A 133,630-nucleotide genomic window follows, 5' to 3' on the forward strand; every position below is an offset into this window, starting at 1 on the left:
CTGTAGCGTAGCTTACGCTCGAGACCACGAGGAGGTCACCAGCGATGCAGACGCTTACAACACTATACCTTTATGTTAAAACCTTATACCAATGAAATACACAGAATACCTTAATGTGAGTACAGGGTGTAAGTGCAACCTTGTGTAACCTGACTATCTACAAAGCTGCTTGAGCGTCACCGACGCTCAAGTGAACACTTAACACTATAGAAAATACACAGATACTGGTTTAGGTTCCAAGGCCTATTAACTGTATTATATCTAATATACTTGTAAAAAGGGGGTAACAGTACAAATGATACACTACAATATAACAGAGACTTCCTAACCACAGATCTAAACAATAAATACAAAAAGACAATACTACACTGACCTAAATGCAATACAGTACAATACTATAATACTATGAGAGATATAAGAGAAAAGAGGAGAGAGAGAGAGAGAGAGAGAGAGAGAGACGGAGAGACGGAGAGAGATGAGAGAAATTGGCTCACAATAACATTAAAAAACAATATGGTTGCAGCGAAGCTTACACATGTGAGGAACAATCGCTGCGCAGTTAATAAATGCTGAGAATCTTTGTTTAGAAAGTACTTGAGCTTACCCATGCTGCCTGTCCCTATATACACAACACCCAGCTACACAATCGTCCCTACAATGCCGCATGGGGCAGAAGCTAGACTCCATTTTATTCCAAAATGTCCAAGCCTCAAAACAATGCATATGTTCTGATTTTACAATTCCAAACAATCTAAATCACCTTTCACAATGTAATCCAACTTCCTAGAACCATCTCATAATTTCACATCCCAAACAACTTCAGTATCTCTATAACCAGAGCATATGAGTTATCACAAGACCAGACCACCAGGTACTCACAAGTATCAGCCTGCCATTGCTACCAGCACATATTCAAAAGTACTGCATGGTGGTATTTATGATTAACAAGATCCCAGCTACCATCACAGATTCCACAGGGCACCAACACAAACACCCAACAATCATACAACCAAGTTACAATATCCTATTTAAACCAGAAAGCAATCTATCTGTTTCCTTATCTAGCCATGTGAAGTTCAATACTTAGCCTTTGGGAAGGAATTCTGTCCTGGGGATGTAGCCGCCATGCTGCTTGATGCTAGCTTAGTTCTGAGTGAGAGAGTCAGCCCTGTGATCTCCAGTGGGTATATCATACCTGCATTCCAGCTGTGGGGGTGTGTCAACCACAAGAAGTGTGTGTCCCTCCCAGCATGTGAGCCAGCTGCATCAGTGGCCTTGGTTATGTAACACAATGGGTGATGACCAACACATTCCTGTCTAGTGAGAAGCTATTGTTTGGCGAATACAAACCCAGAATCCTGTCTGGGTTTTGTTCTATATTCATGATGTCCACTTTCAGTTGAGACAATGACATCTCAGCCCTCATTCTCCTGTATACAAATCCAGCCCCATTTGTAAACACAGGTGTTGGTCTTCTCCATTGAGTCTCAAAGCTCAGTGTAATTAAAGACTATTGCACTCCGTCTGCGGGAAAGATACTGATTTGGAGTACAATTGATCTTCAATTACTATTCTTGTGATTACCTTATGCATGTGTAGATATGAGGCCCTCTTAACATGCAAACTATTGTTTGGGGGATCTCTGAGGTCAAAGAGCCATTTGAGACCCACTGATGCATGACTAAGTAAGAACAAATGATAATAGAAAATAGACATAACTTGTTATGTCCATAACTATTCGCACGAGCGATTAATCCGCTCCAAACCAACACCGGAATATTGCTGATTAAATACTCTTCCGATGGGTACCAAACACTGCTGTATGACCCCTGTTAGATCCTTCGCACAATACAAAGAGGGATTCCTCCGTTCAGGGACATTCTATATTAACCAAACTTTCAGAATCTATCAAAGGGACCATAATCTATAAACTACATTAATTGTGAACATTTGTAACGAATGAGTCGCACGCTACGACTACATACTCTTTACCGTAAATGCACATACCGTGCGAGCGGGTGCACGCACTAGCGGGTATGCGCAGACACGGGAAAGCGCACGCATGCGCAGCATGGACCAGTGTGCGGTGCAAATATGGCAACGTGCATAGAGACATTTTTCTGACTTTGACAGTCCACCCTTTGGCAGTCAATAATAACTGCCACAAAACGTTTAAGGAGAAAAATGTAAGTCAGGGGTTAATTGATTTCCATGGTGGGGTAAGGAAGAAGAGAGGAGTAGGTGTGAAAAGGGTATGACCTAGTGAGAAAGCAGAAGCATGTGTGTATGAGTCCATGTTTGGAGGGTCATGTATCATCGTGCCGTACGTGTGGTAAATCAAGCTTCGAGGTATTGCGAAGTATACATTTGAATTCCTTCTTATCCCGTACTAAGGGTCTGTGGATGGGCTGTCAAACTCTACCGAGCTCATTTCGGCTTACAGTTGTAACAAAATGGGGATGCACATTTTAGTTGATGATACATGAATGGGGGAGGTATGTGGTTGCTGATATCTGTGCCTGTATTCCCTATCGACTATGTGTGTCATTACCTGAGGGTTGTAGAGATGAAGATAAAGAACACTTACGGAAAATGCAATGATATTCTATGTCAGGTTAATGTACGTTCGTCGATTGAGGTCTTGATTGGTGTCGGTTGATTGGAGTCTTCTTCTTTGTGCTTTTGCTCATAAATCGTGAGTAAAGCAAACAACGTCCATGGATTTACAAAAAATGTTGGGCTAGCGTGATTTTAAAGTTCCTAGGGAAACTGGGGTACCCATGGCATTGTCCATCAAAATCTTGTATATCAGGTCGTCTGCTCTTCTTCTTTCCATCTTTCCGTTGTCGGCCCCTTGGCTCATCAAATCCTTCGTCTACGTGGGTCTTTGTACCTCGGAGGAAAACATAGAAATGGGTGAAAGACGGACCGTATACTCATTACATCATCACGTCATGGTTTCTAGCATTGGGTCATAAATCAAATCCAGGTTAATTACAGTTTCCTCGCTCCTCAAGCTCATCACTTTTGTACTTTGTTTGCACCTCATTAAAGCCTGCCCGCATCTAAATATCAATCCAATAGATATAACGACACCCAAGATACATAGGAGAAACTTTCCAACATCCATTATGACTCCTTGAGCCCAGTCTCCCAAACCGGAGAACCAATTTCGCGGGTTCAACCATGACACCCAACCAGTCAGCTCATTACCTACAGCAGCAAGGGTGAGATTGTGTTTTCGACGAAATTCCCGCTTCAATTGGAGAATATCGTCCATCTTTTGGTCTATGACCTCTACCGGATCCTCGGTGCTATTTGTGATATACGTGCAACACTTTATGCCGTACTGTGTTGCCAATGTAACACAATATCCGCCTGTTACTGCTGTAAGATAATTAAGAACCATCCTATGCTGAACTAGTTCTGTTTTGTAAGCTTGAAGTTCTCTTCCAGTGTATCTAAACGTGTCATCATACATTTCAGTGATATTATCTAACAAATTGGCGAGTGCGGAAATGTATTTATAATTCATCACACCTCGAGCGGTGCGAGTGAAATCTAACGCTACCAGAACCTGAATCCCGGTGGATTCATGGATAAGATCAGAGGCCGGATGCCCTAATCTTTCTGACAGTTGTCTTTTAACTCGGTGTTCGTAATGAGTGTGAGTATAAGGAGCTTGGGCACCACGGTGTATGTCCTTCATTTTGTCATGTGTAACAGTCATCACTTCAGGCAATACTTTTCCAATATAACACAATCCTTCAGAGTTTGGGGCAAGCCACTTGTACGCCTTTCTCCCGCATATGAAATATGCATCATCGGGGAGAACATAAGGGACGGAGAAGGACATGACCATGTTACAAACCTTCCAGGTGAAATCTCCTGACCCTAATTCTTCCATCTGTCTAATGCACGTATCGGTTTGTACGATATGTGCACAGTATCCTGGTGATACCTCTCCAACTTTAGTAATCCTATTTCCTAAGGTATATCGATACCGGAATGATTTTCCTCTACTGGCTATGTGGCGTACGAGTTCGGTATCTGTAGGCATTCTATCTGCTCTGTGTGAAAAGGTCATGGTAAGGTTGCTCCATGACACTTCCCAATTTCCCGGTTTTCTGGGATTGGAGATGTTAAAACATATGAGGGACCTATCCACATGGTATTGGTGGAGCTTCAAACTAGGAGGGCTGGAGATGTTAAACCTCCGGTCCACCGGTCTCCCACCACTTAGCTCAAGTACCTCCCCTAACGTTAAAGGAAATGGTACTAGCCCTGATTTGCTGTGTCCCTGAGGTACTTGAGAGCATACCCAACAATCGGTCTTGTTTAATACGTTACCCACTAAGGAGTGATAGTCACTCAATGGATGCCGATCCATATGGATATTAAAACTAGATTGGCATTTCTTTGTTACAGAGCCTACAGATACAACTTTCTTTTTGAACTAACATTCCTTCACAGTTGTTTACAAATAACATGGTTGTTAGATCGTGCCCGGTACTCGCCTTTGCTTGGTGATTGGGTTGCTATTGGAAATTTACACCTCCGTCTCAGTCATCAGGACCTTTCTGGATCCTTTCTCGACCTCACTGGTACTCTCACCGAAACAGACTGCTCTGGTCAACATCATGGTCAACAGGAAAATCCATATCACAGTCTCTTGGGGCAAGTCCATCTTACAGGAGGAGAAAAGAAGAAATTTGTAAAGGGGGTATAAGAAAATCAGTTTGAGGGGGAGAGAACTCGTTACGATAATAAGTTCTCTCGTTTTGTTGTTCTTCTTGTTCTGCTGTCCTCTCAAAAGGTGCTGTCTCTCAGTCTTCCAAACGAACATTCTGGTGATGCAATATTCCTTCCTAACCGGCGATCTTTCTGTAAGGAGAAAAAAAAATCTGGCATTACCATTGGTCCAACTGAGGGGTGACATACCATCTTTAAACCATGGAAACATGAGTGAGAAGAGAGAGAAAATAAAAAAAAACAAAAGAGATAGAGAACAATTCATGTGCATATATACATTACATAACTCGACAATAACCATCAATAAGAAAAGAGAAACAAAGCATTTTTAAACATTGTAAGAAAACATTGTTAGCATTAGAAAAACATTGTCAGACTTATTAGGCTGTCATATCTATGTATCTACTGGTCTCCTTGAGCAGTCCCTCCCCACCAGCACTTGCATTACTCCACTGTCTGTATCTGGCCAGAATACATAGTGGCGGATAGGTCATGCTGGGGTTTGGTAGACTTCTGCAAGGACCAAGTGGGTATGCAATGTGTGAATTCTTACCAATACTCGTCAGAGATGGGGATAGAGAGTGAGAAAAGAGAAAAAGATTTTCACGAATACATTTACAACTTTTCACCCGGTCATTCCTGTGTCTTCAGGGAATGACCTCCCACTTCATTAACCGTTACCTCAGGCTTACCATCAGTCCTAATGATCACCTTTCCTGACCACATATCATGGGTGTGGCCCAAAATTCTTCCTATGTGATCCCTGCTTGTAATTTGGTGTGTCATAACTTTTGCTCATTTTCATGTCTAGGGGGTTGGTATGCCTTCTGTGAATCTTTGATCATACAGTTAGATCTTTCCTAGGATCTGGGTAATCAGACATGATTGATCTCAATTCTGTCCGGGACCAGGGATGGCGCATTGCACTGTCCTTGACGGGAATGGTTCCCTGATCATCAGTCTTCCCATTGGGGACTGTGATCACCCTGACAGGACTAAACTCAATCACATCACCTTGTTTTGGTCTTACAATATGGGGTACATTTGTTTGTGCGTGATATAAAACATTGTACGTACCTGTGGACACGACCTCACCTGACCCTCCGTTAGGGGGTTTGATTATTGCCTTTACCAATTTGGTCGCGTCCACCTGGATGTCTTGTAGGATGGCTTCTGGAAGAGGTGCCGACATCGTTCTGGGCTCACTTTCTTGTTTGTATTCCTGAGGAAAGTTTAACATGGGGTGCGACTTGCATGGGTTAATAGTTGTACATTCAACAGTATTACAATAATCATTGTTACATTTATTACACTTATTCTTATAATCTATATTACAGTTGCTAAGAGCGTTTTTATTGTTCCACCTTTGTGCTTTTCTCTCCGCAATCAACTCCTCTCCTGCTGCCATATCTCTCCTCTCAAGATAAGAGTCAGAAAAGTCAATAGACTCTTTTTGTAATTCACTTTCCTGTTGCCATAACTGTAAACAACCATCATGTTTAACTCGTTGTTTCCAGGATTTTATGAGACTGATCCTTTGCCTTAAATTATGCAACACCTCTGAGTCAAAACTACCTATCCCGGGAAATGGTGCCTTATCCCCCGCAGTCATTCGTGTCCATTCATCACAAAAGGTCTCAGTGTGGGGACCATATTTCCCCCACATTACTAACCGAGCAGACCCTCGGTGTCTGCAAGCCTCTGGAGTCTGAATCCTGACCTCCGACCGTCTCTGTGTTGTGCACTTGGCTGCCATTGTGGACCTTTTTAACACAGAAAAACTTCCTAAAATGCACCAAACACAGAACTTCGTTGGAAATCCTTAAAGCTCTTCCACTGAACTTCTTCTGCTCCGGGTATCCCCGTTCCGCCTTCTAGCAGACACGTGTAGCCGTTGCAGGCCCTATCTCTAGAGATTTTCCTGAGAAAATTCCCTTCCTTTTTCTTTACACAAATCACGCTTGCATGTGCTCCCTACAACACGTATGAGGGCAAGATTTACGCATGGATATACGACCTCATATCACGTTGCGTTATTGGTCACACATACAACCGTGCGGTCCAATCGTACCACTTATAGACACTTGTTGCCCATAAATGGTAGGATCATTGGAGTCTCCCTACTGTGCTCCAAAACAGCCAGAGCGTAATACAACGAAAACTTTATCACACTCTGTTGCACGTTTTCACTCAGATCGTGCTCATCACGTTCCACATAGATCACACAGATCACAAAGTCCACAAAGCGGAATTCAATACCGTTTTATCACATAGATCACAAAGTCCACAAAGCGGGATTCAATACACTCATACCGTTTTCAACCCACTATCATTCTTATAGTTTTCTGATCAGAAAAATCATTTCCCGTAGTCTGATAGCTCTCCCCAGAGGCGTTACAGTAAAGTAAGGTATTTAAACTAAATTTTGGAAACTGAACAAATGTGTGCTATTGTCTTGTGGCTTCTGTATCGCCTTACTATAAGCGATATTTCACTATATAAACGCTTACCAAACACCACACAGTATCTTCTATGCTGTGTGCTTGTTTTTTCTCAGCACGTTATCAATGCAAATGGCAAACAGGAAGGTGAGATGTGAAACTTACACAGATAAAAATGCAATTCTAAATTTAATCTAATAACATACATTGATGTAAGCACACGCATATGAAATTACATATAAGTACCAATCACTATTACTTATGATTGACTATGATATAGATTAAATAAATGCATAAAAAAAAACTCATTAAATGATGATTTCTTTTTGACAGTGGATGGCTGATTGTTTCCTGAGTCAACTGAAAACCAGCCGCTCAGAAAAAAAAAAATTTGACCTTCCCAAAATGGCCGCTGCTCCTCCCCCTTCCACCTCCATGAGGGTCACACAAAATGGTGGACAGACCATGCGGCCTCTTGTCACAAAGAAAGTCATCATTCAAAACTCCTAAAGTTATTCTAGGCCTGAGTGTGTAGTTGGCACCAAATTGAAATAAAAACCAGATTTTCAAAGACAATAGCGTACTGTTCTTACCTCCGGTTACCGGGTTCCTTCAGCACTCTTTATCTAAGCGAAGCAGACGCTTATCCCGTCAGCACTGTGAGACAACCTCCCACCCTTTGCTGGAGGGATAATGTCTGCTGATCTACCTAGTGCAGATATGAGAAGTATAGGACGAGCCCGCAATTGACAATGCTAAATTCCTTGTCGTATAAACAACCCTTTATGAAGCTAAGAACACTGTACGCTGTTTGCTCAAGAAGTACCGTAATGGTACGCTATTGGCGTAGCGATCGCTCAGCCGTAGGCGAGACGCTCAAGCGTCACGTTCGCTCGCGGCCCAGTGATCACAGGACACGTTATTGGTTATGTCTAGGGGAATGATTCGCTGTAGCGTAGCTTACGCTCGAGACCACGAGGAGGTCACCAGCGATGCAGACGCTTACAACACTATACCTTTATGTTAAAACCTTATACCAATGAAATACACAGAATACCTTAATGTGAGTACAGGGTGTAAGTGCAACCTTGTGTAACCTGACTATCTACAAAGCTGCTTGAGCGTCACCGACGCTCAAGTGAACACTTAACACTATAGAAAATACACAGATACTGGTTTAGGTTCCAAGGCCTATTAACTGTATTATATCTAATATACTTGTAAAAAGGGGGTAACAGTACAAATGATACACTACAATATAACAGAGACTTCCTAACCACAGATCTAAACAATAAATACAAAAAGACAATACTACACTGACCTAAATGCAATACAGTACAATACTATAATACTATGAGAGATATAAGAGAAAAGAGGAGAGAGAGAGAGAGAGAGAGAGAGAGAGAGACGGAGAGACGGAGAGAGATGAGAGAAATTGGCTCACAATAACATTAAAAAACAATATGGTTGCAGCGAAGCTTACACATGTGAGGAACAATCGCTGCGCAGTTAATAAATGCTGAGAATCTTTGTTTAGAAAGTACTTGAGCTTACCCATGCTGCCTGTCCCTATATACACAACACCCAGCTACACAATCGTCCCTACAATGCCGCATGGGGCAGAAGCTAGACTCCATTTTATTCCAAAATGTCCAAGCCTCAAAACAATGCATATGTTCTGATTTTACAATTCCAAACAATCTAAATCACCTTTCACAATGTAATCCAACTTCCTAGAACCATCTCATAATTTCACATCCCAAACAACTTCAGTATCTCTATAACCAGAGCATATGAGTTATCACAAGACCAGACCACCAGGTACTCACAAGTATCAGCCTGCCATTGCTACCAGCACATATTCAAAAGTACTGCATGGTGGTATTTATGATTAACAAGATCCCAGCTACCATCACAGATTCCACAGGGCACCAACACAAACACCCAACAATCATACAACCAAGTTACAATATCCTATTTAAACCAGAAAGCAATCTATCTGTTTCCTTATCTAGCCATGTGAAGTTCAATACTTAGCCTTTGGGAAGGAATTCTGTCCTGGGGATGTAGCCGCCATGCTGCTTGATGCTAGCTTAGTTCTGAGTGAGAGAGTCAGCCCTGTGATCTCCAGTGGGTATATCATACCTGCATTCCAGCTGTGGGGGTGTGTCAACCACAAGAAGTGTGTGTCCCTCCCAGCATGTGAGCCAGCTGCATCAGTGGCCTTGGTTATGTAACACAATGGGTGATGACCAACACATTCCTGTCTAGTGAGAAGCTATTGTTTGGCGAATACAAACCCAGAATCCTGTCTGGGTTTTGTTCTATATTCATGATGTCCACTTTCAGTTGAGACAATGACATCTCAGCCCTCATTCTCCTGTATACAAATCCAGCCCCATTTGTAAACACAGGTGTTGGTCTTCTCCATTGAGTCTCAAAGCTCAGTGTAATTAAAGACTATTGCACTCCGTCTGCGGGAAAGATACTGATTTGGAGTACAATTGATCTTCAATTACTATTCTTGTGATTACCTTATGCATGTGTAGATATGAGGCCCTCTTAACATGCAAACTATTGTTTGGGGGATCTCTGAGGTCAAAGAGCCATTTGAGACCCACTGATGCATGACTAAGTAAGAACAAATGATAATAGAAAATAGACATAACTTGTTATGTCCATAACTATTCGCACGAGCGATTAATCCGCTCCAAACCAACACCGGAATATTGCTGATTAAATACTCTTCCGATGGGTACCAAACACTGCTGTATGACCCCTGTTAGATCCTTCGCACAATACAAAGAGGGATTCCTCCGTTCAGGGACATTCTATATTAACCAAACTTTCAGAATCTATCAAAGGGACCATAATCTATAAACTACATTAATTGTGAACATTTGTAACGAATGAGTCGCACGCTACGACTACATACTCTTTACCGTAAATGCACATACCGTGCGAGCGGGTGCACGCACTAGCGGGTATGCGCAGACACGGGAAAGCGCACGCATGCGCAGCATGGACCAGTGTGCGGTGCAAATATGGCAACGTGCATAGAGACATTTTTCTGACTTTGACATGTGCTTTTCCTTTCCCTACTTATCACCTCAATGCCAACAACCTGCTGGTTTGGGTTTTATGACTGCTGATGTGTTCAGACTCTTCCTATTTATGTACGTTGTAAGGTGCTGTGGAGCCCTCATGGCGTCGTGTACACAAATGATCAAAATAACAATTAAACACCATGAAATTTTCAAGACATCTAAAGAATTTACTTAACACCAGACTTATGCAGTAGAACTATACAAGCAACGGTTTTACTGCCTTATAATTTATTAACATTCATATTGATATCACTGATATTTTACATATAAACTGATTTGAATTAAAGTTTGAATAAACAGTGTGAAAAAAAATTACTGGCAACTGTAACGACAAACATATCACTGGAGCATTTAAAATGTAAAATATAATAACTGACTTTTCGGAAAACAACTTTTTTAGTTTTTTTTCTTACAAACAAACCTTATTTTAAAAAAAATACTCTGTATTTATCAATTTATACTGTACATAAGTATAATTTTGAACAGAATATATTACATTGCTAAAATGTTCTTATAAATACTATACAAACAAGCATTGTTCAAACACCTACAAGTATAAAATCCTGAATTGGACTGGTACCAGGATGGACAGAATATTAAGCTTGTTTCTCAAATATTACCATTTCAATAAGGCGGTAATGCTTGATTTTTCCATACAGAGAAACATGGTTTTGCTAGTGGTTATTTAAGAGATTCAATACTTGTTTCCAAAGTGAAGGTTCCTTGCACACTAGCTGTACAATAAACAAAAAAGCCTTTACAGGTATGACAAACAGCAGACAATTTACATTACAATATTACATTATTCTCTGAGGAGTCCAAGTATTAAATGGATATATAAATCTATTAGCTTAGCTGACATGGTCAGGGAAAGGTCTCAATGCAGCAGAACAGAGAAGTAATGTAAAGCTGCATTATAAAGTAGACTGCATAAAAAAATAAGAGTAAAGAATAAAAACCAGGAAAACAATCTGTAGTGAGGTCAGTAGCGTATACAGTCTAGTTTCTTTCAGGCAAGTGCACCTCTGCATGGTCAAGTAAAAGCCCATTTAATCTGGCATATCAATGCTCAGTTTGGGAGGTGGTACGACATACTTCCCTGGGCTCTGTGTAATAACAACACCAGTCTTTTTACGGAACATTGGCGCAATCTTCGGAGGCTCCGGTACAGGTGTTTCCTCTGCGTCTTCACTGTCCTCGTGATGAATGTCATACGAAATATTGCCATATTCCCGCAGGAAAGGGAATATCTCTAGCAGGAATTGGCAGAAGTCTTTACGGATACCAAACCACCCTATAAGGAGTTTAGATTTTATGAAAATGAAAATACTGTAAGCTCAAAATAAATAGTGACATTACCATGCATAAATATCACTAATATAATATGCTTACAGTGATTCCCTCCTTTCTGCCCAAATGTCGTCGCCATCAAGGTAATTAACGAAAGCCACAAAGGGACAAAGATGGGGATGTAGGAGAACAAATTATGTTCATCCAATCGATGAACAAGTAGAATCTAAAGACAAGAAAAAATATTTAGAAGACTATTCTTTGATGAACAGTAAATTATGTTTAGAACAGGGAAGAACATAAGGCCTAATTCAGACCTGTTCGCTCGCTAGGGTTTTTTTTTGCATAGTCGCCGTCCATACGGGAGTGTATTTTTGCTTTACAAGTGTGCGAACGCATGTGTAACAGAGATGTACAAACAGATATTGTGCAGTATCTGAGTAGCCTAGGACTTACTCAGCAGCTGCGAACACTGCAGCCTGTCCGGGACCGAATTGACGCCTGCTTTTTGCCAACCACTCCCAGAAAACGGTAAGTTGACACCCACAAATGGCTTCTTCCTGTCAATCTCCTTGCGAACTCCCATGCGTATGGATTCTTCGCACAAACCCATCGCTGAGCGGCAATCAGCTTTGTACCCGTGTGACGCGCCTGCGCAGTTTAGACCTATTCGCAGACTGTACAAAATGCAGCCTAGCGATCAGGTCTGAGTTAGGCGCATAGTGCAGTTGTCAGGACGTGGCTTTGCTGGCAAGAGGCAATGCTTTTTTTCACATGTGCAAGAAGTGACACCCTCCCTAGTGACGCCACTGAGTGAGGAAAAGAGATAGTGAGATTATAGCAATGAGTGGAATACTCAGAGGACCATATTTAATTCAAATACATGACTGTGTAGCTGAAGCTATAAGATTTTAAGTGTTTCCAAAAACAATTTAAGCTGAAGTGTAGTCTATATATATAATGGTCTTTAAGATTTGAAGTTGGTGTAAATTGGTAGTTTATAGTCAAACGTCTTGCTGATTTACACTTCTTGTGTGGGTTCAAGTTTATAGTCTAAAACAGGCATGTCCAAACTGCGGCCCTCCAGCTGTTGAGAAACTACACATACCAGCATGCCCTGAAACAGCTTTAGCATTCTCTGACATCAAAACTGTCAGGGAATGCTGGGATATGTAGTTTCACAACAGCTGGAGGGCCGCAGTTTGGACATGCCTGCTCTAAAATATAAACTTCCCAATACATCAAATGTCAGGTATCTCACAGGAACAGCCAAATGGGAAACAGGTATTACAGGGGAGGAGGCCAAATAGAGAACAAATGAAGAGAGACAAGGGTCCGCAAAGAAAAGAAAAGTCAACTCCATTACGAGACCTCTTCCTTAAATTGGGCAATAGGACACAGTAATCCAAAAGATACATCTGATCACCCAGTGACTAAATTGGTCAGATTAGACAAGGTGTGGGCAAGTAAGCGATCTTGCAGCTGCTGTGGGACTACAAATCCCAGTCATAATGGTATGACAAAACTGTGATAGAACAAGCTGGTATGTATAGTTCAACAGCAACTGAAGAGCCGCTAATTGCTGACCCCTGGATTAGACGGGAGGCATTTGATATGCCGGCACTCAGCATACAGGCGCCGGGATCCCGACAACTGTTCTCCCTCTTGGGGGGTCCACGACACCCCTGGAGGGAGAATGAATAGCCTGACACGCGCAGCGCGCCACCGTGCCCACATGGGGCTCTTTTGCGCTCGCCCCGCTGCCGGCATAACGTAGTAGACCCGATTAGACTTTACCATGTATGACCTAATTTAAAGGATTTGACCCCTGGAGGGTTCAGAAACACCACAGAAGGCACAGTTGGCTTGGCTGGATGAAGGCCTGGTCAGTTCAACAACTGAACATTCATGTCAAAATTTTTGTTGCAATCAACAAACTTTTTGATCTCAAACAATGCAATCTGCAGATAATTTGGTCTAAAACAAAGTGTTTGGCCAGTGAAACTGGAGCAAATTACACGTTGTATATACTTTAACATCATTATGCATATTTGCTTGTTAATACTAGTGTGCACAGTGATTTCATGTTCATGTAAATATTTACTATAGAAACTGTTTTTCTTTGCCAGACTTCCTCTATACTGTAAAGATTTAAAAAATAAGATTTTACTTACCGGTAAATCTATTTCTCGTAGTCCGTAGAGGATGCTGGGGACTCCGTAAGGACCATGGGGATAGACGGGCTCCGCAGGAGACATGGGCACTTTAAGAAAGACTTTGACTCTGGGTGTGCACTGGCTCCTCCCTCTATGCCCCTCCTCCAGACCTCAGTTAGAGAAACTGTGCCCAGAGGAGACGGACAGTGCAAGGAAAGGATTTTTGTAATCCAAGGGCAAGATTCATACCAGCCACACCAATCACACCGTATAACTTGTGATAAACTACCCAGTTAACAGTATGAAAAACAACATAGCATCAGTCCAAGACCGATGAAACTATAACATAACCCTTATGTAAGCAATAACGATATACAAGTCTTGCAGAAGAAGTCCGCACTTGGGACGGGCGCCCAGCATCCTCTACGGACTACGAGAAATAGATTTACCGGTAAGTAAAATCTTATTTTCTCTAACGTCCTAGAGGATGCTGGGGACTCCGTAAGGACCATGGGGATTATACCAAAGCTCCCAAACGAGTGGGAGAGTGCGAATGACTCTGCAGCACCGATTGAGCAAACATGAGGTCCTCCTCAGCCAGGGTATCAAACTTAAAGAACTTTGCAAAGGTGTTTGACCCCGACCAAGTAGCAGCTCGGCACAGCTGTAATGCCGAGACCCCTCGGGCAGCCGCCCAAGAAGAGCCCACCTTCCTAGTGGAATGGGCTTTAACAGATTTCGGTAACGGCAATCCTGCCGTAGAATGCGCCTGCTGAATCGTGTTACAGATCCAGCGAGCAATAGTCTGCTTTGAAGCAGGGCCGCCAACTTTGTTGGCTGCATACAGGACAAACAGTGCTTCTGTTTTCCTAATCCTAGCCGTTCTGGCCACGTAAATTTTCAAAGCCCTGACCACATCCAGGGACTCGGAATCCTCCAAGTCACGTGTAGCCACAGGCACGACAATAGGTAGGTTCATATGAAAGGATGAGACCACCTTAGGTAGGAATTGAGGACGGGTCCGCAATTCCGCTCTATCCATATGGAAAACCAGATAGGGGCTTTTATGTGATAAAGCCGCCAATTCCGACAGTCGCCTAGCCGAAGCCAAGGCTAACAACATGACCACCTTCCAGGTGAGACATTTCAACTCCACTGTCTTAAGTGGTTCAAACCAATGTGACTTAAGGAAACTTAACACCACGTTAAGGTCCCAAGGCGCCACCGGAGGTACAAAAGGAGGCTGAATATGCAGTACTCCCTTCACAAAAGTCTGTACTTCAGGTAATGAGGCCAATTCCTTTTGAAAGAAAATGGATAAGGCCGAAATCTGAACTTTAATGGAGCCTAATTTTAGGCCCAAATTCACTCCAGTTTGTAGGAAGTGAAGAAAACGGCCCAGGTGGAACTCCTCCATAGGAGCATTCCTGGCCTCACACCAAGAAACATATTTTCTCCATATTCGGTGATAATGTTTAGATGTCACGTCCTTCCTAGCCTTTATTAGCGTAGGAATGACCTCATCCGGAATACCTTTTTACGCTAGGATCAGGCGTTCAACTGCCATGCCATCAAACGCAGCCGCGGTAAGTCTTGGAACAGACAGGGACCTTGTTGTAACAGGTCCTGCCTTAGAGGAAGAGGCCACGGATCTTCTGTGAGCATTTCTTGCAGATCCGGATACCAGGTCCTTCGTGGCCAATCTGGAACAATGAGAATTGTTCTCACTCCTCCCTTTCTTATTATCCTCAACACCTTGGGTATGAGAGGAAGAGGAGGAAACACATATACCGACTGGAACACCCACGGTGTCACTAGGGCATCCACAGCTACCGCCTGAGGGTCTCTTGACCTGGCGCAATACCTTTGTAGCTTTTTGTTGAGACGGGATGCCATCATGTCTATTTGGGGTAGTCCCCACCGACTTGCAATGTGCGCGAAGACTTCCTGATGAAGTCCCCACTCTCCCGGATGCAGATCGTGTCTGCTGAGGAAGTCTGCTTCCCAGTTGTCCACTCCCGGAATGAACACTGCTGACAGAGCGCTTGCATGATTCTCCGTCCAGCGAAGAATCCTGGTGGCCTCCGCCATTGCCACTCTGCTCCTTGTGCCGCCTTGGCGGTTTACATGAGCTACTGCGGTGATGTTGTCTGACTGGATCAGAACTGGTCGATTGCGAAGTAAGATCTCTCCTTGACGTAGGGCGTTGTATATGGCCCTTAGTTCCAGGATGTTGATGTGAAGACAAGTCTCTTGACTTGACCAAAGTCCTTGGAAATTTCTTCCCTGTGTGACTGCTCCTCAACCTCGGAGGCTCGCGTCCGTGGTCACCAGGATCCAGTCCTGAATGCCGAACCTGCGGCCCTCTAGAAGGTGAGCACTGTTTAGCCATCACAGGAGAGATACTCTGGCCCTGGGGGACAGGGTGATCCTCTGATGCAATTGCAGATACGACCCGGACCATTTGTCCAATAGGTCCCATTGGAAGGTCCTTGCATGGAATTTGCCGTATGGAATGGCTTCGTATGTTGCCACCATCTTTCCCAGAACTTGAGTGCAATGATGCACCGACACTTGTTTTGGTTTCAACAAGTTCATGACTAGAGTCATGAGTTCCTGCGCTTTTTCCGTCGGAAGAAAAACCCTTTTCTGGTCTGTGTCCAGAATCTTGCCCAAGAAGGGCAGACGAGTTGTAGGATTCAGCTGTGACATTGGAATATTGAGAATCCAGCCGTGTCGCTGTAACACATTCAGTGAAAGTGATACGCTGCTCAGCAACTTCTCCCTTGATCTCGCTTTTATGATGAGATCGTCCAAGTACGGGATAATGCGACACCCTGCTTGCGCAGGAGCACCATCATGTCCGCCATTACCTTGGTGAAAATTCTCGGGGCCGTGGAAAGCCCAAACGGCAACGTCTGAAATTGGTAATGACAATCCTGTACCGCAAATCTCAGGTACGCCTGATGAGGAGGATATACGGGGACATGCAGGTATGCATCCTTTATGTCCAGAGATACCAAAAAATCTCCCCCTTCTAGGCTGGCGATGACCGCCCTGAGCGATTCCATCTTGAACTTGAACCGTTTTAAGTAAAGGTTCAGGGATTTTAAATTCAAAATGGGTCTGACCAAACCGTCCGGTTTCGGAACCACAAACAGAGTTGAGTAGTATCCCTGCCCTCTTTGAAGCAGGGGAACCTCTACCACCACTTGTTGCAGACACAATTTGTGAATTGCCTGTAAAACTATCTCCCTTTCCAGGGGTTGTTTCGGTAGGGCCGATTTGAAAAACCGGCGAGAGGGCACTTCTTCGAATTCTAGCTTGTAACCCTGGAAAACAATTTTTATTGCCCATGGTTCCACCTGTGAGTGGACCCAGACGTGGCTGAACAGTCGAAGACGTGCCCCCACAGGAGCTGACTCCCTCAGGGGAGCCCCAGCGTCATGCGGTGGATTTAGCAGAGGCCGGGAAGGACTTCTGTTCCTGGGAGCTAGCTGTGGTATGCAGCTTTTTCCCTCTGCCCTTACCTCTGGCAAGAAAGGACGATCCACGTGCTCTCTTGCTTTTATTGGGACGAAAGGACTGCATTTGATAATGAAGCACTTTCTTAGGTTGTGAGGGAATATATGGCAAAAAATTTGATTTACCTGCCGTAGCCGTGGAGACGAGATCAGAGAGGCCCTCTCCGAACAATTCCTCACCCTTGTAAGGCAACAACTCCATATGCCTCTTGGAGTCGACATCACCTGTCCACTGCTGGGACCATAAGCCACGCCTAGCAGAAATAGACATAGCGTTTATTCTGGAACCCAGTAAACTAATGTCTCTTTGAGCATCTCTCATATATAGGACAGCATCTTTTATATGCCCTAGGGTCATTAAAATGGTATCCTTATCAAGAGTCTCAATATCTGCTGATAAGGAATCGGTCCATGCTGCTACAGCACTACAAAACCCAGGCCGACGCAATAGCCGGTCTGAGTAACGTACCAGAATGTGTGTAAATGGACTTCACGGTAACCTCCTGCTTGCGGTCAGCAGGATCCCTGAGGGTAGCTGTATCTTGGGATGGAAGCGCTATCTTTTTTGATAAGCGTGTTAAAGCTTTGTCCACCCTAGGGGAGGATTCCCACCGTATTCTGTCCTGTGACGGGAAAGGATACGCTACAAGAATCCTTTTGAGAATCTGCAGTTTTTTGTCTGGAGTTTCCCACGCTTTTTCGCATAAATCGTTCAGCTCATGTGAGGTTGGAAAGGTGACCTCTGGTTTCTTTCCCTTAAACATGTGCACCCTCGTGTCAGAGACAGGGGGTTCCTCAGTGATATGCAAAACATCTTTTATAGCGATAATCATATATTGAATACATTTTGCCACCCTTGGCTGCAATTTTGCATCTTCGTAGTCGACACTGGAGTCTGAGTCCGTATCGGTATCTGTGTCAGCTATTTGGGATAGTGGGCGCTTCTGAGACCCCGAAGGTCCTGGCGACATTGGGACAGGCATGGGTTGACTCCCTGACTGTAACCCAGCTTCAGCTTTGTCTAATATTTTGTGCAGTAAATTAACATTTGCACTCAAAACATTCCACATATCCATCCAGTCAGGCGTCGGCACTGCTGACGGAGACCTAGCATTCATACACTCCCCCTCCTCCTTAGATGAGCCTTCAATCTCAGACATGTCGACACACGCATACCGACACACTGCACACACACAGGGAAGCCCTTCTGAAGACAGGTTCCCCACCAGGCCCTTTGGAGAGGCAGAGAGAGAATATGCCAGCACACACCCCAGCGCTATATGAGCCAGGAAAAACACAGTGTGTTTACCTAGTAGCGCCTGTAATATGTATTTTGCCAAATATGTGCGCCCCCCTCTACTTAAAAACCCTCTTTCACCGTGTGTCAAGTAGGGGAGAGTCCGGGGAGCTTCCTCTCAGCGGTGCTGTGGAGAAAAGATGGCGCTGGTGAGTGCTGAGGGAGAAGCCCCACCCCCTCGGCGGCGGGCTTCTGTCCCGCTCGAAATATTTCAAATCATGGCGGGGGCTCTCTATATACATGAACAGTGCCCAGCTGTACATGTATATACACTAAAATGCCATATAGGAGTCTTAAATTGCTGCCCAAGGCGCCCCCCCCTGCGCCCTGCACCCTGACAGGACCGGAGTGTGTGGGTGAATGGGAGCAATGGCGCACAGCTGCAGTGCTGTGCATTACCTCCGTGTAGAATCTGAAGTCTTCTGCCGCCTGTGATGATCTTTTGCTCACATACTCACCCGGCTTCTTTCTTCCGGCTCTGCGAGGCGGACGGCGGCGCGGCTCTGGGACGGACGGCGAGGGTGAGACCTGCGTACCGATCCCTCTGGAGCTAATGGTGTCCAGTAGCCTAAGAAACAGAGCCCTGAAACTCAGAGAAGTGGGTCTGTTTCTCTCTCCTCAGTCCCTCGATGCAGGGAGTCTGTTGCCAGCAGGCTCCCTGAAAATAAAAAACCTAACAAAAATGCTTTCTAACAGCAAACTCAGGAGAGCTCCTGAAATGCACCCAGCTCCTCTAGTCACAGAATCAAACTGAGGTCTGGAGGAGGGGCATAGAGGGAGGAGCCAGTGCACACCCAGAGTCAAAGTCTTTCTTAAAGTGCCCATGTCTCCTGCGAAGCCCGTCTATCCCCATGGTCCTTACGGAGTCCCTAGCATCCTCTAGGACGTTAGAGAAATAGGATTTTAAATACCTACCGGTAAAACCTTTTCTCATAGCCCATAAGGGATACTGGGGACAGAATGAGTACGATGGGGATATAGACGGGTCCAAAGAAGCCAGTGCACTTTAAATTTCTTCAACTGGGTGTGCTGGCTCCTTCCCTCTATGCCCCCTCCTACAGACAGTTATAAGTAAAACAGTGCCCAAAGGAGAAAGGACATATTTGAGAGAAGGAAACATGACAACAAGAAGTGTGGTGAGATTTTCACACCAGCACACCATAACATAACCTGGCCAGTAACGGCTGGCAACAGAAAAACAGCAACAGCTGAACAGGAAACACAAAACAGATAACCTGCAAAAGTAACCGCACAGAGGCGGGCGCCCAATATCCCTTATGGACTACGAGAAAAGGATTCATCGGTAGGTATTTAAAATCCTATTTTCTCTAGCATCCATAAGGGATATTGGGGACAGAATTAGTACGATGGGGATGTCCCAAAGCTTCCAGAATGGGCAGGAACGTGCGGAGACTGCTTAGCACCGCCTGCCCAAACTGGGTATCCTCTTTGGCCAGGGTATCAAATTTGTAGAATTTCACAAAAGTGTTCTTCCCTGAGCAGGTAGCCGCTCGGCATAGTTGCAAGGCCGAGACTCCACGGGCAGCTGCCCAGGAAGAGCCCACTGACCTTGTAGAGTGGGCCTTCAGAGACTGAGGAACAGGTAAGGCTGCCGACAGATAGGCCTGTTGGATAGTAAGCCTAATCCAACGAGCAATGGTCTGCTCTGAAGCAGGACAACCCTTTTTCTGCGCATCATAAAGCCCGAATAAAGAATCCGTCTTCCTGACCCGAGCTGTGCGCCTGACATGGATCTTCAAGGCATGCACAACATCCAAAGACTCCGGAGGAGCCGAAGCGTAAGAACAGGACAGACCCACAATAGGTTGATTCAGGTGGAACGCAGAGAAAACCTTTGGCAGGAACTGCTGTTTAGTCCGGAGCTCCGCTCTGTCCTCATAAAAGACCAAGTATGGACTTTTACACGATAAGGCCCCCAATTCTGAGACGTGTCTAGCAGAAGCCAGGGCCAATAACATCACTGTCTTTCATGTGAGGTACTTGTCTTCTACCGTCATCAGAGGCTCAAACAAGGAGGACTGTAGAAATTTACATATTACATCCAAAGCCCAGGGTGCCGTAGGCAGCACAAAGGGAGGCTGTATGTGGAGTACCCCTTGTAAGAAGGTCTGAACTTCTGGCAATACAGCCAATTTCTTCTGAAAGAAAATTGAGAGAGCTGAAATCTGGACCTTAACGGAACCCAGACGCAAGCCTTTATCCACACCAGCCGGCAGGAAATGTCTCAAGTGAAACTCCGCAGGTGGATACGTGCGTTCCTCGCACCAAGAGACATATCTCCTACAGATATGATGAGAATGTTTTGACGTCACAGGTTCTCTGGCTTGCATCATAGTTGCAATGACCTTTTTGGAAAGCCCTTTGTGAACTAGGATATTCCGCTCAACTTCCATGCTGTCAAACGAAGCCGCCGTAAGTCCGGGTAGACGAACGTTTCTTGCTGGAGAAGATCCTTTCTTAGCGGCAGAGGCCAAGGGTCTTCTATGGACATGTCCAGAAGAGTTGCGTACCACGCCCTTCGGGGCCAATCCAGCACAATCAGGATTGTTTTGACTCTGATGTCTGATCCGTTGGAGCACCCTTGGGATCAACAGAATCGGAGAAAATAGGTAGACCAGCCGGTAAGGCCAAGGTGATGTCAGTGCATCCACTGCACTCGCCTGAGAATCCCTGGTTCGCAAGCAGTAGCAGCGAAGCTCCTTGTTGAGGCGAGACGCCATCATGTCGATCTACGGGTATCCCCACCTGTCGACAATCTGTTGAAACACCTGAGGATGTAATCCCCACTCGCCCGGGTGGAGGTTGTGGCGACTCAGGAAGTCCGCTTCCCAGTTGTCCACTCCTGGAATGAAAATTGCGGACAGCGCTCTTGCATTTCTTTCCGCCCAGAGAAGTATTTTTGACACTTCTCGCATGCAGGACCTGCTTTTTGTCCCTCCTTGTCGATTGATGTATGCCACTGCCGTGGCGTTGTCCGACTGAAACTGGAGCGCCTGATCCCTGAGTAGAGGGGAGGCCTGAATCAGAGCATTGTAGATAGCCCGAAGTTCAGAATGTTGATCGGAAGTAGGGCCTCTTGGGCAGACCACCTGCCCTGGAACTGTGCTCCCTGGGTGACAGCCCTCCATCCTCCCAGGCTCGCATCCGTCGCGAGGAGAATCCAATCCTGAATCCCGAAACGTCGACCTTCCAGCAAGTTGTAACCACCACAAGGAGTGAAATCCTGGCTTGGAGTGACAGCTGAATCATTCCGTGCATCTGAAGATGTGAAACGTATCACTTGTTCAGGACGTCCAATTGGTAGGGTCTGGCATGGAACCTGCCGAACTGTATCGCCTCGTACGAGGACACCATTTTCCCCGAAATTCGAGCAGGTCGGAGAACCATGCGAACCATCTCTATACGTGTTCTCACCTTGTCCTCTGGGAGTAACACTCTTCGAGCTACAGTATCCAGTATCATACCCAGAAACATGAGCCTTTGAGACGGTTCCAGTTGAGACTTCTGTAGATTGAGGATCCACCAGTGGTGAGACAGAAGTTGGATAGTGCGATCTATATGGAGAATTAGAAGCTCCCTGGAATTTGCTTTTATCAGGAGATCATCCAGGTAAGGGACAATGTTGACCCCCTAGACTCAGTTGGAACATCAATTCTGCCATCACCTTCGTGAACACCCTTGGAGCTGTAGACAACCCGAAGGGCAACGCCTGAAACCGGTAATGATCGTTCAGTAGGGCGAACCGTAGATAGGCCTGATGAGGAGGCCAAATCGGGATATGGAGGTAGGCGTCCTTGATATCCAGCGACACATGGAATTCTTGTTGTTCCAGGCCCGTGATCACCGCTCTCAAAGATTCCATCTTGAATTTGGAAACCTTCAGGTAAAGATTCAAGGACATCAGATTCAAAATGGGTTTCACAGACCCATTTGGTTTTGGCACTACAAACAGACTGGAGAAGTAACCTTGTCCTCGCTGTAGCAGGAGTACTGGAACAATGACCTGGGACTGGACCAACTTTTCTATGGCCAGTAGTAGCATAACACGCATATTTTCTAAAACTGGCAAGCCTGATTTGAAAAATCATTGGGGAGGAGCACCGTTGAACTCCTGCTTGTAACCCTGAGAGAAAGTCCTTTACCCAGGCATCTTGGCAGGAATCCCAGATGTGGCTGTAGTGACGTAACCGAGCTCCCACCACGAGATCCTCTCGGGGTGGGTGGGCACTGTCATGTCGAAGTCTTTGTGGAAGCTGAACTGGTGCTCTGTTCCTGAGAGCCGCCAATGGCTGGTTTCTTAGGCTTACCTCTGGAGCCTCTAGCTGCATTGGAGGCACCCCGGGCCCTAGATTGAAATCTGGAGGACCTGGGACTGGACCAACTTGTCTATGGCCAGTAGTAGTATAACACGCATATTTTCTAAAACTGGCAAGCCTGATTTGAAAAATCGTTGGGGTGGAGCACCGTTGAACGCCAGCTTGTAACCCTGAGAGAAGGTCCCTTACCCAGGCATCTTGGCAGGAACCGTCCCAGATGTGGCTGTAGTGACGTAACCGAGCTCCCACCACGAGACCCTCTAGGGGTGGGTGGGCACAGTCATGCCGAAGTCTTTGTGGAAGCTGAACTAGTGCTCTGTTCCTGAGAGCTGCCAATGGCTGGTTTCTTAGGCTTACCTCTGGAGCCTCTAGCTGCATTGGAGGCACCCCGGGCCCTAGATCGAAATCTGGTGGACCGAAACGACTGAGTAGATAGTCCCAGGTAGGTACGCCTAGCAGGCGTAGCCCCTGAAGGGAGAAACGCAGAGATCCATGCGTCCAATACACCTCCGAAGAGCCATTCACCTGTCAAGGGAAGAGATTCCACATTACGTTTGGAATTAGCGTCTGCAATCCATTGACGCAACCATATGGCTCTGTATGCAGACACAGCCATAGCAGTGGTTCTTGCATTTATATTGCCAATCTCTTTAAGGGAATTACAGAGGACTCTTGCCATGTCCTGAATGTGTTTCACGAAAGTTACAGTAGTAACCAAGGTCATATCACCCGAAAGACCCTCCTGAATCTGAGTAGCCCATGTATGAATGGCATGTGTCATCCAGCAATCAGCAATGACCGGCCTTTGAGCCACACCTGCAGCAGTGTAGATAGGAAAATACAGACCACGCTAAAATCTATCCTCCGGCTCCTTTACCGTAAAAAAGCCCGAAGCAGGGAGCACCGCCTTTTTAGAAAGTGCTTTTAGAGAGCCTTCAGGGGCAAGTGGGAAGGTATTTAAAAACATTTTGGACACCTGATATTTTTTATCTGGATTTTTCCAGACTAATTTAAATAAATCATATAATTCTTTGGAATCAGGAAAGGTGACAGTTTGTCTTGTGGGAGGAAAAATGACTGCTGGTTAGTAGCTTCCTCCAGCGGGAGCTTTAACACATCCCGTATAGTCAATATGAGGGTTTCTATACCCTGTGTAGGGGTGGAATCCCCACTAATGGGGTCCCCATCATCCCCATACGCCTGTACATCATCATCAGAATCTGATAGGATTGCAGGTAAAGCATGTTTTTGTGCACTTGTAGACAGCGGGGGATGGGAAGCATCAGCCTTAGCAGTTAGGTTAGCCACTGCTTGTTGCAGTTCTTGTGTTTTATTGGCATCGGCAGTGAGCTGAGATGACATATCCGACATCATAGTTTTTATAGCCCCCAGCCAGGAAGGCTCTGGACTCTCCCTCATGTTGTTATCAGCATTTTGTGATGACTGACTACACTGCTCACATGATATGGAGCCAGATTAAAGAGGGGAGAATCTGGCATTACATACACTGCATAACTTCTGTTTCACCATAATGAAATACAGACAATATACACATACAACACAGACTGAATACAATACAAGCCTGCCATATTGCATGTGAGAGGAGACACAGAAGAGAGGACCCCGGCGCACCCAATGCTGCACAGCCCCAGTGAGACTGTCAGCGTTTTATGTAGTACAATAAAACAGTGATACTGCTGTACAGATAATCTGTAAATTGTGCACTAATAGCGGCTCTCCCCCTCTACACCTAGTACCAGCGTTTGGAGCTATATGAGGCGGCCGTTTGAGGAGCTGTATGAGGCGGCTGCTGCTGCTGCTTCTCGCTTAAGCAGAGGAAGACGCCAAAATGCAGCTGAGCCTGCTCTGATGTAGCTCCACCCCCCCACCCCCGCTATGGCGCCGGAGCTACTATAAGATTTTTATACTGGCAATGTCTCCACAGGCTGTGTAGCCTCACATAAATGCTTGGTACAACATACCTCCTGACAGTCTCACGCAGGGGCACCCCCAGGTCCCCCCCAGGAGGGACCCGTACGCCTCACCCACGCATCTGCCACATAATGAACCGGGGGCCCCCCTAGTGGGGCCCCCAGTTTCTACTCACCACGACGATCACCTTCAGGCTCTGTTAGGGGTGTGCGGCAATCTGCGGCTGCGACAGCCAAGGTGCAGTGCCCCGCTGAGCAAACAGCACAACAGGACAGTGGTCCAGAAGCGGAGAAGCAGCTCTGCACCTTATGAGGCCAGTGACCGTCTCTCCCCCACCCCCCCACCCCCAACTCCCACGGCGCAGGTATGCTGTTGCCCAAACAGCATACCGAAACAAACAAAAGTTTTAAATGAAATGGAAGAAAAAAAACTCGAGCTGCACAGTGTGCATCCTCTCCTGAGTGCACTTTTTTCTAAACTGCCTGTAGGAGAGGGCATAGAGGGGAGGGGCCAGCACACCCAGTTGAAGAAATTTAAAGTGCACTGGCTCCTTTGGACCTGTCTATACCCCCATCGTACTAATTCTGTCCCCAACATCCCTTATGGATGCTAGAGAAAAACTATTTAAACAGAAAACACATTAATGGTTGAATTAACAAGCAGCTTAAACCATCTCTACTACTTATTTTAAGGCTGTAACCCAGATATATTTTTTATTTCTAAGTTGTGCAAACAATCAATCCTTATACACAATTAACCACTTGCCTGGCATGATGCGACCATACCAGCAAGTGTCTTATCTGACCTGGTCGCACAGGATGCGACCAGTCAGATAGAGAGTGTTTGCAGAAGCAGGGAAGAGAAACTTTCCTCCGCTGCTGCTGATCGGTCAGCACGGCAGGACCTCCCACCCATCGGCTTCATACAATAGCTGGGGAAGTCTAAATGAACCCCCCCGCCCCTCCCCTGTGTAACTGGTGGCTGTCCCGGCTTTCAAAATAAAAGCCGAGATGGTTCCGATGGTCACGGTGTTGGCGACCAATGATCCGATGTTTGGATTTTTTGATTTTATTTTTTACTAAAATCATTTGGAATAAGGTTAAATACACATTCTACAACTAATTCACTCATTAATATAAAATTATTTTTCTGAGCGGTTTTTCGTATAATTTGTCAGTTAAGTGGTTTAAGAAATAACATTCACCAACTCATTTTTATTATCTAATGCAATAAAATCATAAAATACCTCAAACGTGAGCAATGGCACAACTATAGCCATCCAGCTGACTGCCATGGTGATATGAGTCCGCCTTTGTTCTGCTATGACATCCATGGAGCGTAAGAAGAGGACAGACCACACAATATAATACAACACTACCAAGCACAGGAAAGACATCAGAATCCATAGGGGTACACAAACCACCTACACAGAAAAACATTGGTTAAGTGACAAAATAAATGATTATTGCATATGGAATTAATTATACTTTACAGCTCTAATATGGTTTAAAAAATGGAATGAAGGAAAATACTTACTAGCCATGGCCAAGTAATGATGCCGTCAAGTCTTAGTGCAATGAATATGAACTGCAATATATTAACAGAGCACAAGATTTCCAACTGTAAAGAGAAAACATCAAAACTTAACTGAATTGAGACTTTCTAAAAGACATCCATGCTATGATAGGCAAGGTTATGGTAACAATGGAGTGCCCGAGAAATACTAGAGAGAGACCAATAAGAGGATCTATTTACTAACCAGGATACAGCTGCAAGAAATTCATGTCATAACACATGTGGCGGGATGTAATGGAGTCCGAGATCGCCGGAGGTGCGGGATGTCGGCTGTTCTCGGATGTTTTTGTTTTAAAGGGGCAATCACTTACAAGGCATAATTCTGCAATGTACGTGACTGCCCCTTTAAAAAGTGTCCGAGATTGGCAGGCATCCTGCACCTCCAGCGATCTCGGATTTAATTACACTCCGCCAATGATGTCAAAAACATAACTTCCGTCAACATTTCGGTACCTTATTAGTATCTTGAGATGGCAGAGGTTTTGAGGGTGACCTTGATAATGGTCTTGTAAGGGACCGTAACGTTGATGGAAGTTATGTTTTTGACATCATGTGTTAGGACATAAAGATCTGTTCTGCTGTTCGGGAGACTAAAGGATTCAAACGTTACTGATTTTCTACAATGACTGGTGAGTGCCCTGTATCTTGCTGATGGGTGGGTTATTTTGTTTCTGTGCAGGGTAAATACTGGCTGCTTTATTTTTACACTGCAATTTAGATTTCAGTATGAACACATCCCACCCAAATCTAACTCTCTCTGCTAGTTATATCCACCCCACCTGCACTGCACATGGGGGGGGGGGGGTTGAGGTAATTCAGAGTTGATCTCAGCAGCAAATTTGTTAGCAGATGGGCAAAATCATGTGCACTGCAGGTGTGGCAGATATAACATTTGCAGAGAGTTAGATTTGGGTGGTTTATTTTGTTTCTGTGCAGGGTAAATACTGGCTGCTTTATTTTTACACTGCAATTTAGATTTCAGTTTGAACACACCCCACCCAAATCTAACTCTCTCTGCACATGTTATATCTGTTCCCCCCTGCATTGCACATGGTTTTGCCCAACTGCTAACAAATTTGCTGCTGCGATCAACTCTGAATTACCCCCATGGTTTTGCCCATTAGAGAAACATTTTGCTGCTGTGATCAGATCTGAATTAGGCCTAATATTCCCTACCACATACACACACAGGTTAGTTTTTATTGAGAACCAGGTAAACTACTAGTATATTTTTGGAGTGTCGGAGGAAACCAGAGTACCTGGAGGAAAACCCACAAAAGCATAGGGAGAACATGCAAACTCCAGTTAGGGCCATGGTGGGAACAAAACCTAAGACTTCAGTGCTGTGAGGCAGTAATGCTAACCATTACATCATCCATGCTGCCCAGATCAAATTGCTCTGTGTAATCTATCAACAAAGTTTTGTCACTTACAACTGTTTTATCTATGTGAATAAGATGCCCATTCTGAGCAAGAAATACGCTCAGCCCCAAAGGGGGCTATTTAGCTCAACTAAAGCCACAGTGTATGAGGACACATCTGAGTTTTAGATCAGGCTATCATCTTCTTTTGCATGCAGAAAAGTAGCAGAACAATGGAAAAATGTTAACAAATATATAAGAATATCCACAAAAACGAAGAGATTAATAATTGTTTTGACTCTGCAACTCCTCTCTTTTCTTTCTACAGTGATCCAGACAATAATAATACAGAATTACTGTGCCCCTGTGCCAGTAACACGATCATATACAATAAACATTAATTATATAAGCCATTTTAATTTTGTCAATTTTACTTACTTCCAGAGACCGGTCGTGTCGGAAACCCCAGACACACGCGGCAACTGAAACCGGAGACACAAAGAACAGCGGCATAAAAACTAAGAGCCAAAAGTATTGGTTTCCTCTCTCAATTCGGTCGCACACTAGAACTTCAAACATCAGAAGCAGTAAGTGAATCCCCACTGCTATAAGCATGGCTTTAAACTCCACGCAGGTTTCCCCTTCTGCCCTGCAGTGTCAGAAAGAAAACATGAGTTACTGGTAATACATGTAAAGAAGAAGTACATCAACACATTCAAAAGATATGTCCACCTTTCTGGGTATTTCTGTTTAGATCTAAATGAAACACACAAATAGTGTCATTTTTTGTGAACTACAGTCCCTGTCTAGTTTCATTAATTGATTCTGGTGTAGTGTATCCAGCAAGCCAATAAATGTCACCACATACTGTAATTTGGCAATAAAAGTACTTATGTCTCTTCATCTTTTAAATCTTTTAAAACTAATGCCACAAAAGGTAGGTTTAGATTTTAAACTAGCCTGTATTACCCAACCAATTACTGTGTATTTAAGTGAGGATCTTTTCTCTCTTAATTAGAACACCGGGTTCCTTTTGCCAGCAGATAACCACCTTCAATAACTCCAAATTCGTCTGAATTTGCACAGCTCCTAGGAAGCAGGGCAGACACCGGTACTGTGTAATGTCTGATAGAAATATTTATAACATGGGGCTTAGGGGTTGATGTATGATCCTCCGATATGGGGGAGATGTGTACCAGAGCAGAGTAGATTGATACCGCTTCACCCTCATGTAAGACAGGCATGATTGCCGGCAAATGACAGGGGAGCTATGCGCCCCTGTCATTATCGGCACAGATATCTGTAAGACTGCGCTTTGATATAATACGCAGTGTGTGTGAACGGTCAGTTGTACTGACCATTCTGATACCTGCAGCTATCAATTTCAACAGCTGCAGGTGCAATTGCCCATATCTGCTGATTGCTCGGACACTTCCAATGATTCACAAATGTTTAACTTGGTTTGCGGTACTCTTTCACCGTGGTTGCCTTTGAACAAAAGTTTTGTAAAAAGTTGTTAAAACACCAAAATCATTGCCACATTATGGGGTCTATGTATAAGCAGTGATAACTCCTTTCTTAGGAACATCACTCCTATGTAATAGGCCCTACACACTGGGCGATATGACTGAAAGATCTGAACAAGATACCGTTCATATCTTTCAGTGTGGAGGCACAAGCGCTTGTGCCCCTGCGCTTGTGCATGCAGACCAATATGGACGATCTCGTCCATATTGGCCTGCACTGCTATGGAGTCGGGTGACGGGGGGAGTGAAGAAACTTCACTCCCCCCGTCACTGCCCCCCTGGGTCACCCATCAGCAGTATCCGCCGCCAGGCAGCTTGGCGGCGGATCGCGCTGTGTGTAGGGCCCTTAAGAAGAAGGATACCGCAGAGAAATAACTGAATTCTCTTGCGGTCCCTCTTTCTCCAGAGCTCACCGAGTCCCCATAGCCACTAGGCAATGCCATGTTTAGATAGAATAATCTTATACGCCTTTTTAAAGCACAATTCTAAAGGCCCCCATGCATTAGTATGATTTTGCCCTTTTCTACACAATTTTCACCCATCGGGCCAAGAAATCGTGTGAAAAGTGTAAAATCGTGTGCCATTTACTTTCGATTCTGACGTGATGCACGGTCCCATGCGCATCGGATCAGCTCCGGAGATTGTCACTGCTGCACCAAGGATACATCATATCCCGGAGCAGTAAATGGGACCACGTACGAAACATTGTTTATTACATGGCTGAAAACTAGCTCTTCTTTTTTTATATATATATATATATATATATATATATATATATATACTGCTGTTTAAGGGCACATCGGATCTTACATGATTGTTGCTTGTATGTGCACTACATAATGGTCAATATGAAAAATGGATTACAAAGTATGTGACAAACCTAAACAGTACTGTGTTCCATACTCATACGGCTTCATTGAATTGTAGGTTTACCATAAACCGGTCATAAAGATACTGTACATGACTCTCCATTAGAATTAGATAACTTTGGGCTATAAATGTGACTGAATGAGTAAAAAAATAAAGCATACAACAAATCTGTTTACCAAAGCTCTGCAGCCAAATATATGTGGGGCAATGTTCCTCATGTTGTAAATAATAAGATTTTACTCACCGGTAAATCTATTTCTCGTAGTCCGTAGTGGATGCTGGGAACTCCGAAAGGACCATGGGGAATAGCGGCTCCGCAGGAGACTGGGCACAACTAAAGAAAGCTTTTAGGTCACCTGGTGTGCACTGGCTCCTCCCACTACGACCCTCCTCCAAGCCTCAGTTAGGACACTGTGCCCGGACGAGCTGACATAATAAGGAAGGATTTTGAATCCCGGGTAAGACTCCTACCAGCCACACCAATCACACCGTATAACTCGTGATACTATACCCAGTTTAACAGTATGAAAACAACTGAGCCTCTCAACAGATGGCTCAACAATAACCCTTTAGTTAACAATAACTATGTACAAGTATTGCAGACAATCCGCACTTGGGATGGGCGCCCAGCATCCACTACGGACTACGAGAAATAGATTTACCGGTGAGTAAAATCTTATTTTCTCTGACGTCCTAGTGGATGCTGGGAACTCCGAAAGGACCATGGGGATTATACCAAAGCTCCCAAACGGGCGGGAGAGTGCGGATGACTCTGCAGCACCGAATGAGAGAACTCAAGGTCCTCCTTAGCCAGGGTATCAAATTTGTAGAATTTTGCAAACGTGTTTGCCCCTGACCAAGTAGCAGCTCGGCAAAGTTGTTAAGCCGAGACCCCTCGGGCAGCCGCCCAAGATGAGCCCACCTTCCTTGTGGAATGGGCTTTTACTGATTTAGGATGCGGCAGTCCAGCCGCAGAATGCGCCAGCTGAATTGTGCTACCAATCCAGCGAGCAATAGTCTGCTTAGAAGCAGGAGCACCCAGTTTGTTGGGTGCATACAGGATAAATAGCGAGTCAGTTTTCCTGACTCTAGCCGTCCTGGAAACATAAATTTTCAAGGCCCTGACTACGTCCAGTAACTTGGAATCCTCCAAGTCCCTAGTAGCCGCAGACACCACAATAGGTTGGTTCAAGTGAAAAGCTGATACCACCTTAGGGAGAAACTGAGGACGAGTCCTCAATTCCGCCCTATCCATATGGAAAATCAGATAAGGGCTTTTACATGACAAAGCTGCCAATTCTGACACACGCCTGGCTGAAGCCAAGGCCAATAACATGACCACTTTCCACGTGAGATATTTTAGATCCACGGTTTTAAGTGGCTCAAACCAATGTGATTTTAAGAAACTCAACACCACGTTGAGATCCCAAGGTGCCACTGGAGGCACAAACGGGGGCTGAATATGCAGCACTCCTTTCACAAACGTCTGAACTTCAGGTAGTGAAGCTAGTTCTTTCTGGAAGAAAATCGACAGAGCCGAGATCTGTACCTTAATGGAGCCTAATTTCAGGCCCATAGTCACTCCTGCTTGTAGGAAATGCAGAAATCGACCTAGTTGAAATTCCTCTGTTGGGGCCTTTTTGGCCTCACACCAAGCAACATATTTCCGCCATATGCGGTGATAATGCTTTGCAGTTACATCTTTCCTGGCTTTAATCAGCGTAGGAATGACTTCCTCCGGAATGCCCTTTTCCTTCAGGATCCGGCGTTCAAACGCAGCCGCGGTAAGTCTTGGAACAGACAGGGCCCCTGCTGCAGCAGGTCCTGTCTGAGCGGCAGAGGCCATGGGTCCTCTGAGATCATCTCTTGAAGTTCCGGGTACCACGCTCGTCTTGGCCAATCCGGAACCACGAGTATTGTTCTTACTCCTCGTGTTCTTATTATTCTCAGTACCCTTGGTATGAGAGGCAGAGGAGGGAACACATAAACTGACTGGTACACCCACGGTGTCACTAGAGCGTCCACAGCTATCGCCTGAGGGTCCCTTGACCTGGCGCAATATCTCTCTAGTTTTTTGTTTAGGCGGGACGCCATCATGTCCACCTGTGGCCGTTCCCATCGATTTACAATCAGCGTGAAGACTTCTGGATGAAGTCCCCACTCTCCCGGGTGGAGGTCGTGCCTGCTGAGAAAGTCTGCTTCCCAGTTGTCCACTCCCGGAATGAACACTGCTGACAGTGCTAGTACGTGATTTTCCGCCCATCGGAGAATCCTTGTGGCTTCTGCCATTGCCATCCTGCTTCTTGTGCCGCCCTGTCGATTTACATGGGCGACTGCCGTGATGTTGTCTGACTGGATCAGTACCGGCTGGTGTAGAAGCAGGGATTTTGCCTGACTTAGGGCATTGTAAATGGCCCTTAGTTCCAGAATATTTATGTGTAGGGAAGTCTCCTGACTCGACCATAGTCCTTGGAAGTTTCTTCCCTGTGTGACTGCCCCCCAGCCTCGAAGGCTGGCATCCGTGGTCACCAGGACCCAGTCCTGTATGCCGAATCTGCGGCCCTCTAGAAGATGAGCACTCTGCAGCCACCACAGCAGAGACACCCTGGTTCTTGGAGACAGGGTTATTAGGCGATGCATCTGAAGATGTGATCCGGACCATTGGTCCAACAGGTCCCACTGAAAGATTCTGGCATGGAACCTGCCGAAAGGAATTGCTTCGTAAGAAGCCACCATCTTTCCCAGGACCCGCGTGCAGTGATGCACCGATACCTGTTTTGGTTTCAGGAGGTCTCTGACTAGAGATGACAGCTCCTTGGCTTTCTCCTCCGGGAGAAACACTTTTTTTTGGACTGTATCCAGAATCATACCCAGGAACAGTAGACGTGTCGTCGGAACCAGCTGTGATTTTGGAATATTCAGAATGCAACCGTGCTGGTGTAGCACCTCCTGAGATAGTGCTACTCCCACCAACAACTGCTCCTTGGACCTCGCCTTTATTAGGAGATCGTCCAAGTACGGGATAATTAAAACTCCCTTTCTTCGAAGGAGTATCATCATTTCCGCCATTACCTTGGTAAACACCCTCGGTGCCGTGGAGAGTCCAAACGGCAGCGTCTGGAATTGGTAATGGCAATCCTGTACCACAAATCTGAGGTACTCCTGGTGAGGATAGTAAATGGGGACATGCAGGTAAGCATCCTTGATGTCCAGGGATACCATGTAATCCCCCTCGTCCAGGCTTGCAATAACCGCCCTGAGCGATTCCATCTTGAACTTGAATTTTTTTATGTATGTGTTCAAGGATTTCAAATTTAAAATGGGTCTCACCGAACCGTCCGGTTTCGGTACCACAAACAGTGTGGAATAGTAACCCCGTCCTTGTTGAAGTAGGGGCACCTTGATTATCACCTGCTGGGAATACAGCTTGTGAATTGCCGCTAGCACAGCCTCCCTGTCTGAAGGAGTAATCGGCAAGGCAGATTTTAGGAACCGGTGGGGTGGAGACGCCTCGAATTCCAGTTTGTACCCTTGAGATACTATTTGCAGGATCCAGGGATCCACCTGTGAGCGAGCCCACTGATCGCTGAAATTTTTGAGGCGGCCCCCCACCGTACCTGGCTCCGCCTGTGGAGCCCCACCGTCATGCGGCGGACTTGGAAGAAGCGGGGGAGGACTTTTGCTCCTGGGAACCTGCTGTTTGTTGCAGCCTTTTTCCCCTACCTCTGCCTCTGGACAGAAAGGACCCGCCTTTTCCACGCCTGTTTTTCTGAGTCCGAAAGGACTGTACCTGATAAAACGGTGCCTTTTTAGGCTGTGAGGGAACATGGGGTAAAAATGCTGACTTCCCAGCAGTTGCTGTGGAAACTAGGTCAGAGAGACCATCCCCAAATAACTCGTCACCCTTATAAGGCAAAACTTCCATGTGCCTTTTTGAATCTGCATCCCCTGTCCACTGGCGAGTCCATAAGCCTCTCCTAGCAGAAATGGACAATGCACTTATTTTAGATGCCAGCCGGCAGATCTCCCTCTGTGCATATCTCATGTATAAGACTGAGTCTTTTATATGCTCTATGGTTAGCAGAATAGTGTCCCTGTCTAGGGTGTCAATATTTTCTGACAGGGAATCTGACCACGCAGCGGCAGCACTGCACATCCATGCTGACGCAATAGCTGGTCTAAGTATAATGCCTGAGTGTGTATATACAGACTTCAGGATCGCCTCCTGCTTTCTATCAGCAGGTTCCTTGAGGGCGGCCGTATCCGGAGACGGTAGTGCCACCTTTTTAGACAAACGTGTGAGCGCTTAATCCACCCTAGGGGGTGTCTCCCAACGTGACCTATCCTCTGGCGGGAAAGGGAACGCCATTAGTAACTTCTTAGAGATTACCAATCTTTTATCAGGGAAAGCCCACGCTTCTTCACACACTTCATTTAATTCTTCTGATGGGGGAAAAACTACGGGTAGTTTTTTCTCCCCAAACATAATACCCTTTTTAGTGGTACCTGGGTTTATATCAGAAATTTGTAACACCTCTTTCATTGCTTCAATCATGCAACGAATGGCCTTAGTGGACATTAGACTAGACTCATCGTCGTCGACACTGGTGTCAGTATCCGTGTCGACATCCGCGTCTGCCATCTGAGGTAGCGGGCGTTTTAGAGCCCCCGATGGCCTTTGAGACGCCTGGACAGGCACGAGCGGAGAAGCCGGCTGTCCCGCATTTGGCATGTCGTCAAATTTTTTGTGTAAGGAGTCGACACGTGCACGCAATTCCTTCCATAAGTCCATCCACTCAGGTGTCTGCCCCGCAGGGGGTGACATCCCTTCTATAGGCATCTGCTCCGCCTCCACATCATTATCCTCATCAAACATGTCGACACAGCCGTACCGACACACCGCACACACACAGGGAATGCTCTAACAGAGGACAGGACCCACAAAAGCCCTTTGGGGAGACAGAGTGAGAGTATGCCAGCACACACCAGAGCGCTATATAATGCAGGGACTAACTGAATTATGTCCCCTATAGCTGCTGTTATATATACTGCGCCTAAATTTAGTGCCCCCCCCTCTCTTTTTTACCCTTTTCTGTAGTGTAGACTGCAGGGGAGAGCCAGGGAGCTTCCTTCCAGCGGAGCTGTGAGGGAGAAATGGCGCCAGTGTGCTGAAGGAGATAGCTCCGCCTCTTTTTCGCTGACTATTCTCCCGCTTTTTTATGGATTCTGGCAGGGGTAATTATCACATATATAGCCTCTGGGGCTATATATTGTGGTATTTTTGCCAGCCAAGGTGTTTTTATTGCTGCTCAGGGCGCCCCCCCCCTAGCGCCCTGCACCCTCAGTGACCGGAGTGTGAAGTGTGTATGAGGAGCAATGGCGCACAGCTGCAGTGCTGTGCGCTACCTTGGTGAAGACTGATGTCTTCTGACGCCGATTTTCCGGACCTCTTCTTGCTTCTGGCTCTGTAAGGGGGACGGCGGCGCGGCTCCGGGACCGAACACCAAGGCCAGTTCCATGCGGTCGATCCCTCTGGAGCTAATGGTGTCCAGTAGCCTAAGAAGCCCAAGCTAGCTGCAAGCAGGTAGGTTCGCTTCTTCTCCCCTTAGTCCCTCGCTGCAGTGAGCCTGTTGCCAGCAGGTCTCACTGTAAAATAAAAAACCTAATTATATACTTTCTTTTTAGAAGCTCAGGAGAGCCCCTAGTGTGCATCCAACCTCGGCCGGGCACAAAATCTAACTGAGGCTTGGAGGAGGGTCGTAGTGGGAGGAGCCAGTGCACACCAGGTGACCTAAAAGCTTTCTTTAGTTGTGCCCAGTCTCCTGCGGAGCCGCTATTCCCCATGGTCCTTTCGGAGTTCCCAGCATCCACTAGGACGTCAGAGAAAATAAGATTTTAAACCTATCGGTAAATCTTTTTCTCCTAGTCCGTAGAGGATGCTGGGGACTCCGTAAGGACCATGGGGTATAGACGGGCTCCGCAGGAGACATGGGCACTCTAAGACTTTAGATGGGTGTGAACTGGCTCCTCCTTCTATGCCCCTCCTCCAGACCTCAGTTAGAGAACTGTGCCCAGAGGAGACGGACAGTACGAGGAAAGGATTTTTGTTAATCTAAGGGCGACATACCAGCCCACACCATACACACCGTACAACCTGGTACATACCAAACCAGTTAACAGCATGAACAAAACAGCATCAGCCAGAGACTGATCTCAACTGTAACATAACCCTTATGTAAGCAACAACTATATACAAGCCTTGCAGAAATAGTCCGCACTGGGACGGGTGCCCAGCATCCTCTACGGACTAGGAGAAAAAGATTTACCGGTAGGTTTAAAATCTTATTTTCTCTTACGTCCTAGGACCATGGGGATTATACCAAAGCTCCAGACCGGGCGGGAGAGTGCGGATGACTCTGCAGTACCGATTGAGCAAATGAGTTCCTCATCAGCCAGGGTATCAAACTTGTAGAATTTAGCAAAAGTGTTTGAACCCGACCAAGTAGCTGCTCGGCAAAGCTGTAATGCCGAGACGCCTCGGGCAGCCGCCCAAGAAGAGCCCACCTTCCTAGTGGAATGGGCCTTTACAGAATTTGGTAACGGCAATCCAGCCGTAGAATGAGCCTGCTGAATCATGTTACAGATCCAGCGAGCAATAGTCTGCTTAGAAGCAGGAGCGCCGTCCTGGCTACATAAATTTTTAAGGCCCTGACTACATCAAGGGACTTGGAATCCTCCAAAGTCACCCGTAGCCACAGGCACCACAATAGGTTGGCTCATATGAAACGACGACACCACCTCAGGTAGAAATTGAGGACAAGTCCTCAACTCTGCTCGATCCTCATGGAAAATCAGATAGGGGCTCTTGTGAGACACAGCCGCCAATTCGGACACCCTCCTCGCAGATGCCAAGGCCAACAACATGACCACTTTCCAAGTGAGAAATTTTAATTCAACCGTTTGAAGAGGTTCAAACCAATGTGATTTAAGGAACTGTAACACCACGTTAAGGTCCCACGGTGCCACTGGGGGCACAAAAGGAGGTTGGATGTGCAGCACTCCCTTTACAAAAGTCTGGACTTCTGGGAGAGAAGCCAATTCCTTCTGAAAGAATATAGATAAGGCTGAAATCTGCACCTTAATGGAGCCTAACTTAAAGCCCATATCCACTCCTGTCTGTAGAAAGTGGAGAAAACGACCCAGCTGAAAATCTTCCGTAGGAGCATTCTTGGCTTCACACCAAGATACATATTTCCTCCAGATACGGTGATAATGCTTTGCCGTTACCTCCTTCCTAGCTCTGATTAGAGTAGGGATGACTTCCCCCTGAATACCTTTCCTAGCTAGGATCTGGTGTTCAACCGCCATGCCGTCAAACGTAACCGCGGTAAGTCTTGAAACACACAGGGCCCCTGTTGTAACAGGTCCTCCCTGTGAGGAAGAGGCCACGGGTCTTCTGTGAGCATTTCCTGAAGATCTGAATACCAGGCCCTTCGAGGCCAATCTGGAACAATGAGTATTGTCTGCACCCTTGTTCGTCTTATGATTCTCAATATTTTTGAGATGAGTGGCAGTGGAGGAAACACATAGACCGACTGAAACACCCATGGTGTCATTAGGGCGTCCACCGCCACTGCCTGAGGGTCCCTCGACCTGGAACAATACGTCCGAAGCTTTTTGTTGAGGCGTGACGCCATCATGTCTATTTGAGGAAGTCCCCAACGACTTGTTACCTCTGCAAAGACTTCTTGATGAAGTCCCCACTCTCCTGGATGGAGATCGTGTCTGCTGAGGAAGTCTGCTTCCCAGTTGTCTACTCCCGGAATGAAGACTGCTGACAGAGCGCTTACATGATTTTCCGCCCAGCGAAGAATCCTGGTGGCTTCTGCCATTGCTGCTCTGCTCCTTGTCCCGCCTTGGCGGTTTCCATGCGCCACTGCTGTGACGTTGTCTGACTGAATCAGAACGGGTAGGTTGCGAAGAAGACTCTCCGCTTGTTGTAGGCCGTTGTATATGGCCCTTAATTCCAACACATTGATGTGTAGACAAGCCTCCTGGCTTGACCATATTCCCTGAAAATTTCTCCCTTGCGTGACTGCTCCCCATCCTTGGAGGCTCGTGTCCATGGTCACAAGAACCCAATCTTGAATGCCGAACCTGCGACCCTCTAGAAGGTGAGCACTCTGAAGCCACCACAGGAGAGAGACCCTGGCCCTGGGGGACAGGCTTATCCTCCGATGCATTTGTAGATGGGACCCTGACCACTTGTCCAGAAGGTCCCACTGAAAAGTTCTCGCATGGAACCTGCCGAACGGAATGGCCTCGTAGGCCGCCACCATCTTTCCCAATACTCGAGTGCATTGATGAACTGACACTCTTTTTAGTTTAAGCAGGTCCTTGACCATCTTCTGGAGTTCCTGGGCTTTTTCCATTGGGAGAAAAACACCCTCTTTTTTTCCGTGTCCAGAACCATGCCCAAAAATGCCAGCCGAGTCGTCGGGATCAACTGAGACTTTGGCAGATTTAGAATCCAGCCGTGTTGTTGTAGTACTCTCAGGGAGAGAGACACGCTTTTCAGTAACTGATCTCTTGATCTTGCCTTTATCAGGAGATCGTCCAAGTATGGGATAATTGTGACTCCTTGCTCTCGCAGGAACACCATCATTTCCGCCATTACCTTGGTGAAAATCCTCGGGGCCGTGGAAAGCCCAAACGGCAACGTCTGAAACTGGTAATGACAATCCTGTACAGCGAATCTCAGGTACGCTTGATGAGGCGGATATATGGGGACATGAAGGTATGCATCCTTTATGTCTAGTGACACCATAAAATTCCCCCCTTCCAGGCTGGCGATCACTGCCCAGAGAGATTCCATCTTGAATTTGAACCTTTTCAAATACAGGTTCAGGGATTTTAGATTCAGAAATGGTCTGACCGAGCCATTCGGCTTCGGGACCACAAATAGGGTTGAATAAAACCCTTTCCCCTGTTGCGCTAGGCGAACCTTTATAATCACCTGCTGTTGACACACCTTTTGTATGGCAGCTGAAACTATTTCCCTCTCTGGGGGAGAAGCTGGCAAGGCCGATTCGAAAAATCGGCGTGGAGGCACCTCTTCGAACTCCAGTTTGTAGCCTTGGGATACAATTTCGACCACCCAAGGATACAAATCCGACTGAACCCAGACTTGGCTGAAGAGCCGAAGACGTGCCCCCACCGGTGCGGACTCCCTCAGCGGAGCCCCCGCGTCATGCGGTGGATTTTGTAAAGGCCGGGGAGAACTTCTGTTCCTGGGAACTAGCCGTAGCTGGTGTTCTTTTCCCTCTACCTCTGGCGAGGAAGGAAGAGCCCCGACCCTTTCAGAACTTATGCGACCGAAAGGACTGCATCTGGTATTGAGGTGTTTTCTTTTGCTGTGGGGGAACATAAGGCAAAAAAGAAGACTTACCCGCGGTAGCTGTGGAAACCAGGTCCGCGAGGCCCTCCCCAAATAAAACTTCACCTTTGTAAGGTAAAGCCTCCATATGTCTCTTTGAATCCGTATCACCTGTCCATTGACGGGTCCACAGGGACCTTCTAGCAGAAACTGCCAAGGCATTGGCTCTTGAACCCAACAGCCCAATATCTCTCGCAGCCTCTCTCATATACAACGCTGTCCTTAATGTGACCCAAGGTCAACAAAATACTATCTTTATCTAGGGTGTCAATGTCAGATGACAAGTTATCTGTCCACGCTGCAATTGCGCTACCCACCCATGCCGACGCTACTGCCGGTCTGAGCAGGGCACCCGTATGCGTATAAATTGATTTTAAATAAGATTTTACTCACCGGTAAATCTATTTCTCGTAGTCCGTAGTGGATGCTGGGGACTCCGTAAGGACCATGGGGAATAGACGGGCTCCGCAGGAGACTGGGCACTCTAAAGAAAGATTTAGTACTACCTGGTGTGCACTGGCTCCTCCCTCTATGCCCCTCCTCCAGACCTCAGTTAAGGAAACTGTGCCCGGAAGAGCTGACAGTACAAGGAAAGGATTTTTGGAATCCAGGGTAAGACTCATACCAGCCACACCAATCACACCGTACAACTTGTGATAACATACCCAGTTAACAGGATGAACAACAAACAAGCATCACTCAACTGATGCCACATAACATAACCCTTTAGTAAGCAATAACTATATACACGTATTGCAGAAAGTCCGCACTTGGGACGGGCGCCCAGCATCCACTACAGACTACGAGAAATAGATTTACCGGTGAGTAAAATCTTATTTTCTCTAACGTCCTAGTGGATGCTGGGGACTCCGTAAGGACCATGGGGATTATACCAAAGCTCCCAAACGGGCGGGAGAGTGCGGATGACTCTGCAGCACCGAATGGGCAAACACCAGGTCCTCCTCAGCCAGGGTATCAAACTTGTAGAATTTTGCAAATGTGTTTGAACCCGACCAAGTAGCAGCTCGGCAAAGCTGTAATGCCGAGACTCCTCGGGCAGCCGCCCAAGAAGAGCCCACCTTTCTTGTGGAATGGGCTTTCACTGATTTTGGATGCGGCAATCTAGCCGCAGAATGAGCCTGCTGAATCGTGCCACAGATCCAGCGAGCAATAGTTTGCTTTGAAGCAGGAGCACCCAGCTTGTTGGATGCATACAGGACAAACAGCGAGTCAGTCTTCCTGACTCCAGCCGTTCTGGTCACATAAATCTTCAAAGCCCGGGCTACGTCAAGCAACTTGGAATCCTCCAAGTCACAAGTAGCCGCAGGCACCACAATAGGTTGGTTCAAATGAAAGGATGACACCACCTTTGGCAGAAATTGCGGACGAGTCCGCAATTCTGCCCTATCCATATGGAAAACCAGATAGGGGCTTTTACATGACAAAGCCGCCAATTCTGACACACGCCTAGCCGAAGCTAAGGCCAACAGCATGACCACTTTCCACGTGAGATACTTTAGCTCCACGGTCTTAAGTGGCTCAAACCAGTGGGATTTCAGGAAACTCAACACCACGTTAAGATCCCAAGGTGCCACTGGTGGCACAAAAGGGGGCTGAATATGCAGCACTCCCTTAACAAACGTCTGAACCTCAGGCAGTGAAGCCAGTTCTTTTTGAAAGAAAATGGATAGGGCCGAAATCTGGACCTTTATGGACCCTAATTTTAGGCCCATAGTCACTCCTGACTGTAGGAAGTGCAGGAATCGACCCAGCTGGAATTCCTCTGTAGGGGCCTTCCTGGCCTCACACCAAGCAACATATTTTCGCCATATACAGTGATAATGCTTTGCTGTCACGTCCTTCCTAGCCTTTATCAGCGTAGGAATAACTTCATCCGGAATGCCTTTTTCCGCTAGGATCCGGCATTCAACCGCCATGCCGTTAAACGCAGCCGCGGTAAGTCTTGGAACAGACAGGGCCCTTGTTGCAACAGGTCCTGTCTGAGAGGCAGAGGCCAAGGGTCCTCTGTGAGCATTTCTTGCAATTCCGGGTACCAAGTCCTTCTTGGCCAATCCGGAACAATGAGTATTGTTCTCACTCCTCTTTTTCTTACAAGTCTCAGCACCTTTGGTATGAGAGGAAGAGGAGGAAACACATAGACCGACTGGAACACCCACGGTGTTACTAGTGCGTCCACAGCTATCGCCTGAGGGTCCCTTGACCTGGCGCAATACCTTTTTAGCTTTTTGTTGAGACGGGACGCCATCATGTCCACCTGTGGCAGTTCCCATCGATTTGCAATCTGCGTGAAGACTTCTTGATGAAGTCCCCACTCTCCCGGGTGGAGGTCGTGCCTGCTGAGGAAGTCTGCTTCCCAGTTGTCCACTCCCGGAATGAACACTGCTGACAGTGCTAGTACGTGATTCTCCGCCCAACGAAGAATCCTGCTGGCTTCTGCCATTGCCACCCTGCTTCTTGTGCCGCCCTGGCGGTTTACATGGGCCACTGCAGTGATGTTGTCTGACTGAATCAGCACTGGTTGGTTTCGAAGCAGAGGCTCCGCTTGACTCAGGGCGTTGTATACGGCCCTTAGTTCCAGGATATTGATGTGCAGACAAGTCTCCTGACTTGACCACAGCCCCTGGAAGTTTCTTCCCTGAATGACTGCCACCCATCCTCGGAGGCTTGCATCCGTTGTCACCAGGACCCAGTCCTGTATGCCGAACCTGCGGCCCTCGAGGAGGTGAGCACTTTGCAGACACCACAGAAGAGACACCCTGGCCCTAGGGGACAGGGTGATCAGCCATTGCATCTGAAGATGCGATCCGGACCACTTGTCCAACAGATCCCACTGAAAGATCCTCGCATGGAACCTGCCGAAAGGAATGGCTTCGTATGACGCCACCATCTTACCCAGGACTCGCGTGCACCCGTTTTGGTTTTAGGAGGTCCCTGACCAGAGTCACGAGCTCCTGAGCCTTCTCCTCCGGGAGAAACACCTTTTTCTGGTTTGTGTCCAGAATCATGCCCAGGAAGGGCAGACGCGTTGTAGGAATCAGCTGCGACTTTGGAATATTCAGAATCCAGCCGTGCTGTCGCAACACTTCCTGAGAGTGTGCTACGCTGATTAGCAACCGCTTCCTGGACCTTGCCTTTATGAGGAGATCGTCCAAGAACGGGATCATTGTAACCCCCTTGCTTCCGAAGGAGCACCATCATTTCCGCCATCACCGTGGTAAATATTCTCGGTGCCGTGGATAGGCCAAACGGCAACGTCTGGAATTGGTAATGACAGTCCTGTACCACAAACCTGAGGTACTCCTGATGAGGTGGATAAATGGGGACATGCAAGTACGCATCCTTGATGTCCAGAAACACCATAAAATCCCCTTCCTCCAGGCTTGCAATGACCGCTCTGAGCGATTCCATCTTGAACTTGAATTTCTTCAGATAAATGTTCAGGGATTTTAAATTTAAAATGGGTCTGACCGAACCGTCCGGTTTTCGGTACCACAAACATAGTGGAATAGTAACCCCTTCCCTGTTGAAGGAGGGGAACCTTCACTACCACTACCGCTGGAGATATAGCTTGTGAATTGCTGCCAACACTACCTCCCTTTCCATGGGGGAAGCTGGCAAGGCCGATTTTAGGTAACGGTGAGGGGGCGTCACCTCGAATTCCAGCTTGTATCCCCGAGACACAATTTGTATAGCCCAAGGATCCACCTGTGAGCGAACCCACTGGTGGCTGAAATTTCGGAGACGCGCCCCCACCGCTCCTGGCTCCGCCAGTGGAGCCCCAGCGTCATGCGGTGGATTTAGTGGAAGCCGGGGAGGACTTTTGTTCCTGGGAACTAGCTGCATGGTGCAGCTTTTTTCCTCTACCCCTGCCTCTGGCAAGAAAGGATGCACCCAGTGATCGCGTTGAGCCAAAAAAAAAGTGGGTCCCAGGGACCCCTCACTTTAAAAAAATTGGGGTCCTACCTGTCCTTTTCTGGGTCCCATCAGAATGAAGGCTCTTTTTAATCGTATTAATGATTCAAATATAAAAACACACAGACTTGATTTGGACACTAAAAAGTGTTGCAAGGGGGAGGATGGGGGTGACAATGCTGCTGCGCTGTGTAGCATACAGGACACCCTGCACCGACACTTTGGTGCCCTTCAGCAGAAAGTGAATAGGTGCTCCCCCTCCCATTCTCCAAAGCATGGAAGCAAGGACTGCGCGCCGAAGGCGCGCTGCTAAAAATTAGGGGCGTGGCTTCATGGGGAAGGGGCGTGACCACATAATAGTGCCAGTTCACATTGCGCCAGGTAGAGCACGTTATACACATTGCGCCACGCAGAGCACGTCATGCACATTGCGCCAGGTAGAGCACGTTATACACATTGCGCCAGGTAGAGCACGTCATACACATTGCGCCACGCAGAGCACGTCATACACATTGCGCCACGCAGAACACGTCATGCACATTGCGCCACGCAGAGCACGTCATACACATTACGCCAGGCAGAGCACGTTATACACTTTGCGCCAGGCAGAGCACGTCATACACATTGCGCCAGGCAGAGCACGTTATACACTTTGCGCTAGGCAGAGCACATTATACACTTTGCGCCAGGTAAAGCACTGGTCTGGATGGGAAGGGGGCAGCGAGATGGTGGTTGGATGCAGGATCACTAAGAGACCCTACACACTGGTCGATCTGACTGAAAGATACAAACGATCTCGTTCATTAATGAATGAAATACCGTTCATATCTTTCAGTGTGGAGGCACAAGCGATGAACGATGCGCGGCCCTGCGCTCGTTCATCGCTGGTGCCCCTTCCATTGTGAATGCAGGCCAATATGGACGATCTCGTCCATATTTGCCTGCACTTCTATGGAGCCGGGTGACGGAGGGAGTGAAAAAACTTCACTCCCCCGTCACTGCCCCCCACCGTCGGGTCGCCCGTCGGCTGTATCCGCCGTCGGGCAGCTCGGCGCGGATCGTTAAATGTGTAGGGCCCTTAAGCAGTAGAAGGGTGTACACTGGAATGAATGAGGGGGCACTGTAATGGGACTGGCTGGTGGGGTTCTTGCTGAGGGGGCAGTGAGATGGGGGCAGGGGGCTGGTTGGGGGAGGGGAGACTGGGATGAGGGAGTCCATGAGATGGTGGGGGACACTGGGCTGTATGGGGGGACACTATGAATGGGGAGGCACTGAGCAGGGTGGGAAGGTGGCAGTGAGATAGGGGTGTGACACTGGGTTGGGGGGGATCAGTGTGTCTGGACTGATTGGGGGTTCTAGATGGGAGGGCAGTGAGATGGCACAGTGGACTGGATGGGGAGGGAAGGGGGAAACGCTCTGCTGGCAGGGTTAGTAATGCTGGGGGACACTGGGCTGGAGAAGGGGCAGACACTGTGAAGGGAGCATTGGCATGCTGCAGTTTCTGCCTGGCCCTGCACACTCTTTCCCCACTGTCCCAGCGCCCTACCTGCATCCTCAATTTCTGCACTGCAGGGAGCTGTCCCCTGGTGGTGGGTCCGGCAAACTTCATCTCTGCCGAGTAATGTCACCCGGCGGTGGCTCCGGCTCTGACACAGACTCCGGCTCTCTCGAGCCTCCTCTCAGCGGGGGCGCTGCGGCTTCCCGTGGTCGGCGGCATGATTGTGCAGTCCCTCGCTCCTCTCAGCGGGGGCGTGGTTCTGTCTGCGTCCTCCCGCCCAGCAGCAGCCGCCTGACGCGCACGTCTGACAAGTAAAGTCAGAGCAAGCGCCAAAGTGCATCTCAGCGGAGCGCGTCCCCGGGGACCCTCCCATTATTAAAAAGTGAGTCCTCATCCTACGTTTTGGGGTAAAATACGCGCCATAGCGCGTTTTTGCGAACACTGTGCACCTTTGACTTTCTTGCTTTTTTGTGAACGGAAGGACTGCATTTGGTAATACGGTGCTTTCTTTGGCTGAGGGAATATATGGCAAGAAATTTGACTTCCCAGCCGTAGCTGTGGAAACTAGGTCCGAGAGACCGTCCCCAAACAATTCCTCACCCTTATAAGGTAACACCTCCATATGTTTTTTTAGAGTCGGCATCACCTGTCCATTGCCGAGTCCATAGGACCCTTCTGGCAGAAATCGACATTGCGTTTATTCTAGAGCCCAGCAGGCAAATGTCCCTCTGGGCATCCCGCATATATAGGACAGCGTCTTTGATATGCCCTAGTAAAATAGTCTCCCTGTCCAGGGTATCTATCTCCTCAGACAGAGTATCTGTCCACGCTGCTACAGCACTACACATCCAGGCCGAAGCAATTGCTGGCCTTAGAAGAGTACCAGAATGTGTATAAACAGACTTCAGGATACCTTCCTGCTTCCTATCCGCAGGATCCTTTAGGGCGGCCGTATCCTGTGACGGCAGGGCCACCTTCTTAGACAAGCGTGTCAACGCTTTGTCTACCCTAGGGGAGGATTCCCAGCTTAACCTGTCCGTTGGCGGGAAAGGATACGCCATAAGTAATCTTTTGGAAATCAGTACTTTCCTATCCGGGGAATCCCACGCTTTTGCACATAACTCATTTAATTCATGTGAATGGGGAAAAGTCACTTCTTGCTTTATCTTCCCAAACATATAAACCCTCTTGTCAGGGACAGGGTTTTCCTCCGATATGTGCAATACATCCTTCATTGCTATAATCATGTATCGGGATGGCTTTAGTCATTTTAGGCTGCAACTTTGCATCATCGTCATCGACACTGGAGTCAGAATCCGTGTCGACATCTGTGTCAACCAACTGGGATAGTGGGCGCTTTTGAGACCCTGACGGCCTCTGAGCTGTAGAATCAGACATGGGTTGAGACCCTGACTGATTATCTAACCTTTTATGCAAGGAGCTTACGTTATCATTTAACACCTTCCACATATCCATCCAATCAGGTGTCGGCGCCGACACCACATTCACTTGCACTTGTTCTGCCTTCACCTAACCGTCCTCGTCAAACATGTCGACACAAACGTACCGACACACCACACACACACAGGGAATGCTCTAATGGAGGACAGGACCCCACAACGCCTTTTGGGGGAGACAGAGAGAGAGTATGCCAGCACACACCCCAGCGCTATATAACCCAGGGATTACACAGTAACTTAGTGTTTACCCAGTAGCTGCTGTTTATGATAATTTGCGCCTAAATTTATGTGCTCCCCCTCTCTTTTTACCCTTTTTCTACCTTGATACTGCAGGGGAGAGCCTGGGGAGCTTCCTCTCAGCGGAGCTGTGGAGAGAAAATAGCGCCGGTTAGTGCTGAGGAAGAAGGCCCCGCCCCCTCAGCGGCGGGCTTCTGTCCCGGGTCTGTGTAATAAAATGGCGGGGGCTCGTACATATATACAGTGCCCAGCTGTATATATGTGTCTTTTTGCCAAGAGGTATCCTAATTGCTGCCCAGGGCGCCCCCCCTGCGCCCTGCACCCTACAGTGACCGGAGTGTGTGGGTAGTGTGGGCGCAATGGCGCACAGCTGCAGTGCTGTGCGCTACCTCATGTGAAGACAGGAGTCTTCTGCCGCCGATTTCGATGTCTTCTTGCTTCTGCCGGCTTCTGACTTCTGGCTCTGCGAGGGGGACGGCGGCGCGGCTCCGGAACGGACGACCAAGGTTAAGATCCTGTGTTCGAACCCTCTGGAGCTAATGGTGTCCAGTAGCCTAAGAAGCGCAACCTAGCCGCAGTTAGTAGGTTTGCTTCTCTCCCCTCAGTCCCTCGTAGCAGAGAGTCTGATGCCAGCAGAAGCTCTCTGAAAATAAAAAACCTAACTAAAATACTTTCTTATTAGCAAACTCAGGAGAGCTCACTAAAAGCACCCAGCTCTGGCCGGGCACAGATTCTAACTGAGGTCTGGAGGAGGGGCATAGAGGGAGGAGCCAGTGCACACCAGGTAGTACTAAATCTTTCTTTAGAGTGCCCAGTCTCCTGCGGAGCCCGTCTATTCCCCATGGTCCTTACGGAGTCCCCAGCATCCACTAGGACGTTAGAGAAAGGTAGTTTCCTGCCTGCGATCCGCAGGATCCTTGAGGGCTGCCGTGTCCGGGGACGGTAGTGCAACCTTTTTGGACAAGCGCGTTAAGGCCTTGTCCACCGTGGGTGAGGATTCCCACCGTAACCTATCCTTTGAGGGGAAAGGATACGCCATAATAATTCTCTTGGGAACCTGCAGTCTCTTGTCTGGAGTTTCCCAAGCCTTTTCAAATAAAGCGTTCAGCTCATGAGATGGGGGAAACGTTACCTCAGGTTTCTTTTCCTTAAACATGCAGGCCCTCATGTCAGGGACAGCGGGGTCCTCCGTGATATGCAAAACATCTTTTATTGCAATAATCATATATTGAATACTCTTGGCCACCCTTGGGTGTAACCTTGCATCATCATAGTCAACACTGGACTCGGAATTTTTTGTCGGTATCAGTGTCTGCAATCTGGGAAAAGGGACGTTTATGGGACCCTGAGGGGTCTTGTGACACAGCCAAAACCATGGATTGACTCCCTGCTTTTTCCTTGGACTCTGCTTTGTCCAATCTCTTATGTAATAAGGTCACATTAGCATTTAAAACATTCCACATATCCAACCAATCAGGTGTCGGCTGTGCCGACGGAGACACCACCACCATCTGCTCTGCATCCTCCCTCTACGAGCCTTCCACCTCAGACATGTCGACACACACGTACTGACACCCCCACACACACTGGGATATATGAATATGGGGACAGCCCCCCAATAAGGCCATTTGGAGAGACAGAGAGAGAGTATGCCAGCACACACCCAGCGCCCCTAGATACTGAAAACAAAGTCCCAGCCTTATATATATATAATTTGCACCAAATAAATGTGCGCCCCCCTCGTTTTTTGTCCCCTGTTACTTGTTCAGCTGGGGAGAGTCCGGGAGCAGCTTCTCTGCAGCATGCTGTGGAGAAAATGGCGCTGGTTAGTGCTGGAGGATCAAGCCCCGCCCCCTTGACGGCTGGCTTCGGTCCCGCTCATTTTTTTATACTGGCAGGGGTTTTAATAATATACTGCCTCCGCAGTATCTAATAATGGTGCCAGTTTTATGTGAGGTAATTCTTGCTGCCCAGGGCGCCCCCCCTGCGCCCTTGCTGTGCCTTGTGTGTGTGTGGGAGCAATGGCGCGCAGCGCGACTGCTGCGTGGTACCTCTCTGAAGAACTGAAGTCTTCTGCGGCCTTTGACGTCTTCTTACTTCATACACTTAGCCGGCTTCTATCTTCCGGCTCTGTGAGGAGGACGGCGGCGCGGCTCCGGGACGAACAGCGAGGACGACACCTGTGTTCCGACCCTCTGGAGCTAATGGTGTCCAGTAGCCTAAGAAGCAGAGCCCATCAGTCCAGGAAAGTGGGTCTGCTTCTCTCCCCTCAGTCCCACGAGGCAGAGAGCCTGTTGCCAGCAGTGCTCCCTGAAAATAAAAAACCTAACTAAAGTCTTTTCAGAGAAACTCAGAGCTCCCCTGTAGTGCATCCAGTCTCCTCTGAGCACAGGATCTAACTGAGGTCTGGAGGAGGGGCATAGAGGGAGGAGCCAGTTCACACCCATCTAAAGTCTTAGAGTGCCCATGTCTCCTGCGGAGCCCGTCTATACCCCATGGTCCTTACGGACTCCCCAGCATCCTCTAGGACGTAAGAGAAAAAAGGGATATTAAATAATTAGAATAGTGAACATACAAATGTGAATGCTTGCCATCGGAACCCCGAACACCACGATGGGCAATTTGCCTCTTTTCAACCTCAATTACTACTAATTGTTACTACTAATACACAAGTTATATGGGCAAGATAACTTTGTTATTGTATGCACCCTTCCATAGAGATGCAAGCAGAAATGAGCTGCATTTTCCCTCTTACACACATTGCATGAGATTCTGTAGCATGAATGAACATCCCCTTAATAATATGCAGGCAGTAATGTAACTGTATTATAATTTACTGTTTTAGCTGTTGAATAACAAAGCTTAGTTCACAGTTATTTTATAGGGTCACACTTCTATGAAGGCCTTTTTTTTTTTTACATATAGTGCACCCGGAAAGTATTCACAGCGCTTCACTTTTTCCACATTTTGTTATGTTACAGCCTTGTTCCAAATTGGAATAAATTCATTTTTCCCTCAAAATTCTACACACAATAACCCATAATGACAATGTGAAAAAAGTTTTTGGGAGATATTTGCAAATTTATTAAAAATAGAAAACTAAGAAATCACATGTACATAAGTATTCACAGCCTTTGCTCAATACTTTGTTGATGCACCTTTGGCAGCAATAACAACCTGAAATCTTTTTGATTATGATGCCACAAGCTTGGCACACCTATCTTTGGGCAGTTTCGCCCATTCTGCTTTGCAGCACCTCTCAATCTCCATCAGGTTGGATGGGAAGAGTCGGTACACAGCCATTTTCAGATCTCTCCAGAGGTGTTCAATCGGATTCAAGTCTGGGCTCTGGCTGGGTCACTCAAGGACACTGACAGAGTTGTCATGAAGCCACTCCTTTGATATCTTGACTGTGTGCTTAGGGTCGTTATCCTACTGAAAGATGAACCGTCACCCCAGACTGAGGGGTCAAGAGTGCTCTGGAGCAGGTTTTCATCCAGGATGTCTCTGTACATTGCTGCATTCATCTTTCCCTCTATCCTGACTAGTCTCCCAGTTCCTGCCATTGAAAAACATCCCCACAGCATGATGCTGCCACCACCATGCTTCACTATGGTATTGGCCTGGTGATGAGCGGTGCCTGGTTTCCTCCAAACATGACGCCTGGTATTCACGCCAAAGAGTTCAATCTTTGTCTCATCAGACCAGAGAATTTTGTTTCTCATGGTCTGAAAGTCTTCATGTGCATTTTGGCAAACTCCAGGCGGGCTGCTATGTGCTTTTTACTAAGGACTGGCTTCCGTCTGGCCACTCTACCATACAGGCCTGATTGGTGGATTGCTGCAGAGATGGTTGTCCTTTTGGAAGGTTCTCCTCTCTCCACAGAGGAATGCTGTAGCTCTGACAGTCTGACCATCGGGTTATCGGTCACCTCCCTGACTAGGGCACTTCTCCTCCGATCACTCAGTTTAGATGGCCGGACAGCTCTAGGAAGAGTCCTGGTGGTTCCGAACTTCTTCCATTTACAGATGATGGAGGCCACTGTGCTCATTGGGACCTTCAAAGCATCAGATATTTTTCTGTGCCCTTGTCTACAGACAATTCTTTTGACTTCATGCTTGGTTTGTGCTCCGACATGCACTGTCAAGCGTGGGGCCTTATTTAGACTGGTGTGTGCCTTTCCAAATCATGTCCAATTAACTGAATTTACCTCAGGTGAACTCCAGTTAAGCTGTAAGAACCTCTTAAGGATGATTAGTGGAAACAGTATGCACCTGAGCTCAATTTTGAGCTTCATGGCAAAGGCTGTGAATACTTATGTACATGTGATTTCTTAGTTTTTTATTTGTAATAAATTTTCAACAAAAAAAAATTATATATATATATATATATATATATATATATATATATAAAACTTTTTTCACGTTGTCATTATGGGGTATTGTGTGTAGAAATTTGAGGGAAAAATAATGAATTTATTCCATTTTGGAATAAGGCTCTAACATAACAAAATGTGGAAAAAGTGAAGCGCTGTGAATACTTTCCAAATGCACTGTATTACACGGTTGAGTCACATTATTATGATCACCAGCTAATTACCAGAGTAACCGCCGTGTACAGCACAGACAGCAGCTAGACGGGCTGGAAGTGACTCATACTCCTTTAAGACTAGCAAAAATTTCCCGGGTTATTGCACGTGAAAGCCGGGATTTTGCTTAGTCTGAAGGGGTCCTAAAGCAATATCCTGGGTCGAGAGTCCCTGGCATTTCATCCAAGGTCGCAACCTGGGTTGAAGCTGGAATCGACCCGGGATGCGTGCAGTGTAAATGGGTAAGTTGGGTCAAGGCGACCCAGCACCTGTTCTCTGCATAGGAGAAGGCGATGCTAGGAGATGATCATCTCCAAGCGCCGCCTCCTGTAGCGTCAACGGTGAGGTCACCAACCAACCAATTACCGGGTCGGGCCGCAAGTCTGGAAGGGTCAGGTTGCACCTGTGTACACATTCCCGGGTGCGACCCGGATATGTAAGTCTGAAAGGGGTATTGATAAGGTGCTGGTAGGTTGGCACAGGTATCTGCAGCGTTGTGGCGTGGTGGTCAGCACTCACGCACCTTTGTTTCGAAGTAACTGAGGCAGCTGATGCAAAGTAGCGATTGCCGGTAATTTCTGCATGCACCAGACCTATACTGTATTGATTAACAGTCTGCAGCTGTTTGGGGGTGGCTATGGCAGCTAAGGCCATTGTCTTCATCTTCCAACAGAGATTTCCTGGCCTCCTTGGACGCAGCACTGGATATCACATGCATACAGGAGACATCTACTTATACCAGACGCCTCCTGCTGCAAGTAAATAGCAGCGATGCTAAAATCCAACCATATCTATCAATGTACTGTATATATTAATAAAACAAACTACTGCTTTATAATACAAGTTACTAAATACCTGTACTGAGGGTTCCGAGCCCACACTCCTGTGCCCACTGAGGCTCCTACAATGACCATTAGTTTCCACAGCCATACTGGTGTAAATACTGCCCAGTAACTCCACTGAATAATGCCGTCCAGGCGCAGGGACAGGAGAACAGAGAAAAGCAACAAACACGCGTATATAAGGAATTTACTGCAAAACACAGAAAGAAAAGAAACACATAGATAAATGTACAGTATGTTTATGTTAATTAACAGTATAAAATACAAATTTTTATTTTAGGGCAAAGCTGGACAAATCTGGGTGCCCATGAAATGTGTCCCGTCACCTACAGCATGGACTGCTGATGCTATGCGCAAAGAGAAAATAGGATTTTAATTACCTACCGGTAAATCCTTTTCTCGTAGTCCGTAGAGGATGCTTGGGTCCAATTTAGTACCATGGGTATAGACGGGTCCACTAGGAGCCATGAGCACTTTAAAAGATTAATAGTGTGGGCTGGCTCCTCCCTCTATGCCCCTCCTACCAGACTCAGTCTAGAAACTGTGCCCGAGGAGACGGACATACTTTGAGAGAAGGAAATACACAAATAGTGGTGAGATTCACACCAGCTCACACATACAACAAAAGGAAAGCCAAGCTAACGAACTCGGAACAATTCAGCAACGGCTGAACCAACAAATTGAGCAAGTAAAAAAGCAGGAACACGAAGCACTGGGCGGGCGCCTAGCATCCTCTACGGACTACGAGAAAAGGATTTACTGGTAGGTAATTAAAATCCTATTTTCTCTTACGTCCTAGAGGATGCTGGGGTCCAATTTAGTACCATGCGGATGTACAAAAGCTCCCAGTATAGGAGGGAGAGTGCTGAGGTTCCTGCAGAACAAATTGACCGAAATTTAGGTCGTCAGAAGAACTCAGCAAATGTGTTCGACCCTGACCAAGTTGCTACTCGGCAAAGTTGTCCAGCCGAGACACCCCGGGCAGCCGCCCAGGAAGAACCCACTTTACGAGTAGAGTGGGCCTTAACAGATTTTGGACACGATAAGCCTGCCGTAGAATAAGCATGCTGGATAGTGAAACTGATCCAGCGAGAAACTGTCTGCTTAGAAGCAGGACACCCAACCTTGTTGGGATCATAAAGGACAAACAGAGCGTCCGACTTCCTGTGACGAGAAGTTCTCTTCACATATATTTTCAAAGTCCTCACAACATCCAAGGACTTTGAGGTAATTGAGGAGTCAGTAGCCACTGGCACCACAATAGGTTGGTTGATATGAAAGGCTGACACAACCTTCGGAAGAAATTGCTGACGCGTTCTGAGCTCAGCTCTATCCTAATAGAAAATCAAGTAAGGGCTTTTGCATGACAATGCCCCCAATTCCGACACACGACTAGCAAACTCCAAAGCCAACAGTGTGACCGCTCTCCAAGTAAGAAACTTGACGTCCACTTCCTGTAAAGGCTCGAACCAATCTGATTGCAGGAACTGCAGTACCACATTAAGATCCCAAGGTGCCGTAGGCGGCACAAAGGGTGGTTGAATATGCAGAACCCCTTTCAAGAATGTCTGAACTTCAGGAAGAGCAGGTAATTGTTTCTGGAAGAAAATGGACAAGGCCGAAATCTGGACCTTTATGGAGCCCAAGCGTAGGACGACCTCCACACCTGCTTGCAGAAAGAGGAGAAACCGTCCCAGATGAAACTTCACCATAGGAAACATCTTGGATTCACACCAAGACACATACTTTTTCCAAATCCGATGGTAATGTTTTGACGTTACTCCCTTCCTAGCCTGTATCAGGGTAGGAATGACCTTTTTCGGAATGCCCTTCCGAGCTAAGATCTGGCGTTCAACCTCCATGCCATCAAACATAGCCGCGGTAAGTCTTGACAGGGGAACGGCCCCTGTTGCAGAAGGTCCTCGCAAAGAGGAAGAGGCATCGGATCCTCCAGTAGTAATTCCAGAAGATCCGCGTACCAAGCCCTTCTTGTCCAGTCCGGAGCAATGAGGATCGCCTGAACTCTTGTTCTCCTTATGAGTTTTAGAACTCTTGGGATGAGTGGAAGTGGAGGAAACACGTACACCGACCGGAACACCCACGGAGTCACTAGGGCGTCCACCGCCACGGCTTGCGGGTCCCTCGACCTGGAACAATACCGCCGAAGCTTCTTGTTGAGACGAGAGGCCATCATGTCTATTTGAGGTACACCCCAAAGATCCGTAACCTCCCGAACACCTCCGGATGGAGTCCCCACTCTCCTGGATGGAGATTGTGTCTGCTGAGGAAGTCCGCTTCTCTTTAGGAGCTTGAGAATGCTTGGGATGAGAGGAAGTGGAGGGAACACATAAACTGACTGGTACGTCTACGGAGTTACCAGTGCGTCCACCGCCACTGCGTGCGGGTTTCTCGACCTGGAACAGTACCTCCGAAGCTTCTTGTTGAGGTGAGAGGCCATTATGTCTATTTGAGGTACACCCCATCGGCTTGTTACCTCTGCGAACACCTCCGAGTGGAGGCCCCACTCTCCTGGATGGAGATTGTGTCTGCTGAGGAAGTCCGCTTCCCAGTTCTCCACTCCCGAAATGAAGATTGCCGACAGCGCCACCGCGTGCTTTTCTGCCCAGAGGATGATTCTTGTTACCTCTGACATCGCAGCACTGCTCTTCGTTCTGCCCTGCCTGTTTATGTAGGACACTGCTGTGACGTTGTTAGAGTGAACCTGAATGGCTTCATCTTGCAGAAGATGTGCTGCTTGTAGAAGGCCGTTGTAAATGGCCCTCAGTTCCAGAACGTTTATTGGAAAGAGATTCCTGACTGGACCACCTTCCTTTTACGTTTTCCCCTTGGGTGACTGCTCCCCAACCTCTGAGACTTGCATCTGTGGTTAGAAGGATCCAATTCTGAATCCCGAACCTGCGGCCTTCGAGTAGGTGAGATGCTTGCAGCCACCACAGGAGTGAAATTCTGGCTTTCGGTGACAGGCGTATCCGTTGGTGCATGTGACGATGTGATCTCAACCATTTGTTTAGGAGATCCAGTCGGAAGAACCTCACATGGAATCTTCCGTACTGAAGAGCCTCGTAGGATGCAACCAACTTCCCCAGAAGGCGAATGTACTGATGAACCGATACCCGGGCTGGCTTCAGGAGCTCCCGAACCATTGATTGGATCACAACGCTTTCTCCACCTGTAGAAACACCCTCTGCACTTCCGTGTCGAGTATCATCTCCAGGAAGGACAGTCTCCTTGTCGGCTCCAAATGTGACTTGGAAGGTTCAGGATCCACCCATGATCCTGGAGTATTCGAGTTGAGAGAGCAATACTCTGCAACATCATCTCCTTGGAAGATGCTTTTATTAGCAGATCGTCCAGATATGGAATTATGTTCACTCCCTGTCTGCGGAGGAGTAGCATCTTCTCCACCATGACCTTGGTGAACACCCTTGGTGCTGTGGAGAGGCCAAAGGGCAGTGCCTGAAACGGATAGTGACAGTCCAGCAGTGCAAATCAGAGATAACCCTGGTGAGGCAGCCAGATCGGAATGTACAGGTACGCATCCTTGATATCCAGGGATAATAGGAATTTCCCCTCCTCCAGACCTGAAATCACCGCTCTCAGACTCCATCTTGAATTTGAATTCCCTCAAGTAGGGGTTCAATGACTTTAAGTTTAATATTGGCCTTACCGAACCATCCGGTTTTGGTACCACAAAAAGGTTTGAGTAATAACCCTTGTGTTGTAGGTGAAGTGGAACAATGACATCCGTTTGAACCAATTTTTGAATCGCTTCCTGTAGGATGGCACTTTCTGTCAGCGAAGTTGGTAAGCCTGATTTGAAGAATATGTGAGGTAGGAGTTCTTGAAATTCCAGTCTGTATTCCTGGGCAACAATATCCTTTACCCAGGGGTCTAGGCATGATGATGCCCAAACGTGACTGAAAACCTTTAGTCTCGCTCCCACCTGCCCGACCTCCAGACTGGGAGGTCCACCGTCATGCTGAAGATTTTGAGGAAGCAGAATCTGGTTTCTGTTCCTGGGAACCTGATGGTGCAGGTTTTCTGGACTTTCCCTGATCTCCTCTAAAGAAGGTGGGCGGGAGTTTGGAATTTTTAAATTTTGTGGACCGAAAGGACTGCAGTGTAGGCGAAGGATAAGATTTCCTAGCCGGTGGTGCTGCTGAGGGAAGAAATGTTGACTTACCTGCAGTTGCCATGGAGATCCACGCATCCAATGCGTCCCCAAACAGAGCCTGACCTGTGAAGGGTAGCTTCTCCACGCTTCTCTTGGAATCTGCATCCGCAGTCCATTGGCATAGCCAGAGACCTCTGCGCGCCGAGACCGCCATAGAAGTAGCCCGTGCATTCAGCATGCCAAGGTCCTTCATGGCATCCACCATGAACCCTGCAGAATCCTGTATGTGACGCAAGAACAAATCAATGTCACTCCTATCTCTAGTATCCAAGTCCTCTAGCAATGTGCCTGAGCACTTTACTATGGCTTTAGAAATCCACGCACAAGCAATAGTGGGCCTTAAAGCTACGCCAGTAGCTGTGTATAGTGATTTGAGTGTAGTCTCAATCTTGCGGTCAGCCGGCTCTTTGAAAGCGGTTGAACCAGGAACAGGTAAAACCACCTTTTTTTACAACCTACTGTAGATACAGAAGCGTCAACTATAGGGGGGGTTATCCCACTTTTTCCTTTCCTCCTCAGGGAAAGGGAAAGCAATGAGAACCCTTTTTGGGATCTGGAATTTTTTCTCTGGGTTTTCCCAGGATTTTTCAAACAAAGAGTTTAACTTCTTGGAAACCTGGAAGGTAAGCGAGGATTCCTTACTTTCTGTAAAATAAGATTCCTCCACCTGCTCAGGTACCTTCTCAGTAATGTGCAAAACATCCCTAATGGCTTCAATCATTAGTTGCACCCCTTTAGCAAGGGATGCATTTCCCCCTACATATCCCCATCACCGTCCCCTGTATCAGAGTCGGTATCAGTGTCAGCTTGCATTATCTGGGCAAGTGTACGCTTTTGTGGGTATGTAGGTGGGGTTTTTAACGAATTAGTGAGGGCCAAATACTGCAAACCCTCCACAGATTTCCTCAAAAACTTTCTCAGTATGTGACATACTTGTAGAAAATAAGATTTTACTCACCGGTAAATCTATTTCTCGTAGTCCGTAGTGGATGCTGGGAACTCCGTAAGGACCATGGGGAATAGACGGGCTCCGCAGGAGACTGGGCACTCTAAAAGAAAGATTAGGTACTATCTGGTGTGCACTGGCTCCTCCCACTATGACCCTCCTCCAGACCTCAGTTAGGACACTGTGCCCGGAAGAGCTGACACAATAAGGAAGAATTTTGAATCCCGGGTAAGACTCATACCAGCCACACCAATCACACCGTATAACTCGTGATACTACACCCAGTTAACAGTATGAAATATAACTGAGCCTCTCAACAGATGGCTCAACAATAACCCTTAGTTAGGCAATAACTACATACAAGTATTGCAGACAATCCGCACTTGGGATGGGCGCCCAGCATCCACTACGGACTACGAGAAATAGATTTACCGGTGAGTAAAATCTTATTTTCTCTGACGTCCTAGTGGATGCTGGGAACTCCGTAAGGACCATGGGGATTATACCAAAGCTCCCAAACGGGCGGGAGAGTGCGGATGACTCTGCAGCACCGAATGAGAGAACTCCAGGTCCTCCTCAGCCAGGGTATCAATTTTGTAGAATTTAGCAAACGTGTTTGCCCCTGACCAAGTTGCAGCTCGGCAAAATTGTAAAGCCGAAACCCCTCGGGCAGCCGCCCAAGATGAGCCCACTTTCCTCGTGGAATGGGCTTTTACTGATTTAGGATGCGGCAATCCAGCCGCAGAATGCTCCAGCTGAATTGTGCTACAAATTCAGCGAGCAATAGTCTGCTTAGAAGCAGGAGCACCTATTTTGTTGGGTGCCTGCAGGATAAAAAGCAAGTCAGTTTTCCTGACTCCAGCCGTCCTGGAAATATAAATTTTTAAGGCCCTGACTACGTCCAGTAACTTGGAATCTTCCAAGTCCCTAGTAGCCGCAGGCACTACAATAGGTTGGTTCAAGTGAAAAGCTGATACCACCTTAGGGAGAAACTGAGGACGAGTCCTCAATTCTGCCCTATCCATATGGAAAATCAGATAAGGGCTTTTACATGACAAAGCCGCCAATTCTGACACACGCCTGGCCGAAGCCAAGGCCAATAACATGACCACTTTCCACGTGAGATATTTCAAATCCACAGTTTTAAGTGGCTCAAACCAATGTGATTTTAAGAAACTCAACACCACGTTGAGAGCCCAAGGTGCCACAGGAGGCACAAAAGGGGGCTGAATATGTAGCACTCCCTTCACAAATGTCTGAACTCCAGGCAGTGAAGCCAGTTCTTTCTGGAAGAAAATCGACAGAGCCGAAATCTGGACCTTAATGGAACCCAATTTTAGGCCCATAGTCACCCCTGACTGTAGGAAGTGCAGAAAACGACCCAGCTGAAATTCCTCTGTTGGGGCCTTCCTGGCCTCACACCATGCAACATATTTTCGCCAAATACGGTGATAATGGTTTGCGGTTACTTCTTTCCTGGCTTTTATCAGCGTAGGAATGACTTCTTCCGGAATGCCCTTTTCCTTTAGGATCCGGAATTCAACCGCCATGCCGTCAAACGCAGCCACGGTAAGTCTTGGAACAGACAGGGCCCCTGCTGTAGCAGATCCTGTCTGAGCGGTAGAGGCCATGGGTCCTCTGATATCATTTCTTGAAGTTCTGGGTACCAAGCTCTTCTTGGCCCATACGGAACCACGAGTATCGTTCTTACTCCTCGTTTTCTTATTATTCTCAGTACTGTCAAAGTCAGAAAAATATCACGCTGCACATTGCCATATATGCACCTCATGCGTGTGCCCGCTGCACGTGCATGAGCCCTCCCGTGCGTGCGTATAGTCGCAGTAGCGTGCACTTGCAGGCGCACGGTATGCGCATTTACGGTAGAGTTTGTGTGCGTCTAGCAGGCGACTCGATCGTTACATATTTTAGTCATATAATGTATTTTGTAGATTATGGTCCCTTTGATAGAATCTGAAAGTTTGGTTAATGTAGTATGTTCAGAGACAAAGAGATCCCTCTTTGTTTGATACGAAGGGTCAGACAGGGGTTACACAGTGGTGTTTAGTATCCATCGGAAGAGAATATAATTAGCAATATTCCGGTGTTGGTTTGAAGCGGATTACTCGCTCGTGCGTATAGTTATGGACATAAGAAGTTTATGGACATTTACTATATTTGCACGTTATTACCCATGCGGCGGGAAACCCAGTTTCCCTCCCACCTGAGCAGTTTGGAATAGTCACAGCCCACCTGTATGAACCAACCTATGACCTTTTGTTATAATGCGGAGACGAATTCCTGTGTCCAATGAACAATAAGAATGTAGGGACCATTGTACTGTATTGTGTGTAGTGTATAAAAAGACAAGCCGATCTGGGCCAGCTCTCTCTACTCTTCTCAACGGTTCTCATCACTGATAATCGGGAGCTGGATATCCAGAAAGGCGCTTGCGATTGTTCCCCTTGTGCGTAAGTTCTCTGCAACCATATTTATCTCCTATTTTGTTGTAAGCCATTCTCTCTCTCCTTCCCCCTTAAATGTAATTGTGTCTTTGTTGTATTTTAACGTGTAGTAACTCGGTTAGGTATTTTATGTTAGTTTGGTAGTGTATAACTTGTATTGTGTATTCTTTTGCGATTGAACGTTCATTCTCTCCCTTAAAAGGTGTTAGACCTTTAGACCGGTATTTGAGTGTTTATTATATTGCTAAAGGGTTCTCAGAGCGTAAGAGTCGCTCATACAGCTTTTAAACTAACAAGGGTACACTGTGTTGCATTTACACCTTATCACTGCACAAAGGTTTACAATATAAGTACATTGTTTATGATATTGTTACAAAGGTTTAACTCTGTGAGCGTCAGCGCCGCTTGTGATCTCCTCGTGGTCTTGAGCGTCTGCTACGCTGATAGCGTATCATTACGTTAGTCGGCAGCCTATAGCGTGCTTGCCTTTACGCTTTAAGCCGTGAGCAAATGTGCCGCTCGTGCGTCTCGTCCACGGCTAAGCGTTTGTTACGCTACGTGCGTACTCTTACGGTATTCTATACGCCAATTGCGTACTGTGTTCATTAACCTTTTAGAGTGTTTTAAATAGGATAAATTATAGGCTTTATCAGTACCTTTGGTATGAGAGGCAGAGGAGGGAATACATAAACCGACTGGTACACCCACGGTGTCACTAGAGCGTCCACAGCTATTGCCTGAGGGTCCCTTGACCTGGCGCAATATCTAGTTTTTTGTTTAGGCGGGACGCCATCATGTCCACCTGTGGCCTTTCCCAACGGTTTACCAACAGTTGGAAGACTTCTGGATGAAGTCCCCACTCTCCCGGGTGTAGGTCGTGTCTGCTGAGGAAGTCTGCTTCCCAGTTGTTCACTCCCGGAATGAACACTGCTGACAGTGCTAAGACGTGATTTTCCGCCCATCGGAGAATCCTTGTGGCTTCTGCCATCGCCATCTTGCTTCTTGTGCCGCCCTGTCGGTTTACATGGGTGACTGCCGTGATGTTGTCTGATTGGATCAGTACCGGCTGGTTTTGAAGCAGAGGCCTTGCCAGACTTAGGGCATTGTAAATGGCCCTCAGTTCCAGAATATTTATGTGTAGGGACGACTCCTGACTTGACCAAAGTCCTTGGAAATTTCTTCCCTGTGTGACTGCCCCCCGGCCTCGAAGGCTGGCATCCGTGGTTACCAGGACCCAGTCCTGTATGCCGAATCTGCGGCCCTCTTGAAGATGAGCACTCTGCAGCCACCACAGTAGAGATACCCTGGTCCTTGGAGACAGGGTTATCAGCCGATGCATCTGAAGATGCGATCCCGACCACTTGTCCAAGAAGTCCCACTGAAAGGTTCTTGCATGGAACCTGCCGAATGGAATTTTGCTTCGTAAGAAGCTACCATTTTTCCCAGGACTCGTGTGCAGTGATGCACCGATACCTGTTTTGGTTTCAGGAGGTCTCTGACTAGAGATGACAGCTCCTTGGCTTTCTCCTGCGGGAGAAACACTTTTTTCTGTTCTGTGTCCAGAACCATCCCCAGGAACAGTAGGCGTGTGGTAGGAACCAGCTGTGACTTTGGAATGTATAGAATCCATCCTTGCTGTTGTAGCACTTCCCGAGATAGTGCTACTCCGACCAACAACTGCTCCTTGGACCTCGCCTTAATAAGGAGATCGTCCAAGTACGGGATAATTAAAACTCCCTTTTTTCAAAGGAGTATCATCATTTCTGCCATTACCTTGGTAAAGACCCTCGGTGCCGTGGACAGTCCAAACGGCAGTGTTTGGAATTGGTAATGGCAATCCTGTACCACAAATCTGAGGTACTCCTGGTGAGGATGGTAAATGGGGACATGTAGGTAAGCATCCTTGATGTGCAGGGATACCATGTAATCCCCCTCCTCCAGGCTTGCAATAACCGCCCTGAGCGATTCCATCTTGAACTTGAATTTTTTATGTATGTGTTCAAGGATTTCAAATTTAAAATGGGTCTCACCGAACCGTCCGGTTTCGGTACCACAAACAGTGTGGAATAGTAACCCCGTCCTTGTTGAAGTAGGGGCACCTTGACTATCACCTGCTGGGAATACAGCTTGTGAATTGCCTCTAGCACAGCCTCCCTGCCTGAGGGAGTTGTCGGCAAGGCAGATTTGAGGAAACGGCGGGGGAGAGACGCCTCGAATTCCAGCTTGTACCCCTGAGATACTACTTGAAGGATCCAGGGATCCACCTGTGAGCGAGCCCACTGATCGCTGAAATTTTTGAGGCGGCCCCCCACCGTACCTGGCTACGCCTGTGGAGCCCCCGCGTCATGCGGTGGACTCAGAGGAAGCGGGGGAAGAATTTTGATTCTGGGAACTGGCTGACTGGTGCAGCTTTTTCCCTCTTCCCTCGTCTCTGTGCAGAAAGGAAGCGCCTTTGACCCGCTTGCTTTTCTGAAGCCGAAAGGACTGTACCTGATAATACAGTGCTTTCTTAGGCTGTGAGGAAACCTGAGGTAAAAAAATTTCTTCCCAGCTGTTGCTGTGGATACGAGGTCCCAGAGACCATCCCCAAACAATTCCTCACCCTTATAAGGCTCTATGTGCCTTTTAAAGTCAGCATCACCTGTCCAGTGTCGGGTCTCTAATACCCTCCTGACAGAATGGACAATGCATTAATTCTGGATGCCAGCCGGCAAAATATCCCTCTGTGCATCCCTCATATATAAGACGACGTCTTATGTTCGCAAAATAGTATCCCTGTTTGACAGGGTTACAGACCACGCTGCAGCAGCACTATCTGCAGGTCTCAGTCTAGTACCCGAGTGTGTAAATACAGACTTCAGGATAGCCTCCTGCTTTTTATCAGCAGGTACCTTCAAAGTGGCCGTATCCTAAGACGGCAGTGCCCCCTTTTTTGACAAACGTGTGAGCGCCTTATCCACCCTAGGGGATATCTCCCAGCGTAACTTATCCTCTGGCGGGAAAGGGTACGCCATCAGTAACTTTTTAGAAATTACCAGTTTCTTATCGGGGGAACCCACGCTTTTTCACACTTCATTCACTCATTTGATGGGGGAACAAAACACTGCCTGCTTTTTCTCCCCAAACATAAAACCCTTTTTATGTGGTACTTGGGTTAATGTCAGAAATGTGTAACACATTTTTTATTGCCGGGATCATGTAACGGATGTTCCTAGTGGATTGTGTATATGTCTCAACCTCGTCGACACTGGAGTCAGACTCCGTGTCGACATCTGTGTCTGCCATCTGAGGGAGCGGGCGTTTTTGAGCCCCTGATGGCCTTTGAGACGCCTGGGCAGGCGCGGGCTGAGAAGCCGGCTGTCCCATAGCTGTTACGTCATCCAGCCTTTTATGTAAGGAGTTGACACTGTCGGTTTATACCTTCCACCTATCCATCCACTCTGGTGTCGGCCCCACAGGGGGCGACATCACATTTATCGGCATCTGCTCTGCCATCACATAAGCCTCCTCATCAAACGTGTCGACACAGCCGTACCGACACACCGCACACACACACACAGGGAATGCTCTGACTGAGGACAGGACCCCGCACAGCCCTTTGGGGAGACAGAGAGAGAGTATGCCAGCACACACCAGAGCGCTATATAATTTAGGGATTAACACTATATTGAGTGAATTTTTCCCAAAAGCTGCTTGTATATACAATATTGCGCCTAAATTTTGTGCCCCCCCTCTCTTTTTAACCCTTTGAGCCTGAAAACTACAGGGGAGAGCCTGGGGAGCTGTCTTCCAGCTGCACTGTGAAGAGAAAATGGCGCCAGTGTGCTGAGGGAGAAGCCCCGCCCCTTTTTCAACTGACTTTCTCCCGCTTTTTCTGGAATACTGGCAGGGGTAATTTTACATCTATATAGCCTCTAGGACTATATATGATGTAGATTTGCCAGCCAAGGTGTCATATATTGCCCTCAGGGCGCCCCCCCCCCAGCGCCCTGCACCCTCAGTGACCGAGTGTGAAGTGTGCATGAGGAGCAATGGCGCACAGCTGCAGTGCTGTGCGCTACCTTGGTGAAGACCGAAGTCTTCTGTTGCCGATTTTCCGGACCTCTTCTTGCTTCTGGCTCTGTAAGGGGGACGGCGGCGCGGCTCCGGGAACGAACACCAAGGCCAGTTCCATGCGGTCGATCCCTCTGGAGCTAATGGTGTCCAGTAGCCTAAGAAGCCCAAGCTAGCTGCAAGCAGGTAGGTTCACTTCTTCTCCCCTTAGTCCCTCGATGCAGTGAGCCTGTTGCCAGCAGGTCTCACTGTAAAATAAAAAAACTAAAATAAACTTTCTTTCTAGGAGCTCAGGAGAGCCCCTAGTGTGCATCCAGCTCGGCCGGGCACAGAAATCTAACTGAGGTCTGGAGGAGGGTCATAGTGGGAGGAGCCAGTGCACACCAGATAGTACCTAATCTTTCTTTTAGAGTGCCCAGTCTCCTGCGGAGCCCGTCTATTCCCCATGGTCCTTACGGAGTTCCCAGCATCCACTAGGACGTCAGAGAAATCTGGGATATCATTCCCCTTAAAGAATCCATCCATGCGGGTTCGGATTCGCAAGGCTGAGAAAGCATATTGCAGTCCTGCGTACATGGAATAGACTCCTCAGGAGAAGATAAAACATTCTGCAGCTCAGGGCACAGAGTCCTTGGACATGGTAATGTGGGATATACACACTTACACACACAGGAAAATGTCAAATACAGTTTCCCCCAGAGTACATTCAGAGAGTCACAGAATATAAGGAGCCAGCCACACAGCGCCCCTGTAGGCAGTTGTTATGATAAAAGCCCGACGCTGACTAACCAACCTTAAACGGCTCCTCCGGGCACATTTTCTAGACTGAGTCTGGTAGTAGGGGCATAGAGGGAGGAGCCAGCCCACACTATTAATCTCTTAAAGTGCCCATGGCTCATAGTGGTCCCGTCTATACCTATGGTACTAAATTGGACCCCAGCATCCTCTAGGACGTAAGAGAAAATAAGAATTTACTTACTGATAATTCTATTTCTCGTAGTCCGTAGTGGATGCTGGGAACTCCGTAAGGACCATGGGGAATAGCGGCTCCGCAGGAGACTGGGCACAAAAGTAAAGCTTTAGGACTACCTGGTGTGCACTGGCTCCTCCCCCTATGACCCTCCTCCAAGCCTCAGTTAGGATACTGTGCCCGGACGAGCGTACACAATAAGGAAGGATCTTGAATCCCGGGTAAGACTCATACCAGCCACACCAATCACACCGTACAACCTGTGATCTGAACCCAGTTAACAGCATGATAACAGAGGAGCCTCTGAAAAGATGGCTCACAACAACAATAACCCGATTTTTGTAACAATAACTATGTACAAGTATTGCAGACAATCCGCACTTGGGATGGGCGCCCAGCATCCACTACGGACTACGAGAAATAGAATTATCGGTAAGTAAATTCTTATTTTCTCTGACGTCCTAGTGGATGCTGGGAACTCCGTAAGGACCATGGGGATTATACCAAAGCTCCCAAACGGGCGGGAGAGTGCGGATGACTCTGCAGCACCGAATGAGAGAACTCCAGGTCCTCCTCAGCCAGGGTATTAAATTTGTAGAATTTAGCAAACGTGTTTGCCCCTGACCAAGTAGCAGCTCGGCAAAGTTGTAAAGCCGAGACCCCTCGGGCAGCCGCCCAAGATGAGCCCACCTTCCTTGTGGAATGGGCTTTTACAGATTTTGGCTGTGACAGGCCTGCCACAGAATGTGCAAGCTGAATTGTACTACAAATCCAACGAGCAATAGTCTGCTTAGAAGCAGGAGCACCCAGCTTGTTGGGTGCATACAGGATAAACAGCGAGTCAGATTTTCTGACTCCAGCCGTCCTGGAAACATATATTTTCAGGGCCCTGACTACGTCCAGCAACTTGGAGTCCTCCAAGTCCCCAGTAGCCGCAGGTACCACAATAGGTTGGTTCAGGTGAAACGCTGAAACCACCTTAGGGAGAAATTGAGGACGAGTCCTCAATTCTGCCCTATCCGTATGAAATATTAGGTAAGGGCTTTTATAGGACAAAGCCGCCAATTCTGACACGCGCCTGGCTAAAGCCAGGGCCAACAGCATTACCACTTTCCATGTGAGATATTTTAAGTCCACAGTGATAAGGGGTTCGAACCAATGTGACTTTAGGAACCCCAAAACCACATTGAGATCCCAAGGTGCCACCGGAGGCACAAAAGGAGGCTGTATATGCAGTACCCCTTTGACAAACGTCTGAACTTCAGGAACTGAAGCCAGCTCTTTTTGGAAGAAAATCGACAGGGCCGAAATTTGAACCTTAATGGACCCTAATTTTAGGCCCATAGACAGTCCTGTTTGCAGGAAATGCAGGAAACGACCCAGTTGAAATTCCTCTGTAGGGGCCTTACTGGCCTCGCACCACGCAACATATTTACGCCAAATACGATGATAATGTTGTGCGGTTACTTCCTTCCTGGCCTTGATCAGGGTAGGGATAACTTCATCCGGAATGCCTTTTTCCTTCAGGATCCGGCGTTCAACCGCCATGCCGTCAAACGCAGCCGCGGTAAGTCTTGGAACAGACAGGGTCCCTGCTGGAGCAGGTCCCTTCTTAGAGGTAGAGGCCACGGGTCCTCTGTGAGCATCTCTTGAAGTTCCGGGTACCAAGTCCTTCTTGGCCAATCCGGAGCCACGAGTATAGTTCTTACTCCTCTCTGTCTTATAATTCTCAGTACCTTGGGTATGAGAGGCAGAGGAGGGAACATATACACTGACTGGTACACCCACGGTGTTACCAGAGCGTCCACCGCTATTGCCTGAGGGTCTCTTGACCTGGCGCAATACCTGTCTACTTTTTTGTTGAGACGGGACGCCATCATGTCCACCTTTGTTTTTTCCCAACGGTTTACAATCATGTGGAAGACTTCTGGATGAAGTCCCCACTCTCCCGGGTGGAGGTCGTGTCTGCTGAGGAAGTCTGCTTCCCAGTTGTCCACTCCCGGAATGAACACTGCTGACAGTGCTATCACATGATTTTCCGCCCAGCGAAGAATCCTTGCAGCTTCTGCCATTGCCCTCCTGCTTCTCGTGCCGCCCTGTCTGTTTACGTGGGCGACTGCCGTGATGTTGTCCGACTGGATCAACACCGGCTGACCCTGAAGCAGAGGTCTTGCTTGGCTTAGAGCATTGTAAATGGCCCTTAGTTCCAGGATATTTATGTGAAGTGACGTTTCCAGGCTTGACCACAAGCCCTGGAAATTTCTTCCCTGTGTGACTGCTCCACAGCCTCTCAGGCTGGCATCCGTGGTCACCAGGATCCAGTCCTGAATGCCGAATCTGCGGCCCTCTAGAAGATGAGCACTCTGCAACCACCACAGGAGAGACACTCTTGTCCTTGGGGACAGGGTTATCCGCCGATGCATGTGAAGATGCGATCCGGACCATTTGTCCAGCAGATCCCACTGAAATGTTCTTGCGTGGAATCTGCCGAATGGAATCGCTTCGTAGGAAGCCACCATTTTTCCCAGGACCCTTGTGCATTGATGCACTGAGACCCGGTCTGGTTTCAGGAGGTTTCTGACTAACTAGGATAACTCCCTGGCTTTTTCTTCCGGAAGAAACACCTTTTTCTGGACTGTGTCCAGAATCATCCCTAGGAACAGCAGACGTGTCGTCGGAATCAGCTGTGATTTTGGGATATTTAGAATCCACCCGTGCTGTCGTAACACTACTTGAGATAGTGCTACTCCGACTACTAACCGTTCCTTGGATCTTGCCCTTATTAGGAGATCGTCCAAGTAAGGGATAATTAAGACGCCTTCTCTTCGAAGAAGTATCATCATTTCGGCCATTACCTTGGTAAAGACCCGGGGTGCCGTGGACAATCCAAACGGCAGCGTCTGAAACTGATAGTGACAGTTCTGTACCACAAACCTGAGGTACCCTTGGTGAGAAGGGTTTATTGGGACATGGAGGTAAGCATCCTTGATGTCCAGAGACACCATATAGTCCCCTTCTTCCAGGTTCGCGATCACTGCTCTGAGTGACTCCATCTTGAACTTGAACCTTTGTATGTAAGTGTTCAAAGATTTCAGATTTAAAATAGGTCTCACCGAGCCGTCCGGCTTCGGTACCACAAACAGCGTTGAATAATACCCCTTGCCCTGTTGCAGGAGGGGTACCTTGATTATCACCTGCTGAGAATACAGCTTGTGAATGGCCTCCAATACCGCCTCCCTGTCGGAGGGAGACGTCGGTAAAGCAGACTTTAGGAACCGGCGATGGGGAGGTGTCTCGAATTCCAATTTGTACCCCTGAGATACCACCTGAAGGACCCAGGGGTCTACCTGCGAGTGAGCCCACTGCGCGCTGAAATTCTTGAGACGTGCCCCCACCGTGCCTAAGTCCGCTTGTAAAGCCCCAGCGTCATGCTGAGGACTTGGCAGAAGCGGGAGAGGGCTTCTGTTCTTGGGGATTGGCTGTCTGTTGCAGCCTTTTTCCCCTTCCTCTGCCCCGGGGCAGAAATGAGGAGCCTTTCGCTCGCTTGCCCTTATGGGGATGAAAGGACTGCGCCTGATAATACGGCGTCTTCTTATGTTGAGAGGCGACCTGGGGTAAAAATGTGGATTTCCCAGCTGTTGCCGTGGCCACCAGATCTGACAGACCTACCCCAAATAACTCCTCCCCTTTATAAGGCAATACTTCCATATGCCGTTTGGAATCCGCATCACCTGACCACTGTCGCGTCCATAACCCTCTTCTGGCAGAAATGGACAGCGCACTTACTCTTGATGCCAGTCGGCAAATATCCCGCTGTGCATCACGCATATATAAAAATGCATCTTTTAAATGCTCTATAGTCAGTAATATACTGTCCCTGTCTAGGGTATCAATATTTTCAGTCAGGGAATCCGACCAAGCCAAACCAGCACTGCACATCCAGGCTGAGGCAATTGCTGGTCGCAGTATAACACCAGTATGTGTGTAAATACATTTTAGGATACCTTCCTGCTTTCTATCAGCAGGATCCTTAAGGGCGGCCGTCTCAGGAGAGGGTAGAGCCACCTGTTTTGATAAGCGTGTGAGTGCTTTATCCACCCTAGGGGGTGTTTCCCAACGCGCCATAATCTCTGGCGGGAAAGGATATAATGCCAATAATTTTTTAGGAATTATCAGTTTTTTATCGGGGGAAACCCACGCTTCATCACACACCTCATTTAATTCCTCAGATTCAGGAAAAACTACAGGTAGTTTTTTCTCACCGAACATAATACCCTTTTTAGTGGTATCAGTATTATCAGAAATATGTAAAACATTTTTCATTGCCTCAATCATGTAACGTGTGGCCCTACTGGAAGTCACGTTTGTCTCTTCCCCGTCGACACTGGAGTCAGTATCCGTGTCGACGTCTGTATCTACCATCTGAGATAACGGGCGTTTTAGAGCCCCTGATGGCTTTTGAGACGCCTGGACAGGCACAAGCTGAGTAGCCGGCTGTCTTATGTCGTCAACTGTCTTTTGCAAAGAGCTGACACTGTCACGTAATTCCTTCCATAAGATCATCCACTCAGGTGTCGACTCCCTAGGGGGTGACATCTCTATTATAGGCAATTGCCCCGCCTCCACATCATTTTCCTCCTCATACATGTCGACACAACGTACCGACACACAGCACACACACAGGGAATGCTCTGACAGAGGACAGGACCCCACTAGCCCTTTGGGGAGACAGAGGGAGAGTATGCCAGCACACACCAGAGCGCTATATATATACAGGGATAACCTTAAATAAGTGTTTTTCCCCCTTATAGCTGCTATTTGTAATTATTACGCCAATTAGTGCCCCCCTCTCTATTTTACCCTGTTTCTGTAGTGCAGGACTGCAGGGGAGAGTCAGGGAGACGTCCTTCCAGCGGAGCTGTGAGGGAAAATGGCGCCTGTGTGCTGAGGAGATAGGCTCCGCCCCCTTCTCGGCGGCATTTTCTCCCGCTTTTATGTGGAATCTGGCAGGGGTTAAAATTCATCCATATAGCCCTGGGGGCTATATGTGATGTATTTTCGCCAGCCAAGGTGTTTCTATTGCTGCTCAGGGCGCCCCCCCCTAGCGCCCTGCACCCTCAGTGACCGGAGTGTGAAGTGTGCTGAGGAGCAATGGCGCACAGCTGCAGTGCTGTGCGCTACCTTGGTGAAGACAGGATGTCTTCTGCCGCCGATTTTCCGGACCTCTTCTTGCTTCTGGCTCTGTAAGGGGGCCGGCGGCGCGGCTCTGGGACCGGACTCCGAGGCTGGGCCTGTGTTCGGTCCCTCTGGAGCTAATGGTGTCCAGTAGCCTAAGAAACCCAATCCACTCTGCACGCAGGTGAGTTCGCTTCTTCTCCCCTTAGTCCTTCGATGCAGTGAGCCTGTTGCCAGCAGGTCTCACTGAAAATAAAAAACCTAAAACTAAACTTTCACTAAGAGCTCAGGAGAGCCCCGAGTGTGCACCCTTCTCGGTCGGGCACAAAAATCTAACTGGGGCTTGGAGGAGGGTCATAGGGGGAGGAGCCAGTGCACACCAGGTAGTCCTAAAGCTTTACTCTTGTGCCCAGTCTCCTGCGGAGCCGCTATTCCCCATGGTCCTTACGGAGTTCCCAGCATCCACTAGGACGTCAGAGAAATGGGATGGTGTAGCATGGTGAACAGCCCCGGATTCAAAGGTGGAAGCTATGCTGATAGTTTACTGGCATATGTCACAATGGGGATTGACAGTCAGTGTACGTATATGGGAGGTGATGGGGGTGTGTCTAGTCAAACACAGGTATGTTGCGAGCATTTTGTGGGTATGTCACAGGCAGTGACTGTGTTTTTGGAAGCAGAGTCACCGATTCCGGCGGCTTAGATGCAATGGACATTCTGAGCAACCAAAAGGTTGCTCAAAATTAGACGGTGCAACTGGTGCCAAGTCTTTGTAAGTAAGAGGTGGATTAGATAGGCAGCCAGTGGGCATCTCTGTACATTACAGGGGCTATGAATTCTCCCAGTACCGTTGTGTACACAATAGCAGTCACAATGGTATATGCGCCCCCCCCCCCCTCAGGCACACAGGGGGGGGGGGGGGGGCGCTATATTAATGATGCTGCGCTATGTGGTATAGTGGTATCTGCATGCGTTGTGTGCCGAAGATACTGCTTCTGTCCATGTAGTAATGTGGAGACACATGTAAGATGATGGCGGTGCATTGGCGCTCCTATTAAACAGGGTTTCGAGGTGAAGTACAAAGTTATAAAACGGTCAGTAGCACTGACCGTTCTGTCCAGTGTACCTTTCCATTCTGTCAGCCCTTGCTGGCGCTGCCGCAGCTCCACCCTTGGGTACCTATGCAGAGTTTTCTAGTTGCATTTAAACAAAGTTTGTTTTTTCTTTGTGGAGAAAAGTGAGGACGCATGTGCCAAATATTAGCAGTGGGTGCCACTGAGACTTTCTGACCGGCGCTTGCAGGTCTACTCAGAGCTGCCAAAAGTGGGAGAGTGCACTTCAGGGGAAAGGTGAAATAACACTCTCCCTCTTCGGCAAATCAACTGACAATGCATCCTATCAGTGTCTGGACCTGCTACGCCACAATAATAAGCTTTAAGAAGGTGCACAAAAATAACGACCGTTACACAGCTTATCATACATCTACCTCACAATGTGCTAACAATACAACAAATATTGAGCTGCTTGAAAATGTGTATTGACAAAAATTGTTGACTCTTAATATTCAGAGACGCATAGTTTTTGCCTGCTGCACTCTATAGGGGGCACTTCAATTTTACGCATTAACTAACAAAAATGATAATGTTCCTTCTAGGCTGTTTCAGCAGGGTGCTGCACCCTGCCCATTTTTGAAATGTGAAAAAGCATCCTGCCCTTTTTCAGTGCACCCTGCAGGACCATAAATCGCCCCCTTGTATACAGAATGCAACAGTCAGAGTGCATGTTACAATGTTGTCGTCTACTCCTTGCCCACCTCTGAAACTGGAACACAATTTCTATCCTTTAGCCAACTGGATGGCAGAGGAGGCACTGTAAATAACACAGCACTCTGATAAAGAGGGAAAGAACAGGGTAAGCAGTGAGCATGTACTGCTTACAGTATATGTCCCTAGTAAAACAGACTTATTTTTTTCCTATATATTTTAACCCATTGTTTAACTTTTCTGTTTTATAACACATAGAAGACTGGACATATACAGTATGTTTCTCAGTACAGATGTTAGGTGTCTTATATGTATGCATGGGTATATGATTTACTAAGGGCAAAATGTATGTACAAAAACTATAAACATATGCGCTATACTTTGTGCGCAAAGCGTCACATTAAAAATGTGCCCTTCAAAATAAAAATGTGCCCTCCTCAATGCTCAGCACCCTGCCCTAAAAAAGTCCTAGAGTGAACACTAAATGATTTTGCCTCTCAGAGGTGCACAGGAAAGAAGATGATGATGATGGCGGGCTACCATACTATACATTAAAACGGAATTGCTCCCAGAGTGTTACTTCGGTTCCTGACATGTACATTCTGTGCTATTCCACAGATAGCGGTAGAGAGGAACTAAGGTGAAAAGACAAAGCCAGCGGTGGAAGGGGCCCAGGTTGGATGATGGTGCCGCAGGGCGATGTCATTACCAACAGCGGGTCGAGGCCAATGCAAAAACCCGTTTTTTTTTTAAATAAATTACTCTCTCAAAGGAGGTTTAGGGAAATAACGGCATGTACTGGGCAATTGTTTCACAGTTTCTTTCCATCTGTAGTGCGTGCACTAAATAGGGAGAATGTACTAAATTAGGGGGTGATTCAGATCTGATCGCTGGGCTGCTAACTTTGCTGTCCTGCGTTCACATAGTCGCCTCTTCCAGGGGGAGTCTAAATTCACTGTGCAAATGTGCAATCCCATGTGTACGCCGGGCTGCAAAAATCCACTGTGTGCAGTGTGTGCACAACCCAGGACTTGCTCCTACAGTGCGATGAGAAGAGGCTGATTGGGGCCGGAGCGGACTTCAGAAAACCTCCCTGAAAACGCTTGGACACGCCTGTGTTTTTCCGGACACTCCCAATAAATGGTCAGTTACCACCCACAAATGGGCTCCTCCTGTCAAACACCTTGCGAACGCTTGTGCGATCGGATATTTCGCACCATTCCGTCATTGACCGGTGATGCCCTTTGTTGTTGCGCATGCACAGTTAGGACCTGATCGGCCGCTGTGCAAAGACGCACAGCAGCAATCATGTCTGAAGCACCCCTTTAGTTTGTATTTTAATGATGATTTTTCTTTTTTTTTCTTTTAAATGTTTGCTGTGATTGCTGTTTACTGTACTAATGTGCCTTGTACAAAAAAATGTAATTGTCAAATTCTTTGTGTTCTTGGCGATGACAATAAAATTGTAATTGCAATGGCTGACAAAGGGCCAAGGTGGAAAATAAGAATTTACTTACCGATAATTCTATTTCTCATAGTCCGTAGTGGATGCTGGGACTCCGTCAGGACCATGGGGAATAGCGGGCTCCGCAGGAGACAGGGCACATCTAAATAAAGCTTTTAGGATCACATGGTGCGTACTGGCTCCTCCCCCTATGACCCTCCTCCAAGCCTCAGTTAGGTACTGTGCCCGGACGAGCGTACACAATAAGGAAGGATCTTGAATCCCGGGTAAGACTCCTACCAGCCACACCAATCACACCGTACAACTTGTGATCTGAACCCAGTTAACAGTATGATAACAAAAAACGAAGTAGCCTCTGAAAAGATGGCTCACAACAATAGTAATAACCCGATCTTTGTAACAATAACTATGTACAAGTATTGCAGACAATCCGCACTTGGGATGGGCGCCCAGCATCCACTACGGACTATGAGAAATAGAATTATCGGTAAGTAAATTCTTATTTTCTCTAACGTCCTAGTGGATGCTGGGACTCCGTCAGGACCATGGGGATTATACCAAAGCTCCCAAACGGGCGGGAGAGTGCGGATGACTCTGCAGCACCGAATGAGAGAACTCCAGGTCCTCCTTAGCCAGAGTATCAAATTTGTAAAATTTTACAAACGTGTTCTCCCCTGACCACGTAGCTGCTCGGCAAAGTTGTAATGCCGAGACCCCTCGGGCAGCCGCCCAAGATGAGCCCACTTTCCTTGTGAAGTGGGCCTTTACAGATTTAGGCTGTGGCAGGCCTGCCACAGAATGTGCAAGTTGGATTGTGCTACAGATCCAACGTGCAATCGTCTGTTTAGACGCAGGAGCACCCATCTTGTTGGGTGCATACAATATAAACAACGAGTCAGATTTTCTGACTCCAGCTGTCCTTGAAATATATATTTTTAATGCTCTGACAACGTCCAGTAACTTGGAGTCCTCCAAGTCGCTAGTAGCCGCAGGCACCACAATAGGCTGGTTCAAGTGAAAAGCCGAAACCACCTTAGGGAGAAAATGAGGACGTGTCCGCAGTTCTGCCCTGTCCGAATGGAAAATCAGATATGGGCTTTTGTATGATAAAGCCGCCAACTCTGAAACTCTCCTGGCTGAAGCCAGGGCCAATAGCATGGTTACCTTCAATGTAAGGTATTTTAAATCTACCGATTTTAGAGGCTCAAACCAATGAGATTTGAGAAAATTCAAAACTACGTTCAAATCCCACGGTGCCACTGGCGGCACTATTGGGGGTTGTATATGTAGTACACCTTTGACAAAAGTTTGTACTTCAGGCACTGATGCCAATTCCTTCTGGAAGAAGATTGATAAGGCCGAAATTTGAACTTTAATGGACCCCAATTTTAGGCCCATAGACAATCCTGCTTGCAGGAAATGTAAGAATCGACCCAATTGAAATTCTTCCGTTGGAGCCTTCTTGGCCTCACACCACGCAACATATTTTCGCCAAATGCGGTGATAATGTTGTACAGTCACTTCCTTTCTAGCCTTAATCAAGGTAGGAATAACTTCCTCTGGAATGCCCTTTTCTTTTAGAATCCGGCGTTCAACCGCCATGCCGTCAAACGCAGACGCGGTAAGTCTTGGAACATACAAGGTCCCTGCTGAAGCAGATCCCTTCTTAGAGGTAGAGGCCACGGATCCTCCGTGAGCATCTCTTGAAGTTCCGGATACCAAGTTCTTCTTGGCCAGTCCGGAGTCACCAGTATTGTTCTTACTCCTCTTTTCCGTATAATTCTCAGTACCTTTGGTATGAGAGGCAGAGGAGGGAACACATACACTGACTGGTACACCCACGGTGTTACCAGAGCGTCCACAGCTATTGCCTGAGGGTCTCTTGACCTGGCGCAATATCTGTCCAATTTTCTGTTGAGGCGAGACGCCATCATGTCCACCTTTGGTCTTTCCCAACGGTTCACAATCATGTGGAAGACTTCTGGATGAAGTCCCCACTCTCCCGGGTGAAGGTCGTGTCTGCTGAGGAAGTCTGCTTCCCAGTTGTCCACTCCCGGGATGAACACTGCTGACAGTGCTATGACATGATTCTCCGCCCAGCGCAGAATCCTTGCAGCTTCTGTCATTGCTCTTCTGCTTCTCGTGCCGCCTTGTCGGTTTACGTGGGTGACTGCCGTGATGTTGTCCGACTGGATCAACACCGGCTGACCCTGAAGCAGCGATTTTGCCAGGCTTAGAGCATTGTAGATCGCTCTTAGCTCCAGTATATTTATGTGAAGGGACGTCTCCAGGTTTGACCACACGCCCTGGAAGTTTCTTCCCTGTGTGACTGCTCCCCAGCCTCGTAGGCTGGCATCCGTAGTCACCAGGACCCAGTCCTGTATGCCGAATCTGCGGCCCTCTAACAGATGGGCACTCTGCAACCACCACAGGAGAGACAACCTTGTTCTTGGTGACAGTGTTATCCGCTGATGCATGTGCAGATGCGATCCGGACCATTTGTCCAGCAGATCCCACTGAAATGTCCGTGCATGGAATCTGCCGAATGGAATCGCTTCGTAAGAAGCCACCATCTTTTCCAGGACTCTTGTGCATTGATGTACTGACACAGTTCCTGGTTTTAGGAGGTTCCTGACAAGTTCGGATAACTCCCTTGCTTTCTCCTCCGGGAGAAACACCTTTTTCTGAACCGTGTCCAGAATCATTCCCAGGAACAGCAGACGAGTTGTCGGGGTCAATTGAGATTTTGGAAGATTCAGAATCCACCCGTGTTGCTGAAGCACTACCTGGGTTAGTGCTACACCGACTTCCAGCTGTTCTCTGGACTTTGCCCTTATCAGGAGATCGTCCAAGTAAGGGATAATTAATACGCCTTTTCTTCGTAGAAGAACCATCATTTCGGTCATTACCTTGGTAAAGACCCGAGGGGCCGTGGACAAACCAAACGGCAGCGTTTGAAACTGATAATGACAGTCTTGTATCACGAACCTGAGATACCCTTGGTGTGAGGGGTAAATTGGGACATGCAGATAAGCATCTTTTATGTCCAGGGACACCATGAAGTCCCCTTCTTCCAGATTTGCTATCACTGCTCTGAGTGACTCCATCTTGAACTTGAATTTCTGTATGTACAGGTTCAAGGATTTCAGGTTTAGAATAGGTCTTACCGAACCGTCCGGCTTCGGTACCACAAATAGTGTGGAATAATACCCCTTTCCCTGTTGTAGGAGGGGTACCTTGACTATCACCTGCTGAGAATACAGCTTGTGAATGGCTTCCAAAACCGACGTCCTTTCTGAGGGAGACGTTGGTAAAGCAGACTTTAGGAACCGGCGAGGGGGAGACCTTTCGAACTCCAACATGTAACCCTGAGATATTATCTGCAGGATCCATGGGTCCACTTGTGAGCTAGCCCACTGATTGCTGAAAATCTTGAGTCGACCCCCCACCGCTCCTGAGTCCGCTTGTAAAGCCCCAGCGTCATGCTGATGGCTTTGTAGAACCCGGGGCGGGCTTCTGGTCCTGGGCAGGGGCTGCTTGCTGCCCTCTCTTACCCTTTCCTCTGCCTCGCGGCAGATAAGACTGTCCTTTTGGTCGCTTGTTTTTATAGGAGCGAAAGGACTGCGGCTGAAAAGACGGTGTCTTTTTCTGTTGGGAGGGGGTCTGAGGTAAAAAAGTGGATTTGCCGGCAGTTGCCGTGGCCACCAGGTCCGAAAGACCGACCCCAAATAATTCCTCTCCTTTATATGGCAATACTTCCATATGCCTTTTGGAATCCGCATCACCTGACCACTGTCGCGTCCATAAACTTCTTCTGGCAGATATGGACATCGCGCTTACTCTTGATGCTAGAGTACAAATATCCCTCTGAGCATCTCGCATATAAAGAAAAGCATCCTTTAATTGCTCTAGAGTCAATAAAATACTGTCCCTATCCAGGGTATCAATATTTTCAGTCAGAGAATCCAACCACACTACCCCAGCACTGCACATCCAGGCTGAGGCTACTGCCGGTCGCAGTATAACACCAGTATGTGTGTATATACTCTTCAGTGTAGTTTCCAGCCTCCTATCTGCTGGATCCTTGAGGGCGGCCGTATCAGGAGACGGCAACGCCACTTGCTTTGATAAACGTGTGAGCGCCTTATCCACCCTAGGGGGTGTTTCCCAGCGCGCCCTAACCTCTGGTGGGAAAGGGTATAATGCCAATAACTTCTTGGAAATTAGCAGTTTTCTATCTGGGTTAACCCACGCTTCGTCACACACGTCATTCAATTCCTCTGATTCTGGAAAAGCTACAGGTAGTTTTTTCACCCCCCACATAATACCCCTTTTTGAGGTACCAGCAGTATCAGAGATCTGCAAAGCCTCCTTCATTGCCGTGATCATATAACGTGTGGCCCTATTGGAAAATACGTTTGTTTCTTCACCGTCGACACTAGATTCATCTGTGTCGGTACCCGTGTCGACTGACTGAGGTAAGGGACGTTTTACAGCCCCTGACGGTGTCTGAGACGCCTGAGCCGGTACTAACTGGTTTTCCGGCCGTCTCATTTCGTCAACTGACTTTTGTAATGTGCTAACATTATCACGTAATTCCATAACTAAAGCCATCCATTCCGGTGTCGACTCCCTAGGGGGTGACATCACCATTACCGGCAATTGCTCTGCCTCCACACCAACATCGTCCTCATACATGTCGACACACACGTACCGACACACAGCAGCCACACAGGGAATGCTCTAATCGAAGACAGGACCCTCTTAGCCCTTTGGGGAGACAGAGGGAGAGTTTGCCAGCACACACCAAAAGCGCTATAAATGTATATAAACAACCCTAGAAGGTGTTGTTTTTGATATAAGCGCTTTTAATATATCAATATCGCCAAATTATGCCCCCCTTCTCTTTGTTACCCTGTTTCTGTAGTGCAGTGCAGGGGAGAGTCCTGGGAGCCTTCCTCACCAGCGGAGCTGAGCAGGAAAATGGCGCTGAGTGCTGAGGAGAATAAGCTCCGCCCCTTTTTCGGCGGGTTTTTCTCCCGGGTTTTAAGAAAACTGGCCTGGGTTAAATACATACATATAGCCTTAATGGCTATATGTGATGTATTTATTTTGCCACTAAAGGTATTTAATATTGCTGCCCAGGGCGCCCCCAGCAGCGCCCTGCACCCTCCGTGACTGAATCAGTGAGACGTGTAGCAACAATGGCGCACAGCTGCAGTGCTGTGCGCTACCTTCATGAAGACTGAGGAGTCTTCTGCCGCCTGCTTTCCGGACCTCCGTCTTCAGCGTCTGTAAGGGGGATCGGCGGCGCGGCTCCGGGACGAACCCCAGGAGGACCTGTGTTCCGACTCCCTCTGGAGCTAAGTGTCCAGTAGCCTAAGACTCCAATCCATCCTGCACGCAGGTGAGTTGGAAATCTCTCCCCTAAGTCCCTCGATGCAGTGATCCTGTTGCCAGCAGGATTCACTGAGATTTAAACCTAAAAAAACTTTTTCTAAGCAGCTCTTTAGGAGAGCCACCTAGATTGCACCCTTCTCGGACGGGCACAAAAACCTAACTGAGGCTTGGAGGAGGGTCATAGGGGGAGGAGCCAGTACGCACCATGTGATCCTAAAAGCTTTATTTAGATGTGCCCTGTCTCCTGCGGAGCCCGCTATTCCCCATGGTCCTGACGGAGTCCCAGCATCCACTAGGACGTTAGAGAAAAATCCAGTAAGCAGTGGTTGGAAGGCAAGCAAGGACTGCATCTGCTAGCACTGGTGAAGGGGAAAAAAAATAGGATCTTAATTACCTATTGGTAAATCTAGTAACATGGGGTATAGACGGGTCCACTAGGAGTCATGGGCACTATAGAAGTTTGATTAGGTGTGCTGGCTCCTCCATCTATGCCCCTCCTAGCAGACTCAGTCTAGGAAACTGTGCCCGAGAAGGACATACTTTGAGAGACGGATATAGAAAAGGAAAATGGTGAGATTTCGAACCAGCACAACCAGAACAAGAGGAAAGCCATGCTAACAAAAACTTGTAAACAGGAACAGCAACAGCTGAACCAAACATTATTTAACCAATTAACAGTGCAGGAAAAACGAAGCACCGGGCGGGCGCCCAGTATTCCCTACGGGCTACGAGAAAAGGATTTACCGGAAGGTAATTAAAATCCTAATTTCTCTTACGTCCTAGGGAATACTGGGAATCCACTGAGTACCATGGGGAAGTACCAAAGCTCCCAAACCGGGCGAGAGAGTGCAGAGGTTCCTGCAGAACTGATTGACCAAACTGAAGGTCCTCAGAGGCCTAAGTATTGAACTTGTAAAACTCTGCAAACGTGTTCGAACCTGACCAAGTAGCTGCTCGGCAGAGCTGTAAAGCTGAGACCCCCGGGCAGCCGCCCAAGAAAAACCCACCGACCTAGTAAAGTGGGCCTGTACAGATTTTGGAACCGGCGAGCCTGCCGTGGAATAAGCATGCTGGATAGTGAGCCTGATCCAGCGTGCAATTGACTGCTTTGAAGGACACACAATTTTATTGGGGTCATAGAGAACGAACAGCGAGTCCGATTTCCTGCGACGAGCTGTTCTCTTTACATACACCATCAAAGCCCTCACAACATCCAAAGATTTTGAAGTCGCAGATGTGTCCATAACAACCGGAACCACAACAGGTTGGTTTATGTGAAACGTGGACACCACCTTAGGAAGAAATTGCTGACGAGTCCTGAGTCCAGCTCTGTCCTCATGAAAAATTAGGTAGGGGCTCTTGTAAGACAACGCCCCTAGCTCCGACACACGTCTTGCTGAAGCCAAGGCCAACAGTGTGCTGGTCTTCCACATAAGGTACTTTACGTCAACCTCCTGTAATGGTTCAAACCAGTCTGATTGGAGGAACTGCAACACCAAATTGAGATCTCAAGGTGCCGTGGAAGGCACAAAGGGAGGCTGGATGTGCAGAACACCTTTCAAGAATGTCTGGACCTCAGGGAGGGAGGCCAACTGTTTCTGAAAGAAAATAGACAAGGCCGAAATCTGGACTTTTATGGAGCTTAGACGTAGGCCCACATCCACTCCCGACTGCAGAAAAAGCAGGAAACATCCCAGATGAAATTCCACCGCAGAATATTGTCTGCTCTCACACCAAGAGACATATATCTTCTAGATACGGTGGTAATGTTTAGCCGTAACCCTTTCCTGGCTTGGATCATAGTCGGGATAACCTCGTCAGGAATCCCTCTCCTGGCTGGAATCAGCCACTCAACTTCCATGCATTTAAACGTAGCCGCGGTAAGTCTTGATAGACGAACGGGCCCTGCTGCAGAAGATCCTCGCGAAGAGGTAGAGGCCACGGATCTTCGATCAGCATCCCGAGAAGATTCGCATACCAGGCCCTTCTTGGCCAGTCTGGAGCAATAAGGATTGCTTGAACCCTTCCCCTTTTTATCCTTTTCAGAATTCTTGGGAATCAGATGAATTGGAGGAAACACGTACACCAGCTGGTAGACCCACGGAGTTGTCAGGGCGTCTACAGCCATTGTCTGTGGGTCTCTCAACCTGGAACAATACAGCTTGAGCTTCTTGTTGAGTCAAGAGGCCATCATGTCAATTTGTGGATATCCCCACCGACGTGTCAACTACCAGAACACCTCCGGGTGAACGCCCCATTCCCCCGGGTGCAGGTCGTGTCTGCCGAGGAAGTCTGATTCCCAGTTGTCTACTCCCGAAATGAAGACCGCCGACAACACCACGGCACGTTTTTCCGCCCAGATGAAAATTCTTGACACCTCTGACATTCCGGCTCTGCTTTTCGTTCTGCCCTAACGGTTTATGTACGTCACTGCCGTCACATTGTCCGACTGGACCTGAATAGCCTGATTCTGAAGAAGAGATGAGGCCTGCAGAAGGGCGTTGTATATAGACATGAGTTCCATGATGTTGATTGGAAGGACGACTTCCTGACTTGACCATCTTCCCTGAAACTGTACCCCCTGGGTGACTTCGCTCCAACCTCTGAGGCTTGCGTCTGTGGTTAGCAGAATCCAATTCTGAATTCCAAACCTCCGATCCTTGAATAGGTGAGACGTTTGTAACCACCACAGGAGTGAGATCCTGGCTTTTGGAGACAGACGAATCCTCTGGTGCATGTGAAGATGCAATCCTAGTGTTCACTCTAAGCTTCTTTCGCAGGGCGCTGCGCCCTGCCCTTTTTTTGAGTGACAGAATGCGCCCTGCCCGTTTGTGCCTGCCCTGCTAAGGGCTGTCTTCTCCCCCCGCCGCGCTGTCACTTCTCCCCCCGTGTGATCGCAAAATACGCGCTATATCCAATCGCCGCCGGCAGCGCCTCCTCATCCAATCACCGCCAGTGCCTCCTCATCCAATCACCGCCGGCAGCGCCTCCTCATCCAATCGACGCCAGCGTCTCATCATCCAATCGCTGCCGGCAACGTCTCCCCATCCAGTCGCAGTGTCTCGCTATCGAAGCCCGCCTGAGACGTCCCTCCCTCCTCCCTGCCCGCCAGCATGCTGCTGCAGGGACTGACTACACTACTTGTTGCTGGTAGGAGGTCGCTTGGAAAATAGCGGAAACGCTGGAACGAGTTAGGTTCTCTGCTTCCGCCCTCCGGAACCTACTGACAGCGGGTAACATTGCTGTAACTAAAGGTGCAGAAGGGCTGGGAGACTGTTCTGGTAGATATGTCACTTGTGAGCAACGCGCCCCCTCACCCAATGCATGTATTGCAGAGCTTCACCATCTTGTAGGCATGTCTCTGGCTACATGCGGCTTTACTCCATGGGGACAAAGTTAAACTTGTAAGCAACTAACGGAGGGAGTCGGGAGGAGGTGCGTAATTCGGCTAATGATAGAAATGGACGGGGCTGGGGAAGTGCCCATTATTTTCTTCACCCATGCCACCATACTGCCCAACATAAACACACCCAATACCCCCACAGTGGACAACATACACCCACACGGTGCCCAGCATATGTACACCACCACAGTGCCCAGCATACACACCCCACAGTGCCCATAACACCCTCCATACCCACCCAGTGCTCATTATACACCCACAGTGCCCAGCATATGTACACCCCCACGGTGCCCATAACACTCTTCATACCCATACTGTGCTTATTCTACACCCTTCATGCCCACAGTGCCCAGCATATGTACACTCCCACATTGCCAGCATACACATCCCACAGTGCCCATAACACCCTCCATACCCACATAATGCTCATTATACACCCCCCCTCTCCCATACACAGTGCCAAGCATACATACAATCCCATGTCCACACATAGTGCCCAGCATACACACATCTCAGAGAGGAGCTGATCTTAAAAGGTAATTAGTGAGTGGGTATCCTGGGTACTAATGCTTCCATACCCCTAACACTGCCTACAGTACTACCTGCTCCTAATCCCCTCCTTGCCCCCAGCACTGTCCCAACTGCTATCTACCCTTACCCCCTCCCCACCCACATCACTACCCCCAGTATTGAATTCCCCCAACTCCCTCTTTCCCCCCAGTACTGTCCAAACGTCTGTTTACCCTTAACGTTTCTATATCCCCAGCACTGCCTGACCCTAACCACCCATAATATGTGATGGGACCAAGAAATAGTGGAGTAGGACCAAAATTTTGTAAAGTGAGGGGTCCCTGGGACCCACAATATTTTTCGCTCACCGCGATCACTGCCCCCGCCGCGCTGATAGCTCTCAGCTGAAGGCGGAGACAGGGTCAGCGTGCAGTGGGGAGGAGCAGCCAATCAGAGCCTGCGGTGTCTCCTGCCAGTCCTCCGGCATGGTTTGATTCCCCCTCACCATGGCGCTGCGCGCTGACCTGGGCTCCGCCGCCAGCATCAAGAGACCGGCCCCACTGACCCGGCATAGCGCCCTCCTCCGCAACGGTGAGTGCCGCTCTGCATCTGCCCTGTGCCCGTCCTCCACTCCCTCCTAGTGCTCTCTCCCTGGTGCAGTGTGCCTCAGTGCTCTCTCCCTGGTGCAGTATGCCTCAGTGCTCTCTCCCTTGTGCAGTGTGCCTCAGTGCTCTCTCCAATATGCGCAATATGTATAACGTGCTCTACCTGGCGCAGTGTGTATAGGAGGTTCTACCTGGTGCAATGTGTATAAGCGGCACTATATTGTGTGGTATAATGTTATTTCTCTGACGTCCTAGTGGATGCTGGGAACTCCGAAAGGACCATGGGGAATAGCGGCTCCGCAGGAGACTGGGCACAACTAAAGAAAGCTTTTAGGTCACCTGGTGTGCACTGGCTCCTCCCACTATGACCCTCCTCCAAGCCTCAGTTAGATTTTGTGCCCGGCCGAGGTTGGATGCACACTAGGGGCTCTCCTGAGCTTCTAGAAAGAAAGTATATAATTAGGTTTTTTATTTTACAGTGAGACCTGCTGGCAACAGGCTCACTGCAGCGAGGGACTAAGGGGAGAAGAAGCGAACCTACCTGCTTGCAGCTAGCTTGGGCTTCTTAGGCTACTGGACACCATTAGCTCCAGAGGGATCGACCGCATGGAACTGGCCTTGGTGTTCGGTCCCGGAGCAGCGCCGCCGTCCCCCTTACAGAGCCAGAAGCAAGAAGAGGTCCGGAAAATCGGCGGCAGAAGACATCAGTCTTCACCAAGGTAGCGCACAGCACTGCAGCTGTGCGCCATTGCTCCTCATGCACACTTCACACTCCGGTCACTGAGGGTGCAGGGCGCTGGGGGGGGGGGCCCTGAGCAGCAATAAAAACACCTTGGCTGGCATATATATCACAATATATAACCCCAGAGGCTATATATGTGATAAATACCCCTGCCAGAATCCATAAAAAAGCGGGAGAAAAGTCCGCGAAAAAGGGGCGGAGCTATCTCTCTCAGCACACTGGCGCCATTTTCTCTTCACAGTGCAACTGGAAGACAGCTCCCCAGGCTCTCCCCTGTAGTTTTCAGGCTCAAAGGGTTAAAAAGAGAGAGGGGGCTAAATTTAGGCGCAATATTGTATATACAAGCAGCTATTGGGAAAAATTCACTCAATATAGTGTTAATCCCTAAATTATATAGCGCTCTGGTGTGTGCTGGCATACTCTCTCTCTGTCTCCCCAAAGGGCTGTGTGGGGTCCTGTCCTCAGTCAGAGCATTCCCTGTGTGTGTGCGGTGTGTCGGTACGGCTGTGTCGACACGTTTGATGAGGAGGCTTATGTGATGGCAGAGCAGATGCCGATAAATGTGATGTTGCCCCCTGTGGGGCCGACACCAGAGTGGATGGATAGGTGGAAGGTATAAACCGACAGTGTCAACTCCTTACATAAAAGGCTGGATGACGTAACAGCTATGGGACAGCCGGCTTCTCAGCCCGCGCCTGCCCAGGCATCTCAAAGGCCATCAGGGGCTCAAAAACGCCCGCTCCCTCAGATGGCAGACACAGATGTCGACACGGAGTCTGACTCCAGTGTCGACGAGGTTGAGACATATACACAATCCACTAGGAACATCCGTTACATGATCCCGGCAATAAAAAATGTGTCACACATTTCTGACATTAACCCAAGTACCACTAAAAATAAGAATTTACTTACCGATAATTCTATTTCTCATAGTCCGTAGTGGATGCTGGGGACTCCGAAAGGACCATGGGGGATAGCGGCTCCACAGGAGACTGGGCACAAAAGTAAAAAGCTTTAGGACTACCTGGTGTGCACTGGCTCCTCCCCCTATGACCCTCCTCCAAGCCTCAGTTAGGATACTGTGCCCGGACGAGCGTACACAATAAGGAAGGATTTTGAATCCCGGGTAAGACTCATACCAGCCACACCAATCACACCGTACAACTTGTGATCTGAACCCAGTTAACAGCATGATAACAGAAGGAGCCTCTGAAAAGATGGCTCACAACAACAATAACCCGATTTTTGTAACAATAACTATGTACAAGTAATGCAGACAATCCGCACTTGGGATGGGCGCCCAGCATCCACTACGGACTATGAGAAATAGAATTATCGGTAAGTAAATTCTTATTTTCTCTAACGTCCTAGTGGATGCTGGGGACTCCGAAAGGACCATGGGGATTATACCAAAGCTCCCAAACGGGCGGGAGAGTGCGGATGACTCTGCAGCACCGAATGAGAGAACTCCAGGTCCTCCTCAGCCAGGGTATCAAATTTGTAGAATTTAGCAAACGTGTTTGCCCCTGACCAAGTAGCTGCTCGGCAAAGTTGTAAAGCCGAGACCTCTCGGGCAGCCGCCCAAGATGAGCCCACTTTCCGTGTGGAATGGGCTTTTACAGATTTTGGCTGTGGCAGGCCTGCCACAGAATGTGCAAGCTGAATTGTACTACAAATCCAACGAGCAATCGTCTGCTTAGAAGCAGGAGCACCCAGCTTGTTGGGTGCATACAGGATAAACAGCGAGTCAGATTTTCTGACTCCAGCCGTCCTGGAAACATATATTTTCAGGGCCCTGACTACGTCCAGCAACTTGGAATCCTCCAAGTCCCTAGTAGCCGCAGGCACCACAATAGGCTGGTTTAAGTGAAATGCTGAAACCACCTTAGGGAGAAATTGAGGACGAGTCCTCAATTCTGCCCTGTCCGTATGAAAAATTAGGTAAGGGCTTTTATAGGATAAAGCCGCCAATTCTGATACACGCCTGGCTGAAGCCAGGGCTAACAGCATTACCACTTTCCATGTGAGATATTTTAAGTCCACAGTGGTGAGTGGTTCAAACCAATGTGATTTTAGGAATCCCAAAACTACATTGAGATCCCAAGGTGCCACTGGAGGCACAAAAGGAGGCTGTATATGCAGTACTCCCTTGACAAACGTCTGAACTTCAGGAACAGAAGCTAGTTCTTTTTGGAAGAATATTGACAGGGCCGAAATTTGAACCTTAATGGACCCTAATTTGAGGCCCATAGACAGTCCTGTTTGCAGGAAATGCAGGAATCGACCCAGTTGAAATTCCTCTGTAGGGGCCTTCCTGGCCTCGCACCACGCAACATATTTACGCCAAATACGGTGATAATGTTGTACGGTTACATCCTTCCTGGCTTTGATCAGGGTAGGGATGACTTCATCCGGAATGCCTTTTTCCTTCAGGATCCGGCGTTCAACCGCCATGCCGTCAAACGCAGCCGCGGTAAGTCTTGGAACAGACATGGTCCCTGCTGGAGCAGGTCCTTTCTTAGAGGTAGAGGCCACGGGTCTTCCGTGAGCATCTCTTGAATTTCCGGGTACCAAGTCCTTCTTGGCCAATCCGGAGCCACGAGTATAGTCTTTACTCCTCTCCTTCTTATGATTCTCAGTACTTTTGGTATGAGAGGAAGAGGAGGGAACACATACACCGACTGGTACACCCACGGTGTTACCAGAGCGTCCACCGCTATTGCCTGATGGTCCCTTGACCTGGCGCAATATCTGTCCAGTTTTTTGTTGAGGCGGGACGCCATCATGTCCACCTTTGGTTTTTCCCAACGGTTCACAATCATGTGGAAGACTTCTGGGTGAAGTCCCCACTCCCCCGGGTGAAGATCGTGTCTGCTGAGGAAGTCTGCTTCCCAGTTGTCCACTCCCGGAATGAACACTGCTGACAGTGCTATCACATGATTTTCCGCCCAGCGAAGAATCCTTGCTACTTCCATCATTGCCCTCCTGCTTCTTGTGCCGCCCTGTCTGTTTACGTGGGCGACTGCCGTGATGTTGTCCGACTGTATCAACACCGGCTGACCCTGAAGCAGAGGTCTTGCCTGACTTAGGGCATTGTAAATGGCCCTTAGTTCCAGGATATTTATGTGAAGTGACGTTTCCATGCTTGACCACAAGCCCTGGAAATTTCTTCCCTGTGTGACTGCTCCCCAGCCTCTCAGGCTGGCATCCGTGGTCACCAGGACCCAATCCTGAATGCCGAATCTGCGGCCCTCTAGGAGATGAGCACTCTGCAACCACCACAGGAGTGACACCCTTGTCCTTGGAGACAGGGTTATCCGCTGATGCATTTGAAGATGCGATCCGGACCATTTGTCCAGCAGATCCCACTGAAAAGTTCTTGCGTGGAATCTGCCGAATGGAATCGCTTCGTAAGAAGCCACCATCTTTCCCAGGACCCTTGTGCATTGATGTACTGACACTTGGCCTGGTCTTAGGAGGTTCCTGACTAGGTCGGATAACTCCCTGGCTTTCTCTTCCAGGAGAAACACCTTTTTCTGTACTGTGTCCAGAATCATCCCTAGGAACAGCAGACGTGTCGTCGGAATCAGCTGCGATTTTGGAATATTTAGAATCCATCCGTGCTGTCGTAGTACTACTTGAGATAGTGCTACTCCGACCTCTAACTGTTCTCTGGACCTTGCCCTTATCAGGAGATCGTCCAAGTAAGGGATAATTAAGACGCCTTTTCTTCGAAGAAGAATCATCATTTCGGCCATTACCTTGGTAAAGACCGGGGGTGCCGTGGACAATCCAAACGGCAGCGTCTGAAACTGATAGTGACAGTTCTGTACCACAAACCTGAGGTACCCTTGGTGAGAAGGGCAAATTGGGACATGGAGGTAAGCATCCTTGATGTCCAGCGACACCATATAGTCCCCTTCTTCCAGGTTCGCTATCACTGTTCTGAGTGACTCCATCTTGAACTTGAACCTTTTTATGTAAGTGTTCAAGGATTTCAGATTTAAAATGGGTCTCACCGAGCCGTCCGGCTTCGGTACCACAAACAGCGTGGAATAATACCCCATTCCCTGTTGTAGGAGGGGTACCTTGATTATCACCTGCTGGGAATACAGCTTGTGAATGGCTTCCAATACCGCCTCCCTGTCGGGGGGAGACGTTGGTAAAGCAGACTTCAGAAACCGGCGAGGGGGAGACGTCTCGAATTCCAATTTGTACCCCTGAGATACTACCTGCAGGATCCAGGGGTCCACTTGCGAGTGAGCCCACTGCGCGCTGAAATTCTTGAGACGGGCCCCCACCGTGCCTGAGTCCGCTTGTAAGGCCCCAGCGTCATGCTGAGGACTTGGCAGAAGCGGGGGAGGGCTTCTGCTCGTGGGAAGAGGCTGTCTGCTGCAGTCTTTTTCCCCTTCCTCTGCCCCGGGGCAGATATGAGTGGCCTTTTGCCCGCTTGCCCTTATGGGGACGAAAGGACTGAGCCTGAAAAGACGGTATCTTTTTCTGCTGCGAGGTGACTTGGGGTAAAAAGGTGGATTTCCCAGCCGTTGCCGTGGCCACCAGGTCCGATAGACCGACCCCAAATAACTCCTCCCCTTTATACGGCAATACTTCCATATGCCGTTTGGAATTCGCATCCCCTGACCACTGTCGCGTCCATAATCCTCTTCTGGCAGAAATGGACATCGCACTTACTCTTGATGCCAGAGTGCAAATATCCCTCTGTGCATCTCGCATATATAGAAATGCATCCTTTAAATGCTCTATAGTCAATAATATATTGTCCCTGTCCAGGGTATCAATATTTTCAGTCAGGGAATCCGACCAAGCCACCCCAGCACTGCATATCCAGGCTGAGGCGATTGCTGGTCGCAGTATAATACCAGTATGTGTGTATATACTTTTTAGGATATTTTCCAGCTTCCTATCAGCTGGTTCCTTGAGGGCGGCCGTATCAGGAGACGGTAACGCCACTTGTTTTGTTAAGCGTGTGAGCGCCTTATCTACCCTAGGGGGTGTTTCCCAACGTGCCCTAACCTCTGGCGGGAAAGGGTATAATGCCAATAACTTTTTAGAAATTAGCAGTTTTTTTATCGGGGGAAACCCACGCTTCATCACACACCTCATTTAATTCATCTGATTCGGGAAAAACTACGGGTAGTTTTTTCACACCCCACATAATACCCTTTTTTGTGGTACTTGTAGTATCAGAAATGTTCAAAACCTCCTTCATTGCCGTGATCATGTAACGTGTGGCCCTACTGGAAAATACGTTTGTTTCCTCACCGTCGACACTGGAGTCAGTGTCCGTGTCTGTGTCTGTATCGACCTGAGGTAACGGGCGCTTTAGAGCCCCTGACGGTGTTTGAGACGCCTGTACAGGTATTAACTGATTTGCCGGCTGTCTCATGTCGTCAACAGTCTTTTGTAAAGTGCTGACACTATCACGTAATTCTTTCCATAAGACCATCCAGTCAGGTGTCGACTCCCTAGGGGGTGACATCACTAACACAGGCAATTGCTCCGCCTCCACACCATTTTCCTCCTCATACATGTCGACACAACGTACCGACACACAGCACACACACAGGGAATGCTCTGATAGAGGACAGGACCCCACTAGCCCTTTGGGGAGACAGAGGGAGAGTTTGCCAGCACACACCAGAGCGCTATATATATATATATATATATATATATAGGGATAACCTTATATAAGTGTTTTTCCCTAATATAGCTGCTGTATATATTTATATGCCAATTTAGTGCCCCCCCCTCTCTTGTTTTACCCTGTTTCTGTAGTGCAGGACTGCAGGGGAGAGTCAGGGAGCCTTCCTCCAACGGAGCTGTGAGGAAAAAATGGCGCCAGTGTGCTGAGGAGATAGGCTCCGCCCCCTTCTCGGCGGCCTTTCTCCCGCTTTTTTATGGAAAAATTGGCAGGGGTTAAATGCATCCATATAGCCCAGGAGCTATATGTGATGTATTTTTTGCCAAAAAAGGTGTTTTTATTGCGTCTCAGGGCGCCCCCCCCCAGCGCCCTGCACCCTCAGTGACCGGAGTGTGAAGTGTGCTGAGAGCAATGGCGCACAGCTGCGGTGCTGTGCGCTACCTTATTGAAGACAGGACGTCTTCTGCCGCCGATTTTCCGGACCTCTTCAGTCTTCTGGCTCTGTAAGGGGGCCGGCGGCGCGGCTCTGGGACCCATCCATGGCTGGGCCTGTGATCGTCCCTCTGGAGCTAATGTCCAGTAGCCTAAGAAGCCCAATCCACTCTGCACGCAGGTGAGTTTGCTTCTTCTCCCCTTAGTCCCTCGGTGCAGTGAGCCTGTTGCCAGCAGGTCTCACTGAAAATAAAAAACCTACTTTAAACTTTTACACTAAGCAGCTCAGGAGAGCCCCTTAGCCTGCACCCGTTTCGTTCGGGCACAAAAATCTAACTGAGGCTTGGAGGAGGGTCATAGGGGGAGGAGCCAGTGCACACCAGGTAGTTCTAAAGCTTTTTATTTTTGTGCCCAGTCTCCTGCGGAGCCGCTATCCCCCATGGTCCTTTCGGAGTCCCCAGCATCCACTAGGACGTTACAGAAAAAGGGTTTTATGTTTGGGGAGAAAAAGCAGGCAGTGTTTTGTTCCCCCATCAAATGAGTGAATGAAGTGTGAAAAAGCGTGGGTTCCCCCGATAAGAAACTGGTAATTTCTAAAAAGTTACTGATGGCGTACCCTTTCCCGCCAGAGGATAAGTTACGCTGGGAGATATCCCCTAGGGTGGATAAGGCGCTCACACGTTTGTCAAAAAAGGTGGCACTGCCGTCTTAGGATACGGCCACTTTGAAGGTACCTGCTGATAAAAAGCAGGAGGCTATCCTGAAGTCTGTATTTACACACTCAGGTACTAGACTGAGACCTGCAGATAGTGCTGCTGCAGCGTGGTCTGTAACCCTGTCAAACAGGGATACTATTTTGCGAACATAAGACGTCGTCTTATATATGAGGGATGCACAGAGGGATATTTTGCCGGCTGGCATCCAGAATTAATGCAATGTCCATTCGGTCAGGAGGTTATTAGAGACCCGACACTGGACAGGTGATGCGGACTTTAAAAGGCACATAGAGCCTTATAAGGGTGAGGAATTGTTTGGGGATGGTCTCTGGGACCTCGTATCCACAGCAACAGCTGGGAAGAAAATTTTTTTACCTCAGGTTTCCTCACAGCCTCAGAAAGCACTGTATTATCAGGTACAGTCCTTTCGGCTTCAGAAATGCAAGCGTGTAAAACGAGGGAAGAGGGAAAAAGCTGCACCAGTCAGCCAGTTCCCAGAATCAAAATTCTTCCCCCGCTTCCTCTGAGTCCACCGCATGACGGGGGGGCTCCACAGGCGTAGCCAGGTACGGTGGGGGGCCGCCTCAAAAATTTCAGCGATCAGGGGGCTCGCTCACAGGTGGATCCCTAGATCCTTCAAGTAGTATTTCAGGGGTACAAGCTGGAATTCGAGGCGTCTCCCCCCCGCCGTTTCCTCAAATCTGCCTTGCCGACAACTCCCTCAGGCAGGGAGACTGTGCTAGAGGCAATTCACAAGCTGTATTCCCAGCAGGTGATAGTCAAGGTGCCCCTACTTCAACAAGGACGGGGTTACTATTCCACACTGTTTGTGGTACCGAAACCGGACGGTTCGGTGAGACCCATTTTATATTTGAAATCCTTGAACACATACATAAAAAAATTCAAGTTCAAGATGGAATCGCTCAGGGCGATTATTGCAAGCCTGGAGGAGGGGGATTACATGGTATCCCTGGACATCAAGGAGGCTTACCTACATGTCCCCATTTACCATCCTCACCAGGAGTACCTCAGATTTGTGGTACAGGATTGCCATTACCAATTCCAAACACTGCCGTTTGGACTGTCCATGGCACCGAGGGTCTTTACCAAGGTAATGGCAGAAATGATTATACTCCTTCGAGAAAGGAAGTTTTTAATTATCCCGTACTTGGACGATCTCCTTATAAAGGCGAGGTCCAAGGAGCAGTTGTTGGTCGGAGTAGCACTATCTCGGGAAGTGCTACAACAGCACGGATGGATTCTATACATTCCAAAGTCACAGCTGGTTCCTACCACACGCCTACTGTTCCTGGGGATGGTTCTGGACACAGAACAGAAAAAAGTGTTTCTCCCGCAGGAGAAAGCCAAGGAGCTGTCATCTCTAGTCAGAGACCTCCTGAAACCAAAACAGGTATCGGTGCATCACTGCACACGAGTCCTGGGAAAAATGGTAGCTTCTTACGAAGCAAAATTCCATTCGGCAGGTTCCATGCAAGAACCTTTCAGTGGGACCTCTTGGACAAGTGGTCGGGATCGCATCTTCAGATGCATCGGCTGATAACCCTGTCTCCAAGGACCAGGGTATCTCTACTGTGGTGGCTGCAGAGTGCTCATCTTCAAGAGGGCCGCAGATTCGGCATACAGGACTGGGTCCTGGTAACCACGGATGCCAGCCTTCGAGGCTGGGGGGCAGTCACACAGGGAAGAAATTTCCAAGGACTTTGGTCAAGTCAGGAGTCGTCCCTACACATAAATATTCTGGAACTGAGGGCCATTTACAATGCCCTAAGTCTGGCAATGCCTCTGCTTCAAAACCAGCCGGTACTGATCCAATCAGACAACATCACGGCAGTCGCCCATGTAAACCGACAGGGCGGCACAAGAAGCAGGATGGCGATGGCAGAAGCCACAAGTATTCTCCGATGGGCGGAAAATCACGTCTTAGCACTGTCAGCAGTGTTCATTCCGGGAGTGGACAACTGGGAAGCAGACTTCCTCAGCGGACACGACCTACACCCGGGAGAGTGGGGACTTCATCCAGAAGTCTTCCAACTGTTGGTAAACCGTTGGGAAAGGCCACAGGTGGACATGATGGCGTCCCGCCTAAACAAAAAACTAGAGAGATATTGCGCCAGGTCAAGGGACCCTCAGGCGATAGCTGTGGACGCTCTAGTGACACCGTGGGTGTACCAGTCAGTTTATGTGTTTCCTCCTCTGCCTCTCATACCAAGGGTACTGAGAATAAGAAAACGAGGAGTAAGAACAACACTCGTGGTTCCGGATTGGCCAAGACGAGCGTGGTACCCGGAACTTCAAGAGATGATCTCAGAGGACCCATGGCCTCTGCCGCTCAGACAGGACCTGCTGCAGCAGGGGCCCTGTCTGTTCCAAGACTTACCGCGGCTGCGTTTGACGGCATGGCGGTTGAACGCCGGATCCTGAAGGAAAAGGGCATTCCGGAGGAAGTCATTCCTACGCTGATTAAAGCCAGGAAAGATGTAACTGCAAAGCATTATCACCGCATATGGCGGATGTATGTTGCTTGCTGTGAGGCCAAAGAGGCCCCAACAGAGGAATTTCAACTGGGTCGATTTCTGCATTTCCTACAAGCAGGAGTGACTATGGGCCTGAAATTAGGCTCCATTAAGGTACAGATCTCGGCTCTGTCGATTTTCTTCCAGAAAGAACTAGCTTCACTACCTGAAGTTCAGACGTTTGTTAAGGGAGTGCTGCATATTCAGCCCCTTTTGTGCCTCCAGTGGCACCTTGGGATCTCAACGTGGTGTTGAGTTTCTTAAAATCACATTGGTTTGAGCCACTTAAAACCGTGGATCTAAAATATCTCACGTGGAAAGTGGTCATGTTATTGGCCTTGGCTTCAGCCAGGCGTGTGTCAGAATTGGCGGCTTTGTCATGTAAAAGCCCTTATCTGATTTTCCATATGGATAGGGCAGAATTGAGGACTCGTCCCCAGTTTCTCCCTAAGGTGGTATCAGCTTTTCACTTGAACCAACCTATTGTGGTGCCTGCGGCCACTAGGGACTTGGAGGATTCCAAGTTGCTGGACGTAGTCAGGGCCTTGAAAATTTATGTTTCCAGGACGGCTAGAGTCAGGAAAACTGACTCGCTATTTATCCTGTATGCACCCAACAAGCTGGGTGCTCCTGCTTCTAAGCAGACTATTGCTCGCTGGATTTGTAGCACAATTCAGCTGGCGCATTCTGCGGCTGGACTGCCGCATCCTAAATCAGTAAAAGCCCATTCCACAAGGAAGGTGGGCTCATCTTGGGCGGCTGCCCGAGGGGTCTCGGCTTTACAACTTTGCCGAGCTGCTACTTGGTCAGGGGCAAACACGTTTGCAAAATTCTACAAATTTGATACCCTGGCTGAGGAGGACCTGGAGTTCGCTCATTCGGTGCTGCAGAGTCATCCGCACTCTCCCGCCCGTTTGGGAGCTTTGGTATAATCCCCATGGTCCTTTCGGAGTTCCCAGCATCCACTAGGACGTCAGAGAAAATAAGATTTTACTCACCGGTAAATCTATTTCTCGTAGTCCGTAGTGGATGCTGGGCGCCCGTCCCAAGTGCGGATTGTCTGCAATACTTGTACATAGTTATTGTTAACTAAAGGGTTATTGTTGAGCCATCTGTTGAGAGGCTCAGTTGTTTTCATACTGTTAAACTGGGTATGGTATCACGAGTTATACGGTGTGATTGGTGTGGCTGGTAAGAGTCTTACCCGGGATTCAAAATCCTTCCTTATTATGTCAGCTCGTCCGGGCACAGTGTCCTAACTGAGGCTTGGAGGAGGGTCATAGTGGGAGGAGCCAGTGCACACCAGGTGACCTAAAAGCTTTCTTTAGTTGTGCCCAGTCTCCTGCGGAGCCGCTATTCCCCATGGTCCTTTCGGAGTTCCCAGGATCCACTACGGACTACCAGAAATAGATTTACCGGTGAGTAAAATCTTATTTTAGTACTATTATGTGGTCACGCCCCTTCCCCTCGAAACAACGCCCCTAAAAAAAATTCCGGCGCGCACTGTCCATGCTTTCACCTATAGGAATGGGAGCACCAAGCGTTATAGTATGTACCTATATTTGCCCTTCTAACTTAAAAATGTGCCCTCACGAATGAAAAATGTGCTCTCCCCGTGATCAGCACCCTGCCCTAACAAAATCCTAGAGTGAACACTACAATCCGGACCATTTGTCCAACATATCCAGCTAGAAGGGCCTTGCATGAAACCTTCCATACTGAATCGTCTCGTAAGAGGCCACCATTTTCCCCAGAAGGCGTATGTAGAGATGCACCGAGATCCGGGTTGGCATCAGGACAGCCCGAATTATCGACTGGAATACCACTGCCTTTTCCAAGGGAAGGAATACTTTCTGAGACTCTGTGTCCAGTATCATTCCCTGGAAAGGAATCATCTGCATTGGGTCTAGGTGGGATTTTGGTAGGTTCAGAATCCACCCGTGATCCAGGAGTATTCTGGTTGAGAGAGCAATGTTGTACAGCAACTGCTCCCTGGACGGTGCCTTTATCAGAAGATCGTCCAGGTATGGAATTATGTTCACTCCTTGTTTGCGGAGTAGTAACATCATCTCTGCCATCACTTTGGTGTACACCCTCGGTGCAGTGGAGAGACCAAATGGCAGGGTCTGGAACTGGTAGTGACGGTCCTGCAGTGCAAACCATAGATAAACCTGATGAGGCGGCCAGATCGGAATATGAAGGTACGCATCTTTGCTATCCAGGGACACTAGGAATTCCCCCTTCTCCAGACCTGAGATCACCGCTCTCAGAGACTCCATCTTGAATTTTAACACTCGTAAGTACGGGTTCAATGACTTCAGGTTCAGAATCGGTCTTACCGAACCGTCTGCCTTCTGTACTACAAACAAGCCCCTTTATGAATGCAGTGTCCACAACTTCTGGCTAGGACTCTATTCCACTTTTGCTCACAAGTTCAATTTGTGGACACTGCATTCATAAAGGGGATAACCAGTGGTACCTTGTGTATCTTTTATCAAGTATTTTTATACCCAACACTACGAGCAATTGCTATCACTTTTTAATGATTAGAATCTATTAAGATTGTTTGAATAAATGTTTATATTTTTATTGGTATAAATGTCGATTGTTATTTGACCTTCCCTATACAGGCTGCCGTTGATAGCGCACTCTTTTATATATTTTGTTTGTATTTAAGCTGGAATAGTAACCCTTGTTTTGCAGATGAGCTAGAACTGGAACAATGACTTGGGTCTGTAACAGTATTTGAATGGCATCCTGTAAGGTTATTCTTGCCTCTTGTGAAACTGGTAAGCCTGATTTGAAGAATCTGTGAAGTGGGAGCTCCTGGAACTCCAGTCTGTAGCCCTGGGAAATAAAGTCTATGACCCAGGGATCCTGGCACGAACTTGTCCAGATGTTACTGAAGAATTTTAATCGGTCTCCCACATGCCAGTCTTCCAGGCATCGTGGTCCGTCATGCGGAAGGTTTTGAGGAAGCAGAGTTTGAGCCCTGTTCATGTGAACCGGCAGTTGCTGGTTTGCGTGGTTTAACTCTAGCGCCTCTGGTGGCTGTAGAAGAATCTCTGGCCTTGCCCCTAAACTTGGCAGTCCGAAATGACTGTAAGTTGGATCATGAATAGGCCTTCCTAGCTGGGGGAGCTGCAGAAGGTAGGTATGTGGACTTATCCACAGTAGCTTTGGAGATCCATTTGTCTAGTTCATCTCCAAATAAGGCCTCGCCTGAGAAAGGTAGGCCTTCCACGCCTTTCCTGGAGTCTGCATCCGTAATCCACTGGCGTAGCCATAAACCCCTGCGTGCAGACACTGCCATAACTGTAGAGCGTGCATTAAGCAAGCCTATCTCTTTTATGGCTTCCACAATAAAGTTCACAGAGTCCTGTATATGTTGCAGAAGCAAAATAATCTCCCCTTGAGGCAAGGTATCTAACCCCTCAATTAGGTTACCCAACCATTTAGCAATGGCTCGCGTAATCCACCCACATGCTGTAGTGGGTCTCTGGGCCCCCCCTGGCAGCAGTATACAAAGATTTGAATGTAGTCTCAATCTTACAATCAGCTGCATCCTTTAGGGAGGCTGCACCAGGAACAGGTAACACTATTTAACATAAGAGCCGGGAGACCGATGCATCCACTACCGGTGGATACTACCATTTTTTCCTATCCTCAGGAAGAAAGGGAAAAGATGATAAAAACCGTTTAGGGATCTGAAATTTCTTATCAGGATTAACCCACGGTTCTTCAAACAGCGTATTTAGTTCCTTTGACACAGGAAGCGTAGCTGAAGATTTCTTCTTTATATTAAAATAAGATTCCTCACTCTCCTCTGTCACATTATGAGGGATATTCAGAACGTCTCTGATAGCTTTTATGAGAGCCTCTATTCCCTTCGACAAAGTACCCTCCCGCACCTCTGAGTCCACCTCACCCTCCTCCATTTCTGACCCCTCATCATCAGAGTCAGACTGCAGGATATGGGCCAAAGTACATTTTTGCGGACAAATGGCAGGGGACTGAGACACTGGTTTGGGTACTGAGTCTTTTTTCATAAACTTAGTCATACATTGTCTTAAGTATTGCATCTCTTTCTCATTCCGAGATAACTTAGTAGAAATTGTGGAAATAATTCCCCAAATGGAGTCCAGCCATGCTGGTTCTGCCCCACAAGCCTGGGAAGGGATACTACACTGAGTGCACACAAGTGAACACCCCGGAGAAGAGGAACACTGTGCCTTACATGAAACACACTCTTTGCCTGACATACTGTAATAGTGACAGCACACACACACAGGAAAAGGTTAAATGCACAATTAACCCACAAAGAGCCCTTCCAGGGAGACACGGAGGGAGTATAGAACCAACCCGGCGCCCTTGACGCTAATGCCAAGCTTAGCCGGGTCGCAGACTAAGTACCTAGATTAGGGAATTAGTACACTAATAATCACTCCCCCTCCTGCTATGACCCCCTGGTACTGCTGAGGTAATCTGGAGTCTCTCCAGAGGAGCTGCGCGTCCCTGTAAGTTAGCGTCTGTGTCAGCTGCAGTAGGGAAAATGGCGCCTGTGAGCTGCTAGATCCGCTTATAGTGAAGCCCCGACCCTTCAATGGCGCGCGGTCTTCCCGCTCTTCTTTATACTGGCTGTATGTGTCTATGTACTGTGTCCGCTGTTCAGCGTCTATACACAGTCGGGAGACGCAGTCCGCCCCAGTTAGAAGCCGTGCATCTCCGTACCGTCATGACGCTATAATGGCCGGCGTCCCGCTAACTGGGACGCTGGCTTAGTACTCACCATTCTTCTGGCTCTGTTGTTAGGGATGGTGGCGTGCCGCGGGAATGTATGCTCACCGTGGCGGGGCTTGCGTATAGGTCCCTCAGGAGCTAGTGTCCTGTCAGCGGGGAACAGGACCATTAACCCCGGGAGAGGTTGCCCCCCCCCCCTCCCTAAGTCCCACCAAGAAGGCAGGCTGGTGCCATCCAGCCCTGTCTGAAAATAAACTCAAAAAATAAATGCAGAAAACTCTTCAGGAGCTTCCAGAGATGTGACCGGCTACTCCAGGCACATTTTCTAAACCGAGTCTGATAGGAGGGGCATAGAGGGAGGAGCCATCACACCTAATCAAACTTCTATAGTGTCCATGGCTCCTAGTGGACCCATCTATACCCCATGGTACTAAATGGATTCCCAGTATCCCCTACGGACTACGAGAAAAGGATTTACCGATAGGTAATTAAGATCCTATTTTTTTTCCCCTTGACTAGTGCTAGCAGATGCAGTCCTTGCTTGCCTTCCAACCACTGCTTATTGGGTTTTTCCACCTTGGCCCTTTGTCAGCCATTGCAATTACAATTTTATTGTCATCACCAAGAACACAAAGAATTTGACAATTACATTTTTTTGTACAAGGCACATAAGTACAGTAAACAGCAATCACAGTAGTGCAAACATTTAAAAAAAATAAATAAAAAAAAATCATCATTAAAATACAAACTAAAGGGGTGTTTCAGACCTGATTGCTGCTGTGGGTTTTTGCACTGCGGCCGATCAGGTCCTAACTGTGCATGCGTATGCACCGCAATGCGCACACGCATCGGACTACAACAAAGGGCATCACCGGTCAGCGACGGAATGGTGCGAAATATCCGATCGCACGGGCGTTCGCAAGGTGATTGACAGTAGGAGCCCATTAGCGCACACTATCAATTTCTTAAAGTGCCCAAGGCTCTTAGTGGACCCGTCTATACCCCATGGTACTAAATGGATTCCCAGTATCCCCTAGGACGTAAGAGAAAATAAAATACTTTACTACAGTGGCAATTGTGGAGATTAATGCTGCAAGTAAGATGGGGAGAGGTTACTGTAGGAGAGATGGGGAGCATGTGCTGTAGGTGAAGGTTCGGTATGTGTAACCGCAGCAGGATGCCGAATGTCAGTATACCGACATCGGCATCCCGAGCGGTAGAATGCGGGCAAGGGGTGAGCGCAACGAAGCCCCTTGCGGGCTCGGTGGCGAGCGTATGTCGTGGACACCCATAGAGGGGGAATCACCTTCCTCGCCGGTATACCGGCGGCAGAATGGTGCCCCCTTCGGGATCCCAGCATGAGTATTGTGACAGCCAGTATCCTGAAGAGCGGTATGCTAACTGCATATCGTAGGTGACATGGGGAGAGCGTGCCGTAGGCAACATGATGAACACTTGTTGTAGGCGACATGGGGAGAAGTGCCGTAGGCGACATGGGGAGAGCGTGCCGTAGGTGACATCGGGAGAATTGCTATAGGCGACATGGGGAGAGCGTGCCGTAGGTGACATGGGGAGAATTGCTATAGGCGACATGGGGAGAGCGTGCCGTAGGCGACATGGGGAGAGCGTGCCGTAGGCGACATGGGGAGAGCGTGCCGTAGGCGACATGGGGAGAGCGTGCCGTAGGCGACATGGGGAGAGCGTGCCGTAGGCGACATGGGGAACACTTGTTGTAGGCGACATGGGGAGAGCGTGCTGTAGGCGACATGGGGAGAGCGTGCTGTAGGCGACATGGGGAGAGCGTGCTGTAGGCGACATGGGGAGAGCGTGCTGTAGGCGACATGGGGAGAGCGTGCTGTAGGCGACATGGGGAGAGCGTGCTGTAGGCGACATGGGGAGAGCGTACTGTAGGCGACATGGGGAGAGCGTACTGTAGGTGACATGGGGAGAGCGTGCTGTAGGCGACATGGGGAGAGCGTGCTGTAGGTGACATGGGGAGAGCCTGCTGTAGGCGACATAGGGAGAGCATGCTGTAGGCGACATGGAGAGCATGCTGTAGGCGACATGGAGAGCACTTGCTGTAGGTGATATGGGGAGTGTGTTGCAGGGGAGAAAGGGAGAGCAGACTGCAGGGACTGGGTGCAGAGAGAGTTATTACGAAGTTAAAGGCTGGATGCATGAAGCGAATACAGTATGTCCTAATAGTAAGAACGATCTGTCAGTATATACTGTAGATCAGACGGTGCACAATCACTCCTGACCACACAGGTCTCATCTTTCGCAGTCTCCTCCAGTGCAGCCTCAGCGTCTCCTCCTCCCTCTCTGCTGCCACTTCCTCCCCAGTCTATAGGCCTGAGCCTCCCGTCCCTTTTTGCCGTTTCATGATCTCTTTAGGCTGCGCATCATCGGCTCCTGCCCCCGTTCCCAGCGCCCTCACAGATCAGCTCACCTGGGGTTGAAGTCCTGGAACAGACCCCGGAAATTCATGATATAACCAGGCGCCAGCTTTACGCTCTACTGGCCGTAGCCGTACATCTCAGCTCCACTCACCGCAGCCAGTCACTGCCGCCGTATTACTGCTACACTGCGCGCACTCCCTGCAACTGCAACAGACCTGGGAGCTGCTGCTGCCCCTGTCTTCTCTCAAATACGGCAAATTAAACTTTGTTGTGGTACCTTCGAATATAATAATAATAATAATTATTATTATTATTATTATCAGTAAGACTGGGCTAACAGAACTTTAGTTATCCACTCTGAAAGTGACAATGCTAATTTCTCTGACGTCCTAGTGGATGCTGGGTACTCCGTAAGGACCATGGGGAATAGACGGGCTCCGCAGGAGACTTGGCACTCTTAAAAGAAAGATTAGGTACTACATCTGGTGTGCACTGGCTCCTCCCTCTATGCCCCTCCTGCAGACCTCAGTTAGAATCTGTGCCCGGCCAGAGCTGGATGCACCCTAGGGGCTCTCCTGAGCTTCCTAGAAAAGAAAGTATTTGTTAGGTTTTTTATTTTCAGTGAGATCTGCTGGCAACAGACTCACTGCTACGAGGGAGTGAGGGGAGAGAAGCAAACCTACCTGCTTGCAGCTAGCTTGTGCTTCTAAGGCTACTGGACACCATTAGCTCCAGAGGGATCGAACACAGGGCCCGACCTCGCTCGTCCGTTCCCGGAGCCGCGCCGCCGTCCACCTTGCAGAGCCAGAAGACGGAAGAACAAGGAGAAAATCGGCGGCTGAAGACTCCGGTCTTTAATAAGGTAGCGCACAGCACTGCAGCTGTGCGCCATTGCTCCCACAGCACACCACACGCTCCGGTCACTGGTGGGTGCAGGGCGCTGAGGGGGGGCGCCCTGGGCTGCAATATGTATACCTTTTTGGCAAAATGCACATAATACAGTTATAAACTGTATATGTGCCTAATCCCCCGCCATAAATATTATCAAAAAAGCGGGAGAAGCCCGCCGCTGAAGGGGCGGGGCTATCTTCCTCAGCACAGCCAGCGCCATTTTCTCTTCACAGCTCCGCTGGAAGGACGCTCCCCAGGCTCTCCCCTGCAGTATACACTACGAGAAGGGTAAAAAAGAGAGGGGGGGCACATAAATTTAGGCGCAAAAGGTGATATAAGCAGCTATTGGGGGAAAATTCACTTTGTATTAGTGTAAATCCCTCTGTTATAATAGCGCTCTGGTGTGTGCTGGCATACTCTCTCTCTGTCTCCCCAAAGGACTTTGTGGGGTCCTGTCCTCAGTCAGAGCATTCCCTGTGTGTGTGTGCAGTGTGTCGGTACGGCTGTGTCGACATGTTTGATGAGGACGCTTACGTGGAGGCGGAGCAGGAGCCGATAAGTGTGATGTCGCCCCCTGCGGGGCCGACACCAGAGTGGATGGATATGTGGAAGGTATTAACCGACAGTGTCAACTCCTTGCATAAAAGGTTCGATGACGTAACAGCTTTGGGACAGCCGGCATCTCAGCCCGCGCCTGCCCAGGCGTCTCAGAGGCCATCAGGGGCTCAAAAACGCCCGCTACCTCAGATGGCAGACACAGATGTCGACACGGAGTCTGACTCCAGTGTAGACGAGGATGAGACAAATGTACAGTCCACAAGGGCCATCCGATGCATGATTACGGCAATGAAAAATGTGTTGAACATTTCTGACATTAACCCGGTTACCACAAAAAAGGGTATTATGTTTGGGGAGAAAAAGCAGCCAGTGACTTTTCCCCCATCTGATGAGTTAAATGAATTGTGTGAAGAAGCGTGGTGTTCCCCAGATAAGAAATTAGTGATTTCTAAGAGGTTACTAATGGCGTACCCTTTCCCGCCAACGGACAGGTTACGTTGGGAAACATCCCCTAGGGTGGACAAGGCGCTCACACGCTTATCTAAAAGGGTGGCACTGCCGTCTCAGGATACGGTCGCCTTAAAGGAGCCTGCAGATAGAAAGCAGGAGGCTATCCTGAAGTCTGTGTATACACACTCAGGTACTATACTGAGACCTGCAATTGCTTCAGCATGGATGTGTAGTGCTGCAGCTGCTTGGTCTGATACCCTGTCAGATAACATTGATTCCCTTGACAGGGATACTATTTTGCTAACCATAGAGCATATTAAAGACGTCATCTTATATATGAGGGATGCACAGAGGGACATTTGCCGGCTGGCATCTAGAATTAATGCAATGTCCATTTCTGCCAGGAGAGTATTATGGACTCGGCAGTGGACAGGTGATGCTGATTCTAAAAGGCACATGGAGGTTTTGCCTTATAAGGGTGAGGAATTGTTTGGGGACGGTCTCTCGGACCTCGTATCCACAGTTACAGCTGGGAAGTCGACTTTTTTACCTCAGGTTCCCTCACAGCCTAAGAAAGCACCGTATTATCAGGTACAGTCCTTTCGGTCTCAGAAAGGCAAGCGGGTCAGAGGCGCATCCTTTCTGCCCAGAGGCAGGGGTAGAGGGAAAAAGCTGCACCAGACAGCCAGTTCCCAGGAACAAAAATCCTCCCCTGCTTCCACTAAGTCCACCGCATGACGCTGGGGCTCCACAGGTGGAGCCAGGTGCGGTGGGGGCGCGTCTCCGGAACTTCAGCGACCAGTGGGTTCGCTCACAGGTGGATCTCTGGGTTCTACAAGTGGTATCTCAGGGATACAAGCTGGAGTTCGAGGCGACTCCCCCTCGCCGTTACCTCAAATCAGCCTTGCCAGCTGCTCCCAGAGAAAGGGAGGTAGTACTGGCGGCAATTCACAAGCTGTACCTCCAGCAGGTGATAATCAAAGTTCCCCTCCTTCAACAGGGACGGGGTTACTATTCCGCAATGTTTGTGGTACCGAAACCAGACGGTTCGGTGAGACCCATTCTAAATTTGAAATCCTTGAACACTTATATAAGGAAGTTCAAGTTCAAAATGGAATCGCTCAGGGCGGTTATTGCAAGCCTGGAAGAGGGGGATTTTATGGTGTCGCTGGACATCAAGGATGCTTACCTACATGTCCCCATTTACCCACCTCACCAGGAGTACCTCAGGTTTGTGGTACAGGACTGTCATTACCAATTCCAGACGTTGCCGTTTGGTCTGTCCACGGCACCGAGGTTATTTACCAAGGTAATGGCCGAAATGATGATACTCCTTCGAAAGAAGGGAGTTATAATTATCCCGTACTTGGACGATCTCCTTATAAAGGCGAGGTCCAAGGAGCAGTTGTTAGTCAGCGTAGCACTATCTCGACGCGTCTGCTGTTCTTGGGCATGATTCTGGACACAGAACAGAAGAAGGTGTTACTCCCGGAGGAGAAGGCCCAGGAATATCATCTCTGGTCAGGGACCTCCTGAAACCAAAACAGGTGTCGGTGCATCACTGCACGCGAGTCCTGGGAAAGATGGTAGCTTCTTACGAAGCAATTCCCTTCGGCAGGTTCCATGCAAGGATCTTTCAGTGGGATCTGTTAGACAAGTGGTCCGGATCGCATCTTCAGATGCATCGGGTGATCACCCTGTCCCCGAGGGCCAGGGTGTCTCTGCTGTGGTGGCTGCAGAGTGCTCATCTTCTCGAGGGACGCAGATTCGGCATACAGGACTGGGTCCTGGTGACCACGGATGCAAGCCTCCGAGGTTGGGGGGCAGTCACTCAGGGAAGAAACTTCCAAGGACAATGGTCGAGTCAGGAGACTTCCCTACACATAAATATTCTGGAACTAAGGGCCATTTACAATGCCCTGAGTCAAGCAGAACCCCTGCTTCAAAACCAACCGGTGCTGATTCAGTCAGACAACATCACGGCGGTCGCCCATGTAAACCGACAGGGCGGCACAAGAAGCAGGATGGCAATGGCAGAAGCCACAAGGATTCTTCGATGGGCGGAGAATCACGTGCTAGCACTGTCAGCAGTGTTCATTCCGGGAGTGGACAACTGGGAAGCAGACTTCCTCAGCAGGCACGACCTCCACCCGGGAGAGTGGGGACTTCATCCAGAAGTCTTCAAGCTGATTGTAAATCGTTGGGAAAGGCCACAGGTGGACATGATGGCGTCCCGCCTCAACAAAAAGCTAAAAAGATATTGCGCCAGGTCAAGGGATCCTCAGGCGATAGCTGTGGACGCTCTAGTGACACCGTGGGTTTACCAGTCGGTTTATGTGTTCCCTCCTCTTCCTCTCATACCCAAGGTACTGAGGATAATAAGAAGGAGAGGAGTAAGAACTATACTCATAATTCCGGACTGGCCAAGAAGAACTTGGTACCCAGAACTACAAGAAATGATCTCAGAGGACCCATGGCCTCTGCCGCTCCGACAGGACCTGCTCCTGCAGGGGCCCTATCTGTTCCAAGACTTACCGCGGCTGCGTTTGACGGCATGGCGGTTGAACGCCGGATCCTAATTGAAAAGGGCATTCCAGATGAAGTCATTCCTACGCTGATAAAGGCTAGGAAGGATGTGACAGCAAAACATTATCACCGCATATGGCGAAAATATGTTGCTTGGTGTGAGGCCAGGACGGCCCCAACAGAGGAATTTCAGCTGGGTCGATTTCTGCACTTCCTACAGTCAGGAGTGACTATGGGCCTCAAATTAGGATCCATTAAAGTCCAGATTTCGGCCCTGTCTATTTTCTTTCAAAAAGAACTGGCTTCACTGCCTGAAGTTCAGACGTTTGTTAAGGGAGTGCTGCATATTCAGCCCCCTTTTGTGCCTCCAGTGGCACCTTGGGATCTCAACGTCGTGTTGGATTTCCTAAAATCACATTGGTTTGAGCCACTTAAGACCGTGGGGCTAAAATATCTCACGTGGAAGGTGGTCATGCTGTTGGCCTTGGCTTCGGCCAGGCGTGTGTCAGAATTGGCAGCTTTGTCATGTAAAAGCCCATATCTGATTTTCCATATGGACAGGGCAGAACTGAGGACTCGTCCCCAATTTCTTCCTAAGGTGGTTTCAGCGTTTCATTTGAACCAACCTATTGTGGTGCCTGCGGCTACTAGGGACTTGGAGGATTCCAAGTTGCTGGACGTGGTCCGGGCCCTGAAAATCTATGTTTCCAGGACGGCTAGAGTCAGAAAAACTGACTCGCTATTTATCCTGCATGCACCCAACAAGCTGGGTGCTCCTGCTTCAAAGCAGACTATTGCTCGCTGGATCTGTAGCACGATTCAGCTTGCACATTCTGGACTGCCGCATCCTAAATCAGTGAAAGCCCATTCCACGAGGAAGGTGGGCTCTTCTTGGGCGGCTGCCCGAGGGGTCTCGGCTTTACAACTTTGCCGAGCTGCTACTTGGTCGGGTTCAAACACTTTTGCAAAATTCTACAAGTTTGATACCCTGGCTGAGGAGGACCTTGAGTTTGCTCATTCGGTGCTGCAGAGTCATCCGCACTCTCCCGCCCGTTTGGGAGCTTTGGTATAATCCCCATGGTCCTTACGGAGTACCCAGCATCCACTAGGACGTCAGAGAAAATAAGAATTTACTCACCGGTAATTCTATTTCTCGTAGTCCGTAGTGGATGCTGGGAGCCCGTCCCAAGTGCGGACTCTCTGCAATACATGTATATAGTTATTGCTTAACTAAAGGGTTATTGTTATGAGCCATCTGTTGAATGAGGCTCAGTTGTTGTTCATACTGTTAACTGGGTATAGTTATCACAAGTTGTACGGTGTGATTGGTGTGGCTGGTATGAGTCTTACCCTGGATTCCAAATCCTTTCCTAGTAATGTCAGCTCTTCCGGGCACAGTTTCCCTAACTGAGGTCTGGAGGAGGGGCATAGAGGGAGGAGCCAGTGCACACCAGATGTAGTACCTAATCTTTCTTTTAAGAGTGCCCAGTCTCCTGCGGAGCCCGTCTATTCCCCATGGTCCTTACGGAGTACCCAACATCCACTACGGACTACGAGAAATAGAATTACCGTTGAGTAAATTCTTATTTTGTTTAGTGACAGTATTGGGACTTCGTAGGGCAGGGGTGGCCAGACTTTTGGAGTTGGCGATCTACTTTGAAAGCTGAACAGCTTTTGTGATCTAGCTAGGTGGGACAAGTGCCCAAAAAGGGGGCATGGCATAACAAAAAGGGGCATGGTTTACTCGCTGCACAGGGTGTAGGGACAAATTGGCGCCCCACTGGTATAAACCTCAAACACATTGGCCCCCAAACAGTAGTAAAAACACATTGCCCCCACACAGCAGTTAAAATACATCCGAGTAAAAAAAGATTGTCCTCCTCAAAAAAATAAAACATATATTAAATTGTCTCAGCCCTCACTCCTCCTCACTCCCCCTTCCAAATATAACACTTCAGTAACACCACCAAATACTACCTCCCGAGCAGGCAGCCAGGCAGAACAGCACGCCACAACAGGCAGGCCAAGCAGTCGAAGGAAGAGAAGCAGAGGCGGTGGGCTGCTCACAGCACGCTGGTGACATCATGACTTCACTGGCGCGCTGCACTACTGGGACCTGGTTAAGTTTAGTTAAGTTGGTCACTATCTATCTGCGGATGCTCCACGATCTACTGGTAGATCACGTTCGAATTTTGGCCACCCCTGTCGTAGGGGTTTCAACTTTGCAGAAAATGAAATGAATAATGTTATTTTGCATTGCTAGAAATGGCATCACAAACGCGTTTTTCATATACAGACATAGACAAATTTGTTGGTACTCTTACAGCTCATTGAATCAATGCTTTATTCCTCATGAAAAGTAATGACATTAAAATCTCTTATTTCTTTGCTATTAAAAGCAAAGCAACTGTGAAAAGAGATACATTATTGCTTATTCTCCAAATATGTTCTAAAATGGCCTGGGAAGGTTTGTTGGTACCCCATATAATTTTTTGTTTTGTTTTGTTTTGTTTTTTTTAAATGGGATTATAGTGATATATGAAACTTAAGGACTGGTGTGATCCTTGCTATGCCTGATTTTGACTATGAAATTCCCCTTGAACTCCCCCAGAGCTCAGATATCACAAATTGTAACTATCTGTACTTTTGATTTTGTCTATGTACGATTTTGCCTAAGTGCCAATTTTGACTATACTTTGTACTAGATAGTACACAAGATAGACAAAATTGGCCTGCACAGTGTAATTAGCCTTGCGATACCGACCCAATGGGAGTGTGCATCGGGAGCAAACCGGTATCGCAAGCTGCCTAAGGGGCCCTACACTCTTGGCGATAATACTGAAAGATATGAACGATCTCGTTCATTAATAAACGAGATACCGTTCATATCTTTCAGTGTGGAGGAACCAGCGATGAATGATGCGCGGCCCCGCGCTCATTCATCGCTGGTGCCCCGTCGCTTGTGCATGCAGACCAATATGGATGATCTCGTCCATATTTGCCTGCACTGCTATGGAGCCGGGTGACGGGGGAGTGAAGAAACTTCACTCCCCCTGTCACTGCCCCCCCCCCTTTCCCCCCTCCCTGCCGTATCCGCCGTGGGCAGCTCGGCGGCGGATCGACAAATGTGTAGGGCCCATTACACCTTGAGATGTGCACTAACTTTCCTTAAGATTTTGGCTATATATTTAAAATCTTACAGATTTATCTCACCATGTGTACACACCTTAAGTGCTTTCTTTAATTAGCATCACAAGGCTTCAATTTTCTAATCAACCATTCAACCTATTTAAATGGAGAAAATTGGTCACTCTATTCTGTTTGGCATCAGTGTGTGCAGAGGGCCAGATAAATCAAAGGACAGAGGGGTCCATTTACTAAGCCTTGGATGAAGATAAAGTAGACAGAGATATTGTACCAGCCAATCAGCTTCTAACTGCCATGTCAAAGGTTGTGTTTGAAAAATGACAGTTAGGAGCTGGTTGGCTAGTACTTTATCTCTGTCCACTTTATCTCCGTCCATGGCTTAGTAAATAGACCCTGAGTTGGATGATGCCCCTTTTCCACTGCCACTAGAACCTGGGTTATTGTGGTGATAACCCGGGAGCTACTCAGTGGAAAAGGGGTTCACCCGTCCCGGGTCCAGTGACCCGGGAATCCAACCTGGCTGGCTAATACCGCTTTAACATCGCAATGCTGGGTCGCACCCGGGAATTGGAACAGGTCTTATCTGGGTGCAAACCGGCATTGGACCCTTTCAGACTAGCTTCCTGATCCGGCAATATGATGGATCGGGTTGCTATCAGGGACGGGGACAGAGGCTGCATCAGGGGCAAGGGTAGCACTGGGAGATGAGATCATCTCCACGCCACTAATGCCTATACAGTGAATAAGTCCCGAGTTGCATTGACCCGACAACCCGTTCACACTGCACCTGACCCGGTAATTACCCGGGAATAACCTTTTTTTATTCCCAGGTTGAAATACCGGGTCAGGCAACCTGCGAATTCGGCAGTGACCCCTTTCCCACCACACAGCGATCAACATCAACCCGGCAATATACCAGGTCGATACCGCGTTATTTGTGCAGTGTGAAAGGGGTATTACAGGGTTGGTCCCAGGAAGGACAGATAAGCCGGGTCAATGCGACCTAGCACACATTCACAGCATAGGGAGAGCCAGCGCTAAAAGATGATCTCATCTCCAAGCGCTGGGGCTGCTCACGTGTCCAGTGATGTTGCTGACCCGGCAATAAGCCAGGTCCAGCTGTCACTCTGAAAGGGGTCTCTGTCGGGTGGCACCCAGATTGGATCCAAATTCAAAATCCTGGGTGCGACCCAGCATTTTAGTGTAAAAGGGGTATGAGTAGACCAGAATAGAGATTATAGACAGGCATGTTAAAGGTAAGGGCTACAAGACCATCTCCAACCATCCAGATTTTGACTGGACAGTCCCACTTTTTGGGAACTATCCCGCATTGCACCTGTGGGTCGCTGTGGGAGGCCCCCTCTCACTCACAGCTTTGCTTGGAAAAGCAAGGAATGAATAGATGCCATGCACATTCTTTCAGTGTCTGTTCAGTGGAGATAGTGTCTGGAACATGCCCAACAGCTCACGGAGCACTGGGCATGCCCCCAACTCAGGGATTTGCGGTGAGCTAAATGGCTCAGGAGGCACTGGCTAGCACCAGAACCAGATTTACAAGCAATATATGAGTCAAAGGGTACATCTGGGCATTATAATCAGGTGCAGCAGTATAAACTCCTGGAAATTTGGTTACTTTTAATCAGAGATGAGCGTAAAAGTTAGCCAGGTGAGCCATAGATTTTTTTTCTCCTGAGTTTTGGCTATAAAAATTATTAGAATAATGCAAATAACATATTTCAAACATATTATTTGTATTTTTCATATGCTTTATATAGCCAAAACTCTGGCACAAACATTAGTATGACAGGAAAGGCTCTGCCTCACCCCACCTCACGTGGCACCTGACAAAAACAGACGGCATGAGTCGCAGTTATGTTGTTTCCCCATTAAGGCACATCCCCTGCTGTGACGCCATGCCTCTTTAAGTTCACCGATTGCATAGTCATAAAAGTTAGGAACACATAATAAACTATTTTGCACACCAATTCCCCATGATCAAACATATTTCCAAACTCTCATCTCTGCTCAAGCCTCAAACTCCAAACGACTTTTTAATAAATTTAAATCACTTCTCAACCCTCCTTCACCCAACCCACCAGCCACTATCAAGGCGCAAGATCAAGCTTCCTACTTCAAGGACAAGATTGATAAGATCCAAGATGAAATGGCATGCTCTTCCTCTACCAGTGACCTACTCAATTCCCTACCTGAACCCTCTGGCACTTTCTCTTCATTTAATCCCACAAATGAAGATGAAGTATCAACACTGTTCTCATCCTGCTACTCTACAACCTCTCCTCTTGATCCTATACCCTCACAAATAAGTAAAGCTCTGTCTCCTGTGCTCATCCCAACCTTAACTAACATCTGTAATCTCTCTCTCTCTCTCTCTCTCTCTCTCTCTCTCTCTCTCTCTCTCTCTCTCTACTGGTATCTTACCTTCACTATTTAAGCATGCAGTGATTACTCCCATTCTAAAAAAAAAAAGAATTCTGACCCTAACACTCTCTCAAACTACTGTCCCAACTCTCAGCTCCCTTGCCTCTCCAAGCTACTTGAGAAACTTGACTCCCCTCTTCTCACACACTTTCTTAACTCATACAACTTATTGGACCCACATCAATCAGGCTTTCATTCCCAACACTCCACAGAGACAGCACTGACTAAAGTAGCTAATGATCTGGTCACTGCGAAGTCTAAAGGACATTACTCACTTCTGATTCTTCTAGAGCTCTCTGCTTCTTTTGACATTGTTGACCACTCTCTTTTCATACAAGCACTGCAATTCCTATGTCTTCAGGACACGGCCCTCTTGGTTCATAGCCTATTTATCTAATAACACTTTCAGTATTTGTTTCTCTGAATCCACCTCCTCTTCGCTACCTCTTTCAGTTGGAGTACCGCAAGGCTCAGTTTTAGGTCCTCTTCTTTTCTCAATCTATACCTCATCTCTTGGTAAACTAATCAGCTCTTTTGGATTTCAGTATCATCTGTACGCAGATGATACTCAAATCTACCTATCCTCCCCTGATTTGTCTCTATCTGTATTGGGCCTTGTCACTGAATGCCTCTCTGCTGTTTCATCTTGGCTGTCACCTCGCCACCTAAAACTTAATATTTCCAAAACAGAGTTAATTATATTTCCACAGGTCAATAGCAGTTACCAACCTGATAGTCTATCACTGTTGAGAACTCGACAATCAACCCTACACCACAAGCTTGCTGCCTTGGTGTCATCCGTGACTCTGAACTGTCCTTTGTTCCCCACATTAAATCTGTCTCAAAATCATGTTACATGCATCTAAAAAACATATCCAAAATACGATCATACTGTACCTTACACAAGACACTGCTAAAACTCTAATCCATGCTCTCATTATCTCCCGCATTTATTTATTGCAATAGTCTTCTTACTGGTCTTACCAAGAAGAGACTCTCACCATTACAATCCATTTTGAATGCAGCTGTGAGGCTAACCTTTCTCACTAGACGTTCATCATCTACAGACCCACTATGTCAGCCCCTCCATTGGTTACCTGTATTGTACCGTATTCAGTATAAAATACTTTTACTCACACACAAGGCTATTAACCATACTACACCAACATATATCTCTTCTCTTACCTCAAAATATCTCCCAACCCAGCCCCTTCGCTCTTCACAAGAGCTACATCTGTCATCCATACTCATTACATGCTCCCATGCACGATTACAGGACTTTCTTCGGGCTGCACCCACTCTGTGCAATACCCTATCACATACAATAAGACTCTCCTCTAGTGTCCATACCTTCAAGCGTTCCCTGAAAACTCATCTATTCAGACAAGCTTATCAAATTCCAGAACAACCCACAATACCTTCATAAGCTTTCCTATCCAATTATATCACCACTGTATAGTTTACACATATCCACCACATATTTTCTTTTTCTTCACTCTCCCTCCTTCCTGCCCCTGGTTCATCACTGCTATGATGTGATATCATGCAGCCCACCAAGAACCTTTGCAAGCTGGTGGACAACTATGCAAAATAGATAGCACCTATCCTTGTGTATCAATGCCTATTTCCCCATATATTGTAAGCTTGCAAGCAGGGCCTTCCTACCTCTGACTGTTTGTTATTACCTAGTTTTGTCTTATCATTGTGTTCAGTTGTAAAGCGCAATGGAATTTAATATATAAGAAACTGTTAATAAATAAATGTATAAATAAGTACCAGTAACTGTTAAATATTTCCACTGTACTGTACCATATGCCATCTTGAATGAAGTGTAAGCAGGTAGGACATGCGCATACTGCCCCTGTAAGCTGCCCTACTTAGTAAATATGTATACCATATTAAAAATAAAAAAAGTCATACTTAGTGGCTTTTTCTTTGTTATTTTAAGTTGGTTATCATCAAATGAGTGCTTATAACCAATCAATAAAAATAATAAAATTAGGCAGGCGGGGGTTGGACGTTACTGTTATGCCTAGGGGCGCCCTCACCCCTAAATCCAACCCTGGCCAGTGGGCAGTTCAAAGGGGTGTGATGGTCTGATTGCATCATTGTGGCCCCACCCCTGCTCTACAGTGCTATAATTACCAGCTCTGTGAAGTGTGGTGCGGGGCCAAGATGATGTGATTCAGCGCAGTTCTCATTACCGGATGCTTGGACTGCCCCCTTCACTCATGTTTCAGGAAGCATCCCAGATGACCCAGGAGAGTAGGCCAGAGCCATAAATACGTGTGTGCCAGGTGTGCCTGGCACACAGCGCAGTTGCCCTGAGGGCGCACGGCCAGCGGCATGTAATGAGTCAAATACAATAGGACATAACTATCCGATTTGAAAAGCAGATTACCTTAAATATTTAGTTTAAACTGTAAGTGCCTCTGGGGTAAAGTAACAAACTTAAGGGAGTGGAAATTTTCTGTACAGAAAAGAAAAACAAGGTGTATTTGAGTGAGTGAAAGCAGAGTGAGTGGAGCTGAACCCCGGGAATTCGGGATCCCGTAGGTGACACTGGGTTAGTAGAAGCTCAGTGGCGTAGGGTTCGCAACCTTACGTGAAAGTGAACTAGGTGTTCAAAGTGAACTAAGTGTTCAAAGTAAACTGTGTGTCCCAAAGTGAACTAAGTGTTCCAGGTGAACTAAGTGTTCCAGGTGACAGTGATCGTAGGGCGGATAGATAACTAGTATCTATACGCTGTGCAATTGAACCGCACGCCCATGTGTTTTACACAACATAACGTGATACTATTGTGTCATAGGCACTGTGGAAAGCATACGTAGGTGTGATTGTGTAAACAAGGGGTTTTTCTTTGATAACGTTGGGAAATCTCCCTGGTGGACTTCCATTGGAAAGGATGAAGCAATAGTTATTAGGCAACTGTTTTTTTTCACCCTACAAAAATTCCAGTGGAAAGATACCAAAAAGGAATTTTTCACTGCCTCTCTCAGGAAAATATTTCAACAGAACTTCCATCGAAAGAAATTACAGTGCTGTAAGGTCTGATAGGAGCCCTAAGTTGGATACATCGCGATCCACTATCGACAGTGTATCGTTGCACTGGCCAGCGTGGGCGAGAGCAAGTGAAAGGAGCTCGAGAAACTTTCACCATCTGCTTGTATTGTGTATTTTGGTGTTTGTGGGAAAAGGCCCACAAACATGGGAGCCAGTTGCTCAAGAAAGAGACGTTTAGCCAGGGTTCAGGCAGTAGAAGTGTGGCCGAGAGGGTCAGCGAGGTTTATTATGTGTGAGAAATATGGTTCACACACGGAGGCTTTGTGCAATGAATGGGTATGTATGACTGCTAAAGATAGGCCATCATTCCCAAGGGTGGGCAGCTTTGAATCAGAGGTGTTACGGGAACATAAGGATTAGAATATGTCTGATTAAATCTAGAAAACAAAGGATCATACATACCGATAGTTTAAATCTGTGGCAACAAGAGGGGGAGGTGCAAAAGGAACTGGCTTGCACAGCAGGTTCCAAACCTAGTGGGAAAGCAATTGCGAGCGCACCACCACCACCATATCCTGATGGGGAGAAATTGGCTACAAGCAATGGTACATTGGTAAAGGATAGGAAAGTGATTGATCAATGTGTTAACCCTAACCCTTGCCAGCTGTATCCCATTTTAAAATTTCCCCAGGATTGTGAACAAGAAGATGAGCCCAGCACGATATCGGCACTCTCTCTAGCAGCCACCATACAGGACACCCAGGTGGGCACGGCCCAATCACCAAGAGTAGTAGCGATACCCCCCAGCGGAGGGGTGAGTGAGGTTGTGTCCACTGGTAAGTACGGTACCATACACTATGCAGAGACGATAGCTCCCCGCACTATAGAATCAAACAAAAATTATATAGTTGAACTAAATCCTGTAAGGGTGATTGCAGTTCCCAATGGGAGAACTGATAGGGAGTAACTCCCATCAGGAACATTGCCATGCATTGTCCTTGGTCCCGAGCAGAGTTAAGGTCAATTATGTCAGAATTCCCTGATCCCAGAAAAGATCTAGTCGGATGCCAGAAATTCGTTAAAGAGTTAGGTAACGGCCACGAATAAAGATTGGCGAACAGTGCTACGGGAGTGTCTACCCTCAAATACTGACATCACAAAATGCGGTCTAGCCGGAATTATTTCCTTTAATAATCGATCGCTGGTGAGTATGTGCCAATATTTTCTGATTAGTTTTTCTATTTCCTTATGTTGATTATTGTATTGTGTGATGAAAGGTATTTTTTTGTTTGTAGTGACAGTTTTGTTTTTATATTCCAATAAAGGTAAACGATCAAGACCTTTGAAATCTTCAACTGTTTTCTGTATCTTTTCTTCTTTATAACCTTTTTCTATGAACCTCATTTTCATCTCTGAAGCCTGTTCTTCAAATGTTTGCTTATTAGAGCAATTCCTTCTAATTCCCTGTATTTGACTTCTAGGGATCCCCTTTAACCAACTGGGATGGTGATTACTATTTCTTGGTATATACGTATTATTATCCGTTGGTTTGATGTAATTCTTTGTTTCTATTTTATTTTCAATATATATACAGAGATCAAGAAAATGAACTTCCTTAGAACTTATTTCAAAGGTAAGGTTGATGTTATAGTGTCAGGAATTGACTTACCACAGCTGCATCTGTCCGTCGGTGCGGCCTCCGTCCGGGGTCCCTACGGCTTGCTGTCACTAATCTCTCTGTTGCTGGATGTCATCCTGGGCCTGGGAGCGCTCCTGTTGTCAGCGGGCGTGCATGCACGCCGCGTTCCCGCCGGGCCGAGGCATGGGCGCCGCCATGACAGTTTTCCTCAGACTAGTGAGACGGCCAATCCGGAGCTTGGCCGCACCTCCTCGTTTCCACTCCAGCCAATGCCTGCAGACCAAGGGGTATATCAGGAACAGCAGGGTGAGTCATTCCTTGTCCTGGACTTTGTGTCACTCCTGCGACTCGTGTGTCTGGATCCGCTCTCCAGTTCCCCCTGTGTTCCTGTTTGCCTTCCAGCCTAGTCTGGATCCGCTCTCCAGTTTCCCTGTGTTCCTGTTGGCCTTCCAGCCTGTTCTGATACCACCGTGGAACCACAAGAACCAGCAATCCCTGCATCTGTTATCAGGCTCCACACCTTTCACAGCTACAGTTTGCTCCAGCCCTCTGCAGTAGAGACTCTCTCTCCAGGTGCATCTCATCATCTCCATCTGTGCATCAGCCTGCAAGCTGCCAGTGTAATCTCCAACAGCACTGTGAAAGTAACACCTGTCTCCTGCGTTTGCTACCAGGCTTGCTACCAGTACTACCATCTCTGCTGGCTCCACGGCCTAACTATCTCTGGTTCCCATACCAGCATACCGATCCCTTGATCGTTTACACCGTCACATTACTATTGCCATAGACTCTCAGCTTCCACGCTGCACCATACCCATTGCATTTATTGTTTATTATTGCAAGTATTCCTGCTGCCATATTGTTTTACCTTTTCACTTAATAAACAACATTGCGCTCATGCGCAGGAATCCAATCCAGCCTCCTCACTTCTTCCATCCTTACTCCACTGACCCACTAGTGCCCCCTCCGGGGACACAAACCAAACCGAACCTGACAGTAAGTCCAGGAACGATGGACTCGGATGGTGGTCAGAATGTGGGGTCAGGGGCCTTACAAAATCTGGTCTCCCGTTTGGATGGTCAAGAGGCTGCGCAGCAGCAGATGTTCCAGTTCCTGCAAGGAATGTCATCCCGTCTGGATACACTACAACAATCTCTGCCTAGTGTACTTGCTCCTTCAGTTCCAGTTACCCCTGCACCTGCAAGTGCTGTGGGTTCTTCCTCACCGGCTGCATCAACTCCAGTGTCACGCTTGCACCTGCCCGTGCCCAGCAAATATGATGGCAGCAGTGGCGTGCGGTGAGGTCAGAGGCTGGTGAGGCACTACAGCCATAATGTCTGCCGAATCCTGCCGATGACCCCTACCGCCACCGAGCCAATGCCCACTACTGCCACTTAGCCGATGCCTGCTGCCACCGCCAATGGCTTACAAACTAGCCCACCATCAACTGACCCAGCCCTCCGCCACTAATTTGCACCTCAGTCCGATGCCGCCAATGCCCGCTGCCTGCCTGCTCATCATACTTGTGATATATTGTACATTTTTATAGAAAAAAATAAAAATTAGTGTTTGGGAAGGGAGTGGGAGGAGGACATGAATGCAATTTTGTTATCCAGGGCTTTCATTAACTTAATGGAGAAGGATCTGAATGGGTTAAAAAATGTAAAAAAAAAAATGCGTGAGGTCCCCCTTCCTAAGTATAACCAGCCTCGGGCTCTTTGAGCCGGTCCTGGTTGTTTAAATACTGGGAAAAAATTGGACAGGGGTTCCCCGTATTTAGACAACCAGCACCGGGCTCTTAGACCGGTCCTGGTTCCAAAAATACGGGGGACAAAAGATGTAGGGGTCCCCCGTATTTTTAAAACCAGCACCGGACTCCACTAGCCCGGGACATAATGCCACAGCCGGGGGACACGTTTATGTAGGTCCCTGCGGCCGTGGCATTACCCCCCCAACTAGTCACCCCTGGCCGGGGTTCCCTGGAGGAGTGGGGACCCCTTAAATCAAGAGGTCCCCCCCTCCAGGCACCCAAGGGCCAGGGGTGAAGCCCGAGGCTGTCCCCAGCACCCCTGGGCGGTGGGTGCCGGGCTGATAGCCATAAGTGTGTATAAAAAAGAAGATTGTTTTTTGTTGTGGAACTACAAGGCCCAGCAAGCCTCCCCTGCTTGCTGGTACTTGGAGAACCTCAAGTGCCAGCATGCGGGGAATAACGGGCCCGCTGGTACCTGTAGTTCTACAACAAAAAAAATACCCAAATAAAAACACAACACACACACCGTGAAAGTAAAAATTTATTAAAACACACTTACACACTCACACATACTTACCTATATCCCACGCCGGTCACGTCCACTTGTCCAGTAGAATCCAATAGGTGGTTCCTGTAAAAATGAGAGAGAGATCACTTACCTACATCCCACGCCGGTCACGTCCACTTGTCCAGTAGAATCCAAAAGGGGTACCTGTAAAAATGAAAATTATACTTACAAACAAAGTAATCCACAGGAGGAGAGAGAGAGAGAGAGAGAGAGAGAGAGAAATTAATGAATATTATGCCCTCGCTGACGCGGGAAGACGTTAGCACAGACAGGGGAGAGTGCTGCTGCTAACTGGGATAATGGAGCAGGCTCCCCCAATAGTTGTGAGCCTAGTAGCTGTACCCCTAGTAGCTTTGCCCCCTGTAGCAGTGCCCCCAGTAGCAGTGCCCCGAGTAGTTGTGACCCCTGTAGTTGTGCCCCCAGTCGCTGTGCCCCTTGTAGCTGTGCCCCCTGTAGCTTTTCCCCTTGTGGCTGTGCCCCCCAGTTGCTGTGCCCCTTGTACTTGTGTCCCTTATAGCTGTGCCCCTTGTTGTTGTGCCCCTGTTGCTGTGCCCCTTGTTGATGTGCCCCCCAGTTGCTGTGCCCCTGTTGCTGTGCCCCTTGTTGTTGCGCCTCCCAGTTGCTGTGCCCCTTGTTGTCGCGCCCCCAGTTGCTGTGCCCCTGTTGCTGTGCCCCTTGTTGTTGTGCCCCCCAGTTGCTGTGCCCCTGTTGCTGTGCCCCTTGTTGTTGCGCCCCCCAGTTGCTGTGCCCATTGCTGTGCCCCTTGTAGTTGTGCCCCCAGTTGCTGTGCCCCCAGTAGTTGTGACCCCAGTCGCTGTGCCCCTAGCTGTGCCCGAAGTAGTTGTGCCCCCTGTCGCTGTGCCCCTGTCACGAACCGGTCTCTCACCTTTGCGGGTTCTGGGGTTCATCCGTTGCCAGTGCGGTTGCTCGCGGTGCTGTGCGCCCGTGTGGGGCACGGCGTGATCAATGGCACAGGTAATGCAGAGTCTGGGAACTGTGAGTGCGGGGACCAAATGGCCTAAGGCACTGCGGTGTGTCTGCTGTATAGGAGGTGGCCATGTTGGAGACCAAATAGCTAATACTGAGCACTTGTGAAAACACCTGTGGGCAGGTGTAAGCCAATCCCGTGCTTGTGCTGCCTTTAAGTAGGCTGGGATTATGTCACTCTGGGCCAGTGCTTTGTTGTATCAAAGCTGTGCTCTAGCTCTGAGCTCTCTCCGTGCATTCCTGTGTGATTCCCGTGGTCCAGATATCGCCTCCGTTCCCAGAGGTCCGTTTGCAGCCTTCACTGCTGAAAGATCCACCGGCTCTCTGCTGTGCTGTCAGTTAATTGCACTCCTATTGGAAATAGTTGGATTCCCAGTGTCCTGCATGAGGTTACCTTGTCAGTCTGCCTATCATTCAAAGTCTGGAGGATTCTGTTTCTCTCAGCTGTTCGTTTGTTCAACTCTGCATTTAACCCATTCATCACCTTGTCTTCTACTACAGTTTCACAGTGATCTCCGGAACCCGCAAGTAACCCAATTCAGTACTTTTTATTTGCTATGTTGTCATTACAAGGATAATTCATCACAGTCTCTCAGTTAACCCTCAAAACTCCATTGCAAATTCTTACAGTTAATTCACCATGTCTGCATTAACCAGTTAAACACAATCTGCAGTTCTGCATCAAACCTTGTTTATATTTGGACAATCCAACATTTATTCTTCAGCTTGCTTTTGCATATGTTTCCATGAACATTTCTTTTATTTATTTTTGAGTTTTCTCTTGCATATTATTTCTGCCATTCTTGCAATACTTCAGTATAATGATGATTAACAACTAGTCATTTAACTCCTTACTGAATTGTTATTTAATAAATATATGAAGCGGAACTTTCTTTGTCCTCCCTGCTTTCTTCATACCCCAGCACCTACACCTGTGGTTGGTTCCGGGTTAACGGATTCACAAAAACACCCGGGCCTGACAGCCCCCAGTCGCTTTGCCCCCAGTAGCTGTGACCCCTGTAATTGTGCCCCCAGTTTCTGTGCCCCTTGTAGTTGAGCCCCCCAATTGCTGTGCCCCTTGTAGTTGTGCCCCCCAGTTGCTGTGCCCCCAGTTGCTGTGCTCCTTGTAATTGTGCCCCCCAGTTGCTGTGCCCCTTGTACTTGTGCCCCTTATAGCTGTGCCCCTTGTTCTTGTGCCCCTTGTTGTTGTGCCCCCCCAGTTGCTGTGCCCCTGTTGCTGTGCCCCTTGTTGCTGTGCCCCTGTTGCTGTGCCCCTTGTTGATGTGCCCCTGTTGCTGTGCCCCTTGTTGTTGTGCCCCCCAGTTGCTGTGCCCCTGTTGCAGTGCCCCCCAGTTGCTGTGCCCCTTGTTGTTGTGCCCCCCAGTTTCTGTGCCCCTCTTTCTGTGCCCCAGTTGCTGTGCCCCCCAGTTGCTGTGCCCCCCAGTTGTTGTGCCCCTATTGCTGTGCCCCAACACAAACACATAAAAAAAAAAAAACACACACACACATACTTACCGCTCCTGCAGCGCTGTCCTCCGTCCGTCCTCCGTCCGTCCGCCGCCGGCTCGTCTCTTCTGTACTATGGGGGAGACGTCATGACTCATGACGTCTCTCCCATAGTAGCGGCGCTGGCTGCAGCGGGCGCCCACACAGCCCACGGCGCCTGCTGCAGCCGGGAAGGGGGTGATTGGACAGCGGATCCAGCACTGGATCCGCTGGGCCAATCACATCTGGACACTGACATGGGCGTGCATTCATCGCACGCCCCTGTCATTGCGGCACCAGTATAGGTGCCGCTTGTCCATTCATTTTCAATGGGCTTTCACAGCCCATTGCTGCGCCCCGCCCCCTGCCCGCCCCCCGCTGCCCGGAGTTTTAATGTTAGCAGCGGGAGGCACCTCTCCCGCTGCCTCCCACCCTCACAAGCAGCCACAGGGGGGGGGTTATTAAAATAAGGAAAAAAGATATTGATAACAGACTCTGTTATAAATATCTTCTTTTTATTATTTTAATCATTATGACAGGGGAGGCACTGCCTCCCCTGCCTCCCCTGACTGCACGTCCCTGGATGGCAGTCCGAAACTATGCCGCGGGTTTCTTAATCAATGTGAAATCCAGTTTGAGTTATTATCACAATTTCCCCACGCCAAGATCCAAGGTTGCCTACATTATTTCACTGCTCTCTGGATCAATCTTAAGTTGGGTGTCTCCTCTATGGGAGCGTGCTGACCCTCTGATGAATAACTATACCGAATTTGTGTCAACCTTCAGACGCATCTTTGATGAACCGGGTCGTGCAACATCAGCCTCCGCAGATCTTATCCAACTTCGTCAAGGTACCCGTAGTATGGGCCAATACGTCATCCTGTTCCAGACGTTAGCCACAGAGATTCAGTGGAATAACCAAGCTCTGGTAGCAGCCTTCTGGCATGGACTCTCGGATCGGATCAAAGATGAACTGGCAACCCGTGACATTCCTGAGCAATTATCAGAGTTAATTTCTTTGTGTATCAAGTTGGACTCTCGCATTCGCGAACGCAACAGTGAGCGTGCTCGTAGTGAGCCTCGCAAGCCAAGAATGGTACCTTCAGTACAATTTCAGTCTCCACCTTCTGATGAGCCTATGCAAATTAATAGGTCCCGCTTATCTCCTGAGGAGCGGTCAAGAAGACTTCGAGAGAGACTGTCTTTATTGTGCGGCTACAGGTCACCAAATCAATTCTTGTACAGAGCGTTCGGGAAACGCCAGATCCTGACTTGCAAAGGAGGAGTCAAGTTGGGATCTTCTAGACAAGCTCCTTCAAACCAAGACCTTATTCTTCCTGTGACTTTAGAGACTACAGCTGGACTCCAATCTGCAACCGTGTTAGTGGACTGTGGAGCTGCTGGAAACTTTATTACTCAAGCTTCAGTTGATAAGTTTCGTTTGCCAATCTGCGAACTCTCATATCCAGTCTATATCACTGCAGTGGATGGTAGCCGAATTTCCAAGGGTTATATCTCTCACCAAACCAAGCCAGTGGTACTGGGAGTCGGGTTCCTGCATTCTGAATTAATTAAGTTTCTAGTCCTTCCTCAGGCAACCCAGGAGATCGTGTTGGGTATGCCCTGGCTCCAGCTACATAATCCGCAGATTGACTGGTCCACGTTACAACTCACTTCCTGGGGTTCACATTGCCGCCAGTCCTGCTTAGCCCAAGTTTGTCCTGTAAGGTCTTCTGAAGTTAAAACCCAGTCAAGTCTTCCTGTGGCCTACCAAGATTTCTCTGACGTCTTCAGTGAAAAGGCCGCTGATGTTCTGCCGCCCCATAGAGAGTGGGGTTGCCCCATTGACCTCATTCCCGGCAAGAAACCACCTAGAGGGCGTACTTATCCGTTATCCGTTCCTGAAACCGAGGCAATGAGTGAATACATCAGGGAGAATTTACAGAAAGGGTTCATCCGCCCTTCGTCTTCACCCGCTGGTGCGGGCTTATTCTTTGTTAAAAAGAAAGATGGAGGATTACGTCCATGCATTGATTACCGGGGCCTCAACGATATTACCGTCGAAAACGGCTATCCATTACCTCTCATCACTGAATTATTTGATAGAGTCAAAGGAGCCCGCATCTTCACCAAGTTAGATCTCCGCGGTGCCTACAATCTCATCAGAATCCAAAGTGGTGATGAATGGAAGACAGCCTTTAATACCCGGGATGGTCATTACGAGTACCTAGTAATGCCATTCGGGTTGAGCAATGCCACAGCAGTGTTCCAGCTCTTTGTTAACGAAATCTTCCGTGATGTTCTGTATAAATATCTCGTAGTTTACCTGGATGATATCCTCATCTTCTCCCAAGATCTCTCTTCACATCGCCTACAAGTTTGTGAGGTTCTCCGACGTCTTCGTGAGAACCGTCTCTACGGCAAGTTGTCTAAATATACCTTCGAAGTTTCTTCCATACCCTTCCTAGGGTATATAATTTCTGGATCGGATCTCCAGATGGACCCGACAAAGTTAGAAGCTATTGCTAATTGGTCTATTCCGAGTACTCACAAGTCCATCCAGCGATTCCTGGGATTCGCTAATTATTATAGGAAATTCATCAGAGGATTCTCAACTCTCATCTCTCCTATTACCAGCTTAACTCGAAAGGGGGCAGATCATTCCAACTGGTCAGAAGATGCGTTGGCTGCGTTTTAAAAAATCAAGCAGGCTTTCATGTCCGCCCCAGTTCTGTCGCAACCAGATGTTAACAAGCCATTCGAGTTGGAGGTAGATGCTTCTACAGTGGGAGTTGGAGCTGTTCTCTCCCAAATTGGAACTGATGGGAAGATTCATCCTTGTGGGTTCTTCTCTCGCAAATTCCTTCCTGCAGAAGCTGGCCCTCGAGGAGTGGAGGTATCACAAGAACTTGCTCTACTTAAAGGCAGCCCAGTGCCTTAATCCTCGCCAGTCCCGGTGGGCTATGTTCTTCTCCCGTTTCAACTTCAAGATTCATTTCCGCCCAGGTTCCCAGAATACCAAAGCAGATGCTCTGTCCCGTTCTATGGAATCCGAAGAAGAGACGTCCGATCCAGTTCTGCATTCCATTCTGAATCCAGTTGTATTTGCCTCGTCTCAAGTTACTCCTGTTCCACCTCCTGGCAAGATTTTCGTTTCTCCTGAGCTTCGTCCCAAGTTGCTGTCTTGGGCTCATCAGTCTAAATTCACTGGGCATCCTGGTGTCCTAAAGACTTTCAAGTTCCTCTCCGAGACGTACTGGTGGCCGAAGATGAAGGTTGACATCAAGGACTTCGTGGCGTCCTGCCCCAAGTGTGCTCAGCACAAGACTCCCTGTCAGTCTCCGGCAGGTCAGTTACAGCCGTTATCAGTACCCAGCCGTCCCTGGTCACACTTGTCCATGGACTTAATCTCTGACCTTCCCTCCTCTCAAGGATTCAATACCATCTGGGTAGTTGTTGACAGGTTTACCAAAATGGCCCATTTTGTTCCACTCCAGGGTCTTCCTTCTGCTCCAAAACTTGCTCAAATCTTCCTACAGGAGATTTTCCGTCTACATGGACTACCCACTGAAATTATATCTGACCGTGGAGTACAGTTCGTGGCAAGATTTTGGAGAGCCCTCTGTTCTGCCATGCAAGTCAACCTCAAGTTTTCGTCAGCCTACCACCCTCAGACGAATGGGCAGACGGCAAGGGTAAATCAGGAGTTGGAGACCTTCTTAAGACTCTATGTTTCATCTTCCCAAGATGACTGGGTAGACCTGCTTCCGTGGGCTGAATTCGCTCACAACTTCCGCTACCATACTGCCACGGAAACCACTCCGTTTTTTGCTGTATATGGACAACATCCTCGTGTTCCAGATTTCCAAGACCTTCCTAACATCGATGTTCCTGCAGCCACCTCTGTTTTACGTCAGTTCTCATCAATTTGGAGAAAGATTCATGCTTCTCTCAAAAAGGCTTCCAGTCGATATAAGTTCTTTGCCGACCGCAAAAGACGTGCAGTTCCTAGCCTAAAACCCAATGACAAGGTTTGGCTTTCCACTCGGAACCTTCGTCTTAGAGTGCCGTCGATGAAGTTTGCACCACGCTTCATTGGTCCTTTCTCCATTGAAAAAGTTATCAGTCCTGTGGCCTACAAACTTAAATTACCTCCCTCTTTACGAATACCTAACGCCTTTCATGTCTCTCTCCTCAGACCGTTAGTCCTGAATCGTTTCCAAAGAGCTCTTCCAGTTGGTCCCAGAATACGAACCCAGTGGGGCATCGAGTTCGAAATAGAGAAGATTCTGGATTCTCGTTGCCGGTACGGTCGTCTTCAATATCTCATCGACTGGTCAGGTTATGGTCCTGAGAAGAGGAGTTGGGTAAATGCTACAGATGTCCACGCTCCAAGGTTGGTCCGTGTGTTCTACAGAACTCATCCTTCCAAGCCACGTGGGCGTTCGGTGCCCACCCATAAAGGAGGGGGTACTGTCAGGAATCGACTTACCACAGCTGCATCTGTCCGTCGGTGCGGCCTCCGTCCGGGGTCCCTACGGCTTGCTGTCACTAGTCTCTCTGTTGCTGGATGTCATCCTGGGCCTGGGAGCGCTCCTGTTGTCAGCGGGCGTGCATGCATGCCGCGTTCCCGCTGGGCCGCGGCATGGGCGCTGCCATGACAGTTTTCCTCAGACTAGTGTGACGGCCAATCCGGAGCTTGGCCGCACCTCCTCGTTTCCACTCCAGCCAATGCCTGCAGACCAAGGGGTATATCAGGAACAGCAGGGTGAGTCATTCCTTGTCCTGGACTTTGTGTCATTCCTGCGACTCGTGTGTCTGGATCCGCTCTCCAGTTCCCCTGTGTTCCTGTTTGCCTTCCAGCCTAGTCTGGATCCGCTCTCCAGTTTCCCTGTGTTCCTGTTGGCCTTCCAGCCTGTTCTGATACCACCGTGGAACCACAAGAACCAGCAATCCCTGCATCTGTTATCAGGCTCCACACCTTTCACAGCTACAGTGTGCTCCAGCCCTCTGCAGTAGAGACTCTCTCTCCAGGTGCATCTCATCATCTCCACCTGTGCATCAGCCTGCAAGCTGCCAGTGTAATCTCCAACAGCACTGTGAAAGTAACACCTGTCTCCTGCGTTTGCTACCAGGCTTGCTACCAGTACTACCATCTCTGCTGGCTCCACGGCCTAACTATCTCTGGTTCCCATACCAGCATACCGATCCCTTGATCGTTTACACCGTCACATTACTATTGCCATAGACTCTCAGCTTCCACGCTGCACCATACCCATTGCATTTATTGTTTATTATTGCAAGTATTCCTGCTGCCATATTGTTTTACCTTTTCACTTAATAAACAACATTGCGCTCATGCGCAGGAATCCAATCCAGCCTCCTCACTTCTTCCATCCTACCTCCACTGACCCACTAGTGCCCCCTCCGGGGACACAAACCAAACCAAATCTGACATATAGGTGTTGTTATTTATGATTTCACAGAAATTCTTTAATTCCATCTCATCCCCATTCCAAACAAAGAGGATATCATTGATATACCGTCTCCACATTTTGATGTTCTTTAAATAGATGTTATTGTTCCAAATGTGTTGATCTTTCCAATATCCCATGAACATGTCAGCATAGGCAGGGGCAAATCCTGTGCCCATGGCTGTGCCCAGTATTTGTTGGTAATAATGGTCCTTAAACCAGAAAAAAATGTTCTTTAAAATGAACTCAATGGATTCTTTCAAAAAGTCTATTTTCGTTTTCTCCATTGTGCCTTTTTGAAGATAGTAATCCACTGCATTTAGGCCCATACTGTGATCGATAATGGAATACAGGGAACTTACGTCTGCCGTTACTAAAAGACATCCTCCCAAGTTAGATCATTAAGAATGTTTGATATATTGATGGTGTCCTTCAGGTAAGATTTGATACCAACTACCTCTGGTTGAAGATGGTGATCAACGAATTCGGAAAGGTTGGCTGTGATGGAATCCATGCCAGCAACAATCGGCCGTCCTGGAGGATTATTTACATCCTTATGGATTTTTGGAAGTAGGTAAAGAACAGGAATGCTTGGATTCTGATTAATGATGTATCCAACTTCTTTTTCAGTGATGGTGTTGACAGACTTATACTTATTGATTAAAGATTCCATTTCTTTCTGGATTCTTAGGCTTGGATCTCCTCTCAATACTTTATATGTGGTTCTGTTGCTTAATTGCCTAAGGGCTTCCTGTTCATACTTCTCTTTGTCCATGATGACATGCTGCCCCCCCTTATCCACCGGTTTTATGATGATGGTTTCATTATCTTCCAAGGATTTCAATGCCTCCCTTTCCTTTCTTGTAATATTTGGATGTCCTTTATTTTTAAGGGGAATCTTTTCCAAATCCTCCCCTACCAACTTATTAAAGGTTTCCACATAGCAACCTTTTGAATGCGTTGGAAAAAACGTAGATTTCGGTTTGAAGATGTTTCTAATCTCCGCGCTGGCTTCTCTTTGTGTGATGAAGAACCTCTTTAAAGTTACATTTCTGGTGAATTTTTGCAGGTCCACATAGGTGTTAAATTTATTCATTTTGTTGTCCGGAGCATATTTCAAACCTTTCTGTAGTACTGTAATTTCATCTTTTTTCAAGGGATAAGAACTGAGGTTAAAAATTCTGTTGTCTGAAGTTCCTTTCATTGGGGGATTGGTGTCTATATTTGTACTTTCTGATACTGCTACAGGAGGGGTCTTCTTAGGATTCTTTTTCTTTTCAATCCCTTTCCCCCTTTTGCCCCTCTTCTTACGTTTGAATGTGTGGATTATCTTCTGATCATTCTCCCTCTGTTCCGCCCTAAAAAAGCCTCCTGTCCTAATTTCTCATATCTATTTCTCGTGGGTATCGGATAACTTATTTCATCATTAGCATTATATTCATCCATTACAATGAAATCCCTAGATTGGATTTTGGCAAAGTTCTTTCTTCCTGCTCTTATTTTCCATCTCTGAGGTTCCTCGTGAGATTCTTCGTAGCGAGTTCTATAGGTTCTTGGGACATATTTGCTTTCATATTGTCGATTATTTCTCTGACTGTTCTCCTATCTCCAATTCTTGATTCAATCATAAAATCTGTTGTCATTCCTTTGCCGTGTTCTCCGGAAAGGAGTCCTTGAAGTGCGATAGTCCTCCTCCCTACGGATATCCTTTGTTTTATGTAGTTGTCGTCGAAAGGTATTTTATTTATTTCTCCGTGGCGTGTTTTCTGGTTCCACGGTAGCTGTACTGGAAGTACAACTGCAACTCCTCGATCTAATGGATATGCAATCTTCTTCCCTTGTTTCTTCTATTAATTTCTTATCTCTGAAGAATTTTCTTTGTTTTCGTTTAATTATTTCTTGTTCCTTGGTCTTAACCTTTTGTTCTAAAATTTCTTCCATTTTTTTTGTATTCCTTCTATTTGTTGAAAGGCTCCACCAGAACTGTTACTTCATTGATCTTATTTTCTGTTTGTTCTAAAGTCTTTTTTCTTTCCCTTATGATTAAATCCATTAATGCAAAAGAACACGTGTCCAGGATCTTTTTCCAAGCCTTTTTTGAAATCTTCAGTTTCAAATTGGTTGGAACATTCTTTCTGTAACACTAAGCCTTTCGATATCATATTTTCTCCCATGTTTTTTTCTAGCGTGGCAATTTCCCACCAAATACTGCTTTCTCTTATCAGTGTTTTTTCTAGACTCTGCATATTTCTTTCTAGACTGTGTTCTATGTGATAACTATCATTATTTCTTTCAGTCAAAAACATATTATCTAAAAGGAATTTCCTTTTTTCTCTGTATCCTAACATCCTGCCGCAGGTGTGAACTAGTGATAACACAGGAAATGGCAACAAGACAAATGAGTAAACCCCTGCGCTGGATAATGTAGGCAGCAAATGGATATCTACCAGTGTTATCAAAACTGGAATCGGCAACAATAACAAAAAGAAATTAATATCTTATGCGCCCAACATTTGATAGGTAAATCAGATACTTACATGTTTGAAAGTTCTTGTGTGGTCAGTCCGAAAAAATTCTCCTTTGTTATTCCTTTATACTGGACACACCAAGTTGTTTTCCTCCAAAACGAATGTCGTGGATGGCAACGGGGAAAGGAGAAAAACAAATAGAGAGAGTCCAATGTGTAGTATAGTCTTCTACACAATCAGAAATAGAAATCAGTTTGGGAAAACGGGTTCTTCAGAAGCAAATTCCCACTCTGTGTATGGTCTATGTTAGGGGACCACCCAAAACAACGTGATGATGTGTCCCCTAACTTAGACCATACGGAGTGGGAATTTGCTTCTGAGGAACCCGTTTTCCTGTTTGTTTTTCTCCTTTCCCCGTTGCCTGAACTAGATATATTGTAGGCCATAAGGCAAAATGTGAGGGCCCTTATGTACCAGCCAATTATGAAAAATGTATAGCTTTGACAAGGAAGGCAGGCCCCTGTCAGCCCTGAGCCCAATAGCAGCTGCACTCCCTGTGCCTATGATAGTTATGCTCTTGATCAATGGTCTAAACCATTGGTGGTTAATAGCCCTACCTAGATCAATCACAACATAGTTTGGGGTTATGCTAGCCAGGACTACCATGACTGCTGTAAACTGGCAATAAAACACAAGCATTTAGTACATTTTTAAATGGATAAATACATTTCTGGCAGTGTTTGTGATTAATATTTCATAAATTAACACATAATTGGCATGGTTGCAGAAGATGATACAGGGGTCTGCTAGACACACCAAATTAACACTTAATTGGCATGGTCTGCTATACACCCACAGTGTCAGGCTGCAACTCTAGGCATCCCCTTGGGCAGGGATGGGGAACCTTCAGGCCTCCAGCTGTTGTTGGACTACACTTCCCAGCCTACCCTGCAACCATTTTAGCATGGCCAAATAGCAAAACTGTAGCAAGGCATGCTGGTATGTGTAGTTCAACAACAGCTGGAAGGCCAAAGGTTCCCCACCCCTGCCCTAGGGCCTGGCCAAAAAATGTTCTTCTAAAATAGTGTTAATTAAATGCGTTTTGAACATAGATATTACTAATACATTCCAAAAAATGACAATTTATAATAGTTTTTGTAAAAAAAACCCCAGGATTTTGATACCTACCGGTAAATCCTTTTCTCCTAGTCCGTAGAGGATGCTGGGGTCCACTTCATGACCATGGGGTATAGACGGTTCCGCAGGAGCCATGGGCACTCTTAAGACTTTTCAATGGGTGTGAACTGGCTCCTCCCACTATGACCCTCCTCCAGACCTCAGTTATAGGAACTGTGCCCAGGGAGATGGACATTTCGAGGAAAGGATTTACTTTAATACTAATGGTGAGATACATACCAGCTCACACCTCAACCATGCCGCACAACATGGCATTCAACATAACACACGCCAACAGGCATGAACCAATTACACCAATTACAGCAAACATGCTGAAACTAATAAAACACAACATGTGTAACTCTAATAAACAAAACTGCAGGTAAAGTACGCACTGGGACGGGCGCCCAGCATCCTCTACGGACTAGGAGAAAAGGATTTACCGGCAGGTATCAAAATCCTGTTTTCTCATACGTCCTGGAGGATGCTGGGGTCCACTTCATGACCATGGGGTTTATACCAAAGCTCCAGTACAGGCGGAAGAGTGCGGATGACCCTGGAGCACCGATTGACCGAACTTGAGGTCTTCATCGGCCAAGGTGTCAAACTTGTAGAATTTTGCAAATGTGTTTGACCCTGATCAAGTAGCTGCTCGGCAAAGTTGCAATGCCGAGACACCCCGGGCAGCCGCCCAGGATGAGCCCACCTTCCTAGTGAAATGGGCCTTCACCGACATCGGTAACCGCAATCCAGCCGTAGTATGAGCGTGCTGAATCGTACTTCTGATCCAACGCAAAAATAGACTGCTTGGAAGCAGGACACCCAATCTTGTTGGGAGCATAGAGGACAAACAAAGACTCTGTTTTCCATATTCGAGCTGTTCTAGTGGCATAAATCTTCAAAGCTCTAACCACATCTAGAGACTTTGACTCAGTGAACGTGTCAGTAACTGCTGGCACCATAATAGGTTGGTTTATGTGAAAAGATGAAACTACCTTTGGAAGAAAATGTTGACGAGTTCTCAACTCTGCCCTATCTTCATGGAAGATCAGGTAAGGGCTCTTGTGAGAAAAGGCCACCAACTGAGACACCGGCTGTGCGGATGCCAATGCCAAAATCATCACCACTTTCCAAATGAGAAACTTCAACTCTATCTCTTGTAGAGGCTCAAACCAATCCGATTGAAGAAACTGCAACACCACATTAAGGTCCCATGGTGCCACTGGAGGCACAAATGGAGGCTGGATGTGCAGAACCCCTTTCACGAAGGTCTGAACCTTTGGAAGAGAGGCCAATTGTTTTTGGAAGAACACTGAGAAGGACGAAATCTGGACCTTGATTGACCCCAATCGGAGTCCCGCCTCCACACCAGCCTGCAGAAAATGGAGAAAATGTCCCAAGTGAAACTCTTCCGTAGGAGACTTCTTGGATTCACACCAAGACACATATTTTCTCCAAATACGGTGGTAATGTTTCGACGTTATTCCTTTCTTGGCCTGAATAAGGGTGGGGATGACTTCCTTGGGAATACCCTTATGGGCTAGGATCTGGCGCTCAACAGCTATGCCGTCAAACGTAGCTGCGATAAGTCTTGATACACGCACAACCCCTGCTGCAGCAGGTCCTCGCGAAGAGGAAGAGGCCGATTATCTTCTATGAGCAACTCCTGAAGATCTGGGTACCAAGCCCTCCTTGGCCAGTCTGGGGCAATGAAGATTGCTCGAACTCTTGTTCTCCTTATGATCCTGAGCACCTTTGGGATCAGCGGAAGTGGATGGAAGACATACACCGACTGGAACACCCACTGGGTCACTAGCGCATCCACTGCTATTGCTTGAGGGTCTCTCGACCTGGAACAATATTTCTGAAGCTTCTTGTTGAGATGAGATGCCACCATGTCTACTTGAGGAACTCCCCAAAGACTTGTCACCTCTGCGAAGACTTCTTGGTGGAGGCCCCACTCTCCTGGATGGAGATCGTGTCTGCTGAGGAAGTCTGCTTCCCAGTTGTCTACTCCCGGAATTAAAATTGCCGACAGAGCCTTTACATGGCTTTCTGCCTGGAGGAGAATCCTTGTCACCTCTGCCACTGCTACTCTGCTTTTCGTTCCGCCCTGCCTGTTTATGTACGTGACTGCTGTTAAATTGTTCGACTGGATCTGCAAGGAATGATCTTGAAGAAGATGTAGCGCTTGTTGAAGGCCGTTGTAAATGTCTCTCAATTCCAGCACGTTTATGTGCAGGCAGGCTTCCTGACTTGACCATTTTCCTTGGAAGCTTTCCCCCTGAGTGACAGCTCCCCAGCCTCGGAGACTTGCATCCGTGGTTACCAGGACCCAGTCCTGAATCCCGAACCTGCGTCCCTCTAGTAGGTGAGAACTGTGTAGCCACCATAGGAGCAAAATCCTGGCTTTTGACGACAGGATTATCTTCCGGTGCATGTGTAGGTGGGACCCCGACCACTTGTCCAACAGGTCCCACTGGAATACCCTGGCATGGAACCTGCCAAACTGTATGGCCTCGTAGGCCGCCACCATCTTCCCCAACGACCGAATGCACTGATGGAGCGACACACTTGATGGTTTCAATATCTGTTTTACCATTTTCTGGATTTCCAGAGCCTTTTCCACCAGAAGAAATACTCTCTAAACTTCTGTGTCCAGAATCACCCCGAGAAAAGACAATCTTGTCGTCGGTTCCAACTGTGACTTTGGATAATTTATGATCCAACCGTGTTGTTGGAGTATTGACAGGGAGAGTGTGACGTTTTGTAACAACTGCTCCCTGGATCTCACCTTTATCAGGAGATCATCTAGATAACGAATTATATTGACTCCTTTTTGACGCAGGAGAACCATCATCTCCGCCATCACCTTGGTGAATACCCTCGACGCCGTGGAGAGACTGAAAGGTAACATCTGAAATTGGTAATGGCAATCCTGAACCGCAAATCTCAGATAAGCCTGGTGAGGAGGATAAATATGAACATGCAGGTAAGCATCTTTTATGTCTACAGACACCATGTAGTCCCCCTCCTCCAGACTGGAAATCACTGCCCTCAGTGATTCCATTTTGAACTTGAATCGTTTCAAGAAGAGATTCAGATTTTTCAGGTTTAGGATCGGTCTGACCGAGCCGTCCGGCTTCGGAACTACAAAAAATGCTTGAATAAAACCCCTCCCCTTGTTGTGACAAAGGTACCAGGACTATGACCTGATCCTACATAATTTTTGGATTGCCGCTGTTACTGCTTCCCTTTCTGGAAGATAAGCTGGCAAAGTCGATTTGAAAAATCGGCATGGGGGAACGTCTTGAAACTCCAGCTTGTATCCCTGGGACACTATTTAAAACACCCAGGGATCCAGGCCAGACAGAATCCAACCTTGGCTGAACAGTTTGAGACGTGCCCCCACCCGAGCGGCCTCCCGCAAAGGAGCCACAGCGTCATGCTGAAGATTTGGCAGAAGTAGGGGTAGACTTCTGCTCCTGGGAACCTGAAGCTGCTGTGGACTTCTTTCCCTTTCCCCTTCCCCTACCCGCAAAGAAGGGGGAACCTCTCGCTTTTTTGTATTTATTGGGCCGAAAGGACTGCATGTGCGGGTGATATGTCTTTTTTGCCGGTGCAGGCGCAGAGGGCAAAAATGTCGACTAACGCATCCAGTCCATCGCCAAATAAGGCCTCACCTTTATATTGGAGAGCCTCCATATTTATTTTGGAATCTGCATCTGCATTCTACTGGCGAATCCACAACGCCCGCCGAGCCGATACTGCCATGGTAGCGGCTTGTGAACTCAAGAGTCCAATATCTTTCATCGCTTCTAGCATGTATGCGGCAGCGTCTTTCATATTACCTAACTTAAGGAGTATCTCATCTTTATCAATCGTGTCAATTTCTGATGACATGCTTTCTGACCATTTTTCAATAGCGCGACTCACCCACGCGCAACCAATTGTGGGCCTGAGCAGCGTACCATTGGCAACATAAATGGATTTCAATGTAGTTTCCATCTTTCGGTCTGCCGGCTCTTTTAGTGAAGCCGTGCCAGGTGCAGGGAGAATTACCTTCTTTATCAACCTGGACAGTGCACTGTCTAACACAGGGGGTGACTCCCATTTGTCCTCCACCGGGAAAGGATAAGCTATCTGAATTCTCTTGGGAATACGAAATTTCTTTTCGGGATTCACCCACATCCCTTCAAAGAGTGTATTAAGCTCGTGGGAAGGAGGGAAAGTGACCTTAGATTTCTTTTCTTTATAGAAATAAGCCGTCTCCTGAGGTACAGGAGTGACTTCCGTGACTTCCAGAACTTCCCTTATAGCCACAATCATATATTGTATATTTTTTGCCAATTTATGATCTATTTCTCTGGAGTCACTATCGTCGACACAAGAATCAGTGTCCGTGTTGGTATCAGTATTCACAATATTCGCAAATGGTCTCTTATGTGACCCAGAGGGGTTGCCTGCGGATGGAAGAACAGAGCCCTGAAAAATCACATCCTCCACAGATTTTCTCCAGCACTCAGCATGAGATTCAGACTTATCTAATCTCCTATTGATATGGGGGGTCATTCCGAGTTGTTCGCTCGCAAGCAGATTTTAGTAGCATTGCACACGCTAGGCCGCCGCCCTCTGGGAGTGTATCTTCACATAGCAGAATTGCGAACGAAAGATTAGCAGAATTGCGAATAGAAAATTCTTAGCAGTTTCTGAGTAGCTCGAGACTTACTCCTAC

The 133,630-nt window shown here is 47.9% G+C and overlaps 1 protein-coding gene across 1 annotated transcript; it reads right to left on the minus strand.

Annotated features, from left to right (window-relative positions):
* Positions 1-10,064: 10,064 nt before the first annotated feature.
* Positions 10,065-100,528, minus strand: TMEM185A (transmembrane protein 185A). The gene is made up of 7 exons (XM_063937392.1): positions 100,385-100,528; positions 52,176-52,352; positions 28,211-28,421; positions 26,373-26,456; positions 26,083-26,259; positions 11,693-11,816; positions 10,065-11,594 (listed from the first exon to the last, which is right to left on the minus strand). Exons 1-7 carry the CDS (start codon positions 100,420-100,422, stop codon positions 11,350-11,352), a joined length of 1,056 nt encoding a protein of 351 aa, XP_063793462.1. The 5' UTR covers positions 100,423-100,528; the 3' UTR covers positions 10,065-11,349.
* Positions 100,529-133,630: the final 33,102 nt, after the last annotated feature.

The sequence above is a fragment of the Pseudophryne corroboree genome, chromosome 8, assembly GCF_028390025.1.
Source record: "Pseudophryne corroboree isolate aPseCor3 chromosome 8, aPseCor3.hap2, whole genome shotgun sequence".
Classification (NCBI taxonomy): Eukaryota; Metazoa; Chordata; class Amphibia; order Anura; family Myobatrachidae; genus Pseudophryne; species Pseudophryne corroboree.

What these genes read in the sequence shown, in the direction of transcription:
- TMEM185A (XM_063937392.1), bottom strand. Translation starts at nt 100,422, where the DNA reads ATGAATTTCCGGGGTCTGTTCCAGGACTTCAACCCCAG. An exon ending in GACACGACCGGTCTCTGGAA is followed by an intron (nt 26,457 to 28,210) that starts GTAAGTAAAATT and finishes TTCTCTTTACAG; the next exon opens with TTGGAAATCTTGTGCTCTGT. An exon ending in TGCCATTGCTCACGTTTGAG is followed by an intron (nt 11,817 to 26,082) that starts GTATTTTATGAT and finishes TCTTGTCTTTAG; the next exon opens with ATTCTACTTGTTCATCGATT.